This window comes from Corvus hawaiiensis, chromosome 2, assembly GCF_020740725.1.
Source record: "Corvus hawaiiensis isolate bCorHaw1 chromosome 2, bCorHaw1.pri.cur, whole genome shotgun sequence".
Taxonomy (NCBI): Eukaryota; Metazoa; Chordata; class Aves; order Passeriformes; family Corvidae; genus Corvus; species Corvus hawaiiensis.
The window spans coordinates 93,094,054-93,207,754 of NC_063214.1; the positions used below are offsets into that span (position 1 = coordinate 93,094,054).

Below are 113,701 nucleotides of genomic sequence, written 5' to 3' on the forward strand. Positions count from 1 at the left end.
CAGAAAAAGTTGTAGCTTTTGTACAAACACGCATAACCTACCTCCAGAGATTTTAATGTTTTGTGTATTTCTATGCTCAAGATTCTTTCATGGACTCATCCCATCATAGAGCTAGGCAAGAAAATACCTGCCTGGTAATTTAAATAGAAATTTGCAAGGAGGAAAGAGAAAGGGAAGAAGGGAAGCAGGCTGTGCAAGAAGCAGTGTGGATGACTCAATGCATGGCACGCTTCTGAGTCAGTCTGGTGGAGCAAGACACGACAGCCGGAAGTGTCATCTTTGACTCTAGTAGAAAATGGTGATCAGCTAAATGTATGTCACAACAGGGTGGGAGTTCTCCTGCTCATCCTTCAGTTGGAATGGTTGCACTTGTCCTCTCACTGTGCTGTAAAACACTGTGGTAGGCTGAATAGAAAAGAAAAACCAGTAAGGCAGGTCAGATTAAAGATCAACTTGTCCGAGACATGCCACTAATAGATCCTTCTCCAAACACATTAGGGATCAGAGGACTACTAAAGAGTCCCGACAGTCATTCTCAAGTATATAAGTAAGCATGTAAAGGATAAATGCCTAGATTTTAGGTGAAGAAACATCACTGCTAGAGTCCCAAACAACTCTTCTGCTCAGCGTGTATTTTGATGATAGAGACAGAGGGAATCTGTTTCAGTGGCAGAATTTGCCAATGATACAAAGCTATTCAGGCTAGAATATGGAGGTGTAAATTGCAAAGAATGGCAGAAAGATGTTATGATAGTAAATGACTGGGTAATAATGGCAGAAGAAGATTGTTGTGGAGAAATGTAAAGAAAATTTAAAATGAAAACATATGGCCAAAATCTTAACAACATGTGCTCAACAGCTGACTGAGTTTGCCTCATTCTTGGCACTCAATGATGAGATCTTGAAACTTTACTACGTAGGCTCATGGGAATATCAGGTCAATACTCAGTAGTACTCAAAGAACAAAGATATGGTTAGAAATCACTAGGGGAAAATTCCATAAAAAACCAGTAACTGTCTTAGTTTATAAATCCATAGTGCCTTATGTTTTTAAGACTGTATGCTACAGCCTGTCCTCCCCATCTCAGACAGGCTGTAGCATAACTGGATGCAGTACAGAAGTGGGTAGCAAAAAATGTCAGAATTATGAAATCAGATTCCATCCAAGGGAGGGTTAGACAATCTAAGACTGTAGCTTGGGAAAGGAAGGGGCAGGAAGGAGTGTGCTAGAGATGTAAAAAAATCAAGTGCTTGACAAGCTGAAGTAGGAAATGTTCACTCATTTTTTTTCTTCTGGTGTAATAATTAGGAGCTGTCAGGTAAAACAAGCAGGTAACAGGCTCAAAACAAGTCAAAGGCAATTCCTATATTTCATGGGTCCTCTATTAACTATGTAATTCCTGTATTAATTGTGTAATATGTTAATTGTGTAATGCAAATGTTTACTTTAAATTGTGGAAATTCATATTGGGAATCACTATTTGAAAGTTCTCTTTCCATTTCTGCAGGGAAACATGACAGCAAAAACACTGTTTTCATGTAACATTGCAACAGCATTTCTGTCTTTAATTATTGCAAGTAAGTTTATTGGTGGCTATGGAAAATTTTGTTCTGGAACTATTTTTTTTTTTCCACACAAGTAGTACTAACTTTCTGTAAATATGGCAGTAATAGTAAAATGTACATGCATGCCAATGAGTTTTTTTACATAGTCCCAAGAGCAGGAACCTCTCTTATAAAACATAATACGTGGTATTTTATGTACTAATGTATCACAGAATCACTTAGGTTGGAAAGGAACTCTTGGCATTATCTAGTCTAAGCTCATAGGGTGAGGCTTTTGAATATCTCTGCAGATGGAGACTGCACAACTTCTTTGGGCATCTTGTTCCAGTGTTTGATCATCCTTACAGTAAAAAATAGTCTTTTCTTGTGTTCAGATAGAATGTTTTATGCTTTGGTTTGTGCTCATTGCCTCTTGTCCTGTCAGTGGGTAAAGCTGGCAAAGTCTGTCTATTTGTTCTTCGTTCCCTCCCATCAGGTATTTACACACATTGATAAGATCCACCCACACACTCCTCAGACTTTCTCTTTTCTAGGCTGAGCAGTTCCTGCTCTTTCATCCTCTAATGAAGTGAGAGGTGCTTTACTCCTTTAATCATTTTTGTGGCCATGTGCTGGACTCTCTCCAGTAAATTCAAATCTGGCAGGTCCTAATGCATCCCAGGACCCTGTTAGCCTTTTTTTGCCATGAGGGAGCATTGGTGGCTCATTATGCTACCCTTTAACCCCATAGTGAATATGTGCCAGTTGAACTCTGCAGTTCTGGTGTCTCCATCTCAGAAATATGGTATCAGAAGAGGTGGAGTGACAGTGTTGTCTGATACAGGATGGCTTCCATATGGGAAGTCTCTAAATGAAGGAGGACTCTGAGTTAGAGACAGAAGCAAGATGGGATGACAGTCTATAAAAATGTAAATACTGCAGAAGAGGCAGATGAGAGGAATTTTACCATTCCTTAAAACAAGAAATGCATGATACTCAGAGAATTTATAAAATCCAGCACATGTTTTTTCATGCAGAAGGTAAGAGGAAGGAAAGGGGCCGAAATCAAAGTAGTATAGTATTTGTTGTGACCTCTCTTCTGCACATTTGGCACTGGTTGCTATCAGAGACAGGATATTGGGCTAAACAGACACTTGCATGACTGCCTGTGGCAGTCCTTATATAATAACAAAGCAAGGAAGTTTAGATAAATATATTACTGACTTGGGAATGTGACCATGGTATCCAGAGTTGGTGCCTTTTTAGTCATACTACAGGGAAAAAAAAAAAAGCCCAAACGGAACTCTTGGTGTTGCTCTTTCCTGCATGAGTCTGTGTCAGGAGTAAAGAAAATGAGCTCATTGGTGATTGTAATGATTCCTCTCTAAATGTTCATAAAATAAAGGGTGAGTTGAAATTCCCACAGCAAACTTAATATTTGTACAACACAATCTTTAACTTCAGTGTTCTCTTAGGATGTTTAGGTATCAAAAGCATAGTGTGTCTTAAAGGATTACTCTGACCACAGTTAAGTGAAGTTAAAAAATAAAGACATTAAATCTGAAATTTGTGTGCATGTGTGTGTTTGTGTACATGCCCATGAAACAGAAACACAAGTACTTTAGTAGTTTGTATCTGAAAAAAAACATGCAAGTGACAAGTCTGCTGCAAACAAAGACAATCTACTGAGTGTAAAGATTGCATTCAAAAAACAGCATTTCATTTTAGTGGCATAACTATATCTGTGTGCCACTGAGTAGTACTCTCTCAGCTGTAAAGATAAGGGATTAAAATTGTATTTTTAGTAGCTGACTTGAGAATGGAGGTGAAAACTCCAATGAATTTTATAAATATAATCAGGAAATGAGTTTAGTATATTCGTGTGGGGTGTTTGAGTTTTTCTTTAATGTTTATCTCTTTCCTTTAGAGAAATGTGAAGCCTATGATGTGATGTTGAGGCAAAGTCTTGTGCTTGATGGGCAGCCTCTTGCTATTAAATGTTCACTGGAAAAGAGCTTGAAAAGTGGAGACTACAACTTAACATGGTATAAAGTTGGAAACCAGACAGCTGTGCCTAGAGACAAACTGTCTAGAATTCATCAGGAGAAGAATTTAATTTGGTTTCTTCCTGCAATGTTAGAAGATTCTGGAGATTATGAATGTGTCATAAGGTGAAAATTAAAAAAAAAATTATTTTTATAGAAATGAGTTGCAAAGTGAGTAACTTTTAGAAAGCAAGTAAAATTTTGAGGGTAAGAGAAATACTAATGAAGAAGAGGGAGTGCATCTACAAAAACTAACTTAGTTTGGGGAAATTAAGACTAGTTTTGGGGTTTTTTTCCTTGTAGGCAAAAGTAAATCTGTTAAAGAAACTGTAAACCCTTTTTCTTCTCTTCTCCAAAAAGAATGCCATACATTTTTGACCTGCAAAATATGCGAAATAGGTTAATTTAATTATGTTCTATTAATTGCAGAAATTTGACAAGCTGCAAGAAAATGTGTACAAAAGTAACAGTTTTCAAGAGGATTGATGGTTTATGCTTAAATGAAAAATTTGCTGTAGAGGAGGTGATATTCACATCATCATCTGCAAAGGTTGTGTGTCCGCACTTGGATTATTTCAGGAATGAGAAGATTATTCAGCCTGTTCGTTGGTATAAGGTGAGAACATGGTGTTTTGTACTGTCTTATAGCTGGCCATTATTTAAAATAAAAATCACTGATCTTTGAGAAGTGGACCAGAAGAACTAAAGATTTTCTGTAAATTGGAGAAAAATGCTTTTAAAACAAATTAGAAGAGGATTAGGACTTTCTATCTTTTAAAGGTTTTTTTGATTATCAGGGCAGAAATTCAGCTGAGATGTAGGAGTGATGATGAACCACGTACCTCCCAGGTGACATCTGTTTACCTGCCAGGGAAAACCTGCCTTGTGTGGAAACAGATTTACTATGGCACATCTATTAGGTGCTCAATACCGTTCTACTAAATTATTCTATTTAGTGTTCACTCTCTCTTAAAGGCTCTTTCTGTCACAAGAATGTAGTGCCTTCTGCCAAATTCCTGCCTCAGGCCCATGCAGTCCGTATCGTACCAGTAGTACTGAGGTTCCTTAAAAAATGAAGTCTAATTATTGGGTGATTCTTCATTGATGAATACTTTTGCAAATACTGACAACCCACATTTTACTTTCTTTTTTCTCTAATATTGAAAGTTGTTTTCCAAAGGGAATGAAGCTGGATATCTTTAAATTAAAATCTCAGCTGAAGTGAAGAGTGCATTTCTTTATATTCCACTGCCCTCACTCTTCGTCAGCCTCTGCAGGCCATCCATCCTTATGCTGTGGTCCATTTAAACTTCAGATTGTATTAAAGAGAGAAAAATCATGGAAATATACAGTGATATGAATTAACATAGTTCTCTACATGCTTTTAGGACTGCCAGCTGCTGGAAGGAAAAAGGTTTGCCCTCTCAAACCGTGACCTTATAATTTTTAATGTGACTGTACATGATCGAGGAAACTATACGTGTGAAACAGCATATACCTACAATGGGAAACAATATAACATTTCACGAGACATCAGTCTGATTGTAGAAGGTGAGTAAATAATTTCACTCTGTGCTCTTAACAACTCCAAACTTTTGTCGCTAATTTCTAAAGACTAAAGTGGAAAGACCTAATCTGTGGATTGGAATGCCTAGGGCTACTGTTTTTCACCTAAATGTAAAGGAAATAAATGCTGACTGAGGGTATTTATATTCTGTCTGTTGTTGAAGATCTGTTCCCTTTTTCAAAGTTGCAGTATTGTCAAAGATCTGCTATCCAGACCAGTTGCCTAAGTCCCTGAACAGATGCCCTGTAAGGCTTGGTGGCACAATACTTTCTACTGTGCCCTCTATCCTGCCCATCTTATTTTCTCTTTCACATCATCCTCCTAATGCAAGAGCCTTGCCTGTTTTTTCTGTGTGCATATATATGCATACATATGTATGTATATAGGTGTGTGTGTATGAATATATATGAACATGTATCATTCATATATATAATGTCATATGTATATGATATGGATAAACAAAATTGAGGAACATAAGGTTGGATCAAATGAATGATCATTCTGGTCTCAAAATTTGTCCCTAGAACTTCTCTGTTAATGAAATTTCAGCTTCTACCTCTCAGTAGAGACAAAATCATATCACTCCTTTGCTGCAAGTGACTGGAGGTAGCTCAGTGGTTTTTGAAGACTCCAGCTGAACAAGTTTATACTAATTCGAGGTCCAAATAATAATGCGGACCCATTTTTCAGAAGGAAAAAGGAAGAATACATTCAGGATAATCCTGTATACTTTGCTAGGGGGCTCAAATGAGATGCTTTATGATTTATATGTTTGCTTGGAGGGTGTCGTATATGTACTCTTAATTGTAAACATCTAAAAGTAGCCACTGGTATTATAGTTCCTTATAGATAGCACTGTGGGAAGAACTTTAAGGTACTTAACTAGAGTATAGAAATGAAATTTCCCCTTATGAATAGCAGAAGTCTAAAACAGATGAACTGTACTCTAAAAGTACTTGGCTGCAGTTTGTATCTGTGGGACGCTTGGTGACAGGCTATCCAGACTGTAGACAGTTAATACTCTAGATACTCATACCCTTCTCAGCAGCTGTGTATGCAATATTACAGAGTTTTTATGCCATGGAACAGCCAGACCACCACAAGTGTGTGGAGATTTGTGGCATTACATTTTGGAAGAGATGGAGTGAAGGATAGTTTAACTTCAAGTCAGAAATAATAACTACCTGAGATGTGATACTTTCAGTATTGAGTGATATTTTGTTATAAAATGGCTGACAACCTTGTCTTTAGTAAGGGGGTGTTTTTAGGTTGTACTTGGGTTATAGAACATAGAACAGACTTAACTGCCCCTGGTTTTCTGAAAAGCACTTTCTTTCTTTTGCTTAGTGACCCCACCAAAAAAGCCTCCAGAAATATTTTACCCAAGAAACAACTCCATTGAAGTGGAACTCGGTAAGTAGTTTTATCTGTCAGAAAATATGAATTTGTATCCTAGTGAAAATGTATTCTCAAGGAGTGTCCTATTCTGTGCTTTCTTGGGTTTATTTTCAGAAAAAACTAGTTCAGTGACCAGCTCAGTTTCCCCATGTTGTTCTCCCAAAGGAGGAATGAGGGGTGAGAGGGAAAGAAATGATGCATGTTGCTTACAAAGGCCTAAAGAAATTTCTCAGATGCAAGGAAAGCTGTAGGGAACCCAAGTGATTATGTGTCACATCTGTTGCTTTTCATCACTGTGAAAGAGATTCTAAGAACAGGTCCATCTCAAATCTGCAGGCAAAGTGATGCCCCAGGGGAAGCATCTTCTTCCTGGATTCAGCTTCTTCCATCCTACCATTCTCTTTCTGGAGCTGCAGATCACTGAGAATATAGACCCTGTGTTAGAGTAACTTTTCTGAAGGGGTTTAGTACCATCCTTAGCTGGTGTGTGTGTGAATCTGTGGACAGAACTGTATAGACTTTAACTAGGTTATGGAAATTAACTCTTTACTTTGTAACACAATTTTATAGGCTCACAGGTTACTGTGGATTGCAATACAACAGGTGCTGATGGGTATGAGGTGTATTGGACAGGCAACGGTGTGTATATTGATGTATTTTATATGAGCAGAATTTTTGCAAGTCCCTATGAGTAAGTATATTTTCAGATAAGAAAATACTGTGTTGGCAACCAAAGTCGAACTTCCTCCCTCTGACATTAAGACATTTAGCAGCATTCCTCCCTTGATTTAAATAGCATTCTTCTTAAAAACTCCTAATGATTGCCTTCTCCGACTTGCTTCCTGCTTTGAAATAGAAACTTGAAGCATAGTAGGCACATGGGCTTCACATGGGATTGTGCTTTTCTTGCTCATTGTAAAAAATCTGTCTTAATTTCCAGTGTTGGGAAAAGGTGTTTTGTTACAGTCCCATAATTGTAATACAGTCTCTTTTGAGCAGGCTCTGGTCTGGCAGAGACCTCTTTTGGTCGGATCAGGCGTGTTCAGGTGCATGATCTTCAGACTGTCTCTTTCTTCTGTGTTCCACATCCGCCTCTCTGAAAGGTTGCAAGAGGACAAATCTGTGCTATACAGGAAAAATTGAGATTTCTAGGTTTAAGAGCGTTAATTTAGAGAAATTTAACTGAGATCAGCTGAAGAGCTAATGGAAGACTTAATTGAGGGCATTTGTACTGAAGCTTAGGGGTCAGAAGAGAAAAGGGAGACAGATTTCTGGTGACGAGCTGGGTTTTGGGGGACTTGGACTGAGTAAAGTATATGAAGGGCAAGTGAGAAACAAGGCCATGGTGAAAAGCAGGTTAAATGGAATTAGAAGAAGAGAAATTATACCTGACTGGAAAAACAAACCCAAATTGGAGCAAGAGGGAATCTGAAATTTTCTTAGACATTACAGGCTTTGATCTAAAAATTTCAGGTTTTATTGCCAGCCCTTATGGTGGCGCTGTGAATAAAAAAATGTGATAATTTTTGTAAATTCTGGAGCACTATCTGTTACCAAAAAATCAATTAAGGAAAGAGAATAATGTCCTCCAAGTAAGAATACAGTTGCAAGAAATAAGTTTTCATCATAAAAAAAGGGAGAAATAAAATGTTGAATTATTTGGGTGCTCACCAAGAGAAAACACTATACGAAAGTATTATATTATACATCATAAAGAATTGTAATGCCATAAACTATTGGGTCGTAATGCAGAGATACATGGTCACTGAATTGATATTGTAAAAGCAATGTTACTTTTTGTACTTCCTAGCACTTACAGGGTCATCTTTGCAACCATTAGTCATTTGCACTGGTGATGTTGGTTCATTCATTCCCTGTTACAGTGTTCAAATTACTGCAACTCTTTGCTTAGAAAGTGATTCATGTGGGCCTATGTATGCCCTTTGTGATATGTTTCAAGCTTTTATTTTGTGTTTTAAGTGGTAACTAGACTATGCTTTCAGGAAAGAATAGTGCTTGACAAAGTAGACTAGTTAGTTATTTTTGCATTTGAGGTCTGCTGTTAACAAGGTAATGGTGTCCCTTATTTTGCTGGTGGTTAAAAAGTTTAGTTCTCACACTAGTCACATGTCATGGTACACAGCTAACTGAATGTGCTGTATGAGCTTTTTTTCATCCTTGAACAATGCGTGGGGGATAATCTGTGTCCCTTAATGGTGCAGCCTGAGACAACCAGCTGTTATGAGTCTGTTCTGACCCATGGGGGTGAAGCACGCTCTAAACTCCACTCCCTGTGGCTGGAATCACGTTGTGAATTGGTGTTGTCTGCCACATGTCACCAGTTTTGATGTCCTCCCTGTCCCAGAGCGGCTGAACACAAGATGATGCCTTGTCCAGGGCCTCTTTCAGTGTTGTATTCTGTTGTGAAGTATCTCTTTCCATCTACTCTCACAGAGATTGGGAAGTCCATAACAAGAGTTTATTTAGGTTTGTAAGGCATATTTTTGAACTTCAAAATATAGAAACACAGGGGAAACACAGCTGCAGATAAGATAACATCTTGATATCTTGATGCTTTCTAAAGCATATGCTAAATGTCAGTACGAGGAGAGGTCTGACTGTTTGGGTTTCTTTCATATTATGTAATTTTTCATCTGTTGTGAAGTGCTGTTGACATTTGCAGAAGGAAATAACCATTGTTGTGCTGCAGATGTCAGAGATGAAGCCATTCCAGAAAGGGCTGTGGTTTTATGGTTTTATTTGTCACCTTTTGGACAGGGGAGAAACTTCTTACGATGGGCGCCCCATGCATTCTGTGAAGCTAATAATTTCAGAAGTGAGCAGTGAAGATTATGAGCAGCCATTTGTCTGTCAAGCTTCAAATGCCTTTGGGCAAGTTGCATCCTATATTATAATAAAACACAAAGGTAAGAAATACTGTTATTTTTGAGGCCTGTGAGTATCTTTACTTCCCCAGAAGGTGTTTTGATACCAAATTGTGGTGTATCAAGTTAAAAGAGAACAGAGGTGTTACAGTTTGCAGTGTGCATGTACCTGTGCGTAGGGAAGGAATCACTATAATATTGTATTTATCACTATTTTAAAAAAAGGTAAATAGAATGAAAAGTGTAATATTCAAATTTGTATTGAATTTATGTGAAAGATCAGATTTGGACAAATTCAACATTTAAAAAAAAAATTTCTTCTATTTTTGTGCAGTTCCCGATATACAAAGATGGCTGACTGGAGGGCTTGTGTCTTTGTTAATTTTAACATTTATTACTTTAATAATCTACAAGATGTTCAAGATTGATTTGATGCTTTGGTACCGTAATTCTGTCTGTGCCCTTACAAGTAAGGAAGGTATGTGAGTGTGACCAGGTAAGTAAGTGTAATTAGCTTATTGATTTTTTTCACCTGCTCTTACTTCTGAGAAATAATTATTTAGTACAATGTACATGGAACTTCCATAAGGAATTTTCAGATATGCACAAAGAAATTTTGTGCAGGATTTTTTTTCAGTCATATAGGTAAAATAGATAATTATGCTTGAGGTAATAAAAACTGTGTAATATTGAAGACAATCATAGTGAGGTAGGTGAAAAACAACTATAGGTTATTCCAAAATGAGCATGTTGCTTTTTGCGTTTCTGTAGTTTCTTTACATGCAGATTTATGGTCACTCTGATGATGAACAATAGGTGTCAGCAGAGCTACATCCTGTAAACTGGATGTTTAAAGATGTGTATTAAGTATTTATTTTGAAAATCAGACTCATTTGTCAGAGATTAATTTTGTTGGTTTTTTTTCATTTTGCAGTTTCTCTCTGTTACCCTCACTTTCCTTCTAAATCCTGTCAGTTATGATGTTGACATATCAAAGAGAAAATATACTGCTAATTCCATGTTCTGGGATTCTTCTAATGTGTTGTAGTTCAATGTACTGTAGACAAATATATTGGACAGGTGTGAAAAATTTGAAATAAGCGCAACATCATAGATATATTTCATACCAGTTCTCAGAATTAGACTGTCTGAAGTTCCCCATGTCTTGAAAGTGAATGGATTACATACATTAAGATAGTTAATGTTTACTCATGGCTGTCCTAAAAGTTTTCATGGAAAAGTAGTTTCAACTCCTGGTCAAAAGTTCAGTTGTACTATAATACCGTATTAGAGTTCTAATTAAAAGGAAAAAAAAAAAAATCAAAGTTTTTAACTTGTTGAGTTAAATCTGACTTTGGCTTGGTTCTTTCAGTCCTGCTTGCTATGCAGCCTTAACTCTCAAAACCTCAGAAGCCTTCTGGCCTTTTCCTCCACCCGAGAAAAGCCCCTACAGGACTATTACAAGAAAGAATTGCCTTTTTTCCACCTTCTCTTGTGGTTAGTCAGAAGTGGAGATAACTAATGTTGAGTTTCTTTCAGGAGAACTGGTGAAGACAGTCCTGTAAGAGGGTATTTCTTAAATGTCCTGGCACCTCTGGGGTTGGGAGCTCCTTCCTGCAGGTCCCAGGTCCTGCATCCAGTTCACATGGGGACTCCTCCATCCCCATGATGGGACCTTTCCCATCAGATTCTGTCAGATTCTGTGGCTGATCATCTTTATTTTGATTCGTAGAACATTTTACTTCTGTGAAGTTATTCTGTCAGATGGGTGAAATCATACCACATTGCTATTTCTAAAGAGTCCAAAATGAAACTTTGCAATGAAGGCATTTTTCTGAGTTTTAGTTTTTTAATAGAAATGTTTATGTTTGTTTTAGATGGTAAAATCTATGATGCATATGTCCTGTACACAAAAAGCAGCGAAGGCAGAAGTGTCTGTTGTCTGGAAACCTTTGTTCGTAGAATACTCCCAGATGTTTTAGAAAAACAGTGTGGATATAACCTTTTCATATTAGGAAGGGATGATTTACCAGGAGAAGGTATGCTTTAATTTGCAGAGTAAACAGGTTGCCTTTTGACACATTGTTCTCAGGTTATAAGTTTATCTATGCAATTTAAAACCACATTTTTGGAAAAGAAAGCTGTATTTGTTTAGTTTTAATGGATAATTTACTCAATGCAAATTTTTTTCTTTTTCTTTTTTTTCTTACTGAAAATTCTGTTCTGGTGTTGTGAGGGTCTGTGCTTTCTTCTTAGTGATGAATGAATGAAGACTTAATAGCATTAATAATGTTGTTGAGTTTTTTTGAATGATATCTTCTGCTGAGGGCAGGAGGAGCCAATTTTTTAGTAAGTTTTATGTCATGTAATCGATCACGAATCATGTATCATGAATGGCAGTGTGAAGATCTTGAAGCAGCCACTGCTCTGATCTAGCCACAGCTTCACGTGTGCAATTTTAAAATTAAGAACTGTTTTCCACAATTGTAAAGTTTCTTTGCAAACTTTGATTGTTCCTTCATCACTTACAGCTGTGGTCAGTGTTGCTGATGAAACCCTTAAGCAAAGCAGAAGACTGATGATTATTTTGGGATCAGAAACATCTAGCTGCTGCCTGTTAGAAGACACCTCTGAGCAACAACTAGCTATGTATAATGCTCTCATCCGTGATGGGATTCAAGTGATTCTTATAGAAATGGGTGAAATACAGGACTACACAATCATGCCGGAATCAATCAGATACATTAAGCAAAAGCATGGAGCTATCCAATGGAAAGGGGACTTCTCAGAGAAATCTTGTTCAGCAAATACAAGATTCTGGAAAAATGTGCGCTATCAAATGCCATCCAGGAAAAAGGTACCTTATTCTGAAGTGTATTTGTTGCCCTTAACTTCAAACAGTTCTGCAGCAAAAGGAAATTAAGAAGCACTTATTTAAATAATAATGAGAAAGTAGTTCTGAATTGGGATGTTTCTTTCACAGTCTTTATATTACAAAGTAAATGTTTTCTTTGAGGAGTAAAAACTTCTCATCCCTTCCATAAATTACACCCTAATAAAAACCTCTGTGCAACTTTATTTCTGTTATGGATTTTGGATAGTGACACAATTTGTTATGTTAGTCTCCATCAGATATTAGAAGTAAACATGGTGATGTTTTAGGCTATTAACTAGTTGTGGTCCACATAAATGTTGTATGAAGAAACAGCTATGAAGTCCCTTCTTTAAAAATTAAAAATGCAGTTGATAAATTAAAAGTCTATTTCTGTCATCAGCATTTTCCTAGTCATTCTGTTCCATTTCTTGTTGCCTTTCCATAATTGTCTGACTTCCTTATTGCTGCAAGAATCTGCACTGTGCAAGTTTTTCTCCCAACCTTACCCTTGCTTCTTGAAGGGGTTGGGGAAAAATACATGACATAGCAGGTATATTTAAAACTCACAACACTGAATGTGTTTCTGCTGAACAGTTGGTACCAAATGTGTTCAGCAAATGGAAGGGAATGAAATCCGTGGATTTTTAGACATTTGTTGAACAATTCTGTGATATCTGGTATATGTTTTCTTTTTAAACTTAGTCTCTTGTAATGCTTAGGAAACGAAAATAGTTCAGATTTCTTGAGAATGGGAAGCTTTCTAGACTGTGCTGCTACTCTGGAAACCAGATGTTCTCATGCTGTGTCTCAACTTTGCTAACTGCATGCACAGAAACTCACTGAGAGTCTATCGAAGGACTGTGCTTGGGCTGGGTATACTGGAGAGTGGAAAGTGGCCAGTTCTGAAACATGACCAGATGCTAATGGCAAGAAATTATATCATGTCTACATGTGAAAAAAGAAGTTAGAGGCATGTGGCTATATCAAACTGCTTGGGAGTATCTTGGTGTTTCTGGACCCCAATCTACTTTCTGTGTGCATCACTGTGAGAAAATGACATGCTGCTTCCTTTTCAAGGTGGTCTGATGCAGCCGGAGTTTTCATGCTCCAGCTTTGAAGAACATTATCTGAATGCAGATAAGAATTTTGTTTGCTTTTTAAAAATTGTTTTCTGAAGTCAAGTAGGTTCTTACATCATGTTTATTGCCAGGATAGCATCTGTCACTGAATTCCTTTCAGCTGAGTCCCAGAGGTATGTATATCTAGAATATTCTTCATTGGGCTGTATTGATGGGAGAGAAAGCAAAATCTAGGAGTGGGAATATATAATCAAAGGGAAAGATTTCCAATAGCATTTCATGGTACTTTTTTCTTTGTAAAGGGGTAGTAAATACTCCTTACTTCTCATTCTCCTGGCTGTGGGGTTCACAACTGTGTAGTTTTCCAGAGCCTTCACTGACTAGAGGCTTGTTCTGAGGTGTCACCAGGAAAACTGGGAACAGGATAGATCCATCAGATGAAACACTATTGTCCTAGTAAGGGTTGAATCAGTCTTCTTTGGAAATGTGTAATATTTAGGCTGGAACTTTTAAAAATAAATTTAGGGACTTAGAGAATTCAGATAATCATAATTTTCAAGTGTTTAGACTTAGCAGGCTCAAAAAAAGTATTTAAAATTAGTTTCCTTCTTTTTTTAGATTTGTGTTTAAAAACAGGACCCTCTTATTTTCAAGGTAGAAGGAGAAAAATAATAAGGAAAAGATGTTGAAACTGTGGTAGTTTTTTTCAGCTTACTTATTTCATATGCTTTGAAATAAAAAAACTAAACAAACTAATGACTAGGATTTGCAGTACTACATAAAAGTAAATTGATTTGCAATTTGTGCTGGTATTTTTCTTTTTTTCTTTCTGTGAATGTGCTGTTATGATTTCTGGCTGCTTTTTTTCATAGTTCTTTTCAGAGGTTGGCCACAGTATTTAAGATAAGAATTTTCCCATTTCTCCACTAAATGAGACTCCTAAAGACTCTTAAGAGAAGACAGATGATTGTGAGTCACCATTGATTTACCTGATACTTTCTTTCAAACAACCACATTAATATGGTTATGTAGATATTTTGAGTCCTTGTGTGAAAGTGAGTGTGAGAGAAAGGTTTTGGTTATCATGGTTGATTGTTAGCTAGCTACTTCAATGTAGCACGACATGAGATGGCTTATCCTTTTATCAGGGGGCTTAATTTTGAAGCTGAATTTTGTCTCTATTTTCTCTCCTTGGAAACTGTTTTTTTTGCAAGTCACATAGGAAAACACACTATTTTTTTTTTGGTGGTACAATAAAAGAAATCCCATAGAGACAGATGTGCTGGTTGCTCTTTATTAAAAAAAACCCAACAAATCCCAACAACTCCACAAATGATTAGTTGGCTAGAGGTTTGCTCCTGAAAACTTGGCAGCTTCAGAAGGAAAAGGCAAATGCAGTGTAATCAATGGAAGAGTATTTGTTCACCACTTTGTAGTAGATATATTTCAGTTTGTTTATGCTGACAGAGAGCAAAGTCTAAATGGTATGTGGCATAAGATACACTGAAAGCATTCTCTGCACCGTTTTTAGTTTTACAGCCATAACTACATATTCATTCTGTTGGCTTGCTCCTGTCAATTTATTTGGTACTCCAGATTGCACTGTCCTTTCTTTGCCTTGTGATTAACTTGTTTCATATTTGCTAATTCCACTGCATCTTTCCATCCATACTGTGAGGCTGGTGCTTTCTGGGATACTTTTCCTCTGTCATGATTTTTTCATGATCATGTCCTGCTTTCTTACCTCTGTGGTAACTCGTGCTGAGATGTGGCCTGTTTCACGTTCTAATGTACACATCTGTTGTGGTTTAACCCGAGCCAGCAGCCAAGCCCCACACAGCCACACGCTTACTCCCCCACCAGTGGGATCGGGGAGAGAATCAGAAGGGTAAAAGCTAAAAAACTTGTGGGTTGAAATAAAGACAGTTTAATAGGTAAAGAAAAAGCCACACACACAAGCAGAGAAAAACAAAGAATTAATTAATTAATTGTTTCCCATGGGCAGGCAGGTGTTCAGTCATCTCCCAGGAGAGCAGGGCCCCATCATATGCAGTGGTTACTTGGGAAGACAAACACCATCACTCCAAACATCCCCTTCTTCCTTCTTCCCCCCCACTTTATACACTGAACATGATGTCATATGACCTGGAATATCCCTTTGGTTGGCTTGGGTCACCTGTCCCAGCTGTGTCTCCTCCCAGCTCCCCATGCACATCATCTGTGACCGTATTAATTAATGGATAGCGGTTTATGTGATCGGGAGGAAGATGTGCTCTGAGCTCAGAACAAGTTGTTAGGACATAGTAGAGTTGATGCAATAGCCCCAAAGAGGACAGCCCTGACTAGCTTTGCTTTTTTGTTTTTTCTTTTATCTCTATATTGCATCTTAGGAAGTAGAACAGTGTGTGAACAGTTTTAAATTTTCCCTGTATCTTGGTGGCTTGAACTTCTGCTTGAGGGGTAAGCCCATCCTGCCTCTTGTTCAGACACTACGGTAGCTCAGTGACTCTACTTCCTTTCATAGCTGCAGTTAGCTTGAAGCAGGCAGCATACAGTTAATATTTATGGCATCTCAGCTAAGGAGAGACCTTTTTTCCTAGAAGTACCAAGGATGTATTATGTTGTAGAGCTTCAGAATACATGTAAGTAAAAACAGTGGCTAGCAGCTTTCCTTCAGGGTATTTCCAGGTCTCAGGTTTACTCAGAGATGCTACAACTCATGAACACAGGAGCAATAGCATTTCCTCCTCTCATCTTTACAGTCATTATTCTCAAGAGTAAGGGCAAAGCATGCCACTTGATGTGCATGTTTATTCTCTTTTAATTTAGGATAATATTAACCAGTGCTTGATGCATTTGTTGAGACAAACTGAACATTAGTCTTTAAAAGTGAGCTAGAAAGTAGTAGTAGTAGAAACATTTGCTTCCTCAGCCCACTCTGAGATTGCTTCCCATATTGAAATCAGTTGAAAACAAGGAGTCTGATTTCTGCTGGGCATCAGGGGGCACAGTTAAAATGTACAGCTTATGTGGCCCCTCTGACAGACCACCTGGGTCCCTGTGGCATTACAGCTGAAGCTAGAGCTCTGCTTGGCCCTGACAGTGTTTATCAGAAGTTCCTATTTCACCCTGAAGAAAGATAAAAAGGTCACCAGGTCATTAAGGTGATTTTTTTTCTCCAAAAAGGTTGATTTTGAATTACTGCTCCAAATCAGGTGACTTAGATGTGTAAATATTTCTGGTTCATTTCTGTTGCCAGATCATTTGATCTTGCCCTAGGTTTTTTTTGGTTTTTTTTGTTTTTTTTTTTTCCTGGAGCACAGCAGTGGCTGTAGTAGGAGGGGAATTTTGAACAGTCTCATAATTTTTTTTCTTTCTTTTTGATTAAATACTTTCCCTGATGGGCTTTAATTCTGCTAGCAATTATTAAAATCCATGCTCTTTCTTTCCCTTATCTCACTGGCTACATGCATCAGGGGAGTGCTTCCTTTTCCTGCATTGCCTGTGGTAACACACCCCAGTGCTGCTTCATCTTGCCTTGAGATTTCCTCTTTTGCACATTCTTTCTCTGTTTATCTAATGTCCCCTGGAAGACGTGAAGAGAACAAGTCCTTAAGAAGGCATTTTCTTTCTTTCTTTGAACACATTGTTTCTAATATCCACATGGTTTGTTTGTTTGTTTATTTGTTTGTTTTCTGGTGTTTTTTCTTTCCTAATATGCATAGCATAACTATTTCTTCTGTGCCATGGAATTGGAGGACTTGGACAAGCATTGAATTTGGAAAGAAATTCAAGCTATCTACTCTTATCCAACCTCTCACTCCTATGGAAGCACACTAAGACTGTACCAGCTGGATCTGTACTTTCTAGGTAAGGTGTGAAACAACTACATAATTTCAAGTGGAGCATAGCAGAAATGGCAGGACAAATGCATCTTTAGGACCCTGAGGTCAGCTCAGTTGGTCAGAGCATGGCACTAATAAAGCCAAGGTTGCATGTTTTATCCCCATATGGGCCATTCACTTTAGAGCTGGACTTGATGATCCTTGTGGGTCTCTTTCAACTCTGAATATTCCATGATTCTGTTTAAAAACACTACTGAGAGGTAAAGGAGTTTATAAATTCTTTTTCTTCTGAAATGGCAACTAAGCAGAGTATTTGGGAGTTACAAAAAATAACATTCATCTGTCTCTTTAAAACAGAAAAAACACTTGGCAGTTAACTCCCCCACATATTGCCTACAGGAGCAAACAGGGAAAAAGCTAAAGAGCTGTCTGGACAGGGACACTCACAGTGGGAAAGAACTAATGTGCCATATGTCCCCCTTCCATCTGTGTATGCTCTCTTCTGGGTCGTGACATCTGGTTCTGCTTGATATCTGGCTCTGATTCCTGTATTTTTAAAGTAAACGGGACTTAATTCTCCTCAGAGACTGAAGAGAATAGACCACATGCTGACTTTTAAAAGAAAAGCCAAGTTTTTCATAAAAATATGTCTCCTCATCCTAGATCTGAATGGCTTGGTACACGTATGCATTTAAATGAGCCAAGGATGTGCCAGCACCGTCTGCTGTCACTTTTAAAAAACTGCTAACTTTGGCATATTTGACATTTTCGGAGGGTTGGGCCATAAAGTTAGTTGGGTACTTAAATTAGATGATGAATTGGCTTATTATTAAGGAAAGGATCACGTCCAAGAGAGCAGACAGCTGAGGATGGGAAAAGAGTGGGTGTTCCAGGGTGAGGGGTGGTGAGGGATTAATAACATCTGCCATAGAAGCTGGCTGTGGGGAGCCTGAAACCCCTGGAGCCGTGAGCCACACCGGCTTGTGCCGTGCAATGCCTCCACCTAGTGATGCCTGAGACTGAAGCTCTCCCCTTCTGGAAAAAGCCCCACTGTTTATATAAAATCATAAGGAGATTCTGCTGCTAATAATGCCAAGCCACAGCATTAAAGAAAAATAAGCACACCAAGAGGGAGTAAAAAAAAAGAAGATAGTTTGACAACTGCCGTTCTGAATTATACTGTAATTATTATTTTTAGTGCTTTTCCTGTCCTTTTTAAGGAATTTAGTGGAAAATGAGATTTTTGGCCTTTGAGTCTGGCCTTAGAGCTGATTGGACAATGGGGAGTAGTAGAGCTCTGTAGAGCTGTGTTTCTTTTACAGCCTCCAGCGTATGTCAATTAGATCTAATTGAGCAACACTTACTGTTAGTTATTCCAAGAAGAAGACTATGATTGGAGACCATCTGGGGTCTGCATTCCAGCAGATCTGCTGTGCATAATGGCTGGAGGATCATTGCCTGCCATATGCTACCCAGGCAGCTGAGAGTTCTACAATTTACTTGACGTAGTGATGTATGAGGATTTAGTAATTTAATTTAGTGATCTAGTCCCCTGAGCTGGGGACAAGTGGATCCAATGGTCACATGATGAGAAAATCTTGGAGTCTTGGATGCTGAATTGTTTATAGGAACCCAAATGGACAGTAGGCCCCTGGAATCCTTGAAGAAGAATTGCCTCAAGGCTGCCATCAGAGAGGAGCAGTCAGTGCGTAATGAAGATCATCTGAAATGGAAAATCACAGCATTCTCTGGAGCAGAAAGCACTGGCTGCCTGAAGTGACCAATCCCCAGTTTCTTTGCCTTGGACCATGTACTCAGATTCCAAGGGACCTTGCAAACTCTTTTTTCCCTAATGATGTTTAGGGATTTTTTTTTAACCCCCTAGTTAATAATCTACAGCCACAGGGTTTGTAAGTTGAAGAGAATTTGCAAAATGGAAGTGATTGGGAGGTTTCAAAGTCTATCTAGGACCTTTGTCTGTTAAAGTATTATTATTATTGTTGTTGTTAATTTTGACATTAGTAATAAGTGCAGCCAAATCAAAAATCCTGCCATGGTTATGGCTCAGGCAAAATGATTCTGAGTACCAGAACTAATGGTGAAGATGAGACTGCAGAAAGTGATAAAGCAATTAGCACAAGAAGGCTGGGGCAGTGTGATTCATAATTCAATAGCTCTCAATAGTACTTGATTTTGTAGTGAGCACTCAGATGGTAATTCTTAAAGCTTTGTAGTAGCATACTCCTTAAGGTACATGAAGGTCCCCTGATGACTGAAGGGTCCCAGAGCCACCCATATGCTCCATGTGTAGACCCTCAAAAATGCAGTACTGCCAAGACTGACGTTTTCTGCCCCAGCTGTGGGAGTCTATGAGCAGTCACTGGTATCCTGGGGTAGGCTAAGAGTTATGGAAGAGAAGGCCTTAGTGGGTTTGGTGAGGCTTCAGGAATCTGTGAGTCAGGCCATACATTTGTTTCTCTTCTTCATTCTATCTCTCTTCCTTGAAACCTACGAGAAAACATGGCCTCTAGCTGGCCTCATACTCAGCATCACACAGCTGTGTCTCAAAAAACAACCACCTTACTCATATGTCTGCACTTGTAAATTACAACAGCCCCTAGCTGGAATTGGACTAGAGCACTTGGTGGCTATTTCCACTTCTAGAGTAGGTGGGTAGAATGAGATGGTCTTCAATAGGAAAGGAAATGAGAATTGTTGGCCACATCATAATGGGAGTTAAATCAAAGTATGCACTTTGCTAAAGAAAACATGTCATTTTGGAAAATAGCCATATGACTTCTTTCGTAGCTAAATACCATGTCAACTAAGTAAGATGCTAATTGGAAAAAAAAAATAAAATTCTTGTCATGCTTTGAAAAATTTGACCTGGACCTGGAAGCATTATGAAGTCTTTGTGGCCTGGCCTGGTGAAGAAGGGAGGAGATGAGGAGGAATCAAGACAGCAGCACTATACATAATTACTGGTTAAGATCATATGTTGAACTTTGAGCTACTTGTGGGACACGTGAAGCAGGAAAGTGCCATTTTATCTTTGTACCTACCCCTCTCTAACCACAAATGTACTTAATATGGACGTATTCATTACTCTTGGCTTTTTTCTTTGACGATAACTCAAATCAGCCTGATGATCTTTAGATTTCCTGAGTGGGGCCACCTCCTGGATCACCATGTTCCTTTTACAAGCCCCAGTGTCGTGGAAATTCCCTTGCCTTACATGCAGAGTGGAATTTTTTTCTTCGGCTAGAAGCTCCTGGTTTGGTGTCAGCAAAGTATATTCAAGCAGTGAGTACAGAGCCCTTTTGAGGTGAGCCGTGGCAGAAGTTATTTATGACCTACACTGAAGAGCTGCACCTGTATTTCATAAAGGAGTGCAGGATATACCCACCTGCAGGTGATCATAAAAGCCTCAGCAAGGAAACCAAGGCTCAGCTGCTGCGAGTCCCCGCTTTCCTCCAGCTAGGGGTTTGTAAGGGCTGGAGGGAGATGTGACAGCTGCAATAGCTCCAGATGACCTATTCCCTGGGCCAAGAGCTGTCTCATGGCCAAAGGATGAAGCTTGCTTGCAAGGGCTGATGGGGAAGACAGAGGAACAGCAAACACTGGAGAGAAGTATGAGAAACGCTCTGCAGAGTCAGGCCAGCAGCTAACCCAGTGTCTCGATTTTGAAAGACAGGTGTCTGCTAAGGAAGGCAAAAGCCTCCCTTGAAGTGGCAGATGTAACCCCTTTCCCTCCAAGTTATTATAATTTTGAAATCAAGGGCCTTTAGGCAAAGATGTGGGAAAATAGGAATAACAGTTCTTTACTATTATATATATAACCAGTCAAACAAAACAACAACAACTATGGCAGTAATAGCAATCACAAACCCAGTGCCAGCCTTCTCGGCTGTCGGGCCCTTTCCCCTCGGGTGCAGTTCCGCTCGCAGCCGGCAGGGGCGCTGGCGGCTCCCGGTGAGCAGGGCAGGTGCGATGGTTCCCCCGCGGCTGCAGGGGGCGCTCCGGAGCGAGCTCGGGAAACCCGCGGCTCTGGTGCCCTGAGATCCCGGGAGGGATGGGACAAAGGCTTCACAAACCGCTGGGCAGCTGGCCCTGGTGTCCGGCCAGACTCTTGGGAACAGCAGGCTGGAGCAGCAGGCTGGAGTGGCAGGGACGAGCACAAGTCCTGGAGGCCAGACGAGATGTATCCAAATGGGGAACCCCCCCGGAGGTTGGGCAGGCAGGGCAAGCACGGCTACAACGTAGCGAAGGCTCAAAGCAGCAGCGGGACAGGGCAGCCACAGCCCGGCCTCCAGCAGGGCAGGGAAAGCGGCTTTGGGATCCCGGCGTTGTTCCCAGCAGAAAGAAAAACGGCCGAAAAAAAAGAACCAGCAGCTCCTTTCTCTGCAGCTTCTCTCTCCGAACGCTGAGAGCGAACTGACTCCACACCCAGGTGAAACAAAGGAGTAGCCAGGCCCACCCCACCCCCAATGGGCAGCTCTTTTGTCTTTCTTAAGTACAGCCATTTGTCCCCTAGCAACATACATATGGGAAAAAATTCCTTTAACAGGAAAAAAAACCTAGGACTAAACTAAAACCCCAACACTCAGCCAGGCATTCTGTCTCCCAACAGTGGTGAAAGGAGTTGCTGAAAATCAGACTGTTATCTCAACAGCTGCCCCAAGCTGCTGGGCTGGCTCTCATATCTTGAACTCCACTGAAACCCAGGGATCAGGATAGCATTCTGGTATCTGAACCCTGAAGTTTCTTTACAATTTTGCTTATTCTTCCCCTCTGTAGCACTAACAGAACACCACGTGAAATCTGCAGGGTTTTGTGTAGCTTTTTTGGCCTGTGTTGCTCCAGTCTTTCATGGCCTTTCGCTACTGCCTGTAGCAATAGGTATTGAATGAAATTGCATATTTACATGAGATGCTTTTATCATGCTTACCCAGCAAATATTTAGACTTGGGCATGCTGTTGACTTTCTTTCTGGAGAGTGAAAAAGAGGTTTTTGTGCTTCCTGCAATGTCTATTGCTATTGGTGGGAAAGAAGGTCCCTGGGGTGAAGTATCAGAACCTAAACACTGTTCTGTTAGCCTTGAAAACCACACAGAGCAGAGTTTGTTTCCATTCAGACATAATAATGAATTGGTTTCTTGTTATTGCATAACACAACCACATCCCCAGAAAAACAGTAAAGCTGTCTTTCCTTATTAAGGTTACTTGCAACCTTGGGGGTTATTAAAAGTCAGCTTTCCTTTGAAGAAAACATAATTCTTCGTTGTTTCTTGGTTGGCAAACACTCATGCAACAGGAGTTACAAGACCATGCAGGCATCATGCTGGTGTGGTCATCCAGTGCAGCCAGACATCAGGAAATTGTAACACTATTTTGCTATTGTTCTGGTATGGTTTGACAGGTGCTTATTCCCCACCCTCACTAGTTTGGACTGTCCTTCTCCCTCTGTCTGCCACACCCACTCAAGACTGTCCTGTTGGGGTCCCTTCCCCCCTGCTATGTGGTCCTGGGAGAGGGGCCCTGGGTGGGGAGACATGGGGTTTCCCAGCCCCTGGTCAGCCTCATTCCCCGTTGGTTGTTTTGTGTTTCCCTGTGCAGGCGACGACCCTCGGGTCCCACAATTGCCACAGTTTCCTCGGCATCCTCAGCCATGTGGCTGGAGAAATAAACATCTCTGAAAATATCTACCAAGAATCGGTCCATATATATTCTTTTCCATGGGCCTCGTTGTCTGATACACATGTTGCAACAATCCCCATTGCAACATTTGGTCAGAGAATGCGAGCAGAATGATCCCTTGGAGGACAGCGACTGTGATTTGTGAGTAAACTCCGGATTTCTCTTCTTGTTTTTGTTTTGCTATTCCATCTCTATGGAGGAACTGTGGAAAAACGCGTGGCTCTCCAAGCTGCATATGGACATTTATCTTAAACTTGAAAAGATTCTTGAACAACAATTTGTAAATTTTAGCTTAATTTAGGCTCAAAAGGAACTGAAACACTTCCTGGCATGGTTGTTTAAAAACTTCTTCTATGTTTCTTGGGACTTGATTCTTACCAAAGACTTTTGGAAGACTGTTTGGACCCAGTTAATTTCTGAGTCAAAATATATGCCGATGGAAGAATATTTTTGTGAATATTATTTGATTACCGAGACTATTGAACAATATCAGCTGTGTCCTGGCGAAGGGAAGCGTGCCTCAGGGACTGTGCTACCCAGGCCACATGGACCGAGCCCTCTGCGAGCAGCAGCGAGGCAGTTCCCGCGGGTGGAGCGACGTGAGCCACAGTGTCGGCAGCGGAGCGAGGCGCGGTGGGAGTGGCACGACCTGGTGGTGCCCTCCTGGCCCCGCGCAGCGCGTGGTGGAGCGAGCCCTGTGAACGCCCAACTGAGAGGGGCGGCGCGCGGGCGGCGGCTAGTGGCGGTGGCGGTGGAGCGGAGTCGCGCCCAGCCGAAATGCGTGCTGGAGCAGGGCGCGGGGAGGCCGTCACTCGGGGGCCTGGCTGAGATGGGGGTGCAGCACCAGGCAGCGGCAGCGCAGCTGAGAGCAGAGGCAACAGAGGCAGCGGCGTGCGGGGAGCTGAGCGGCACGGCCTGGCCCGGCCCGCGTGGCCCCGAATACGACCCTGGGAAGCCGAAACCCCGCGGCAAGAGCATGCAGGCACGAGCAGCTCTGATGGCCCTGGCAGCCCTGGAAGCCCCGGCAGTTTCAACACGGGAGTGAGCGAAAGCAAAAACACAGCAAGACAGAAAACAGCAGCTACTCGGAAAAAGGAAAAGATCATTGTAGCTAAGGTTTTAGGAATAGTAAAATGGTATAATGTTAAACAAAATTATGGTTTAATAACAAGATGTGACAACCAGGAAGACATATTCATTCATAGAACTGCTATTAAAAAGAATAACCCTGAAAAATATATCCTATGCTTACGAAATGGAGAAATAGTAGAGTTTAAAATAATCCAAGGAAAGGTACAAGCAGCAGATGTCACTGGGCCTGGTGGTGCTTCTGTGAAAGGCAGTATATATGCTGCAAATCATAGTCATGTCAACCAATATCCCCATTATAAGCCCTCCTTACAGTCTCCCTTTCCTAATCCCACCTTTCCCTTTTACCCTATGTCCTATTACCCCCAATGTATACCCAATCCGTTTTTCCACCCATGGTTTCCCTCACAAAACCATGCCTTTACCAATTGTTTCCCCAAAAATCCCTTTCCAGTGCCGAGTGGGGGATGACAAGGGAGAGAAAAAGAAATTAACTATTTTTGTTAAGTGTTCCAACAGGTACATATGGAAAAAACCCTCTCCTGCCTCAGTTTCCCCGCAAAGCATGCTCAGAGAGTCCTGTCTCCCTTCTGTCAGCCTTAAGATGTTCCAGAGAAAAATTCCATTTGGACATTTAAAGACTCAGGAGGGTGGCTTGTTTTGTTTTGAAACTCTTCTTGTTATCTCATGTTTATCCAGTTGTTTTCAATGTTAAGTTTTAAATCTCTTTTGTTAAAAATAAACGGGTGAAATGTTGGGGTCCCTTCCCCCCTGCCATGTGGTCCTGGGAGAGGGGCCCTGGGGGGGAGACACGGGGTTTCCCAGCCCCTGGTCAGCCTCATTCCCCGTTGGTTGTTTTGTGTTTCCCTGTGCAGGCGACGACCCTCGGGTCCCACAATTGCCACAGTTTCCTCGGCATCCTCAGCCATGTGGCTGGAGAAATAAACATCCCTGAAAATATCTACCAAGAATCTGCCTATATATTCTTTTCCATGGGCCTCGTTGTCTGATACACATGTTGCAACAATCCCCATTGCAACACTGTCCCTTCTATTGTGCCAGCACAGCTGCGTGTCCAAGAAACCTGCTCAAGAACCAAAACAGCTGAAAAATTACTGTGCTTTTGTTGCTCCTCTTGGCCAGTTAGTTCTCAGGCAGATCTGCTTTCTGAACTCTCTGCCATCTAAAAGCACACAGTATTTTTTTTTCCGGCACAGGAGAGTTGGGGAAGGCAAGGATGGGTGTTTAGGATGGCATGGGATGCACTGTTCCTAAACCACAGGCTTGGCTGGGCTGAGCAGCTGTTTGATGGTCTGTGTTCTTGTAGCTACACATTCCCAGCACTCAAGTGTGATCCTTTGGAGACCCTTCTGTAGATTGCAATACCACGCCAGGAACACGCTGAGATAACATCTCTCTTCTCTGGCCACACGTTTGGGTTTTAAGGATTTTTCTCTATGCATTGCATCTGATAGAGTTTCAGTTGCTCTGGTCAAGGGGTTGTACAAAAAAAAGGTTGTATCCCACAGGAAGCAGCATAGTCTGACACAGCAGCTTCTCAGGGAGGGTATTTTATGCAACCAACACAACTTTTTTTATGATTATTTTCCCATTCCTTTCTCATGCTTCAGCACTCAGTTCTGGCTATCCAGGACATTAGACAGAAAAATATGATGGATCTTTAGGAAAGAGATGACAACACTGTGTAACTCCTTGACAGAGGACACTGCACAAGTAGGAAGTCCACATGGTTCCTGCAGGGACCAGCCTTTGAATGGGAAAAAACACACAAAACCTAACAGGACATTCCTGGTGCTGAGAGCATTTGAAGGCTAGAACAGTACTGAGGTGGGGTTATAGTGTATTTTGGATATGATTTTAATCTTTGTTTTTTGTAAGAGTCCTTACCTCAGAAGAAGTACTGAGTTAGATGGTCTGAAGCAGCACAGCTGTTTTCATATTCCTATGGGTTTGAACTATAAAAACAATACAAGGATGGAGCTATTCCATCGAAGTTTGCTGCCACCATTCTTTCTCTTTTTTTTTTTTTTTTTTTTTTTGTGTCATTTATTGATAGCTTAATTTATAAGTGGCAAGTCTTGGAAGGAATAATCTTGTCTGAATTGTAGACTCATCAAAATTCAGCATTGTCTACTTTTGTCTATCACTGCCTGTTTCTTTGTGTCAACAACATTTGTTGTCATTGTCCATTATGTTGCCCCAATAAACTCCACAGTTGCTTTTTATCCTCCTGTAAATTTGACATTTTGCCATGATTTCAGTAATTCCAACTAGATATTTGTTGTTTCAAGATCTAGTATTTCCGTTGTTTATTGCAGTAAATTTATTTGTCTTTTCAAGAGTTAATGGACCATCTGAAGAGACTCAGTGAAAATCACCTGAAACATTTTGCAAGCACAAGTTCTATTTTTGTCATCACTATTCTATTGTCTTAGTCTTTGGAACATAAATATTTATTTTGTCTTCATGCCGGTGATACTTTTACTGCTTCCCATTGGGCATTACATCTAGACTTAAACTTCTGGGTTCTTCATCCATCTCATTAATTTACCCAGAATTTCAGTCAGTAGAAGTTAACTCCTTCTTTCCAGACATTGTTTGACTCAAATGATCAAACCAGAAGAAATAGGAGGTAGAATATTTTTAATAAGAAGATTAACTCAAAGACTTCAGTATCTCCCACCTTTTTTTTTTAAGATTATATAATGTAGCAATTGCTTTATAGATATGTTTTCTTCATTGGTTTGTGAGCCAGAGGGTTGCTGTTCTACTTAGGACTACATTTAAACTGTGTCTTTCCAGCCTAGCATACGAATTCATAGAAAAAGGATGCTTTTGCTAGTGATGTAGAGAGAGATTAAATCAATTTTCTGTTTTTATTTTTATGATAGACTGCCATTTCTGCTGAGCTCTTAAAACTCAAACTGTGGCTATCCAAAGGTCAGATCTGACACCTGAGGTTTTGCTGGGGCAGAGAACCAGCTTGACAGAAACTTTAAGCTGATTTACCAGTATTGATAATCTTTGTGATAACACAGCAGGAAGAGAGTCTGTGGAAAGATTGTCCACACATGCACTCTCCTTCAGAAAATTTCTGGTTGTCTGAAAAAACTAGTATAAATTAATTTGCATGAACATAGTATTGCTTCTGTGATATCCTGCAGTTAGAAGAGTCAGTGCCTATGGACAATGTCTTTGCATGAATTTAGGCACACTCACAACCCCCAAAGGGAAAGGGATGGTCCAGTCTGCTTAATGGCAGAAGGTGAGGACCTTTAAGACATTCAGAAAGAGTTCTACTTTCTAGTTTGGCTACTCTTGATTAATCCTTACTGTTGAGGTAACTAATGGGAAATGCTTAATTCCACCCCCAGTCATGATGTAAGCTGGCCATCTGTCTTCTGAGAATAGGGGTTAACAGAGCAGAAACAGCTCTGATAATACAAAAACATGAATGCATGCTGCGCCCCCGCTCAGTTCTTCATTCTCATCCTGGCCTTGTGGTTAGAGGAGTCATTATGAAACTGGCGACCTCTCTTGCCCTGAAGAAGAATCTGCTCCCTCAGCTTCTCCTAGGACACTTTCTGCTTCTTCTGAGGTACCTGGGCCAACTTGTACCAGTTTTGCTTGTTGAAAGTAAATGTGTGAGAGCCCAACACACTTAAAAGGAGTCAGAGCCTCAGAATATAAATTTCTTGTTAATGTCCATCCCCTAAATGGCTAGAGCCAAATTCACTCTTGGCCTTTCTCTGTTTTCCTCATGACTTATAATCTCCAACAAGTAGCATCCCAGTTTGAGGATACAGGATGGAGTGTTATTCCTGAGTTGTAGAAGCCCTTACAGACCTTAGAAGTTGGGTCCTCTGGTTAACTATTATGACTGAAAGCCTTGTCTGGGCATTGTGGATTCTCAGTCTGAGCTGTAAATCACTTTACTTTTATGAATCTTGTTACTGTCTGGCTGTGCAGTGTCTGACCCAATCAACTCCCTGTCACTCATCTATCCTGTCACATCCACAGCAGTGTGGGATTGTCTGCACTGAGGCTGCTGAGGCAGTATGGACCACCCTCAGCTTGAACTAGCCTATGATGAATGTGTTACCTAGTGTGCAACTCCGTAATGTCACCTGAAGATGTCAGAAAATTTATTTAAGATACAAGAACCTCAAGATCCTCACTGAGCTAATCAGTGCTCTGGACATAGGGTGTGGCCCTCACCTGAGCAATTATCTGAATGAAACATTCAGGTTTGGCGGCACTTGCTTGGGAGTCCAGTACACAGTGCACACTTACTCTGTGGAATCAAGAGTATGTGAGGGCCTACATGCTGTGATTTCTCTGTCTTTGCAGGATGAATATTCACTGAAATCATATGCATTTTTTATATTTCTTTCATAATTTCTATTACTTACTTCTGCATTAGGGATGTTTATATAACCCTGAGAGATACCAACATGTCCACATTAGGTAAAAAAAGAAAGTTTACTTGAATTTTCCTTCTTTTAGACTTACTTGTTTCAGCTGCTCTTTTGTAAAGATGAAGGAGGTGAAAAACGGTTTATCTTTCACCCTGAGGTATAGTTTCCACAGCAGCAGAGGGACCCAGAAGTGCCCAAATCCACTCCTTTTGCATTCATGTTTGTTCCCCAAATTCTCCACTTTAATGCAAACAGAGTCTGCAGTTGAGATGTCAACTCTGTGTAATGTGTCTGCAGTCTAGACCTTGCCTCTGTGAAACAATGCTCCCTTCATATGTCACTGGCAATTTGAGCACAAAGCAGGTTTCATTTCCTTTTGCACTTGCATGGTGCTGAGTGACCAGTCAGCAAAACCCAGAAGGGGAAATGACGATCAGTGGCGCAATGCCTGTGATGGAAGACCTGTGATGGAATGCCTGTGATGGAATGCCTAGAGATGATGGCTCATCTGATTTCTGATGGCTCTAGAGAAGTGCTGCTGAGCAGGACCTAATGTCCCACAGGTGAGTGAACTGAGGTTTCAACAGAGCTTGTGTGGTGCTGTCGTACTTAAGTGGCTAGTAAGAAACACCAAGGAAAAGACTGCCAGAAAATCTCTTCCCCAAAAAGCCTTTGACACAGCACTAAAGCTGGAATTTGGAATGGGAAACCATCTGTTGGTACAAAATATTAGGTTTCTTTTCTTAGAAATGCAAAATCTTTCCATTTTACATTTATTCTCAGTGCTCAAAATCCATCAGTTTAATTGTCCCCTCTCTGGAGAAGCATTTTTCCTTATATCTTCATTACTACATGTTTCTGAGCCACAAAGAATGGAAATTTGTGGTTGTGAGCTTTTTTTCCCCCTAGAAGGTTTTTCTGCTCCAAAGTAAGAACAAAGGGGAGGAAAGGAGCAAACCTTTTCCAAAAGCACAACTTGAGACCTTACAGGAACAGATCTCCAGACTCTGCAGGAACTCCTGGTTTCATGGAAAAAAAATTATCTTTTGGCTCTTAGCAGAATTATTAAACACAGTACTTGTGAGATGAAATGAAATAACTGACAAAACAAACAAAAAAAGTAAGTTCAAGTGAGAGTTACCTAGACTTTTGCATTTCTTCTGTTTTCTCCATTAATGTAAGAAAATAAAAACTATCAGACTAGCTTGCACATGCCATCCACAGATCTTTATCCTACTGCTAACCAAAAGCACAAGCCATCAATAATAGGTGAAGGAGAGGATGGTAAACTGCCAGTTTCAACCACGGGGGTGGACATCCTCAGTTTAAAGCAGCTTTTCCAACAGCATCTTAAATGGTGATCAGTGTGCCTCTCCTTCTTGAGTCATGCCTCTTGAAACCAATTGTGCATTTACTTTACTAACAACTTCACATGGCAATTAGTTTTGGGTTTTACTTAGGTGAAAGAGTAGTGTTTTCTTCTTTAACCGTATGTCTGATCATTTCCCTGTTTCTTTTTTTGTGAGAGGTACTGAAAAATAGTTTCCAGTGTAATTTTTCCTAGTGCAGAAAGTCCTCTCCTTTCTCAGCCGCAGAGTGACAGACAATGGTTTTGGTTTATTCTTGTAGCAAAAGCCCTCTTTATCTCTGATATCCTCACTGCTCTTTTCAGTAACTTCTTTTCATACTACAGTATCCTTTTTGTCAGTGGAGTTGAGAATCACACCCAGTGCTCAAGATAAACATGTATTGCATCAGTATAATAACACTTCCTGTTTTGTTCTCTTCTTTTGCTAGTAACTCTTCACAGACTCTTTGCCCTCCTGGCAGCTTCTGAACATCAGGCTTTTTTCAGAGAAAATTCAAAATTACCTCAAGGTGTCCTTTCCATGTAGCGAAAGATGATCACTTTGTATGTGTTGGTAGGATTATTTCTCTGAGAATAGGGCTTTGTGTAGCTCAGTGGCTAAAGAAACAAAATAAAGCTAGAGGACACCTGATCTCATGGCATTTCCCATGAAAATTTATCTACTGTCCCAAAGCAATCATTCTGGTACAGAACTGACTGGCATTTGAGTTTCACAGGATCTAGGAAACTTCCAGTGTTTGGGCCCCATCCTGGAGCCTCAGTCCTGGACTAGTGTGTCTGGAAGACACAGGTAGATAATATGGCTGTCAGGTTCTGGCTGTGAGGTTGAGATGTGGTGGAGGAGGACCGAGAGAGGCACTTGCTCGTGTCTCACAGTGCAGAGCACACTCTTCACTGCTGATGCGGGAGGTCTCAGACAAGCTTGTTTCTGCAGGCTGTCAGCTGCAGAGGATAAGTTCAGGAAGTTTGGCCTGTGGTCATGGGCTCTGAGAGCAATCAGGCAGGAGTGCTTGAAACCTTCAGCTCTTTGAAAACACTGAGGTCCTCAGAAGCTGCTAGCAGCCTGCAAGCCCTGATGCTGGCTATGGAGACAAGGTGGAACAGAGAAGCTTCCAACTGACATTTTTGGATATAAAACAGACAAGAACTGACCTCCATGTCTGGCCGAATGCACACTGGGGACTTGTATTTCTAGGGTAAACATCGATTAGCTGTGGGCTAACCTCTTTATAGAGGAGGCAGGAGCTTGGGCTCCATTACCTCAGAGGGCTCATTACCTCAGAGCCTCACAGAAGTCATGGACCCAAAATATGAAGAATAAATTACTTTAAAAAATGTTTGTCTTATGTTGAGTGACTCCATCATTCAGCATTGTTTATCCTGTATGACTGTGGATTGCCTATATTATAATGCTTACATCCTATGAGGAAGCAAATGGGGTAGAGTTTCTACTGTGTCTTTCCTGCAATGTCTGCTTCTTAGTGACACCTTGCAGGCCAAATTTTTGTATACAAGGACTCACAGATCTGCGAAGTAGCCCTGGTGAAGACCTGCCTGTGTTTGCAACAGGCCATAGTTACATACAGGTTCTTTTCCATTGTCGTGGTTTGACACCAGCCCAGTGCCAGGCACCCATGACAGCTGCTCGCTCACCCTCCCCTGCCACAGCTGGGCAGAGGAGGGAAAAGGAAAAAAAATTAACAAATGCTTTATGAGTGAGATAAGGACCGAGAGAAACGCTTCAAGGGCAAAACAGGCTCAACTTAAGTTGTGAATTTATTACTAACAGACTCAGAGGAGGATAATGAAGTAAAATAAGCCCTTAGAACACTTTCCACCCCCTAACCCTTCCTTCCTTCTCACCGACAGCACAGGGAGACAGGGCATGGGGGGTTGGTCAGTCCATCACCAAGATTTCCTTCCGCTGCTCCGGGAGAGGAGTCCTTCCCCTGTGAGGCTGTGGGGTCCTTCCCATGGGAGACAGATGTCCATGAACTTCCCCAGCATGGGTCCACCCTCACAAGCAGCAGCCACACCACCCCTGCTGCAGCGTGAGCCCCTCCCACGGGCCCACAGCCCTCCCAAACTGCTGCGCCGGGGCTCTCCCTTTCCACGGGGTGCAGCCCTCCAAGGACAGGCTGCTCCAGCCTGGAAGCAGGGGACCCTCTCTCTCCACCGGGTCCCTCACTGGATCACAGCCTCCTCCAGGCATCCACCTGCTCTGGCGTGGGCACCTCCCTCATGGGCTGCAGGTGGATCTCTGCATCCCCCATGGATTCCCATGGACTGCAGGGCGACAACCTGCTTCACCATGGTCTGCACCATGGCCTGCAGAGGAATCTCGGCTCTGGCGCCTGGAGCACCTCCTCCCCCTCCTTCTTCACTGACCTTGGTGTTGCCATGTTGTTTTCCCTCAGGTGTCCTCACCTCCTCCTCTTCTCTGACTGGAATCCAAAATCTCGTGACTTTGTTTTGATTTTCTTCTTAACAATGTCATCACAGAGACATCACCAACCTCTCTCATTGGCCCAGTTTTGGCCAGCAGCATGTCCATCTTCAGAGCCATCAGCCATTGGCCCTTCTGGACATGGTGGGAAGCTTCCAGCTGCTTCCTCACAGGAGCCATCTCTGTGCCTAAGACCAGGCCATGCCAAACCAATACATCTATGTAGAATCCCACAGAAATTAGGATTTTGGCCTCGGGGACAATGGAAAAGTGAGCAGTTGATACACGAAGACCAAGTTATGCAGTGGTAGTAGGCATGGGGACTATGGATAAAAATAAATAGCTAATTTTATATTGATGGGAAAAGAAGATTGGCTCCTGGAACAGCTCATCTCCCAAGAAGACTTGCAAGAAATCATGTGGAAAGCTGAAGGAAGGCTTTTGATAAAGAAAGGATTCTTGGTTAGTGAGGGAAGGAAAACAGATTTTGTTGAGTTTCTATTTTCATGGTGGGGAAACAAGCCTGAAATCTGAGGTAACAGGTGCTAAAAGGCACTCTGCATGCCATTTGGTATCTCTACAGTCTACAGAGGTAGGCAATGGTCTGTATTCCCAGAGTTTCTTGAAGCTGGCCAAACTGGGAACATACAGTACAATAAACAGCCAGTTTTCTGACACAGTCTATCCTAACTTCCATGTGACTAGCTGCTGAGAGCCAGGCCCAGAGAAAGTTTTCAAGTTCATAGCCCTCCCTGTTTTGACAGGTGCTCTAAGGTCTAAGAATTAAGTGCTCTAAGGATTTCTGAACTCTAGCAGAGGAGTCCTTGGGGTTTGGATGCCTGGCTGCTTCAATTCTAAAAAAACTAACAAATACATTGGTTTTTTTTATTATTAAAAAAAATAATGGGTGATGTTTCATTTTCATGAGAAGTCTTGTTTTTCTTTCCAAAATACTTTAAACTTTCAGGGAATGCAAGCTCCAAGTTGCAACCAGATCTGATAATAAAGACAATTAGATAATTATGAAGAAAAAAAGCTCTTCTAAAACCCCACTGCATAACCTAGAGAAAAAAAATACATTTTCCTAAATAGTGGTATCATAAAAAAATTATAACTAAGGCTCTGCTTTTGCATGCCATCAGTATGCCATGACCCTCTTCTATCAGTAAGATATTAACTTCCAGTAATTCATATACATTAAGGAACAGACAAGACTACTTAGTAAGAAGTCATTATAAACAATATCATTTGTCAACAAATTATCTTCAGTAACTTTCCAGAGAATCCAAATTAATTTTAGTTGTGTAAATTAATAAGAATTGTGTCTTATGCATCTGAGTTATGATTTCCAGAATGCCATGTATGACTTCGTAAGAAATTGTGTAGAAAAAAACCTCCTTGTTCTCAGGGAAGAGGTCAGATAGGAACAACAATGATGTGCTAAATAATTGTTTCCACAGTAATGAAAAATGGAGTCGGTGCTGTGTGGGAGGAGGCCAGCTTCCCAAGCACTCCGAGTGGAGTGTTGGCCATAAGGACCTGAGACTTCTGGAATTAGCCTATGATGCTGCACCAAGAAATGGCCTCTTTAACTTAAAATTTGGAAGATTTGACTTGTGCACATCTTGTTTCTGCCCTGAAGTTATTTGGACACAAGAATGATGGTTAGTTCAGTGTTTCTTTTGTGTGCAAACTTAGGATAGGTTTCTTGCCCAAAGATAACTGCCTGTTCAGACTCATCCTCACCTCTGTAAGGCATTCTGGCATCTAAGGACAGGACCATCTATGGGAATGGAAGATTCTGGAGACTCAGCAAAGTGTTTTAATTTCTGTAAGAGCAACAGATGCACTGCACAGATCCTCTCTCTGGTGGGCTTTGTGGTCTCCCCATGGGGATCCTGCTGGTGGCCTGGTGACATTCAGACATTCAGAACAGCTGCTGTTATTTTCATTCTGGATGGCTGTATCCAGAACCTGCAAGATGGCATTGCAGCTGCTTTCCTTTTGGGGTAAGGCATGGAGCAGTGAAATGTAGAACTTCTTTAGAAAGGGAAACTGTTTTTAAGACACAAGGGCTTTGTTAGTGATGTTATGATTTTTGTTTGAATATTGTCCTTGGCCTGACAAGCATAATTATCAGAGTTTCATATTTTATAAACTGCTGGTGGTCAAATAACATAGCAAGTATCAATGTGCAACCCAAAGGAAATACTTGCCATTGACATAAAAAAGTGCAGATGTGATTCTGGCTACTTTAGCCAATTGCTTCCTTCAAGATAGTGACCTCTTATTTTACATCCTCTGGATTTTAATACACTATCTGGCAACTACAGTGGATTTGAAAACCTTATAAGATATTTAATATTTCTGACTTGGTGGGATGAAGGAGAGACATGAATATGGTAAAAATATTGATGGCTTTGTAAAACTTAAATTCTTATTAATCCTTTGTTGTCCACATGCTTGTCCTCACTTACTGTTGTGTGGGAGCCTGCCATGCCGGTTCACCTTGCCTGGCCACCAGGGCCCCACCAAGCTGCTCTATCACCCCTCTCAATAGGACAGGGGGAGGAAATACTACAAAAAGTTCATGGGTTGAGAAAAGGACAGGCAGATGACTTACCAATTACCTTCAAAGGCAAATCAGACCTAATTTGGGGAAATTATTTTAATTTATTGCCAATTATTAACAGAGTAGGATAGTAAGAAAAAACCCCAAACTAATCCTGCTACCTCCCAACCCCTCCCTTCTTCCCAGGCTCAACTTCATTCCCAAGTCTCTTACCTCCTCCTCCCAAGTGACACAGGGGGATGGAGAACAGGGATTGCAGTCAGTTACTAAAATTTTGTTTCTGTAGCTTCTTCCTTCTCACACTACTGCAAAGGGGGTGTCCCTCTTTCAGGAGACACTTCTTCACAAAATTCTCTGATGTGGATCTCCCCATGGTCTAGATTTCTTCACAAACAGCTCCAGTGTGGGTCTTTTCATGGGCTGCAGCCCTTAGGAACAGACTGCTCCAGTGTGTGTCACCTTCCAGAAAGCCTGCTCCTACAGGGACTCCCCTGTGGTCGCACTTCCTGCCAGGAACCTGCTCCAGCATGAACTCTCCATGGGCTACATCTTCCTTCAAGGCACATCCACCTGTTCCAGTGTGGCATCCTCCATGGGCTGCAGGAGGACAAACTGTGTCACCATGATTTTCTCCATGATCTGCAAGGGAATCTTTGCTCCAGCACCAGGAGCACCTCCTCCCCCTCCTTGGTCACTACAGGGTTGTCTCAGCCCTCTCACAGTTGCTGTGGAGCCGTTTTTACCCTTTCTTAAATATGTTCCCACAGAGTACTTGAGAATGTTGCTGATGAGCTCAGCTGTGGTCGGCATGGGTCTCTTGGAGCTGGCTGGAGCTGGCTCTGTTCAACATGGGGGCAGCTCCTGGTGTCTTCTCACAGAAGTCACCTCTGTACCCTCCCAAGCTTTGCCAAACCAAATAAACTCTGGTTAGGAATGTATCCACCAACAGAGTCTTGTTGGGGTAACAATCTCAAACTTCTCAATGAAAGGAACCATCAGAACTATCTGGGGACCAGCCCTTTCGTCACCCAGAATGTGGGTAGTACTAGGATTGCATGATCAATGGTAGAGGCCAGGGGAAACTTTTACCCTGGGAGAAGTCCGTCTCTATTAGAATATTATAAACCTTGAAAAATCTTTCTAATTTCCATTTTACACAAAGCATGAGGAGCCTTTGCTAGCCATGAGAAGGGCACCATGACATTGGGGAACAGGAAGAACACTACAACCGCAGTAGGGTGGATACCCATCAGCTAAAAAACATTAGACCTGACACAGGTGAGGGCACATCCAACAGCAGCTTCTCCTGCCATCCCACCATTTGCCAATTCCACCAGAGTTCCCTGGGTTGGCCTCAATAAATGTAGATGGTGAAACCTTTCCTGTCAGGGTCACTTGTGTCCGAATATTTCTGTACTGCGTCCATTGACAGTCTGTAAGGAGGATGCAAAAATTGTACCCAGCAAATATTTCCTGGCTAACAAAATTAGGTAGTAGGCAAGCAGGGCTAATGTGCTACTAGGCTAAGCACTGCTTATTGGAGTAAAGTGAACTCTGATGGTGCTGAATTTCTGTTTCCCTATCTCTGCTTTTTATCTTTGGATTTTATCTTTTTTCATGTCATCATTTTTTCTCTTGCATGCTTGAACTCTTAAGATGTCAGTAACTTCATGCAATCTGGGTTTTCACTTTTTGTATCTTGTGTGGCTTTAGCTTGCATATTTTTCACAGCCTAGGAGTAATTTTGCCAACACAATTGAGTTAAGTTCATACACTCATGCTGTGCCAAAACTAGTCTTTGAATCACCAATGGCTGAATCTCTGGATCATTGACTTCTAGCGCTAGTAAGGACCTGTGGAGCCATCAACATTCATTCATGATACCAGTACTAAATTTTTTCTTAAACACTGAGTGGCAGCTGCACTAAGTTACCAGCAAATTTCCAGTGCTTCACTACCTTACCTTTTAAAAGGTTTTTCTGCAGTCTTGCTTATCTATCCCCTGCTTCAGTTCAAACCCATTACCTCTTGATCTCTTTGCTTTGAGAACAGAAGACTCCCTTGCTTGCTGTAGTGCTATGCATACAGGCTGCCAAGGGAGCAATTAACTCCTCAAAAAAATCTCTTGACGTATTTCTGTAAGCTCATTTTTCTCTGTACTTATCAGTAGGACTTTGTTTTGGAAGATGGGCCCAAAGTTACAAGGCATTCAGCACTGATTTTAGTTTCTTATGAAAGCTGCAGAATAGCTTTTGCTCAGCTGGCACTATCTTCTTTAGCCAGGAGCTCAGTTTTCCACCTGCACCATGATCTGGGAACAACCTGGGCATGGGAAACAGACTCCAGGATTAAGGGCTCTTCTGAGGTATGAGCACCTCTGATGTAAGTTTCAGTGGAGTTTATGATAGAATAACCTTTTATGTGTCCAGGCAATTGAAGTTAGCTTTACCTCAATATATTTAACCTTTCCCTAGATGAACCTGACATATTGTGGTTAGAGGATATTGAACACACCACTGAATGCAGATGGTTACTCCAGAATTTCCACCGCAGTCTCTCACATCAGGAAACGAGGAAGACCTTGATTCTGATGAAACCTCACAATCTTGAGCAGGGAGTAATTTGTGAGCTTTTGAAGGGGTCTGAACTGTTTGACCAAAACATTGTGGAATTTCATTGTTGCAGGTTGTTTGGCTTATTTTTTTAGCTCTTTTGCATTTTCTTTGTCATATGGGAAGTGCAACCCCCAGACCACTTCGAAGGAAGTGCTGCACCAAGAACTGGGGAGACCATGGGTGTGACATAGGTAAGATTTTGCATACTGGCATATAATTGCTACATCTTTTTGAATTGGAGGTGTTGCATGCTGACAGTAGAGTCCCAGGAATACTGGAAGGGACAAATGGTATTCACAACTCTGCCAGGGAAGGAAAATAAAAGTTTGAATGACCATAGAATAAATCTTTCCCTCAGAGACTTAATTTAGCTGTTGGTGCAGATAACTGTTTTTTCAGCACCTTCTTTGATCAGCTTAGCTTCAGTGAAGCAGTTTCCTTCACTGAAAACTGTTCCTGATTCTCCAGAGACTTTTCAAGCTGTTCTCAGGGAGCTGCTGCTTGATTAGGCCAGGCAAAGCTGTTACTTGTTTTCAAGCAAAATCTGTTTCAAAGTGCCTTCTGCCATCTGAGTATCTCTGTCCGCCCCAGCCAGAATATTTATTGCACCATAATTGTGCTAAAAAGGAACAATTTGCAATGAAAGGAAAACCTATGCAAGTGGTAAAAGATTGTTTTGGAACTATGAGATGAATTGGAACTATGAGATACTATCTCTGATAGGTACTTAAAGTAAATTGCTACAGTAATTTGCGTGTTCTGCTCTATTCAGTGGGAGGTGCCTCAGAATGAAGCTGTGTATCTTACTGCTACAGATATGAACTGTCCAAGCCAGATAAAAAGAGCTCACAGTAATATCTGGTACAAACTAAGCAGAGAAATCACTGCAAAAGACCCATCCACAGAGAACGAGCCACTCCTCTGCTTTTTGAATTTTCCGGATGGTAGGTCAAATTTTTATATTGTCATTTAACCAGAAATAATTGAAGTATTTGATAAGAAAGTTTATTTCAGTTCACTTATGTGCTTCTTTATCTCAAGAAATAATATTAGATTGAAAGAGTGGTTATGCTTCTATGATAGACAAACAGTGTTGGGACTAACACAAAAATTTACTTTCTAGTGAAGTGTATTTAGAAATGGATTTTGCCATCAGTTTCCTGGCATATGGTTTTACTAATTAGTCAAAGACACAGAAAACCTTTACTGTGCAATTTATTTTTCAGAGTTTAGCATATTTATGTATTTTTTTGCTTCAAAATATTTTTTAAGAATAATGTGTATATCACTTCTAGAATTTCAATGATTTAATACTGAACTTCCTAAATTTTACACCTACATCTGTAACTAGTGTAATTGTTAACTCTTGTGAATGTTAGTTCACAAGGGATAAGTTCAGTTTTACTGTTGCAATTTTAATAGGATGTTTTCAGTCAGAATGGAATTTTTTGTTTGCTAGAAGAATGAAAATCACTTTCAAAATGTGTATAGGTTGTATATATTAGTAAAGAAATCTCACAAAACTGCTCTTTCATGGTATGTTTACATTCTAAAGTCTTAAGATTTTAGGTAGAAAAATCTTAAGATTTTTCTTTAGGTATTTCCAAGTTTTGCTAGTATGCAAGATAATGTTTGTCACTTATATAAACAATGTTATAAACATTTTGTTGGCAAATACATTTTTTGGAAAGAAAATCAGAAAAATGTTACTAACACAGTTGTCTTTGGAGAAGCAATGAGTTAACCCCCACAGACTGCTGCTTCTGAAACATACATAGTGGGTTCCCCCTTCCCTCACCTTCCTTTGACACTGGACAATTAGGAACTGCATTTTGACATACTAGGGTAGTTATCCCAAATTTTGGATCTAGTGTTTTTTCAGCACCACACTAAAGTTTTCATTTACAGAGCTTAGGTTTACACTCGTACCATGTAGTCATTCTAAGCTATAGGAAGAAGCTGTAAGGCACTATAGAACCAGCCCTTCTCTTGCTATTTTCTGTCTAGAACTGCAACTTCTGCTTCAGTTCATATTGAGGTAATTCAGTGTTTGCTGCTGACTTCGGAAAATGAAAACAGAATCACTTTGCTTTTTAAATTGCATGAGCTCTTTTGATTTTCAGGGAATATTCTGCTCTAATTAGAGCCCTGCATATTGTACATATTCACACACACAGCCTCCAAACTCTACTTGAACTGCAGCCAGTACACAGCAACTTAAAAATGGAGAGAAAATCAACAGAGTGATCATCAAATTTGTTGGGGAGCATCTCAGCTCAAATATTTTACATTCTTTTGGTGCGGGCTGGCAGCCCAGTATGTGTAAGGTCTCTCAAAGACATATTTTTTCAGTAAACAGAAGGCTAGCTGCAACAACTGGCAAGTATGGGGATAGGAAATGATGAGTTTCTTGCTCCTGAATCCTTCTGGTGCTTGTTAGAAAAGTTGGTGAAACCAAGTAACTGGCTGTCTCCCTTCCTGGACAAAGTTCTATCTCAAAAATAGTGAAAGCACGTCTTCTTGCAACTTTCTGGTAAACACAGCCTTCCATTTCTAGGGCTGCAATAGCACTGGCAATAAGGGATTTGCCAGTGTCTCCAACAGTGGTGTGGCTATTAATAATAAACACACACAAATAAAATATCAAATGAGGAAATAACTCATTTCAGAAAGACTCCAAACTTTGTCTATGAAATGATTTTTCTTTAAAAATCAATCAGTTTATTTTTTGTCATCTTGCTGAGGTATCACTCACTTAAACAAAATAGCTCTAAAAATAGAAGGGCAGTTAATATAACTGCTGGCATACCTTGTTGGAGGCAAATAAGTTCCTGGAACAAACCCAAACAGTTGGTGGGAAAAGGCTTCTAGTAGAGAAGGAATACTCTGGATATTTTTGCTCCCTGATAGTGTTAGAAATAACTTCTAGGAATAAGCCTCATACTCGAAATGGTGAACAAAGATGAATGCTTTTCTGTGCTGATGCTGTGAATTTCATTGTGTGCTGTTTTGTGACTATCTTCCTCTCCTAAAAGGTCTGTCCAGTCCCAGGTCACTCACTAACCTTTTCTGGGCCACCTTGTTCATTCCTTCCAGGGCAAAACTCCTGATGTTAGTGTTGAAAAGTACCCTTTCAAAATCTGTTCACCTGGCCTAAGGTTTCTGTAAAATTAAAGAATAGATTTGTGCTTGTATGTGGTGCTTTTCTCCAGCAATAATGAAAGCAAGTAGCTCCTCACACATAATATTTCTTGGAGCTCCTGACTGGTCACTCACTTCCTGCAAAAGGCATGGCATTGGTTTTACTGTGACATTAATGCTGAGATGCTGCTTTTTTTGGTCTAAACCTCATCTTTCTTGTGATTCATGAATATCCCTGCACAATACCTACAATTAAATTCTCACGCTTTTCTCTTCCAACACTAAGTTTTGTTATTGTTTTTTCAGAGTTTAAGTATAATCCCCTGAATATTATTAAACCTTCTAAAAGAAGAAACTTCCTATATCAGTATAAAGCTGATGATATTTCTGAAAGCTCAAAACTGAGTTTGCTCTGCATTTCAGACTTGGCAAAAACATAGGACTTGATAAGGCTTTTCAACGTTTATTTAGTCTGAAAGCTTTTGGCACTGAAATAAAAATTCCTTGCAGTAAGTGTGATGACAGTATTTACACTGCTTGCCTGTTTTTCACTACTCCCCTTGTGCTCACTATCTGCAAGATAAAATGTAGTTCCCTTCTACTGCCTGTAGTACCCTGTGACTGCTGCTTACTCAGACACGACAATAGAACCCACTGCTCTGTGATCTGCAGTGAAGAACTGCATTCAAGGCTTTTTGTTGGTAAGTAGAATGCTTACAGCTATGTAGTATAGCTGGATTGCATGCCTGCTGTCTCCTGAGATATGCCTGGGTTAGGTCAACTTAATGCCCATGATCAAATGGTCAGCTTTTTTAATAAAGGGGTTTGCTGGAGAGGTCTTGGGCCACACCATGAGGTGTAAATTACAGCTGGTGCATATCAGTTACACACAAATGAAAACATCAGTGAGATGCAGGATCTGCCCTACTGCTGTTATATGAGTACAAGATATGCTCCTTTACCTACCTTTCCAGTCCATCTCTTCAGCTCCCCTTCAGTTTAGCATTGTTTACAACACTCACCTGGTTTTGCTCTTACTGCTAAATTCTTACCTAGAGAAGCTGTCACTAAAGATAACTCCCTGTTCACAAAAAGACAAAAAAGTATAATGCACCTAAGCAATTGATAGAATGTAACCTTAATTCAAAAACATTATAATATTTTCATGTATTTTATATGTATTTTTATATTTTTAATATTCAAAAATATTTTTAAACCCAGGATCTGTTCTTTTCTAAGTTGTGGTATAGTTTTTCTGTGCTTGACTGTGAAGAGAATACCAAAAAAAAGCAAGCAAGCTAAAAGAGTCTTCTGCCTGAGGAGCACCACAGCAGAGTAATTCCCCAACTCCCACTAAACTGTCATAACTGTAGTTTCAGTGATGATAGAACAAATAACATCACCTCAAACTGTAAAACCACTGCTATGTACACACACACACACACTGTACAGAGCAGCTCACATGATGCACTTTATCACTGTATGATATAATTTTCTGTTCAATTTTCTGATGTACATTGATACAGCATTACTGATGCAGTCAGAGTATATTCTATGACATCAATGTTTTTCTTCTTAGTTTAGAAATATGATGGGCCATATAGATTTGATCATGCTATCTACCTTCCTCTCGGTTTCCATGACATCTGAAACATGTAAGTCACGTTTTAAAAATATTTTCTGGTAAGGTTTGTTCTGTAGAAATGCGTAGGCTGTTTCCAAATTGGTGGTTTTATTTTTAAGCCTAAAATTAGTGAGTTCACCTCAAGCCAGAAATCACACCTTAAAAACTAGCTTTTGATGTGTTTTCTCTGCATATTAAAATGCACCAAGCACTATCCATTTCTATGACAGCAGGTCTAGGTTCTACTTCTGCCACTTGGCACCTCTGCAAGCAGAAAGAAAAGGGTCTTCTTGAAAGAATTTGAGAGTAGGTGGTGCTCCAGGTCCCAGCTGGGCACAAACTCCACGAGCATGCTTCAATTACACTGAACAGTGCACATGCATATGTACCCTGCTGAATCAGGGGTGTAAATGGCTGCTGTGCTCCATAGAAATGCTCTTTAATGTCCCAAATTTGGGGGTGAAAAATGCAGTGCAAAAATAATGTTTCCCCTGCACACAGGTTATGTTCAGAACAGTAAACTCTTTCTGGTGGGACAGCTCTACTGTCTCAGCTATATAATGCTGACCAGTGACACATTGTTTCACAGCACTCATGTACTTCTCTAGCTGAGATGCTGTTTTGTCTAAAAAATTCTGTAAGATACGATCTCTAAATATTTCTCCATATTGTCAATTTTACCATATGAATGCTTGAATGCTAAGATTCAAGCAAATTAGATTTATTAAGATGCCATATTCTGCTGAAGAATTTGAAGATGATTTTCACTGATATCATTGAGTTTAGATGAGGCCTTTCTTTTTCTATGTCTTCCCTCTCCACACTATTTTTCCCCAAAGAAATCTGTATTTCCAGTGTGTTCCACCTTTGGTGGGGCAATGCTGCCTTTTCTGACTCCCCTGATATGTCCCACTGTCTTTGCAAGGCTTGTGGGTGGGAAAACTGTTAAAATGATGGGGTTGGGGTTACTCAAACCTCATGTGGCTAATTTAGGTGCCCAAATTAGTAAGTGAGATGATGCTTAATATCAATGGAGATGGATCACTTTAGAAAGAACCAGAGCAGAAATGTTCATGTAGAGAGACTCACCTGATTTGTGCACCTACATGTCTAAAGCCAGCTGGTGGCAACTCTACCATAGAGTGTCATTTTTGATAGATACTGTCTATTTTGGTTCACTGTTTGGTTATCTAATCTCCTTTTGATGCTCCTTTATCTACTGCAGTTCCTCTGCCAATCTCCATCTTTGTCCCGTCACCATCCTTGCTCGTACTCTCATCTTTCTTTTCTCAGAATGCAATTTAACTTTCAGATTAGTGTTCATTTTCTGAAGCCAGTACAATATTCAGGTACCTGAGCACTTAAATATTTGTCAAAATTGCTTGATTCTAGTTTCTCTGGACCAATTTCAGTATTCAAAAGTAGAAGTATACTCAGTTAAAAAAAAATTTAAAAATTTATTGTCTCACTCCCAAATTTTCTTGTGTGTGAGAATATGTAGTTTATTTTTCTAAGCTTCTTATTTGTCTCTTAATTATTTCTGGCATCTTTTCACCTTCCCATCTTCTTATCAGATTCTTCCTTTCAGGCTGTTACATTGTTTTCATTTTTTCCCACCCCATTTCCATGAACTTCAGAGAGAAGATGTTCCTTTGTGGTTTTATTTTATTCTTTTTTTTTTCCCCCCTCAGGATCTAATCTACAGACTTCCTCCTATGTTTTTTTTTTCCCAAGAAAAGAAAAATCAATTTTCTTTTTCTGTATTAAAAAGGCAGAACAAAAGCACTTATCTATTGTATAAATAAGTATTCATTATACAGAAGTAAGGAAAGATAACTACATTAAAGCCAGTATTTTTCTTTGTGTTTTAATTCGTGTTTTGAATAAAAACATCATTTTAGACAAATATTTACATAATAAGCTCATTGTAAGAAATCATTATTTTTTCAATTAAATTCTCTTGCTTTTTAGTGTTTGTCTGCTTAGAATCTAGGGATTTGTTTGCTTGTCTGATTGTTTGTGCCCCCCACATTGATTACTGTTTTTGGAAAAAAAATAGCTCCATAACTCAAGGTAAACAAAATTTTTATTGAAAAACAATCTAGTGAAAATAAGCTTGCTATGTATCATCTCTGAAAGCCCAAGGAAGGTGGAGGCACATGACTGGCTTACTGATCCAGGAGTGCCAAGTTCTCTGTCTCAGTGGACAGATTTATCTGAGATGTTAATCTTTTGTTCATTTGCAGTTGATTCTATGGAAGGTGAGGCTTTAGTTATAAAATGTCCCAAATGGAGTTCGTCTATGAAAGTCACCTGGTATCGCATGGATACTAACAAAATAATTCCTGCAGAAGAGGAGGGATCACGAGTGTTTTCCATAGAACGATTTCTTTGGTTTCTGCCAACTTCGAGAGAGGATTCTGGAAACTACACTTGTGTAACACATTTGTAAGTGCTGCATGGAAAGTGGAAGGTGTAAGACTGGCAAGAATATATATTTTAATAATATATTTTAAATATTATTTGTGGAAAAGATGCCTTTTTTCATAAGTTTTCACCCTGCGACTGCTATTTCTTATGGCACATCATTAAAATTAATCTGTAACTGAATACTATAATCATTCATATGTTTATAAAATGACTCACATTTATTATAAATATTAATATATTCCATATAAAAATGCAATCACTGACATACCTTATCCCATTTTTAAAGTTCAAGTAATCGTACAAAATCATACAACATGAGTGTGCAAGTGCATTCATACAAGCCAGGAGAATGTTTCCCAAGTCAGATTCGTTACCCAAATGACACTGGAAGAGGAAAAATTGTTTGTCCTACCATTGATAACTATAAGAATGCTACTATCATCCAGTGGTACAAGGTAAATAAAACCCTGATAGTACCAGTGTAGGCCAGAATACTGTGAAAATCTCTCTGCAACCAAATAAATTTTTCTTTTCCAGGACTGCAAACCTCTTCAAGAACAGAGATACTTCGAGAAAGAAAAATATATTTATATCGAGAACCCAAGAAAGGAGGATGATGGTTACTATACTTGTCAATTTATTTATACTCATAAAGGAAATGTATTTAATGTATCAGCAACAAGAATTTTCATAAGTGAGGGTAAGACAGTAATTCTGCATCTTGCTAAGATAAAAAGACTAATGTCAACTCAGAGCAGAGGAAACTCCTTTTGTACATTAAGGAAAAAAGGAGTTTTTTTGGTTTGTTTTATCATCTTACTTAAGGTTTAGATCAGCTTTATTAGATGAATTTTGTGGATGGCCATCCAAATAGAGCAAGATGGGGTAAAGTCAGACCTGGTCACATTCAGTTTTTTGTTTAAAAGATCCTAATGACTCTTGTTCTGGTTCTGTGGTTGGCAGAGTTCTTTGGTAGCACATTTCTGAAATGAAGGATCTCCTCAGAGAGATGCTACAATGCTCTGCTTTCTGTTTTGTTGAGGGCAGCACAATTTGTAGCTAGGGAGGATTATCTGGTGGTCACTAGGTAAGTCATGTGTTGATGGCCTAAAACTTAATGCCTCTTGGTCCATCTCAACTATCTAACATTTATTTGATAGTAGGACTGAAAACACTTTTAGATTTGTCTTGAATGAGACAAAATGAACAAGATATATATAGCCCAGTGATTACTATGTCTCTGTAATTTTGAGCATGGCCAATATGACTAAGGTGTGTGGACTTTGGGCTGCCTCTGGGATGCAGTCTCCTCAGGGAAGCTTTGTATTTGGATGGTGGTCTGGGGAAGGGCACCCAGTGATTGGCAGTATCAAATTGCATCGACTTGCAAAACTTCAAAATGCATCTTCAGTTCTGCAATCAGATCAGTAAAAAAAAATCAGAAAGACCTTTTCTTGGGCGGTGGTGGAGGGCTTGAGTTTGGCTTGCGTGGTTGTTTTGTTGTTGTTTAGTTAGTTAGTTAGTTAGTTAGTTTGGTTTTAAGAAGTAATGTTAGCTTACAGACTGAATATCAGGCTTTTTTGCTCTGGGGAGGCACACAACCTATGGGCAGAATGCAGATTTGGAGTGTTGACTGCTGTTTTTGCTGCTGTGTCCAGATGTCAGTAGCAGAGTTTGTTCTGATTATTCTGAGCTGGACAGAAGAGAGATTTGAGCAGAGGCCTAGTTCAGTAGCTGGGAAATGTGCCTTTCCTCCTTTTCTGCCTATTGCTCTACATGATCATGCTCCATGTGATACTGTTCTGGCTAACAATTTTTGTTTAAATGTACTTCCATCAAAGCTTCTCTGACTGGTCTGGAATATTGTTCATCCTGGGTTGCAACAAAAATTTCTGGTTATTATTTGGCCCAAAGACATTCAAGTTTACAGAAGCCTTTGTTACATCCAGGCAGATCTTGAGCTTGAAGTTTATCTAACTTTCTTTGGAAGTCCTTGCAGAAAGAAGACATTGCAACATAACATGTGAAATCTGGTCTGGGTCTGGCATGTCTGCTCCAGGTTTTGCTAAATTCAAAGTACTTAATGACAACTTTGAGTTTTTATCAGACCTTAAAATTAGTATACTGATGAGTGGAGCTGTTATGTTTTGTTAATACTAGAGAACTATGATATACATTCCTGTTGCCTTGCAGATCCACACTGATTCAGAGGACTTTCTGCCTCTGAATGCTGGCAGCTAAGAACTTGGCATAGTCAGATAGCCAGGAGGTTACTGGCTCTCTCCTGACTTCTATTTTTATCATATCCAGTCAGTCTGGGAAGCAGGAACTGAAATGGGTTCCTGCAGATTTTTTAGGGAAATATGGGTTTCACAGAGATGCCTTGAGATGGAGAAGCTTAATGAGGAAAAGGTTAGTAAGCAATGTGTTTGGAGTTAGGATACTGCATAAAAGTACATATTAGCTATTTCATATAATGGATGTGAGTAATTTCTCAAATGTCTCTTAAAAAAACCACCAAAACAGCTGAGAAAACACACAAGCCTATAGAAGCATTTGCTCCCCCCCCCCCACTCAGCAGCTAAAACAGTACTTCAAAGACTGATTTTTTTCCTTACTTTCTATGTACACAGGTAAAAATTAAATAAATGGGGAGAAAATACTGAAAATATTAACATGTACATACTCCCCAGAAATATTTGGTTGTAGGAATAAAGCCAGATGATCCCTATAGGTATGTGAAACACTGTTAGTTTGCAATTCTGTCTTGTGTACAGATTACAAACCTTATCTTACAAAACGCGTTTTCACAACTTTCTAATATGTGCTTTTTTCCTCTTAAATTTCTAAAGCAAAATACTCACCTCTACCACCTCAAATCATATTTCCAAAGAATGAAGACGTAATAGAAGCAGAGCTTGGTGAGTACAAATTTTAATTTGTTTTTAAATTAACATTTTGTAATGGTTTAGCCAACATGGGTATCTTCAAGAAGATGTAATGATGGAACTTTCCACACAGGTTTGCCTCATAATATTTGCCAGATTTAACTCACTCCAGGCCCAGGGATGTGAATTTAGATATAACTGATGGGTTGTTTAGGTATTAAGTGAAGTTTAAGGAGATTTAAATAACCTGTTCTACTCTCACTGGGATAGACTAGGATTATTCACAGAGTGAATCATTACATCTCAGCTGAAAGGTGACAGCTTCCATCCACTTCAAAGAAGGCTGTAGCTAAATCCCTCGAAAATGCTTGATGGTACTCCTAAGAGGGAAGGATGGATGGTTCTTGTGACTAGAGCTACTCCTTGTTACTTTCAGTCCCCATGTGGAGCAGTGGCTGTGTCTCTTGAGGAATGAAGGAGAGCAAGGAACTGGTTGCTGGCCTTGAGGCTGAGGAGCACTGCCTGTCCCATATCCGTGTTGGCTAGCAGCAATCAGACCAGACTGCTTGGAAGATACTGGGAGGGCTGAAGGACAGGACCAAGCAGTGAACTTAGGTGTAGACAGTTGGACAGCCCATGATGTAGAGCTTGCTCCTGGCTCCCTTCTGTTTAGGGCTGTAGATGTTCTCAGAGATTCAGATTCATTCTGGGTGACTTGCACCATCAGGACAAGGTGTTTCCGGTAGGAGTGAGAGTTGTCTGGGGTTTTTCTGTAGTCAGTGGAGAAAGGTGGAACTCTCCAGCAAGAGACTGAACCCATGTGAAATCTAAATAGATAATCCAGGATGCCTGTCTCCCAGGGCAAGTGGGATGAAGCTGGGCCAGTGACATAAAGGATTTTAACTACCACTCCACTGTTTCTGTCCTACACCAAGACTGCTCTGGTAGCAGATACTGCAGGGGTCCACAGCCCTCTCTGTGCCATGTGCTGGGGCTCAGAGGCTTGCCGTGTTGACTCACATTCCCATTCATTTTTTCCTCTTTCCCCCAGTTGTTCTGTCACTCAGAAATGAGATGGTCTCTGCTCCAGGACAAGCTTTCTCTAGTAAGATGGTCAGTGCCTAGTGCTCTGTGGGCTCTGCCTATCACTCTGGCACTGCTTACATGGAGAAAATTCACTTTATTTAAAACCCACTTGCTGTACTGGTTCTATTGTCTCCTGTTTGCAAAATTGAAGGGATTTCTCCATGGTCCCTAATACCAATTCATGATCTAACCATAAGATTTGATATTATCTAAGACTTGCTTAGATGCAGACTTACATAGAAACAATTTAACATGTTTTAATTTTACCTTCTTTCAGTGCGATGGTGACCCTTACTTTGGAATAAATATTTCCTAATGGGAAATATTTGATAAGTAATTTCCTGCTTTAGTTTTGCTTGGACTGGTTTACTTTACTTTTGTCCAGCTTGAATAAAATCCAAGATAAGGCAGCACTAAAAGTCTTATGCAAGATAATAGATATTGAAATTTAATTAGGTTATTTCTCTGTACATTTGTCAACCAGCATATTTTTTCTATGTTCCTCAATAGCTGATTACATGTGTCAAGCATCACAAGTAGAGGGTACGTTGCCTTCATAATAATAAATATAAATAATTACTTTTGTAATCCTTGGTGTGTTATTAGATCTGTTGTTGAAAAATTCATTTTACTATTTCTTTTTGTCTCTTCTATGTACCATTCTGTCAGCAGTAGTTCAGAAAAAATATGTCAAAATTGTTATGACAAAACTCACAAGTTGTATGAAGATTTGTAGAAAAAGATGTTATGAGGAAAATAAAATCATGTTTTTCATCAAGGAATGTTTATATCTCTGTATCTTGATTAGGTGCTGTTTTGTCTCTGAAATGTCAGGCCCGCCTGGGGATTAAGAAACAGCCACTGGCTGCTGTCAGATGGGATGTGAATAACATCCCAGTGAAAAGCCTTGTTTTTTATAGATTTCATGAAGAAACTCATTTGTAAGTGCATATAACACAGATTAATTTTTCTTCTAAGCAAACTGTGCCTAGCCATTAAAACCAATGGTACCAGCTCTTTCTCTTTCTGTTAGTTTTGAAGGACGTGAGCAAGAACACTATGAAGAGACTACTTTGAATATAACTGAAGTAAAAAAAGAGGATCTGCAGTCAAATTTCACATGTATAGCATTGAACACAATGTACAACACAAGAGTCACGGTGACATTACGACTCAAAGTGCAATCTGCGGGTAGGACTTTTTCATTTTGATCCTTTACACTTTGCACTCAGTTTGAAATATGTTGGTGAGTTTATTTTATTATTTGTTTCAGACAGTAAAAAAGTTTCAGTTCATAAGAAGCAAAACCAGCCCGCTTCTTCCCTACATGTTCAAGCCAGTTGCAAAATTCTTGTGGCTGAGTCCTTGGGGTAAATTCTGTTGGGGAGAAAGGGGGGCGTTATTCAAAGAGTATCAGTGAGAGATTAAACACTCATGACTGTATCAGCCCTGTGATAAGAATATCTTGTTTCTAGGATATTTGTCCACTGCGACAAATCAAATATTTTTTCTGGTGTAAAACCATGACAGAAAATAGGCAAACTTTAAAAACAAGTGTTTCAGCTGCTGGTTTGCCAGTTTGTTTGCCTTTCTTACTATACTGCATCCACTGTTGTGCCTTTTTTTTGACTGAATGTTGTGTGACTTACCTCTTCAAAATCTCTCTTTATCTGCTATGAGTGCTGCTGTGTTCACTTGGTGCCACGCAGAGGTGTGAGTAGCACTTCAAAGGCATTTCCTTGGTTTTGTTTTAAATTCCTGGTTCTAATAGTACTTGAAAGAGAAGGAAAATCCAGGGCAGTAAATTATAGGGACAGGGATAATCTTTGCTCATATGGGAATTTTCTTTTCTAATAGGGATAGCCAGATCCCTAAGCATTGTTGCCAACACTCCTGAATCAGAAAATGCTATTTTGCCTGTGAAGGCAAAAGAAGAAGCTGTGATCAATGTTTTCCTTTTTCATCCCTTCAGATATGCTGAACCACCAGGAATCGTGGAATCATAGAATGGTTTGGGTTGGAAGGGACCTTAAAGATCATTTAGTCACAAACCCCCTGCCAAGGGCAGGGGCACCTTTCACTACACCAGGTTGCTCAGAGCTCCATCCAGCCTAGCCTCAAATACTGCCAGGGATGGGGCATCCACAGCTTCTGGACAACCTGTTCCAGTGCCTCACCACCCTCACAGTAAAGAATCTCTTCCTAATATCTAATCTAAAACTACTCTCTTTTCTAGAGGACTTTGAAAAGAAATGTCAAGGCCTTTAATAGGGATTGGTTTTCTATAAGAGAGTGGTGGGAAGAGTAAAATGAAGTGTACTGTGATCACAGGATGTGCACACATCCATGTCCTGCCATATTCTCGACTGCTCATGATGTTCTACAGGATCATGACTTCAAAGCCTAGACATATTTCCTTCCTGTAGCCTGGACTGGAAGGGACATAGGTGAATTGTAACAGCAGAATAGCACCCAGCAGGAAGGTGGCAGGAAGTGTTTTGGTTGGATAGGCAAGTTTGAGTGCAGCTTCACTCAGGAAGCTGGAAGCACACCACCTCTGCACTGAAGTACCTGAGTGTGGGAGTGTACTTGCAACGAGAGGGAAGGAAACTGAGTAACAGTGTCTGCTCACTAGTTCAACAATACAAGTCCCTGACTGGCCCCGTATTACAGACAAGATGAAGGAGACCATATAGCATATTCTGTATTCATCCTATGAATCATTGAATCTGATTTCTGTTATAGTCAAATCTTATTTTGTTTTTTATTCATAGGTCTTCAGTAAATGTTCATGAAAGCTCTTGACTGTGACCCTGCTTTCATTGCTGCCCTTTTTGTATGGATATCTGTGCCCTTCTCCTTGTTGCTGCTGTTGACAAGATGTCTGCGTCTGCTCCTCAGCACTGTTGGTGTCAGCAATGCTATGTCCAGAAGTGGCTGTGCTCTGCTTTAGTTTTCTTCACTCACTCCTCACACAGCTGAGCAATATTTATACTAAAGCAATGCCGCTTGTCTCTGAGAATAATAAAAATGCTATAGGATTTTCTTGTGCCTCTCATCTTGTAAATGTGTAATGAAGATGTGCACACTCCTTCTTTTTTGTGTTTTGTGTGTTTGTTTTTAATAGGAAAAATTATTTTTTCCATATTTTTTTTCCAAATATGGATTGCTCCTTGTGTGTTTCCCTCAGTACAACTTGTGTCTGCTAGTTACTATCTCATTAATGTTTTTTTTACAGTCATTCAAAGCAGAGATAAAGTTCAGCCCAAAGCATCAGCTCTATTCTTTGTCAAAGATGTTTAATGCTAAAGCTAAGCTTTTGGCTCATATTTGGTAGACTGATGTGGACAGGAACCCTAGACCCAGATCTCTGCCTTCACTCTCTGGAAGTGCATCCAGCTTAGAAGCCAGAGAATACAGAAAAAACTGCTGCTCTTCTGGAATTTGTCAGGAAGTTGCTTTCTGACATGTTTTCTCTGGCCTTTCCAATATTATTCTTTGTGAGCTGTTAGTTCTGTATTCCCATTGCTCTTGAATATAAATAGAAGATGGCTTACTCATGAACTCAGCTGCTAAATGATGCAGTAAAGTCAAATGAAACAACAGGATCTATTCAACCTTGTTCAGGGGCTTGTGGCACTTGCCCCCATTGTGCCGAATGTTCACGAGCGAATTAAATTAGCGAATATTTGGCTAATTTATTCCAGAGAAATGAGAGGTTAAGCCAGCATTACTGGGAATCAAACCTGCTCGTCCAGGAAGCACCTCTGTGGGGCTCTTGTCTGACATGTTACAAGCTGCATAGGCATGTCACTTCTTTTCCAGCCTTGGTCTAATCAGTGTAACCCCAAATAGAAACAGTGTTTTTTAGGTTCGTAATTGCAGAAGTTGGTGTTGGAACAGGTTTCCTCTCTAGATGTTTATAGACACTTCATGCAATACACCAGTAATTGTAATGTTACGATGAGCACACTGTTGACAAATGCATCAGTAAGAAACAACCTCAAACTCTGATGCTTGAGTCATACCCACTGGGTAGTGGAAGGGGTTTCCTTATTTTGTGTGCATGTGTGTGTATTGACCAGGAAAACGGATCAAATAATAAAATTTGAAGAGGTCCACAAGGATGAAGTTCCTTTGTAGGCATCATGTGACAGTGGTAAAAATATGGCCAAACTTTGCTTCAGAAGGAACTGGTTGTTTTCTTGCCCAACCTTATTGGAAGGTGTTTCCCCCGGTCTAGCTCTGGTGAGGTAAGCTTCATCACAAAGTTTTTTTATTTCTTTCTCCCTTTAAATGCCAAAGAAATAAATGTAAAGAATGTGAAAATCATGTTAAATTTACCTTTCATCCTACCAGAGGAAAGGGAAAATGTACTTGTAAACTCCTCATTTATATACCTTTTCTGCAGAATTTCTCAGGCACACTTTCCACTAGACCAAATTTCTCAGCACCCCATCCAAGCTATTCTGGAACATTTACAGGAATGGGGCATCCACAGTTTCTCTGGGCAATCTGTTCCAGTGTTTTACCACTCTCAGTGTAAAAAATGTCATCCATATATCTAGACTTAATGTATCCTTGATAAGTCTTCATCTCTGAGGTAAAGGTGGTCAGATTCTAAAGCTCTTCCATGAGCTGGAACTAAGCTCTTAAAACTAGTGGAACTAATTCCATGAAACTGGAACTAAGGTGGGTGGCTCCTTTCTTTCCCAATTTTTCTTACTCATCATTGCTATTATATGCTCCTTGACCCTCTTGAAAGGAAAAAGCATGAGAGAACATCATCTGACTTCAGCATAGTTTATTTTATTTTTGTGACCAGGACATGTTCTGTTTTCTTGCTTGTCTAGTGTCATCTTAGACCTTATCTTTCAGATTTCATTACTTGCACATGCTTTTTGTACCCTGTTTGTGCAATCATGCCAGAAGCCTCCACTTGTCCTTTTGTAGACACATGATTTCCATGCGTAGGCTTAGATGTCTTACAAAATGGTTGTGTTATTACCAGTTTTAAAAAGTTACAAAATACTTAAACATCATTGTCAGCTGTAGTTGTTAGTGTAAGTAGGTCTGGATTCAATGAAGTGAATACTAATTATATACTGTATAATATGCTTCTAGTTTAGAGGTCTATGAGTTGGCTGTGCCAGCTGCGGAAGGGAAAAGCTTTGTCATCTCTGTTTTGAGCTCCCGAAAGCTGTAATAGAAATAAAAATACGAGGCTAAAGCTTCAGCACACAGGTTAACTTCTCTGTTGCTAACAACATATTCCTCTACTTTGCAGAGGTTCTTCCTACTGTCCTCCTGATTGCAGGATCTCTAGTTCTGCTAGGTGCAATAGCAATCTCAGTTATATTTTACCAGTCTCTCCGAGCTGATATTGTCCTGTTGTATCGGGAGATATTCCAGCCCGACTCAGTCAAGGATGGTAAGTAATATTTGAGAAAGAAAGTTTAAAAAAAGGAAAATGACAAATTATAGAGAAAGTAATTTATTTGATAGCTGCTTACTAACTCACAGCTCCTGAACCAGATTCCTCTCTTTTTTATGCCTTTAATAAGGAGAAGTCATACATAGCTCTGCAATTGCTTTACATTCCCTTGCTTCCTGGTTTCTGTAGTGCTGAATTGCATAAAAGAGGGATTCAGTCCTGGTTTTGTAGTTTTTTAAATGAAAAGATTTGCCATAAAATATTGAGCATTGAAAATCTGATTTACCGTGCTATTAACTGTACTTGCTATGTGCTTTCTAAAGCAAAGGAACAAACCTGCTGGCTGACATGTTAAAGGCACGTGTTAGAGCAATACAGTTTTTATAGGCCAAAAAGAAAAATACCAATAGTGTGGAAGATATTTCTGGAGGAATACATCCCTCCTAACTTTATTGATGGAATTCAGACATCTAAATTTAATTGCAATCAAGGTGCACACATGCAATTTTTCATCATAGGCATGAAACCTGGAGATCTGTGGCTGGGTTCAGCTGTCTAACTGTAAGCAGTTGGTGCTGCCTTACGGCTTAAGTGAGACCTGAACCCCTCTTCAGGGGGCAGCTGAAGGGCAGGCAGTGCCTAATGACATGATGAGGTACATATTTTTAAGGGACCAAATCCAGCTAAATGGACAATATTTAAATCTGAAGCTGGCTCTTACCACACATGTCTGCCTGGTAGATATCTGCAGCTGATCTAGTTACTTCTCTTTAAAGAGGAAAGAAGTATGCTTTTTAGGGCAGTTTCCATTTAAGTATATTTTAGGATGAAATGAATCAGACTCTGGAAATGGACATTTCATTATTATTGCAGAATCACAAAATCACAGATTCACAGAATCAGTGAGGACCTCTGAGATAATCGAGTCCAACCTATGACCAAACATCATCATGTCAGCTAGACCATGGCACTCAGTGCCACAACCATCCTTTCCTTAAACACCTCCAGGGATGGTGACTCCAACACCACCCTGGGCAGCCCCTTCCAATGCCTAATCATCTTTTCTATGAAGAAATTCTTTCTAATGTCCAACCTAAACCTCCCCTGGTACAGTTTGGCATTATGTCCTTTTGTCCTGTCGCTGGTTGTGACCAACAGGCAGAGTTTTACCTATCGGTCACAGCTGGTTGCCTGGGAGAAGAGGCACCCCCACCTGGCTACAGCCACCTTTCAGGTGGTTATGGAGAGCAATAAGGTCAGCCCTGAGCCTCCTCCAGACTAGATAACCCCAGCTCCCTCAGCTGCTCCTCACAGGATCTATTGTTAGGATGGTTTGAGCAACAACCTCAGCCCCAAAAGAAAGGATATGGCTATCTCCCCTGGAAAGAAAGAAACATTTGGGATTAGAATAAAAATGCTGTAATGGAAAACTTAATTGAGAGACCTGAAGCAAAGAATGAAATAAATATTTAACTTTGTGCTTTGTTCTGACTCTAAGATTTTTTCCTAAGTAATGGGGTTTTCACTCAGGAGTATGATATGTTGTGGGAATGATGAATCATTTCTTCACGACGGAAGAATTTAAATGGAATATCTTGTCCTGAGAGACAAAGCCTGTTAATAGCATATTGTATCAGTGAAATAACAAATGCTGAGCTTCATCGCTGTATCATGCTAATACACATAAATCAACTGAAATCTTACTCCATATTCTTTGGGATACAGCCTTCACAATACAAAGGTCAGCTTCTCCAAAGCTACAAACACACAGGACAAAACAATTGAGCATGGAAAACACCAAATATACACAGTCTTTAGTTTTCAAACATGTACTGGATGATATACATTATTCAGATTGGCCAGAACTTCTTCTTAGATCTCTATCAGTAATTAATATTTTTATTTCTCTCCTACTTTTTGCAATAGACAGCTCTAATTCATATTAGCACAACACTCCTTCTTCTTGTTTTGCTTTACAGATGGGAAGATATATGATGCGTATGTTATCTACCCCAAAAACCACACCAGTGAAGCTAATTTTGTGGAATATTTTGTTTACCAAATCATGCCAGATATTCTAGAAGATAAATGTGGATATAAACTGTGTATTTATGGGAGAGATATATGTCCTGGAGAAGGTACGTTTCAGATCTGATAATACACTGAATTACTTGTCAAGCTTGACCAAATTGTGATTCTAATCCCTTTTAGGTATATAAGAGGTCACTTTACATCCCTGACCTTGATGCTCATCTCCTCAGCAGCCATCTGTCTGCTCTTTCAGGCTAGGTGATGCAAGGCAAAGCAAACTACAAGGAAGGGGCACAGACTTCTTATCATCTTGGCATGTGCAGGAAATATGACCCTGAGTGTGACTCTTCTAAATATACAGTTACTCTTTGGAAAGCCTAACTCTGCACAGCCATTATCTGGGCAAAGCCACAACCAAACTGTGCATGAGTTGGCTTAGCTGTCTACAAGACAAGGAAGAGGAGAAACCCACAAACTGCATTGAGGAAATATGTTTGCTGCTATCACTTGGGAGTTCTCAACCTTTTGTGAGGGCATTAGAGTCGCAGGAAGTTCAGCTTCTTTTCACTGACATGTTCTATTTTCCCTTCACACAATTCCCAGCATTAGTTCGGGAGAGAATTGGTATGCTTTATACCTGCTTTCTTGTCTTTCAGGATGAAATCATGTTATTTAATCTGGGCTAATTTCCATATAGACACCCTTCACATTATTGCATATGATTGCTGTAATCTAGGTGCTATCTGCTTTCCTCCAGAGCTGACTTGTCTATCTCGTGCTCTTGTTCTTCTGTAGACCATATCTTTTCTCTCTGTCAGTGAGCAGGCATGACGTCTAAGCTGGTGCATTTTCTGTTTCCCATTTCTGAAATCCTCTGCATTGGGCCAGGTGTCATTCATCTGACCTGAGCTGAGGCTGAGATCTTTGATGCCCTTCTGTTCTGGAAAGTTGTGAAAGGGCTGCCTGGCCTTGGGAAAAATTAAGGCAAAGAAAAGTTGCAAAAATTGTTGAGCCAGAGCATTCCCAGATCCAGCACAAGGAACTAACTGTAGCTCACAAAACTGTCAATGGCAAAAACTTACACCACTTGTAGTGGTCTGGCATACCCCAGCAAAGGAGAAGAGGGTACATGTGGAGCTGGCTGATGCATGTGCAAATCAGTTGGTTTGTTAAATAATTGTTGCATGGAATTTCCTCAGCTGGGCCACCACTTCTTTTCCTTTGGCCCAGCATCACATGTTCCCACCAAAAGAACTCCAGCTTTCAGCATACAGACCATCAGAACCTCTTATAACTGGGATGAGTGTTTCACTGGACAGGCATTCATTTACAGTCTACCTCCCATAGACATCCCAGCAGGTCACTGAGAAAAGCAGCTCCCAGAGGCTTGATGTGGAGATTTCCAAGCTGGCCCAGAAGTTTCTTCCATAGCACACTGGCTCTTGAGCTTCCGACGTTCAGCACCTCCAGCATCACAGTGACAGTGGCATTTATCAGCTGTCCCTAATATGGGAGTGGGTAATTCAAACACCTTCAGCTGTGCTGACACACAGATGCCCTGCAGTTCTTGATCTACCCCTGCAGGGTGAAGACCAACATAATGCACAGATTAGCATATAAATTAGCACACGATAACTCAGGACAATTAACTGTAATTAACTCTAACCCCACCTGTAAATAAGCCTCTTAGAAGCAAGTCACCCAAAAGTCTCCTAATGACTAGTTTTCGTGAGTAAGTATTGTAAGGTCAGCTCTAAGGCATTAAACTTGGCACAGCATGATTCCTTACATGGAGGCTGTTGATCAAACACAAATTTGATACAGTCAGATCTACTGAACTTGACTTAGGTCACTGGACTAGAAATTCCTAACAATACTTAAAAGCAGTGAAAATAATAATTTTTCAGCCAAAGAAAACATTTGAAATGAAAGCTGTATGTTTTGGGCTTTTTGCTTTTTTCTCCCCCTGCCCCATCTCCTTTGGTTGGTTGGTGTTTTTTTGTCTTTTGGAGTGGTTTAGGGGATAAAGTCTTTTTCTAATAAATAAACTGTACCAGACTGAAGTGAGATAGAAGTTATTTCTGGTTACAAAGCAATGAAAATGGAGTTTCCAATCACAAAGGAATTTAAAAAGAAATAACACATTGTACATTGCTAGATGCAGCCAGTGCAATTGAGAAGAGGATGCAGAAGAGCAGACGGCTGATCGTCCTGCTAACACACCAGCTGATTCATTCAAAAGAAGATGCTTATGATCAACACATTGCTTTATACAATGCCCTCATTCAAAATGACACAAAGGTGATCCTTCTGGAAATGGAGACAATTGGGACTTATGGGAATCTTCAGGAATCTCTTAGGTTTATTATTAAGCAGCAAGGTACCATCAAATGGAAAGAGGAGCACACAGCGCACCCCCAGTCCCCCAGTTCTAAGTTCTGGAAACAGGTGAGGTACCATATGCCACTGACACGCAGGTCCTCACACTCGGCTAACACCAGGTGAACAGTCTTGGAAAACAGTGCTGAACTATTAGGATGGACTACAAGCCCACAACTGTTTTTCCTTTCAGAAGGTATGTGATTCTACGGTATGGAAGTCTGGCTGTGTTTATTGAACTTCTTTTTCAGTCCTTCAATTGAGTAATGGTAAGGCAAATTGATGGAAGAGGTCTAGGAAACTGAGGGAAGATTTTATAGTATGGTGTGAGAGTTCTGTAAAGAAAAAATTCTAGATTTTGGGGAGAACATGTCACAGGAAACCAAATATACCTATACTATTTCTATATATAGTTATATATAACAGAAAGTTATGATTGTGAATAACTGAATGCCTTGCAGGTTTACTTCACCTTTATAATGCAGTTGATAAAATATAAATGCCTTCTGTATTATTTGACTAGAAAGTATAATGTGTATTTTGCAACTAGAAAGTATAATGCTATGCTTTTGTTAACTTTTTTCCCTGACACTTATTCCTTTTTGATTCAATAGTGATACTCACAAGATGAAATTTTATTTTTTCTTAGTATGGATGTCTCACTAAAGGCTCTTTTGAGACTGATATGAATACAGCATTAAAAAAATGCAGTTTTAAGGGAAATAAATGCACTAATATATGTAGGTGTTTTATATGCATTTTAAAATATTTTATATATCTATTAAATTGAGTCTCTCACAAAGGGGAGATTTTAAATCTTTCAGGTACAATAACCATGCTGTTACTCTAATTATTATCTCCAGATAGAAATAACATATTAAAATTTAGGATTTTGGTACACTGATAGCACTCCTTTAAGCTACTGAAAAAATTGTAGTGCTTTTTTATAACAAGAAATATCCACCTTTTTTCCATGCTTTGGCCTCATGTGTAGTTATACTTTCTTCTGATAGGAAATAACCTTAGATGTAAAGGTCAGAGCCAAATCTCCTTCTGGTTCAGGGTAGTATGAACAAGATGTATTCTAGTACAGGTATCCCTGCAAACTTTAATCCTTTTAGCTTTTCAAACCCAGGAAATTCTTACTGTCAGAGAAGGCTTAGTTTTCAGCTTTAGACTTGCTATAGAACGGACTTAAAAAGTGAAAATTAGATGCAGAACACATATTGTTACCCAGTCCAGGATTACAGAACAGGCAAGTTCTTTTCTTTTGCTGTAAGTTTTTATTGAATATTGATCTTCAGACTTATGGAGAGCTATTTGGAATAGAAAAAATGTGCATAAAATATATGTATAGATATTTTTCAGCATTCAATTAAAAGATCTATGGCAACCTAGACAGTTTTTCACTAATGAGTTGTATTTTCAAGTGTTCATTCACTCACCACTCACTTCACCACAACTATAAAGCATTTAATGTTGCATTTTGTTATTGCCTCATTAGATTTTGTGCAGTGTTGGGTCCTGTTCCTAAACATACCTCAGGATAAACCTTACTGTCTCTGGGGAGGCTCCACAAAATGGACTCATGCCAGTGTGAGACTTGGTTTATTCTTACAGTACCATTTCTTCTCACAGAGAGAATACTAACACTAAGGCATAGTAAAAACAGGAAAGCCTGTTGCTATAAACTATGAAGATTTTTCACATAAGCTTCTGAGCAAGACAGAATATTCACCTCCAAGATTATCACAGGATAAGTTTTTAATACGGTTTGAGTCCTGGGCATGTAATGAACAAGAAAGGATGACAAGTGAGAATCTGGGAAACGAGATGCCTGGGACGAATTTTAAGCTGGAAAGGGATGAGGAGAAGGTACAGTGAGGATGTGCATGGGATCAGCAATGAGCCAAATCACTCTGAAACATACTGATGTGTCATTAACTTCTGTAGTCAGTGTAGTCATTGTGGTGAAAAACAAACTCACTACATGGCTCTTGTGGTGCTACTTTTTTTCAAGTTTTGTGGTCAGCCCAGAAAAAAAAAGAGGAAAATTGTAGGAACCCAGAGTGCAGAGAATATTTCTCTGCCTGTTTTGAAGGGTTTTTACCCCCCTGAACAATACTGTTTTGACCTTCGTTCATGGAAAAAATTGCCAACTATCAGGCAAGAACTAGAAAATACAATGGTGTGAATTAGTACTATGTAAGATTGTCACAAGGTGAAAAATTTAGATGTTTTGGGCTTCTCTTTGTAGTAAATAGATAAGAGCAAAAAACATCAAAATGGAGGATTGTTGTTGTTCTCCAAACCTGCTTCTTCTTCTTCTACTACTCCATATTCTGCAGTAAAACTAATTTGGGATGACTGGACAAAGAATTCCACAGTTCCTGGCTGTGTTACTGAATAATTGGTAGGAAAGTGAAAATAATGTATGTTTTTAGTAACCATTGGTTAAATTATCTTTAAAAGGCTGTGTAAATCTTGATAATTAGGCTTTCTGCTGCATTCTCTGCTCTGTGCTGTGTCTGGGTCATGCTAGTGACTCTGTTTCTCTGATAAGACTTAATAAACAACTATCTAGCAGCAGTGAAGGCTGAAAGTCTCCATTTGTTTCTCGAACTAACTCCTGGCAAGGACTTTAAAAACTCTCCCCCATCAGGAGAGATTTCATTTATGCCACAGGCTGTGGCAGAAAATAATTCTTATTGTGGTTGCCAGCAGTGAACAAAATGGCCTTGACAGAAAGAAAAGGAGCAAATTCTGAGAGTGACAAAGAACATTTACAGGACCAGGGGGTGAGTATGTGACCATAACAATGACTAAAAAATGTTGCAGTTGTCACAGTTTCTTTTGTTATTCCTGGGTGTTTAGTAAAGAAATATGAGATATACATTAAAATGGATGTCTTTCTACAGATGTTATCATACTTGTAATGTTAGAGAGAAAGCACAAAAAGTACTGTGGAATACTTTTACAGCATCTTTACAGTGTCAGCACCACTGAGGCCACATCAGGAGTCCTGTGTTCAGTTCTGAGCTCCTCAACAGGACATGGACATTCTGCAGTGAGTACAACAAAGGGCCTTGAGTTTGGTGAAGGAATTGGAACATCTTTTCTATGAAGAGAAGCAGAGAGAGCTGGGACTCTTTAGCCTGGTGAAGTCCCTCATCTGAAGGGAGGATACAAAGAAGGGGGAGTCAGGCTCTTCTCAGTGATGGCCATTGACAGGACAAGAGGCAATGGGTGAAAACTTAAAAAAGGGAGGTTCCCTCTGAACATCAGAAAGGGTTTTTTTTATGGTGAGGGTGGCCCAGTACTGGCACAGATTGCCGAGGGAAGTTGTGGAGTCTCCAGCCTTGGAGATACTAAAAAATCTCCAGGGTTAGATTCTGGCCAATCTTGGGCAGGGGGGTTGATGAGATAACTTCCAGAGGTGCCTTCAACTCTCAATCATTCTATGATATGCAACTTACACAGAACTTAGATTTTCAAAAACACTTTTTTGATTAAAATTGGCTATTTTTACACTAAGAAGTCTGCCTTCACAGAATAACAGAATGACAGTCTGCTCTGTGCAAAACAAAACAAAAACAAAACAAACAAACAAAAAAGTCCTCTTCCAACATAGAAATAAATAAACATAGAAATAATAACATAGGAATAAATATAGAAATCTTATAGAAGATTCAGTTTGGATGCTTTAAGCTTAAACTAAACAGCACCAAGGCAATTTTGTTGCTTAATTATATTGTCCACAAAGAGTTTTAATGTTCTTCAGTTTCTGCCCTGTGCTTCTCTGGTTTTGGCACCCCAAGGTGGAGAGCAGATTTGCTTTAACTTCTTTAATAGAGCAGAGTCATCCTGCCCTCTCCTGGGTGAGTAGGGACCCAGAGATTCTGACCAGCTAGAAATCCTATAGGTTTGAGATTTTATGTTCCTACAGCTCACATGGTTGTGAAGCCCAAGAGACTGACCACTTAAAGGAAGTTTTTAGAAATTTTTGGAAGGTTTCGTAGCAAGCTATTACTTGTAGTATATGCAACATTAATTTCTTACTTTTCATTGGACAAAGGCTGTTTGAAAGATGATGTGTAAAATTGATAGTATATTCAATTGAATGTACAACTGTATGTTCCTGATTCTTCCAAGGGTTGGAAAACTACAGCTGTTGTTTTAGATACATATCATGCATGTCCAGCTGTGTTTTGGACGGTGGGAGGACACTGGATGCTGCATATCTTATATTGAGCAAGGTCTTTGACACAGTCTCTGTGAGATAGACAAATCCACAAAAGTGAGCAGAAAAACAGTGGGACTAAAGTCCCTGTGAGACCAATGCGTTGTGACCAGCGTACAAACCTCAGCTCACAGCAAATCACTAGAGACATCCCTCAGGGAGTGATACCAGTACCAGGACTGTTTAACATCCTTATTGATGACCTTGACAATGGGACAGACTGCACAACCAGTGGATTTTTAGACAGAAAATCAAACTGTGGGGGGATACTTGACCCACTGAAGCACAGGGCTGCTGTTTTGGACAGCAACAGGCTGAAGAAATGGACTGATGAGAAACTCACGAAGTTCAGTCCAAGGCATGTGCAAAGTGCTGCATCTGAGATGGAATAAACCCATTCAGCAACGCAGCCTGGAGGTCAACCTAACACAAAATAACTTTGTGGAAATAGACTGGATGTCCTGGTTGACACTAAAGTGGACATGATTCAGCAGTGTGTCCCTGTGACTAAGGCGACCAACTGCGCCCTGCACCTTACTAATGAAAATGTAGCTGTGGAAAGTGGTTATTCCCTAGAATGCAGCATTTATGAAGTCATCTCTGGGGCACTATGTAAAGTTTTGGGCTCCCCAGTACAAGTGAGGTACTGACATATTGAAGTCCAGGGGAAGACCACCAAGAGCAAAGATCATACAGGGAGAGGACAAGAGGCCCTGTTTCCATCTACAAGAATCTAATGAAAAGACAGAGAGAATGGATGGAGCCAGACTCTTCTCAAAGGAGCACAGAGATAGGACAAAAAAGTAACTGGCAGTAATTAGAACATGAGAAATTTGTATTATGTATTAGGAAAAACAATTTCACCATCTGCATGGTCCAAAGCTGGAACATGTACCCAGAGAAGCTGTGGAATCCCCACCCTTGTAAGTGTTCGTGTCTCAGTTGTATGCACCCTGAAGAGGGGCTGGACCTGAGGACTCCCAGAGGTCCCTTCAAACCCGAATTACCCTGTGATGCTGGGATATGGAGGAAAGTTTGAAAGTGTCCAACTTTAGTATTTTAATATTTATGAGAAACATATGAGGCTCTAACAGACACATTTTCAGTTTGTAACCTGCTTTTTTGATATCAGGGGAAGATAATGCTGAAAAACTATTGAATATAATTTAACCTCTGCTAAGAATTAATATAGCTTGTATATAGAGATAATAGGAGTATTTATAAATACTCCTATTATATATATATAATATATATATATAAATATATATATATATTTATATATATATATAGATATATATATATATCTATATATATATATATATCTATATATATATATATATATATCTATATATATATATAAATATAAAAACAATATAGTTTAAGAAGGACTACTGCCAGCTAACAGCAAACAGGTTTAAACCATGGTTACAGGAGTTGGATGTGTTGCAATTTCTGACGGAAATAGTTTCGGTTTTTCATTTAGCACCTTGGTATAGTTTATGTTGGATGGAAAGGAAGTGAAAAACTGTGAAGTAACAGGTCTTCCCTGATTGATCAGGTTGTCAGAGCTTCCTTCAACAATCTGTTTTCCAATATTAGTGCAAACTTTCATGTTCATCATGGCATTTTCAAAATTAAAATCTAAGCTGTAGCTATTTTTAGTCAAGTTACGTATCTATTACCAGACTAAAGTTTCTCTATTAAAATTGTATTAGTCAGAGAACTAAAAAGTGTGAAGTTTATTCTCCTTTCACATATATTCATGTATCACAGAGCTAGCTATGACAGTTGAAAGGACCAATTGAACACAGCTCTTTCTGCAATGCAGATTAAAGTTCAAAAAACTTGTGAGTGTTTCAAAAGAGTATGAAAGCACATGAGAGAAAATGAGAGAAAAGCTCACGGAAAATATTGCTGTAAAAGACTAAGTCAAAAAAAAGAAGTTTCAAAACTGTCACTATGAAGACTTACTCTGTGAAAGTAAAAAGCTGATGACATTTTACTTTATGATTTTATTTGTTGGCTGCTAAATAGTTTCCAGACTGTCTTATAAAATCATTATCATCTTTATATCTACTTTCTTTTTGGTTTTAAAATCAGGTACTAAGTCATAGAACCAAAAGCACTGTAAAATACCTTTTATACATTTTTAAAGTAGTTATAGTTAGTTGTATCCTTAGCTTACTTTCCTGAAATTGTGCTGATTTATGTTATCCAAAGGTCTGATTGTTGTTATATACATATTGTTTCAAATCTGTGATGAGGAAAAAAATGAGATGAGACAGTAAAACACTCCAGGGTTTCTTTGCTTCACCTCTGCAATGAAAATATGCAAGACAGCCAGCTCTGTGTAATCCCTCCCTCCTTTTTAGTGTAACCTGTTTGTTTTATGTCTAACGTGATCCCTCTTGTTGCAATTGGAACCTTTTGCATTAGGAGTCGTCCTGGGTAAAAAACCCAAAAGATAGCTGTCACCAAGCAAATTTCTGAAGATGAAAAGGGTGATATGAAAATAAAAGAATTCCTGAGGGAATGACTTTTTCCCACTGTTATCAAACTAAGTTTATTTAGAAGTATAGTGAATTATTGAACAGTACTTAGCAGATAAACTGTCCATGTAATTAACAAAGGCAAGCATTCATTTACGCAGGAAGAGGTCTCAAACAGGAAATATGCCTGTCAGAAACCCCTGGTGGAACCACAGTTCCAATGTATCAACGTTTGGCTAACAAGCCAACTCAACTAACGGCATGATGGCTTATTTAGAAGTGAATACATACACTCACTTTGCGGTAATGGAACTACAAAATGTTTCATGTCTTGAAAGTTTTCCTTATTCTCCCCATGAAGGGGATGGTAGCACAGAAAAAAATAGCACTCAAATGGGGACATTTCTCATAAAACCAATATAGAATCATGTCTTTTGCCTTGTCTATTTTCCTCCACACCATATTTTGTAATTTTTTTTTGTGGGATGTAATTTTTTTTCTTTTTTTCTGTGTGTGTGTCTTTTGAGGTCTTTGCAGAATATCAACCTTTCAGTTTTAGCTCTTTGCACGCCCTCATTCTCAAACCAGGCAGCGAGGTGGGGAGGAAGCCGTAGCAGAGATCAAAGTTGGTATACTCAGCCCAATATACTCGTTCGTAGCACTCCGTCCTACCTCCACCACACTCCTTGGAAAAGTCCTACAATGGGCGCTCACCAGAAAGGCGGAGGAGGAGGCGTTTCAGCTGAAGACAACGGAAGACAATCACCTCCTTACAGCTTTTCTTCCCCTGGAAGGTTGTGAGAAGGAAGGCACACGCACACACCCACACCCCCCTCTCCGTCTCCTAGAAGTTGATCATCACTCGCTCTGCTGGCGGGGCGCGCCTCTGGGTTTCCGAGGGCTGGGTGGCAGCACAGCCCCCTCGCCAAGCCGGGCGAGCTGCCTTGCTGCCGCAGCCAGGTAGGGCAGGGGCGGCGCAGGGCAGGGGCGGGCAGCGCGCTGGGGGAGGCAAGGGCCGGGCGCGGGCAGCTCCTTCTCCCCTCCCTCGCAACCGAGCGCCTGCCCCGGTCAGGGCATCCCTGCGGGTGTGCCCCGCGCCGCCCTCGCTGGCCGGGGATCTCTCCGGGGCACCCTGCCCGTCCCCTGCCCTGCCCGTCCCCTGCCCGGTCTCTCTCCCACCCAGCCGCGCTTCCCTGCCCGCGGCACTGCCCGGCACTTCCCAGAACCACCTGGCTCGGACACCTCTCTCCGGGGTCCGTTATATAATTTTTCCTCATTATAGAGCTGCCATAAACAGGTTAGCCCTGAAAATGACTTATTTCAACACACAGTCCCTGTCGCCGTGTCTGGGCTGTCTGCAGCCCTTTCCCTCACACCTGGGTGGCTTTGGAGGAGGATGGGCTCCTTCAGCGCTGTTGTAGGTGGTAGGAGCAAAAGATTATGCCTGAAACATTTGTGTATCAGCTCTCAAATGTCTCATTTAGAAAAATTATTAATATTAAGGACTTGCCTTTACCTTTCCATTAATACCAGCAGAAATGATTTTCTCACATCTCCCTCTTCTGTTTTCCTTCCTGCAATCAGCAGTTCTCTTTTCCTTTTTTCAGAAGGTTTTTCAAATTGAAATATCTATGCATTCACCTGCTGAGAGAGATAACTCTCTGTTTCAGTGATGACTAAAACTCAGAAGAGTTGTAAGTTCAAGTTGCAGCTCTCTGGAGTTTCGAAGACTCCCTCTCCTTCCACTTTCCACCTGGCAAGACTTGCATAGTAAGTAAACAGCTTTGCTTGTCTTTGAAATTAAGACAGATTTTCATTTTTACCAAGAAATTGCAATCCTGGCAGAATGGTGCTTGGATCTAATATGTCTAAGACAACTGTTTGTTAAACATTTTTGTTTTCTTCATGAATGCTGAGAAAATTATGGCTCTGTGTAGTAATATTTAGAAAATACTTAAATTCCACAGGAATTCCTTAAAGAGGAAAGATTAGTGCTTTCCTCCCTTGACCCGAAGATGATTGTTAGAGCAGTCTCATGTTCAGAAGAATCTGTTGTGTTTTTTTAAAAAAGGAAGTCACAACCCTTCAGGACCAAATTGAGTTTTCCAAAAGTGTTGATCAAAATGAGTTACTTATCCAAAACAGAGGATCAGTCACTTCTGTGTATCAGCCCCTCTTCATTTCAAAATCTTCTGGTGATTCTAGAAAAGTGGGGAATAATTTTAAGGCTGCTTAAATATATACAATTTTCTAATTAAAGAGATATTGGTAATGCACTTTACAGAATTTAAACTTTCAGTTTGTTTAAAGTTTTTGTTGGTTTCACAGTGGCACAAGCATTTTTAAGAACCATATTTTATTATTAAAATTCCATCAGTGGTTTTAAACAGGTATAAAATTTATAAAACGTGCTTAAAGCTATTGTCACTTTGATCCTTATAGACAATTGGTAATTTAACCAATTTTCATTGAAACTGTCATTTCCCTCTATTGCCTCAGCATTCTGTCCTTTAATAGTTCTGTACTCCTTTATTAGGCAGAGAATTTTTGCTTTTACTTTAAAATAACTCTCAATTTTTTCCAAAAATTAAAATTCTTATTCTGTTTCTCAAAGATTATCTTTGTATTAGCTGACTTTCACTAAAAGCATTTTTCTTTCTTTTCATCTTCCCCCCCCCAACTTTTCATTGAGGAGTACTCAAACTATGTGGCTCAAATGTAAACACTTTTAGCCTACAGTGAACAATTTCAGACAAATTGATCAGGTTCAACAGCAATGAGAGAGTAAGATTAAGGTCCTGTGTCTTGCTTTTCATTAGTCGTGAATCTTAAACCTGGTCATTACTAAATAGCTTCCATTATACTGTGTGCATTCAAACGAACTTCCACTGTGTGCTGACGTGATATACCAAAAAAGAACTGGATTTAGAGTTAAAAATCTGGTGATAAATGGTTTTATCTTTATGTAGTGGATCATAGTCTTGTAGTCTCTAACAGCTGTATTTCTTCTGAATGTGATAGGATAAAAAAGGAAAAAAAGATTAGAGAAATTAAAGAGAGAGGCCCCTCTTTCCTTATGAAGTATAGGAGTTTGAATCTCCATGCGTAACAAGGAACTGAAATTGCTTGTTCCAGTACTCAGCATCCAGTCTCTTTTAGCTTTCTAAATCTGGATTTGCCTACCAGGCTGTCTGAAAAAAGGGATGTGAAACACTTCCTCCATCTCCTTACAGTGCTTTATGGGATGATGACACACTTGTAAAGAACTGAGAAGAAAGATAGGAGAGGGAGAGCAGCTACTCAGTTTGGTGTCATTCTGGAATACTGTGGGAAATGCAGTACCCTCTTGCCTCCAGACTCTTCAGGTCACAGGAACTTTCTGACTGTAAATCTCAGGGCAGTCTCTTACAACATTAAGTTTGTGCTTTCTCAAATTGCAATAGATTTACTTAATAAAAAAGACATGGATTGCTAATGACATTTCTTTTGGCAGATCTCTTAGATCTCTGAAGTACATCTTGTGTGCATGTGTCTCATTTGTCCATCCATGCTTGGGTAACACTGAGCAAGGTTGTCTGTTTTAGGTTCAGAGGCTGAGCTGAGTTGTGTATCTAACCTGTCTGTTTTGTAAGCAAAACTGAGGCAGAGTCTCAGGAGTAGCTCTGTCTTTGGTTGTCAGTTAACCTGCTGTTCTGAGGAACCTCAGAAAGTGCTCCAAGCTGATCTTATTTAGTGGTGTTTTTCACTTGCCTTTGAAATCAGTTGACTACACATGAAGCAACTGAATATAGGCTGCTTCATGTCCTTCCCCCCAGTGGAAATGTTAGCACTCTTAGCTGGTGCTTATTGCCTCCACGGACCAAATTGTGAGAGAAATTACATGTCTCATTGTTTTCCAGCAGGCTCAAAGTTACCCATCAACATATCCAATCTGCAACATTGTGCTGTTCTCACTGAAGACAAGGGAAGTTTCCACTGGCTGTTTCCACAAGGTCCAGTCTTGCAAAGTCGTTCTCTTTGTGGAGAAAAAAAAAGCACTGTCCTATCCTGTGGTACGTATCTACTGGCTTGGGATTTGAGTGCTTTTGTAATACTGCAAAATGCATGCATTAAATAAGAAAATGGAAGAAGGAAATCCTGCAGTGCTTTCTGAATTTGAAGTGAAATTGCAAAGAAAAATCTAGATACATTACCTGATGTATGAAAATAGCTGTTATGATAAAAATATGTAACTTCCCATTTGGAAATCCCTCTTCAGCACCAGGCAATAGTTACAATGCTCACATGCTCCAAGGAATGTTTTACTGCACTTGTGATGAACTGTGAATCTGTTTTTTTTTTTTCTTAGGTTTTCAGAACAAACAAGAGAAATTCAGTTTCTTTTCTTTTTTTTCAGAAGTGAGAAGTAACTCAAGAAAATGACTCTGATGATTTTTTTGGTAATGTTTGTCATGGAATCTGCCACTGGTAAGTAAAAGTCTTCAATTCAAAAACAGAACCTTCAAAATATGTGCCAGCATCTTGACAGTTGCTTGGAGTAGGACAAGTTTTGTGTTTTGCAGCCAAGAACAAAAACTTAAAGGTTTGGCAATTTCAGCCCAGCTCCAGGCTGGGGAAATTTGGTCCCAAACACCAAAATTATGAAATGAAAAAGCAAGGACGCTACCTGGAGAAACCTGATGATGTTGTATGTGACCATGACTGTGTGAAGAGACATAGCAAGCAAGAGAAAGAGTCTGCTTCTTTTTGTGCCATTCAGAAGTGTGGTCACAATAGGTGCTAAACAACAATAATCTCTGAGAACCTTAGGAGAAAGAAAGACTGAAGGCTGATTTTATTTTTGACTCTTAATGCTAGATCATGGTTCCTTTTCTGTACTTTTCATGACTTCTGTATGCAAAAGCAAATTTGAGAAATTTGTGCGGAAAGGCAGACTTAAAAACTAAATTTTACACACATAATCTCGTTCCAAGGCAACTTTCCAAAGATATCTGAAGTTTTTCAGAAATATATCTACATAATGATTCTGTTTTAATTAAGAAGATAAGGAAATACAAATGTTAATTTATAGGATCTGTGCTTTTATCTCAGACATATTTGTCAAGTCAAACCATACGTGAAGAACTTCTCCTTTCTCTTTCCATTTGTGGGAGCTGCTTTATTGTAGAGTGAGGCCAGATTCTGCCCTTTCAGAATTTTATTCTGACTCTGTGGAACTCATGTGAAAGAATCATAGAGATAGGGAAATGTCTTTTTATTTTCAGCCGCCTTTTTCTTCTGGTATTGCTTTGGTAAGATAGAATAAAGGTGTGGAAAACTGAGGTTTTCAGAAAATATTGCAGGAATAAATAAATAAATGCTGCCAGACCACTTTGCTGAAAGAATTCTCTTTGTAAGATACCAGCAGCACAGCAAATTACTTTAAAGTCAGGTTAATGTAATTTTCTGAAACAAGTATTTGGCTTCCTAACGTATCTTTTTTCCCCTTTCTCTGAAGAAAAGCTGTGCCCCCTTCGTGCCTCCATTGATGTTCTAGAAGGGGAATATTTTTTCCTTTGTTACCTTGAGTCAAGGCAAGAACATTTTCAGGAAGAAGCATACACAATAAACTGGTACAAAGAAAGTGCTGGAAAGCGGCAACTGGTAAAGGAAACACACAGAATTGTTTCACAAATGAATTTTCTGGAGTTTTGGCCAGCTGAACTCAGTGACTCTGGGAATTACTCTGTCATTCACAGGTGGGTACACATCAGAATGTATAAATGTCTTGCCTGTGCACATGTCTATGATGAAGATAATTTCTTTGTCTTGTTTTGTATAGATAGTGGCATCTATATAAAAGGGGCTCAGGGAACTGCATTAACTGCAGTGTCATTTCACACTTCATTTCACAATAACTATCAAGGTGAACTTTTAATATTTACAAATATCTATAAGGAGTTTCAGCCTTTTAAATGTTCTGTAAACCTTTTGATAAGGCAGGTAGCATTCTTTCTGGCTTGTGATTAATTACCTAAGCAAAATGAGCGTCAGGCAGCCCTTCTGTCCCCTGACAAGGAAAAGGAAACATTTGCTTGTCTTCTTCCCCAGACTTGTTCTTGCTTGCTGTGTTGAGCAGATCTCATGCTATGAGGCTTGCCAAATCATCTAACTGTATAGTAAAGATTAAACATAGCATAGCTAAACTCTGCTTTCTGTTCAAACCTTTCCCTGCATGAAGCCATTCAAAGAACAAATTAAATAATTGCATTTGATTTCTTACTGCTGTAGAACATTATGGGTTAAAAGGAGAAATAAGGATGGGCCTCCATTATTTGGTGCCAGTCTTCACTGGAACACCTTAAAAGACTAAGGGACTAAATCAAAGGTTTGTTGCACGGAGTTCTTATGACTAACTTGCACTAAACCCATAATTCAGCATTTACAGTTGAAGCAACAATTCATTTGAAGCAGATTACCTTGCATGTAATGATTTGTGCTGTTCTCCAAGTAATAATTTTAAGGTTCTAGCCAGGTTTGTAAAGGTTACGGGACGCGGATACTGAAAAATGCTCCCCACGTTTTTCCAGAAATATCGCAGGCTCAAGTTCGATACTTTACAGTTCGAAGCTAGACTTCAATTGTTAACTTCCAAGTTAACTTGGAAGCTGCAATCTCCTTGTTTTATTTTTCCATGCATCATTACTATTATCTCCTTATTGATATTATTTTAAAAAGTAGTGAGTCATGGTATATGAAATGCAAAGTATTTTTAATTGAAGGGTAAATACTGAGAAAAATGTATTCATCTATTTTAAATTCAAGATAATTTTCATTAAGGATGATGAATATGGTAGTTTGTCTAGTTTGTTGTGCAGTTTTGTTGTGTTGATCAGTTGTCTACATTGTCTCTTCACAAAAAGAGCTATTAAATCTAAAACTCACTCTAATACCACCTAATCAGTGGCACAAAATGCAGACTGACTAATTTTGTCACGGGGAAAGATAGGTGGAGATCGTACCTGAATTGCCAGGCTACCAAAGGAGACTGCCACAAGGAGTCTAAAATACGGGACAGAAGAGAAGGGAGCTATGATAACCCCAGCCTTAATACATGATCATTGTGGTTTTCTGATTATTTTACGGACTTGGAGTAATGACAGTAAATCCACAGTAAATCATAAGAATTCTATTAAGTTATTATGAAAAAGTGTAAACCTCAAAACTGAAGGAAACAGCCTTACATATAGAAGAAGGAAGTGACAGGAAAAGAACTGAAGTAAAACTATTAAAATGAGGTTTGTTAAAATAAGTAATTGCTGGAAAACATGAAAATATCAGAATCCTTTATGAAATGTCTTGATTTAGTAATTTGCTTAAGAGAGAAACTGAGCAAAAAAGTCTTGATTACATCAGAGCATTTGTTTGAAATTGAGAGTTTTGATTTTCTGCTTTTTTGTCTTGTGTTCTAGGACTATGTTAGCTGCTACATTTTAAAAATCAGTTTTGAAAGAAAGTATTTTTGCTTTGAGGAAAAAATTTCTTACTCTGAAACTCCTTGCCTTGCCTCGCCCTTCCCCTTGCCCTTCCTCTTGCCCTTCCCTTCTTCTTTTCTTTTCATTAGGCCCATATGAATTCTCATTTTTCTGTTAGGATCAGAATGATGCCAGAAGCTTGCAATCCTCCTGTGAGAACTCTTCACAGGTCTCATTGCTGGAACAACAGGCATAATGGATTTTAATGGGATCTTTGGCTTACTTCATATGATGGATTTCACTATTGGCAGGCAAATTAAATGAGTTATATTTCAGCAAATACAGAAGATTATTGAAAAATTTTTTTTCTGCAGAGACAGAGGATTTTAGCAGTCTCTGTAGGGAAAGATTGTGGGCTATTGTGGACTACTGAACTGGTTTAATATTTAATAAGAATGACTGAGTGGAATTAGTTTAATTTCAGAGTACTTATAGGAGGTTAAAGGGGTTACTTTTGAAAGAAGGTATGCTAAATATATTTTTATTTATCTTCTAAATTTTCAACTATTAATTTGGGGATAGGTATTTGTAAGCTATATCGGAAATAATTTTTAGATTACTTATAACTGTTTAGGCAGTTTCAGGGAACAATGTGACAGCTACATATACTGCAGATTTTCAAGAAAAGAAGACAACATGACAGATTTTGCAAACTAATTAAACATAGGAATTTTTTTTCTGCTGTGTTACAACTGACAATATACAAGAAGTAAGAGGCGAAGGTGATCTAACAATGTTTTTATGGTGTTTTAACCACTTATTTTTTACTTACAGAGGAATCAGAAGGTTTACAGTTAACCTAGAAGTGTCCTGCTGAGACATATGTAGATAGCTGAAGTGTGCATATATGTGTGCTGATATGTTCACGTGTGTTAGTACACTAGACTTAGGATGTTAATTCAGGAATCAATGGACATCACCTCTAAGCATGAAAGTGCCCATCTTCAGCAACGTTCTTGCTGAAAAATTTCACATGTACTTGTAGTGAGTGTGGTAAGCAGAAAAAAAACTGTGTCACAGGTCTTTGGAAAGATTTTTAATTTGTATGGGTGTTTTTTATAGCCTGTATCCTGTGGTTGTCAAAGAGAAAAACAGAATACAAAAAAGCAGGTCATCAGGTTGCTCTGTTTTGGTGACCTTGAAACTGAGGGAACTTACACGTTCCTGAAAAAAACCCAAAACTACAGAGAACCATGATAAATACACGATAAATTTTAAAATCCTAATATTGTTCAATTTTTCAATATGATTAGAACAGTTGAAAGCTGTAGGAACATGCATTTGGAGTTAATACTGCAATTTGGAAAGCAGAGTGACAGTTTCTGCAGTAGATTGAAATATTGCGATAACACTGGCTTGCTGCAGTGAAATAGCTAAGGGATGACTTAGAATTGGTTATGTATCCAGTAAACTTGGTTTATATTCTCTAAGGGCTTTCACTTCCCTGTATCATCTTCTGAGCCAAGCTAGATTTTGTTGTTCCTTCTTGGTGGGTTTGTTGGGGGAAGATTGAAAGTCTGTTAAACCAGAAATGGTTTGTTCCTGACAAAATATCACTAAAGACTCTCAACAAGTAAAAACCAGGATAAAAATATAACAATTCAGACACTAGCAGTTTAAAAAATACACCTAAATGCCTTTTTTTTTATATATATTGAAAACCGTTCTGTATGGCAGGCAACTAGAAATGATGCAAGACAAATTAATCTTTGTTTGCATAGGTATGGTTTTAATACCTTCCAGGGACATTCTCCTTGCCAGATTTTGGCTCATCAGGTAGAATATCTTGATCCACTTCGAGTGATTTCCCCAAACAGGATCACAGAAGAAACCCTCTGTGGAGTGACAGTGCTGAGGGGAACATGTGGCTTTACAGATCCTTTTCTTTCATCTGCTGAATTTAGAGAGTAAAATCATATGCATTTCGTGGCTAGATCTGTAAATTGCTTCTCTGACAGTATTCAGATTGGTAGAGTGATGCCTAAAGAAACACACAGACTCAGTGGAATTAATTTGATATAATGTTTATGTCTACACCTAAACTTATCTTAGGTACCTTTACTGTCAGGGAGAGAGAGGCCTTTCTGGGCCACAGATTATCTTGTCCTAAACCAAACATAAAAAATAGGTCATATAAACTGCACTGTAACAGGTTGACTACTGACTGTGGTCCCACTGCTGACTGTGATTAGTAGCTCTGATTTAAATGTGTAAATATGATATTGAAGAATAGGTGAGAAGGACTCCACCCACTGTGAATACCCATGCAAGCTTATCTCTGATGGAAAAGTTTTGGTAAGGCTTTTCCTGTTTGTAACAGCATAGGTAGCTGATTTAGAAACCAAACCACGATGTTTTTGTTTAAAGAGTCAATTACGAGTAATAAACATCTCAAGTGAGTAAGGAGAACCTGTGTAGGTTGAAAAAGGGCTACAGTGCAAAGAGGGTGAGCAGAATACATAAATACATTTGTTTAGGGGGCTTAAAAAGCAGAAAAGAAACAACCCAAGACTTGGTCTAAATTCATCATAAAAATGATGTCCTAATAGCTCTTCTGAGTCCTGTACACTCAAAAGGCATGTCAAGAATGGTATTTAAGATGATGTACTCACCAGGGATGCTTCTCCATTCCAACTTCTTTGTCCTCTTGGCCTTTCTCATTGAAACAATTCTTGACCAATTGCACTTCTGGAAGCAATTTTTTTTTCTTTTCTTGGAGGCAGAAAGATTCAAACATATTTATGAAGATATGACTGACATTGGAGGGAAGTGCTCTGTGATTGCTGCTTTTTCTTTGTCAGGCCCTGCTTGTTCAGAAAACAAATGAGAGTTTTATGCACTAATTGCAAAATCTCACCCATTAACTGTCAGAATCTCACCCGCTAACTGACAGCAACATATGGCTTTCTCTTAAGCTCTAACTTTGCCAAATTTAAGTCAAAAGTCCTCCAGCTTCCTTTCCCTTGGTAGTCATGTATTTGGATATATCAGTGAAATAACAGCTATAATCTGATTCTTTCAAGGAATATATGGATAGAACTTAGTAGATATCTAAATGACAATCATCAGCTCCCAGATATTCAAAAGAGGTATTTTTTGAGCATATTTGTGTGATCTTTTCTAGACACTGCATGGGATGTGATGCCTCTGCTGCAGAAGTGGTAGTTCCTGACTCTTCCAGTCAGCCTGGGGTGCTCAGCTACTGTAGATCTCTGAGCAGTTCAGACTCAAAAGACAAAGAGATGTACCCTTTCCAAAATGCCTTGTTTTGCAGACATGCTTGAATCCATAAATGATGCTGTGATTCATGAGACTTGTGGAGTTTAGAAATATTTCCAAAATATCAGTGACTATCTGCAGAGTATCAAACAATGATTAATGTTGCTTTATGAACCATATCAGAGTTGCCAGTCTTACCACTTATTTTACAAATATATTTTTCAGTTATGGCTTTTAACCTTAGCAACACTTAGGAAATTAAGCCTGCAGGATCTTTAGCTGATTCAAGGTCCAAGATTCTTTGATGCTCTCATGTAACTGTTCATGATGTCACAGACAGTTGCATCCTTGTTCAGGTCAATGTAGCATATATTGTCATGTTCAATAGATATAATTGTATTGTCAAATGTTTTGCGGTAGTGCATTTAGTTTAGGTAACCTGTTTGGTTAAAGGAAATAACACTTATTTGGGAGTGGGAAAGTATAAAGGGGAATAAAAATAATTAGGTCACTGTAGATGTACTTTTTACCTACCAGATGTATTTGAGAATTTATTTGTGTTTTGTAACTCACTAAGCTGCATAATTTTTAAAAGCTCCTAAAACTGATTTTTCTTTATCTTTTTTTTTCTTAGCAATGGAAAACAAAATTTAACAATTCAAAAATGGACCTTGAATGTACTTGAAAGAAATAAAAGTAGCTGTTTCAACAAAAATCATTTGACTACAGAAATTAAAAGTGCTGGAACTGGTCATTCACTGAAATGCAGTGATTTGTCCATCTATGAAAATGAGAGCATAACATGGTACAAGGTAATTACTGAAACAGTGTCACTCAAATAATTGCCTATAGAAACAAAATATCTGATTACAGGAAATATTAATTGCAAACAAATTTTTAGAAGCATCTACAAACATTGTAAAGCTTTAATTTCTCATGGAATTAGGGCAAAAAACTTTAGACAGGGACGCAAAACATAGTTTTTGTCTGCTCTCAGATTTGTTAAAAAAATACACCTGTTTCAGAAGTTGTTAAACTCATAGTTTGGAATGATAAAAGATTTGATGTGGATGTCTGCTGATTTAGGCAGCAGCTGGTTTAGCCAGCTGCCACTTTGCTGATACAGATATTGTACTGATGCTAAATGAGGTGCCAAGATTTTTATTTTACAGTTGGCATGTACTTCTAAAGTAATTACAAACTTTTCAATTTTTCTGTTTCTGAACACCTTTTACATGTGTAACAGATCCAGTTCTGTTCATTTTTTGGCAAGTCATCACTTTGAGAAGTGCTCCTTATTCCTCTCAGGTCTCCTGGTTGGAGTAACAGACCCTGTTCACTCCAAGATCTATCAGTTTCTGGAAGAGATTTTGACTGATTTAGTAAAGGCATCTGGAGTAACCTGGCAAGAATGAACTACAGCCCTGTTTTCTTGTGTTTCAGGGCCTGGGATGATGGGACCATTGATGGATAGGGCCATAGGTCGTTATATTTTCCTCAGTTGCAATGTTCTCAACTTCTAATGGGTTAAATGTTCAGATGTGGCATTTAAGTGACCATGAGTGAAAATTGGGTGCACACCTCTTTTGGGTCAGACACTTGTCATTGAGACAGTGAAAAGATGATGGTGATACTTGTGTCAAAAAACCCTCATCATTTCTTCCATGTTTTGAATGCATGTTTGCTACAGAATAGTATTTTCTGGTTTTATTTTATTGCAGGACTGCAAGAACTATGAACATGAAACAGAGAGGGAACTAAATTTTAGAACCCTAACAGTACAGCACTCTGGGATATATACCTGTAAAATTTTAATCAGTCATGAAGGAAGGATATACCACAGCACAAATACAATTAAACTTGTAGTAGAAGAAGGTAAGAAAGCTTTCTAAAATTTTGAAGCATACTTTTTGGTTCATTTTACTATGGAGATTTTTCATTGCACTTCTCATTTGGTAAATATATACCAAGGGGAACAAGTCTGGTAATCTGAACTACTTCAGAATAATTTGAGAAGTAAAAAAGCAGAAGTTAAGATGAAATATAACCAATTTTGGAAGATGTATTTAGTATGTTTTCCCTGCAGTTTTATTTTTTTTTCAAAATAGCTGCTCTAAGTAAGTTATTTAAACTTACTGAGAATTTTGCACAAGAGCCTTTCCAACCATTGCAAATTGTACTCTGTATTTATATGTATGTGAAAAAATTCAACAAGACATACTGGGTTTTAAACTAGTCAGTAATGCCAGAATCCAGATATTCTGTGAATTAAATTGAATGTTTGTGATTAATTTTAGATATAGAGCACGTATGTAACTTCTACTATGGAAGAATGTAAGTAAGGTATTACTTCAATAGCCGTACTTCTGTTTTAGATGCAGCAGAGGCTGTAACTTTGGAGATAGTTGGACATCATGAAGAAATTGAAACAGAAATAGGTATGAAATAACACAAAAATGTTTGTGTAGCTACTCTACCTACAGGCTTTTGTTCTGATTTCTTTATGGTTGATGGTCTGGGTAAGTATAACCAAACTAAGAATTGTCTGTGCATCATCCTGTATCTGATCTAACCTCACATCTGGTAATGTTTTGCCTAGTGTATTACATGATTGATATACAAGTACCCTAAATGTACCCTTTCAGAGAGGCAGAAGCTGAGGTTACTGCTACAACCTGCAGGAGAAAGTGGTGGTGGTGGTAAAACATCTCTCCATGGCTTTCTTTTGTAGATAGCAAAACCCATGAAGCAATGTATAAAGGATGTATGGTTCACTCAGTGAACAGCAGTAATGAGTAATCACCTGATACCTGATGCGGTCGAAAATGTTATTCTCAGGGAAGTGAGAAGTGTGAGGTATGACGGTCCTGGCAATGTGTGCATGAAGATCTGTATTGTCAAGAGACCTTATCTGTGCTTCTAGCTGGAAGTAGGTTAGATAAAATGATCTGCAGGCTTCACACAGTCTTGGGCAGGATCCAGGAGTTTGCGATTGAGGCTATAAATAATTTTTAAAAACAGAAATTTACCTGTCTTTTTCCTCTCCTGTTCCTGAGGCTTCTCTCTTCTGGGTAGCTAATCCTTCCTTTCCAAAGCTTATCTCCTCTGTGGCTCATACCCATATCTCATTTGCTCATCTAGGACCTCAGATATTAATTTTGCTGCCTTCCTGCCAATACTGCTTGCTAAGTCCTTTTCCCAATGGTAGTATCCCAATCCTATGGTTCCTCATGCCTTCCAAACTCCCAGTACACCCTTCCTGCACATTTCTGTCTCGTTACTGTGCTTGTCCCAACCCTTAGAAGTTAGAAGGGTCTGGCATCATATACATATGAACTACCTGTCTTCCATCCCTTTTCTGCCTTGATAAGATCATTTGATAAGGTCATTGAACTCCCTGCTGAGTGATGAGACAGATGGCATGGTAGAGAGGGAAGGGAATTTAGGATGAGCCAGGTCCATGACCTTTAACATCTCTCATTGTTTAAAATGGCGTTCTATAATATTTGCCTCCAAATAGGTCTTGTATATGCTGAAAATGCTAGAGTTGCAAGGTCAATGATACTGGAAGGTTAGGTCTGTGCAACTGTAATTTGGATTTCTAAGGCCTGAATCTGTGATGGCCAGATTTTCAGCTGGATCTTGCTTTGAAGGTTCTAGAAGTCTCTGACAAATCTTGAAAAGTCAGTTTTATGTGCTCTTAGAGAATTGCTGTGCAGACCTTGCTTACTGGAAAGTATTTGTGCATGATGCCCTGAACAAAGACTAACATGCACTTTTCCTGGCTTAATAAAGGGCATTCTGGGTGTATTCCCTGGAAATGATGCTGGAATAGCCTAGATGGTTGCAGCTAAATCCAGGTCAGGCTTCCCATGGCAGAGTTTAAAAAATCTCACACTCCAGAGCTGCAGTCTTCTGCCCTTATTTTTTCCAAGTGTCCAGTTGTCCTTTTAGTTTTGCAATTTCTTAAAACTATCAAAACCTTATGGGGTTGTTCCTGTCAGTTACAGTTAGTGCTTTGAAATGGGACAAGTAGCTGACTGAGTAAATGACTTGTTCATGTATTCAGGAATTTTCAGTTGTGATACTGAGACGATAATTTTCTCTGTGCATGTTCAGCCTGGGCTTTGGTTTTATTCGGTAATCATATATAGTTTACCTGTTACAATGAATTAATTGTTGTAATTCCCCTTACCAGTTACTTACTTTTACCTGGCCCTGGAGCACAGGTGACAGGTTGTCCTCTTATCTTCTCAGCCTGCGGAGCACTGTCTAGTTTATAGAATCATAGAATATCTGGAGTAGAAGGAACCCATAAGCGTCATCAAGTCAAATTCCCTTTAGTTCTCTAAAGCCTGAAATTCTCAGGCCTATTTAAACTCACCTGGCTGTGATGATTTGTCTGAAAGAAAGCAATGCATGACTGTCACTTTGCAACAGTGCATGATTGCTGAAGACACCACCAGTGCAGGTGTAACACCTGTAAAACATTGAGAAGGGGCTATGAAATCCTGAAAGGTGCACAGCTCATAGGATATGTTGCCTGGAAAGCTGACATTTTCTTGCACTGTGTACATGAATACTACTTCTCACTAGATCTTCTCATGTTACGCTTTTTTTGTAGGTAAAGAAGAGATACTCAATTGCACAGGTTTCTTGGGTTATTATATGCAAGAAGATGCCAGCCTCTACTGGTTAATTAACCAAACGTTTCCTGAACAATGCACAGGTATCCCTGAGAATGAACCTTCAATATGTGAAGAAGAGTTCAAAAAATTACAGTAGGTTTCCTGAAAATCCTGCATTTAGTATGTGATAATGTCCTACACTTTGTGGAACTGCAAATTCAGTAAAACCACAGTCTGAGGGTTTTCTTTAGAACCTTTCCCCTCAAAATCTGCCTCTCAGGTGGTTGTAGGTTTCTGTACAGATAGGGTTGCTAACACCATTCCTTATGTTGCAGGTTGGGAAACAAGTTCTATGTCACAAGGCTACTACGGATTAAAAAAGTAAGAGATGAGGACATGCATCATAATTTCACCTGCATGTTGCAAGCTGATGAAAGCACACAGATAAAAATAGTAAAATTGAAGAAAGGTATGGCCTAATCTAGAAAGAATTTATTAATTATTATTAAGTAATTTTATTAATTATTAATCATGCCAGCCTTCTCAATCCTGAGGGCAGGGTACTCATTTCAAAACACCACTCCTAATATGTCTGTCCGCTTATGAAGACCCTCATCCATCTGGTGCTGGACATAACAACCCCTGGGTGATTCCTCCTGCTCTCAGACAGGGGCAGAAGTAATCCAAAGCAAAAGAAATGCTGACTACAATGAGCATGTCTTGACAGTGCCTTCATAAAAAAATTCACTAAGATTAAAGTGTTAAAAATCTGCATTTGGAACTAAAAACCCAAAGATAAAATAATAATAATAATAATAATAATAATAATAGTAAAGAAAAAGAAAAGCCTGAAAGAGACTGGAGAAAAAAAATACAAAAAATATCTCAGCCAAACAGATTAAAGGGAACATTAAGGACTTATGGATGGGACTGAGAGAGGGGTGAAAGGTAGATAATAACAGGAAATAATAAAGAACCTTAAGGAAACTCATCACAAAAGTGAGTGACCATCAGTTTGGGATGCTGCACATCTATGAGGATCTGTAGTGTCAGTCTTGATCTCACATAGCCTGCACACACATAAATGAACTGTATGTGATTGTGTGCAGGATTGTTTCTCCAGTTTTTAGAGTAATCCATGTTGTGTAGTTCCTCTTCATCTCAGGACTAGTGGCATGTGTATGTGCTTGAAGCATTAGCAGGAAAGGATTCCCATCAACACTGTGTTTTTTTTGAGATGATTTTTAGGTGTCATCAGTATTGGATACAGTAATCTTGTCATATAATACTCTTTGTTAAGGCTATAATTTGCTGCTTTTCTGTTTTACAGGGAAGACCCAAGACCTACCTGTGCACATATTTACCACTGGAATGGTCCTTGCTTTGCTATTTCCGTTTGTTGTTGTAGCTGTGGTGTTTGTGTTTGTGATGTTTAGGGTCGACTTTGTTCTATTTTACAGAGATACATGCAGAAGAGATGATACTGCTGGAGGTATGATTTTGCTAATGCTGACATTGAAATAAGTGTATTGATTAAAAAACAATTTCTGGTAGGTTCTATGAAAAAACCATCTTTGACGAAGATAATTTTTTTATCTTAAATTCAGGAGCAGTGTGAGAAGAAACAAAGAATATATAAAAGAGAACTTGATGGTCAGGTGCTAAAGTGTGTAGTTATATACATGTGGCAATGACAGCAGATAAACAGAGTGAAGAAGCTTCCTATGGAACACGCAGTGAAGAGGATGTCAGCTGTTCAGATGAGCTCTGTTCTGACATGTTCTTCATCACAAAAGTTGATAGGGGTGGAGAAATTTGCAGTTGTCTATTTGTGATGAGGATGAACACTCTGGAGCTGTCAGATGGATAGACTGACACAATTTTTTTTCACCTCACTGATGCCCTTCAGTAAGGTGAAGGTTAAAATGTTCCCTTGACTGTAGAGGCCATTGCATGTTTATAGGTTTGTCACTACATGCACTTAAGGAGAGCTGGAGTGCACACTACCAGTATCTTAACAGGCACCAGCTCTGTGACCTTCACAGCAAGCAAGCCTGACAATTACTCAATTTTAGGAATTATTTTTCTGAAAATTGCAGTGACAAAACTTGCTGTATATATGGGTCTGATTTTCTTGGCCTTTCTTTGTCTCTAAATCAGCTTGAATATAACTTGAATAAACAGCAGTGGTTGGAGATTTTTCAGTAATGGTTGGATGTCATTTATGCCTGCCAGTGTTATTTATCTAGTTGTTGATGTCAGCTATCACAGTGTACACTGAGTTACAGGGACGATCTCTGAGATCCTGGACTAGGCCACCCTGGAGGAGCTGCCTGTTGAATACTAGGCAATGGATTGCCTATTCCTAGAGCTCTTGAAGGTGTAGGGTTTCATGGACTTGACTTTGTGTTCTCTCTTATGTGGTAAAGTATTCAGAAAGGGAAACAAAGGAGTGCAGTTTAAGAAGAAAAGCCACGTGTGCTGGTGTATCAATCCTGATAGTTGCTCTGGGGCAGTGTGGTGGACCCGGCCTCTGGATTGGTCTTTGATTTCCCAAACCATGACCAGACAAGGCATACTCTCGTAACAAAAAAAATTAACTGTTTTTTTCTCTCTTTTGCCAGTACCCATTCTACTTGATACTCTTAGACAAAGTGTAAAATAAATGTGGAAATCTGCGATACCACATAAATAGCAATTTTATCAGGTTACAGACACATTTTTTGCTTCCCTTCATATCTTGAGCTTCACAGGTGTGACATTAATTGGTTAAATTAATCTGATTTTATTTAAAAAGCACTTTAATGTAGAAAGGTAATGTTCTCAAGTATTTGCCAAATGCAATCAGAATCTTTATATCAAAATTAAATTTCTTCAGGACATTTTTTGAATCCGATGAAGAGTGTTTGAAGACTTTTCAGAGTCTTCAGAAGAAAGAGCAGGAGTTTCTAGATGCTTTGCTACTGAGACACTAAGTTTGAAAACCAGAATAATGAATCAGATACTGGATTTCTAATGGTGATAACAAGACAACAATTGGTGATTTCTTTTCAGATGGAAAAGAATATGATGCATTTGTGTCTTACCTGAAAGACTGTGCTTCTCCCATTGAAGAAGAGAGAGAATTTGCTTTGAAGATATTGCCCATGATATTAGAAGAAAACTTTGGGTACAAGTTATGTATATTTGAGAGGGATGTATTCCCTGGAGGAGGTGAGTGTATTGAATATTCTTGTCATTGAATAGGCTCATCAAGTTCACAAAAAGGTAAAGTCTATAATTAGAAGGAATTCTGCCATGTGCTGTGCATTGAAAGGATACAGTTTTCATTTAATCTGGACTATGTGCATGCAAAGTTTGCTTGCAAACATTTTACATGTTTTATAGTTACATTTATTAATTAATATACACTTACACACATATGCACACATATATCACTAATTACAAAGACCCAAGATGAAAGGATGAAAGAGCAAACATCGAGAAGGTCAAGGTGAGGACACAGAAGGTGTCAGATATTTCACAGTAATATTGCTTTTGCTCTGCTTTTGCGGAGGGCCAGTTAATGTACTCACATTTACTGCACAGAGCAGCTGGTGTTTCTGGTACTAATTATTCTTAGGTAACTTGTATGTTTGCTGTATCTTCAGTGTGGTGGTTGAAACCATATTCTGAATGAAATGGGTGCCATAACAAAATAGAAATAAGAAATGGAATTTTGTTTGGCCTATGGATGTATCTGACATCTGCTTTTTGCAAATGTTTGGATAAAAGGTATTACAAGTTTCCACTTAGTCCAAAGATCTAGTTGAGGAATAGAATTTCATTGTTCAAACCACAGAACAATAAGATCAGTCACCATCCTTCATTAAACAGGATCTTGTCTCCTTATATCCATTCCTGACAAATTTTTCTAACCTGAGAGGTGCCACAGCTCTTGCAAGCCTTTTTTTTTTAACCTATTCTCTTTCTTTAAGTATTAAAAAAGTGTTTACTGACATCTTTCAATAGTTTCAGCTTATTTCCTTTTCTCTGGCCTGATCCATTGTGAACATGGAAAATAGAATATTTCCTTCTTTTTACACGATCCTTTGGTGTTGTAATACCCTTGTCAGCCTCTTTTTACCCTCAGTTTTCTCTTCATTAGGTTAGTTCTGCAGTTTGCTTTGCCTTTCTCTACAAGTCATGTTGTCCAGATCTCTGATTTATGCAGACTTTGTCCCATGGTGCTAAAACAAGCACTGGAAGCTGTGCATGAAAATTCAATTTGATGTTTAAAGGGTATCACCATTCACTTTCATTCACCACTTTTCATGTCAAAAGTCATCAATGTGAAACACAGTTGGAACTCCTTCTGCCATCACATGCTGGTCTTCTTCACCTTGGATTACTGGAAATAGATTTGGATGTTTGATGTCATAAAGGAAGGTGCAACCTGAGGGTTACAGAATACTTGGTGAGAGGTTGCTGTTTGTGCCTTTCTGTGGAATCACTCCAATGGTATCTATTAGGAAAGAGCAAAGAGATGTCTGGTTGGGGGGAAGTTAGATTTTGCTGTCACCTTCTATCCATGTGACTACTGCTAGACAGCTGTCTAGGGTAGATGAGATTATTAAGTAGGTTTATATCTGCTCTAGAGAATAAGCTTTGACCAATACTGAGTTAATTTTCAGAGACCCTTAATCTTTTATACACATTAATCTCTTCATAAGGGCAAGATGCTTAAATGTCACTTTATAAGAGGGACATTTCTGGTACATATGTGAATTTAAAAGATAAGTCGATTCATTGCCTATCTTTTCAATTGAATTTAACAATAAATTTATCTTTAATTTGCAGCGTTTGTTGATGATATCAATTCATTCATTGATAAAAGCAGAAGATTAATCATTATACTGAGCCAGAACTACGTTTCTGACAGAGCCATATATGAACTTGAGAGTGGACTGCATAAAGCCCTAGTTGAAAGAAAAACTAAGATCATATTAATTGAATATATGCCTGTAAGTGACTACAATTTCTTGCCAGAATCACTGTCACTTTTACCATCAAAGAGGGTGGTGAAGTGGAAAAAAGATAAATCTCTTCCTGTGAATTCCAGATTTTGGAAAAACCTTCGGTACCTCATGCCGGCAAAGCCTATCAAGATAAAGACCAAAGGGCACTGTAATAATCTTGGCTTAGGCTCAGAAGCTGCTCAACCACAGACTGAGGGCTGTGACTTTAACACAGTTGTATAACAATTCTGGAGACAGAAGATGTAGCAGAAAACTGTATGTTTTGCTAACTAATAGAACCAAATAAACTAATATTTTGGGAAATAGTGTTGATTAAGAGGCCAGCTCTGAGATCTGAGAAGAACACAGAAGTTGCTGCAGTGGCCAGGATGATGTTAACCCCAATCATTAAATCTTATTCCAGAGAAGGTTTCCTCAGCAATCTACATAAGGAGCAGAAGTTTCATTCTGCTTAGGACTTACCATGTGGCATGAAGCACAATGAAAAATATTTTTATTTCACAGTTTTCAGTAATGTAGAATGCTACTTGTTTTACTTGCATATACTTTTTGAGGCTCTTCAACAAATAAACCAGTACTTACAATCTCCTATTGTTAGTTAGATGCTCTTTGTTTTGTATTTTGATGTTTTCTAAGGATTCTAAATGTAAGTAGGCCCAAATAGCTCCCGTGTTAAAGAGCTTGGCATGCAGGCTTTGGGCAATATCAAGCAGAAAAAAACCCGAACCAACAGAGAAAAGGGAGGTTAGAAAGGGTAGGGCAGTTTTGGATGGTTTAATGCCCTCTATGAGAATCAGCCACTTTAAATTGAAATTCAATTTGCCGTGGATGCCCCCTCACCTCAGCTTGGAGAGACAATGTGACTGCCTATACGTGCTACGCCTCATGAAGCTGTACCCTAAAGCCTGTGACACCATACAGAATTTGGCTGCCCTGAGATTTTACAGAATAACAGAGGATTATACATAAGGAAGGTTGAAAGCTAAATGGTATTAACTCCAAAGTTCTTTGAATGCCAGCAAAGCAGACACACTTTGAATGATTCAACATCTGTAAAAGGAGAAGTATTTTTGCACAGAAGGGTATCATGACACCATCACTTAATCTCTGTAGGTGATCCTCGCTGCCTGTGATGCAGTGGAAGAGGGAGACAAGGGAAATTAAGGATATGCATACTCATACTAATGCCAGATGTTGTTCTTATTGCTCTTATACCCTGAATTACTGACATTTATCAGGGCTTGGAAATACCTGCTTTCTCCTTGCCAGTCCGTAGAGAAAAGGAACTGCTAATGTTACTTTTTTAGACTGTAGTTGTGATGATTTGCCTGATCATGTGTATGTCAATGTAAAAGTGAAGTCACATGATAGTTTGTTTGAGGTAATGGGTCATTTCAATGATTTTTATTGTGGGTTTTGTTCACTTTTGCACTTAATAAAACTTTTAATTTCCCCTTCTCCACATCTGTGGCTTCCATTTTTGCTGCAGTTAGACAGAAGTAATATTGTGAATGTGTGTTTTAAGGTCACTTATAGAATCACGGACATATGTCTTGGCAAATGCTGATTTAGTATAAAAGTGAAAGGCTGAAAAAGTTCATTGGCAAGGTCCACTCTACTACTTACTAGATGGCTAAAACAAACAGACAAAAATCAGACTAAAACCTAAAATCAATCAATCTAACCCCAAAGTCAACCCAAAAATTATCTGTGGGAGTGGGAGTGGGGGGAACAAAAGAGTTAGGGTAGGAAAAGGTAAAAAGGAATAAGGAAGACTTTCCCATTTAGGCACAAGGTTCAAAGCCACAGCTAAACTGAGCCACAGTCTTGACCAATAGTTTAGGCCTAAAGATTTAGCAGCACTCAATCGATAACTTAAGTTAAACAATTTAACAAAAAATTAATATAGAATTGACTACAGCATGACAGTAGCTCATTTACAGGCCTAGCTTACAAATTTAAATACCTTAGGAGAGCACCATTCATAGTACATTTGCTACAGAATATTCACACTCTCATGCCCACAGACCTAGAGAAATATATATAAGGTATACCTGTGAAAAATGCCCCTCGAATTCAGTGATGTGCTCACATCAGATGCCTTTGCATCTTCTCAATGGACAAAGAGTTGAGCCTTGAGCAGTGGGGGTGTCAGCCCAGGATCTGCTGTCGTCTGGTGATCCTCCAAATATAGCAGGCTTGAGAGTTCACTGGCTCTGAGAAGGAGGTTGCTGGTTGCAGCTCACTGTGGTCCAGGAGAGCTCAAAGGGTCCTACTTAGGACTGCTCTTTATAGCATTGAAGAGAGTAGGCTTTAGTCATAGTAATTTTCCCTCCTGGCCACAATTTGGGTTGGAAACTTTCTTCAAGAGAGCTCAATCCAGGTGCTGTTCAAGGCTGAGGCCTATTTCTCAGCTCATAGTGTGACCTGAGGGGTGGGGGGGAGAGATGCACCACCACAAGTAAGTGTCAAAAACCAAGCTTAGGGTATGAAGAAAAAATGGAAGAAAAGCAAGCGTGGTCAGACCACAAACAACGAATGTCTCATTTGTAGTTTAGGAAGATTAAAACAAAGCCAAATCCAAAAAAAGCTATTGAAACATGTAATTTCCCTGAGGAGGACACAGATAGGATCAGCAAGGAGACAGCTGTTGCAAGCCACCAGTCTTGAAATTTCTTGTCTCTCTTGCTATGTACTACAACATAGTAACTGGCTGTGAGAACATGGTCTGTGTCTGCATTATTTTAGTGTTACTGGTTTACTGAATTCTACCAGACACAACACAGGCTAGAAGGAAAAGAGTATCAAAGAAATCTTGTCTGTTGATAATTGTAACATAAATGTAGGAAGAATAAGGACTATTGTATATAGTATCATTACTATATGGTAGTGAATAAGGGCCTATAACTGCATAAGGTTTGTCAATTAGAGGGTTTTTTCCTACTATAAGTAATTCTGTTCCTTCATGACCATCTGCATTCTTTACAGAGATTAGAGAGGTAGAACTTGTAAAACAGGAGTAAATTCCCCCTCCGAACCAGCTGTGTCACTCCAAATCCAAGCATAAGGACAAATCCTATCAATTCCACCACTTTCCAGATTGTAATGAATGCAGGAGATTTGCAGAAGGGCTGGAGGATGGAGGGAACCTTAAGATTGCTGGTTATGTTGCAGAGCAACTGAAGATGCCTGCAGAAGCAAGTTGTCATCAATGTGTTTACTGAACTGGAAGTTAAACATAGCTGTTGCAGTCAGCATGAAAAAGGAGAGCTCCATTAAGGATGGTCCAACAAGTTCTGGGCACAGAACTACTGTGTGTGAAGGACAAGGTTAGTATTCACTGGACATCTCAGACCTTAAGGGACTACATAGTTGATTTATGCAGAATGGTCCAGAATTTTTTGTGTCACAACCAGAATTCGGTAGATTGATTCCTCGGGTCATTAAAAATTGCTAGAAAGTAGAGATTAACAGTTATAAAGGTAGATGTGTGAATGTGGCCTGGAAGGTTACTCTAGAGCTGAGGTTATATATTGAAGTTGTCCTTTTTTGTCTTGGTTTCTCAGAGGAAGTAAAAAAAAAAGTTGCTTTCTTTTTGGAGATGACTACAGTCTGGCTTACAGACTTTAAGAATGTTTGAAATGTTTCCTTTCCTAATGAGATGCTTGTGATGTATTTAAAAAGCATTCGGTGTTTTGAAAAAGAAAATGTGATTGCATTTTTGGGAAATAATTTTCCAAACTAGAAGTAGATTGGCTGTCTGGGTGAAGCAGCAGCTTCCAAGCTTTCTGCAGTATCCACAACTTGCAGCTTCCTGTAGTTCAGCAATTCAAATTTTCTGAATTTCTGTGAAAGCAGCTGCAGATAAGGCACAATACTATCTTTTTTTTTTTTGGTTTTTTTTGTCAGCTATATATATAAACAAGTCATCACAGGGTTTTGTCTTCTATTGCATTGTTTGATCTCCCATCTGGCCTCCATGGGTAAGTAATAGTGTGTACATCAGCAAGATGTACCACAGTCCAATGTAATATATTTGTTGCTTGTAACCTATCAAATACAAAAATAATAAAGTTCAGTACATTGATGCCTTAAGGTATTTCTGAAAGATAATCAAATAGGTTTATGGGTTATTGCTCTGTTGCTTTTGACCACTACCATAACTAAGCCAATTTCAGTTGCGTGCTGGAGATATCATTCCACTATATGGCTACAAAACTGTTTGCTATTCATTGAAGGGAAATTGTAGCTGTTTTAGGGGTTTTGACTATGGTGAAGGAATGCTGTTCCTTAAGAGGTTCCAAAACTACTTGTAATGCTGTAGAAATTTGACTTTTTAGAAACAGTTGGGAAAATTCTGAAGTGACCATGTCTAGTCTTGAAGAGCTGGCAGTATATACTAGGAATTATCTGAATATCACTAGGAAAGGGATTTCTTGAGGACATCATCACAAGACCTCATTTATGGATTCAGGCTTTTCTGGAGACTTGAAAGTAAATATTTATCTCTCAGCTGTGATAGCAATGTCTCTATTTGTGCATAGTGGCTTAATAAGCAGTACATTAAGCATATTTATTTATGTAATACATAAGGAAGATATTGTCTTTAAGGACTAGCAACAAAAATTCATCTACAAGGAAGGAACTCATAAACTGGAAATGAAAACTTGTGACACTCAGGAGTGTCTCCAGCTTCCAGCATGATGAAGGAAAGACAAATACTAATGAATTGCTTCCAGTGAAGCAAGACGTTGAGACCTGTGAGGCAGAGCCATGAGGATCACCAGGGGAACCATGAAAAGGGATCCTAGAAGAGTTTAAATTGCCTAGGTTGGTAAAATGAACAGGGAGAGGAATAGGAGCATTATTACCAAATGCATACAGGTAAAGAAAAGCACTAGAAAGAAGAGTTCTTCAAGTTAAGGAATGATATCCATACAAGGATGTATCCTAGAATAAATGTTCGATGGGCATTAAAGCCATTATAATGGTAAGGTCTCCTGTGAGAGTAATGCAGAAACTACTCTGACCTACTTTTAAGCTGAAGTAAAGTAAGTTTCTGAAAGAAAGCTGAAAATTCATCTGTGGCCATCCCTGTCAGGTTTATGTTTCTTGGCTTGCAGTAAGCAGGCTGGACTACCAAGGAAGGCAAGAAGGAATAGTTATGGAATTTGAGGTGCTAGACAATATTTTCTAATTAACTGCTAATGATTGTGAGAGTGAAAAGTTTTTAAAGGCTTGCATGGTGAGAATTTGCTTTGCTCTTTCTCTCTTGGCATGTGGCTATTCAGTTACTAGTACATTCAAAGTACCTCTGTGGCTCTAGACCTGTTAGTCCGTGATGCCCAAGGCAGAAGGCACCGTAGTACAGCAAATTTGTGCTAAGTAACACCAGCTTCCTTTATTTCACAGAGAATCACCTACAAGCTCCACAAGCCACCTGTGACTGTATGTAATTTCACTGAGTGCTTAAACTAGTACAAAATGGACAGAGGTTCATGTTTAGATATTGTTCAGACACCTCCTGTAACAGCAGAACCAACACCACTGACACGGTGTAGAAGATAATCAGGGTGGAAAATTTCTTACCTGCTAGGTGTTAACCATAGCTGGGCAGAGGAGGAGGTGATGTGTAAATGTGTCAAACCAGAGTAGTGCCAGAATAGTCCGAGAATAGAAAAAAAAGTTATCCTCCCAGTACTATAAGACTACACTGCACACATCTTGAGATGATACATTTTTCTCACTTGAGCAGAAGTGAAATGGACAAGGTAAGATAAAGCCCCCAAACTTGACTTTCCACAGGGGTGGGGAGGTACAATTTTCTGGAGCTATAGCATAAAATTTGGTAAATTTTAGCAGAGTGGGAGGGTTAGAGAGTAAGGGGGAGGAGAGGGTGGGGAGAGAGAGGAAGCAGGGAGGATATTTTGGAGTGGTCCTTTACCCTCTTCTTTATACACTTTGTCTAGAAGCCAAGGATAAATATGAACCTTGGAAGTGCAAGTGTGTGAGGCTGCTTTTTTAGCATCTATATTACTTTTACAGAAGACAAAGGGGTGAATTGGAGCAGAGACTTAGCCAAATATTTGGTACTATGTACAAGATTTTCATCCCGTGTGGTTACCAGTATGACATACCACTCAGACTTCTGGTAGCATGGCTTTCAGAACTCTATGTGACTGGTGCTCCTGTTGTATTTCTAAGATGTATTTCTCATGTAATAGTTGGACTGTTATGCTTAATTTTTTGATTGTGGTAAACCTTATTACTTGGACACTACAACAATTTGTGCTGAAATGAATGAAGTATATTTTTTGTCTTTAAGATGCATCTCTGTGAAAGAACCATTTGTTTCCGATAATCTGAGCTTTAAGCAGAAGGGCCTTGACTTCAGCTGTGTTGCACTCTTTAATTCCTTTAAGTGAAGAGGGAATAATAGTGCTTTTTTTTTCTAGTCAGGACGCCTTCAAAAGCCTAATTCTTTATACTGACATCTCCAGAGATACATTGGAGCCTTTTGTAACTTATAAACCAAATGTGTATTTTGTATTGGGGCAAAACATTGAATATATTTTAGGAAACAATCACCAGACTTGATCATCAGTGGGCTTTGGTCTGCAATAAGCAGAGAGATAAAAACATGGTGAAAGCCGAGAATACAAATCCTCTATCTCCAAGTGCTCAGACCCCAACAGGATCAAGCATTAATACTGGTCATTGCATAAAGGAATATGTACATAAACAGAGGCAACATTGAAATCCCCTGTTACGCAACAAACAGCCTTTTTTACCTTCTTGTGGAAATAGAGTGATTGACCCAATATGCAGTAAAGATAGAGCACTTTACACAAGAAAAGAAAAACAAGTTCTACTGTTCTTGAAATAAGTCTGGTGCAAACTGATGGACATATATTTACATAGCCTCTACTGGAATAGGGATCATTTGGATCTGAATTGATGGCAAAGTGCTCTGAGATGCTTTTATGTAGTTTGGGTCACTGTGCAGTCTATCTTTTACGAGTTTTGCACCCAAGCAGGAAGCCAGAAAGAGGGGCTGGACTGAGTGGGACTGTATACTGAAGTGCTCTGCCTTCAGGTCCAAGGGACAGGCCACAGGTGGCTCAGATTCATCAAGGCTTCTCTTCCCTTTCTGCCAAGGCTGTGTTTGGGTAACTAATGAGGCTGAACTTGGAGGACACAGGAGGTAACACTGCCCCCTTACAGCACCCACTTGCAGTGGGTGTGGAAGGCAGCTGAGGACATTAATGGTAAGGAGAACTCACCTCTTACAGTTAATATTATTCTGTATTGAAATAATCTTGTAGATTTCAGATATTAGAGATTTTTGTGAACTGTCTAAGACCAGCATATGGGAAAAAAAAAAGGGAAACATTACCCTTCTTAAATGAAGCAAACTAAAAAATCCAACACGTTTTTGCACACAATGCAAATAGAAGACTTTAGAACCCAGGAGGCTTTGATCTTTTACTAGGAGGTGTTTCCCATGTTCTTTTTACAAGAAAGTGACCCGGAAATTTTCAACTTAATGCAACTGAACTGAGAAAGGAAGGGATGATGACAGTGAGGTAGAGGAAATTCCTGTAAAGGAAACAGACTCAACGCAGTGCACAGCTAGAACTAACCACAATTCTTATCATGTTGTGTAGGATGTGCAAGTAAGATTTTGAGATAATTTTTTTTAACTATATGTTTTATCTTCAGATTTTAGCTCTCCCTACCCCATCTGCTTGAAGGTGAGTTAATTCTATTGCCTTTGAATGTGCATTTTAAAGTAAATTGGCTTTAACTGCTTGGTCAGGCAAACAGTAGTGTCTTAGTAAGTAGCTTCATTAGATATTCTTTTCTATTTCATAGACGTGGTAAAGTTTTTTCATCTCCTATGTGGCTATTCTAAGATTCTAAGATTACTAATTCTAAGGTTACTAATCTTAGTCCTAGAATCAGATTATGCTTGCCTTTTCATTGAACAGTTGAATACAAGACACAGAAGTTGATATCTTTCATAGTGAAGTGATTTCCATCAGAATCAGAACTGTTCGATGGAATGATTGTGGCATGCCACTCTTTACTAGACTTCAGAGATATCATGAAATTTGGCACAGCTCTCAAGAAACTGATTTTGATTTCTTTTGCTTATATTTTATGTAAATAACTGGAGAAGAAGAGGCTGAAGGGAGACCTCATCACAGTGTACAGCTTCCTCGTGAGGGGAAGAGAAGGGCCAGGCACTGATCTCTTCACTGTGGTGACCAGTGATAGGACCCGAGGTAATGGCCTGAAATTGTGTCAGGGGAGGTTCAGGCTGGATATCAAAAAAAGCTTCTTTGCCCAGGGGGTGGTTGGGCACTGGAACAGGCTCCCCAGGAACATGGTCACAGAACCAAGCCTGACAGAGTTCAAAAAGGGCTGGGATTTGGACTCGATGATCCTTATGGGTCCCTTCCAACTCACCTTATTCTGTGATACTGTGAAAACTCTATGAAATAGAAATTTACTGTTTTCTTCTAAGAGTCCTTTAGGAGTTGAAACATAGGCAATATAATACAATTCCTATTTTTCTATCTCAATTTTTTAGCACAGGGAATTATGTGAAGACCACATTAATTTCCTTTGCATGTATGATACTTTCCAACTAAGTGGCATCCTAAGTCCCTAGACTAAGGATATGATAATATGGCTGTGTACATAGCAGGAGAATGTAGAAAGACATTTGATAATAAGTTGCCGAGAGTAGAATACTTTCTTCTCTGGTAGATACTGACAAAGAAAAAATGAGTCCTTGAGTAAACCGAGTCACCAAATCACCTAAGTCCATCTGCAGTGCAAATACACCTGAATGGTGATTGCTGTCTGCTTCTGCTGTGAATTTCCCTGTTCCTGTCAAGCACACTTGTAAGATGATTCTTAATTTCACATCCTACCATACTTTTTAAACACTATAAAAATGCAAAGATTACAAGATTCTCTAATGAAAGCACTATCCGATAGCAAAAAAAAAAAAAAAAACCAGTGGTGTATTTTCCCATGCCTAGCTAAAGACAACAGAAAAAATTATAAAGATTGCTAACCAGTGCTGTAACATTCACTAGTCAACTCTTTCCCTTTGGCACTTCTTTCCCATTTGTGGTGACCTTTTTCAGCTTAGAGGGTATTGTTTATATGGCAGTAAATTGGAGAACAAAGAGATTATACATCACTGGCACTATTAAATGCTTTGTGAATGGTCACTTGTTGTAGTTTCACTACATGTGGCCTGTATGTCCCCAGTGACACACAAATGGGAAGCCAGGAAGTAAACGCTTCCACTGCTTATCTTCTGCCAGGTTAGGCACTCTTCAAATAGCTTCTGATGGCTTAACAGCTTAATGAGTCACCAGAAAGTACCAGGGCTGTCACAGGAGAGAGGCTGGACCATTTGCCTGTGGTCAAGGGAGAGTGGAGTGTGGAGGACAGATCAATAGTTCATAAAATCATAGAAAAAGCTGAGTTAGAAGGGACCCATCAGAATCACTGAGTCCAACTCCTGGCCCTGCACAGGACACCCCAAGAATCACACCACATGCCTGAGTGTTGTCCAGTGTTGAACTCTGTCAGGCTTGGTGCTGTGACCACTTCCCTGGGGAGCCTGTTCTAGTGCCCAACCATCCTCTGGGTGAAGAACAATTGATATCCAATTGAACTTCCCCTGACACAGCTTCATGCTGTCTCCTTGAGTTGTGTCACTGGTCACCAGAGTGAAGAGATCAGTTCTTGCCCCTCTGCTTTAGTCAACAGCAACCTATTCCATCATCTCACCTGCTCAAGGGACTATGGCAATGAACCTCACAAAAGGGCCTTGGGTCCTGATTGCTACGGGCACCAGCATGCCTTTGCCATGTGGGCTGTCGGATGACATAACTCAAAACATCATTCTTGGTTTTATACAGAATTAGCATGCCTAGAGATGCAGCCTTAATGAATGCCTTGAGCAAGGTCTTCACAGGTGTCATAAATCCAGATTTGAGAGTCAGGATCCATTGATCTTTTTGCAGTGGATAAAAAAGTTGGATAAACTTATGGAGGGCTTTTCCCAGTGCTGGTAGCAAACTCACTTTATTCAGACATACATACAGGCTTGGAGTTTCAGGATGATTTTAAAAGATGTGTGGGGTGATGACAGCTGGCAGCCAACCTGTAACAAAGCACCAGGATGGGGTCAGACAAATGAGTTAACTTACTTCCTGTGAGCTCTGAGCATAAAAATAGATCATTCCATTCACTTGCAAGGAATAGAGACATTCTGAAGAGAATGGTGACTAAGAGTTCTCCCTGCTACACAAAACTGCTGCCTGGAAAAGTGCAGCGTGGGAGTTCTCATCACCTCTCTCTCTAGCTCAGTGTGCGCTGGATGCTCTGTTGATGCTAACCAGTATCAGTAGTGTCTGATTTGCATGAGGTGCCAACAGACAAGGGACTAGCCTTTGCCCAACCTTTTCTGCTTTTCCCTTGGGCTGACTCAATGCCTCTCTGACAGCATTGTAAATGCAGAGTCACTCTGGGGCCAAAGGAAAGAAAAAACCCCCTTGAGGGCTCAGTTGCACAATGCACAGCTGCGCAAACTGAACATCAGCAAAGTAGATGCCCTTTGCTCCTGAACCAGGCACTCCAGGCATCAGTCATAGGCATTGGATATGTCCTTACTAAATACCCGAATTAAGCCATGGCTGTTGAGTATGCCCACTGCACAGCCTGCAGCTGAGAAGGCTGTGGCATGCAGATCAGACTTCTTAGTAGAAGAGGGAAGATATAACAATATGGTTTGGGGTTTCACCTTGTTCAGGGTACTGTCATATAGGGCTCTGGATGCAGCTGAGTGCTTTGAGGACCTGCCCCAAATCTCCTGGGTGCTCTCTGTCTCAGTTTACAGAGGGACCACCACAGAGCTGGTCCCTTACTATCCTCTGGGTGTTACCCTGCTAAGCAGGGCTCTGCCAGGGTTGTTCTAGCAGTGCAGAGCAGCATCGTGGTGCAAAAGTGAGGCCTGATTCTGCACACCCCGGTAAGCCATGGGGGAGGAGAAGGGGTTTTTAGGTTGCTCTGCTGGCCCTGGTAGACATCCTAATGTATGTCCATTTTGGCTGGTAGCAAAGCCTGGTAGGAGCACATATCTTGGGTGAAAGCGAGAACCAAAAACCTGTGCCCACACAAGACATGCTTTGAGGGTTTTACTCCTGCATAGTCCTCCAGTCTCATGGGCTCAATGCTGTTTGCAGCTGCAGCACATCTTCAGATTTAGTTTAATACCAAAGGAATCCAATCAGCTCACTCTGGGCCGGTTGACCTTCAAGCTACAGTGGTGTTCTATGGAGTTTTGGTGCCATTTATGCCTGTCTCAGCCTTTTGCTGATAATCATCATTAGCTGAAGGCTGATATTATTTGGTATCTTACCTCTCATCTTAGAGAACATGCTCCTATCAAAGGAGGAAGGATCTACATTTCCACTCCAGAGGTGGAGTTCTGCATTGCTGTAGGTATGACTTGGAAATCCATCTGTAAGAAATTCTATGAAAGGTGCATTTAGAGAGATTGTTGCATAGTCTTGAGTATTATCCATTCTGTGAAATCATTCCATTTCTGTGAAATAGTGTGAGCAGGAAAAGTTCTGCAAACCCCATTTTTAAAAAACACAATATGCAGGAAATAGTGTTTGCAAAGTTTTATAGAGGTACATAATGAAATATGCAATGATCTATTTTATTTGGACTCTTATTTACAAAAAACCCCCCCCGTTTTTCTCTTTTACAGAAAGCTGGATGATTATTAAAGAAAATGTCTTAGAGCATCAACCCAAATTGATAAAGGAAATCATGCTCACTTTGTGCTGGATACTAACATTGTTTGTCAGTGGGGTAGAAGTTAGAGAGATTAACTTGCCAGGTAAGAGGCTGCTCCAGTGAGGTTTGGTGTTTGTGGTGCTTTCTGAAAACTTAAAAAAGGAGATCTTAATTTTGCTTGCTTTTGTGAGTTTTTCCTGTACATATCCATGCTTGTGTCAGACAAATAACCTTTCTGCAAGCTTTTGAAGTATTGGTTATACAGTCTACCATAAATTTGACTCAAAAATCAGTTCCCCAATGAAAAGGACAAATGTAAACAAGAATTTCTGAGAACTAGATGGGACAAATGAATTGCTTCTGTGACTTAGGTCTCCAGCATCTGGTCCAGGGAGGCAGGGACTGGGGAGAAGGAAGACAAAAGCAGAATGAGACTGATCTTTCAAAGTCTTTCACACACACAATATATCTGGAGGAGCTTGATGCAATTTAGTTTGCAGAGAGAAAATGGAACTGTAAAGAGTTTCCCAGGTGAGCAGGTGAGGAACAGATGTCATGCCCTCCCTTCTGCTGGAGTGAAATCCTGCCATACTTTCAAGGGTCACAACCATCTGAGTGGCAGGAGGGGCATTAGGATGGCTGACCACATCTTTCAAAATTAAAAAATGTGTTTAACTTTAGGGAAAGTTACTGAAACCTGGGAGGATGAATATTTAAAAGCAGTGGGACAATAATGTTTCTCAATCTTACCATAAACAGGGCATGTGGTGGGCAGGATCTGCTTCTTCAGGCTTATGTCAGTCCCTTGTCCGTTAATATGAGATCGAGAAGAGCTGTGTCTGCTTTTCTACAGAGTTGAGGTTTAACAGGTTAGCACCACGCAAAAGTTTACACATCACAAAAACCCTTCACATTAATCTTTTGAGAAAAGGTCTAGCAAACCCTTGGAAACCTTTGAATAAATTTTCAAGAACATTGACAAATTGCATATTTAAGAAAACCTGTTTTCTGTTAGTCCATCTTCTGATCACATAAAGGGATATTTAACTAAAGAAAGGTAAAGTTCTATTTTGGTTGTGTTCCTAATTTTTATTTTTAATTTTTTCACCATGACTCTGCATTCTTTCAGATGGCGCTGATATCTTACTCTCCTGCTTTTCAGGATGTTCCCATGTTGAACCTCAAATATGGTATCGTGCAATTAATGGTGAGGAGTTCGTTCTACGGTGTGCTTTACCAGAGAGAGATGCTACCAGCATTTATAACAACTCACTTCTAAATCAACATAAGCTGGAATGGTTCTGGCATCAGAAGGATAAAGAGACACTGAAGGCTGTCAAGGAAAGCTCAAATCTGGCTTTCCAAGGGGATGCACTTTGGTTTAAACCAATAAGGGACAGTGCTTCTGGAGTGTACATCTGTAGGATGTGGTAAGTAATGGAGCAAAAGGGTAAGTAATGGATTAATGGAGCAAAAGGTTTCTACCTCTATAGGAGAATTATTGGTTTGGTTTGTGTATTAAATGTTTAACTTCTTTTTCTTTCTTTTTTTTTCTTTTTTTTTTTTTTTTTACATCACTCAGGGGAAAAATCCCATGTCTCGAAATTGTTTTGGATGTTCAAACAAAGAAGGCAGCAAAATGTTCAGGTTATGACACAAACATGCTATATCTGCTTGCTGGCACTGGGAATTCAATAACCTGTCCTGGGACAAAATGTTACAGCCACATTAAAAAGCCAGATGTAAAATGGTACAAGGTAAGAGTCAGTCTATCGAGTGTTGAAAACAGCTGAGTGGAGGTGGAGCTTCAGGTCTAGTTAATGTCCATGTGCCATAGTACTTGAACTCTTCTTTGGCAGGCAATGCAGCCTAAGAAATTCAACCCAAGAGCAGAATCTTGAATTAATACATATCAAGTATTTAAGGAAGAGTTTTGAAGAAATTTACCACATCCAAAATATTCTGTGAAACAGAATCCAAGAAATGGTTTCTCTTCAGCTAAGAAATTGAAGTAATTGAGAATTAAAATAATTCTTTGCAAAACAGACATGATTGAAAAGTAACATTTTAAGTTTTGTTTTGACATTTCAAATTTTGAAACTATCAAATATACCAAAGAAAAACTGGCTTTGTTAGGTGAAAAATTATTTTGAGATGAATGTTTCAAACCATTCTATCCAAGACTCCTGTTTTTAATGAAACACTATTCCGCTGAACCACTACTGACAGTGTTTGTAAGGAGGGCAATATAGCATCTAAACCTGTATAAATGAGCAAAGGAAGATGACTAAAATTTGCAATTGTGCATTTTTCTACCTGGTATTATTTACATTATTTATTCTTTCAAGCAGAATTATGATCTAGTTGAAGTTACTTTGCATTTGCTTTCAAATTTTAAATGAGGTATATCTTTACCTACATCTTGATCTGAAGCCCGCTGAAGTTAAGGAGCTTCTTCCTGTTTGCATTAGTGGATTTTTTCAGGAACTTCATTTAAGGAAAATTCTTCTGGTCTCAGTGGAATATGAATATATTAAGCTGAAAAATAGGGGTGCTTTTCAAAAACAGACAATTTTCATGCTTCTAAAAGTAGTGACAGTGTTCTCAATCTCAGACAATACAAACTCATGATTTACTTCTCATAACTTGAAAATGCTTTCAAAACAATTTCTTTACAAAATAAAAAATACCCAGTCCATCAAAAAAGTGATCCTTTTTGTTGCTCTTTAGTAATAGGAGTTTAATTTAGATTATCTTCATGATTTCACAGTTTCATATCAACTGTAAATTTTAAATAATTTTTAAAAAGTCAAGGGTATTCGCATCTTTTTTAGCATAACTGAAAAATGTTCTCAGACTCCTAATACGTCCCTTTTTGGGCTTCAGTGGAAAGACTTTGGTTTAGCCCTACTGACATGAAAATGTTGTCCAAATACATTAAAATAAAATTTAATAACAGCAAGATGAAAAATGACTTTAATCCTTTCCTTTTCCTTTTTTTCTTCTTTTCCTTTTCCTTTTCCTTTTCCTTTTCCTTTTCCTTTTCCTTTTCCTTTTCCTTTCATTAGGATGGTCACCAGGTAAAACACAGGAAAAGCAGACCAAGCCTAAAGCTTAAGCAGAATGAAATCTACTTGAATCCAACCTATGACAAAGATGCTGGAATATATGTGTGTGATTACACTCTGCCTGACAACACTACCAACTGGACAGTGAGAACAGCAGTAACAGTAGAAGTCATTGGTGAGTTATATAATAACTCAAAATAAAATACCTGAAGTAAAGTATATTTTCTTTATTATGTTTATTTATGTGGTTTTTTTCAGGCTCTTGTTCTGAAAACCCATAAACTGAATTAGCTACAGTATCATTAAAATCCTCTTCCAAGTATTCTGAAGACATCTAGGGACACTAACTAGAACATCCAATAGTAATAGCAGTAATAGCATGCAGCATACAACACTGTAATTTTCAAAATCTAATTGTGCCTTGGATTTATTGTAGTTCTTAACATTGGGGATCAAATCCACAAAAGATTTAGAACTCTTGATCTGGGAGTAGAATTCATGAAACTCCAACTGGTGCCAATGTTCTCCATGTACAGTGTGAGGAGTATTAGGAACATATTTGCATACTAGGAAGAAGGATTGCAAATCCTGCACTGGAAATGTGGGCAAAAGCAGCGTATCTCAATCCTACCCATCTCCCTGAAGTAGAGGATTATGTGAAATTATGAGTTAGGTAAAATATTGTTCCTTGTGGCATGGGTGAAACCTTCACTTTCTCCATTTGACAGTGACAGGGAAGATGATATTGGTGGGGTCTCTACCTCTCTTGCATGTAATTTTTTAGCAGCAGAGTAAATAGGAGAGCTGTGAGCAATCTAACAAACAAGCCATTTGTTGTTGCGCATGCTCTTTGGGGGAGAACATCACTGCCTGCATGAGCTGTTCTCTCAGGCTTTGCATGCATTACTAAAGAAAACTGGCTAGAACTCTATGGCACAGTGATATGACATGGTCTTATATTCTCCTACAAACACGGTGACTTTTCCTCTAGTATTTACTGTCTCTGGTTGTCCTTCAGGCAAAATCCAGATACTGCCTTGGCAGAGTGTTTTGGGGCATCAATGCAGTGCAAGGGAGCATGCTAGCAACTCAGGATCAGTACTGGGGGAGACTGCTTGATCTGCTAAAGGAGTGATGTGGCAATGCTTTTCTCCAGATATCTACAGTTGAGTGCTGTTAAGACTTTGTAGTCACCCCAGTCAATCACAGGTCCCATAGGAAGAGTATATATCTACTCTATATCCTGAACTGCATAGATGCAGTCCAGCTGTTTCTGTATGAAAACAGCACAGGACTAGTCCTCAGCATCCTGGTGGAAAGTGGGCCACTCTGTGAAAGGGAGGACAAGATTTAGGGGACCAAAGAAAGGTGTCAAATGAGGCAACCTGATTCTGCGGTCTAGTGAAGAAACACACCTTTGAAATTCCATGGTCTCATGAGGATAGAATTTCTCTGAAATAGATGATCCTTTTTTTTTTCCCCCCCAGGTATTTTAAGCATTTGATTCTAATAATTCAAGGGAAAATGTATCCATCCCGTCAGGACAGGAAAGCATGTCTCACCAACCTGTGAGAGCTCTTTGGTGGCTTAAAATATCTGATGCTCTTTGACTCTTCCTTCTAATATTCTTCTGTGGAATATTCCCACAATATTCTCCAGGCAGGCTTGGACTAGCTCTGCTTTTATTCTGATCTGACTGAACTTGAGCTGATACACTATCCTTCTCAGTTCTTTTCCCCCACTTCACAGTGCAGTGAGAAAAACACGTAAAAGGTGCCATATGCATATATACTACCCCAGAGCCATGCAGACTGAGGGGAGACCTCCTTGCAGTTACAACTTCCTCACCAGGGCAAGAGGACGGGCAGGCACTGATCTCATCACTGTGGTGACCAGTGACAGGACCTGAGGAAATGGCCTGAAGTTGTGTCCGGGGAGGTTTATGTTGGATAATAAAAAGAGGTTCTTCACCCAGAGAGTGGTCAGGCACTGGAAGAGGCTCGCGTCACAGCACCAAGCCTGACAGAGTTCAAGAAGTGTTTGAACAACACTCTCAGGCACATGGTGTGACTCTTGGGTATGGTTCTGTGCAGGTCCAGGAGCTGGACATTGGTGATCTTGTGGGTCCCTTCCAACTCAGCTTATTCTGTGATACATTTCTCTGCTGTGGCTTGGTAAAAAAAAAAAAAAAAAAAAAAAAGTGTTATATGGCACCATTTCCTGCAGTATGGGACTTTCCTAGAACCTCAGAGCTGTGGGTTTTATGGTATAGCCCGTGGGTGTCATTATCTGTGCCCTTTGGCAGCCTGAGTTTTGAGAACAGCATGGCTATTTTGGTGCAAGTATCTGTGCTTGTGAATGAGGTGTGTGTGCGTTGTTTGTGCTTACTGGGCATGGAAAGAGGCTTGGCAGGGAGCTGGTATGAGGATTGTACCCTTCAGGGGGTCTTGCAAGGGGGGTTCCTAATTTTTGAATCCTAAATAATCTTAAATGCAGGCTAGATGCTGAGCTTCTCAGCTCATGAAAGAGGACAATGCCTCAGAGTAAATGAGATAGCAGGTGTTTAAGTAGCTGCCCAAGTTTTGTTGTTGAAACTCCCTTATCTGTGCACACTCAGATACCTCAAGAACTGTAAATCATCCTCTTGGATTAGGTGTTAAATTCCACCTAAAACCTGAAAAATCAAATTGTAAGCTGTTTTCTTTGGTCCTCTGCACTGATAATAACTTTATACTTAATGCTATTCTTGTTGGTTGCAGCAAAAAACACTATTCATCCGCCAAACCTTTTGTATCCCAATGGTGTTGTGATCCTCGAAGCAGAGCTTGGTAAGTTTCAATTCCTCACCTAAAAGCAAATGAAAATATTTAAATGAGGTATTGATAAATAATGATAGATCTTGATAAAGCAAACCAGCTTTGATTTCTAAGCTATTTAAGTGAATAATATTCTGGTGACCTGCAGGCATGGTTTTTCTGTGTTAATTTGTTCCAGGCAAGCCACTTGAATTGGAATGCCGTGTACAGTTTGGGTTTGAAACAGTTTCTCCAATGAGGGTAACATGGAAACGAAGTGACGAGGAGAATATAAATGAGAAACTGAATCAGGAAACAAGGTGAGAAAACCTACCCCTCGCCCCCTTCCTGCCCCAGTAACCTCGTTACTACCACCACAAACAACTGTAAAAGTCCATCTATAACAACTTTACTGAATGCATTTAATTGAAAGAAACTTAGAAGGCTCTTTTCTTTCACCTAGTAATGTGTATGTCCACAAGCATGTGACAGGCATGTGACCTTCACATACAGAAGCACATATTGATGGCCATAAAATCAAGAACTCAAACTCTCCACAATCTTAGCTCTTCTTCTTAAAGCTTTAGCTCAGAGACAGCTTCAACATGAAGGGTTCCTGGTTGCCTGTCCCTGCATCCATTGTTTCCAAGTGTTCTTGTTTTCAAGTGTTCTTGAAAGCACAATCTCTGTTGTGCCTTGCTAGCAATTCACACAATCTCTCTTTGGAAGCTGTCTCTGAGTGGAGAATAAATCAGATCAGCAAAACAATACTGTGGACATTGAAAGGAGCTTGTGTACCTCAGACATTGGGGTGTATTTACAGACTAGATCTGAGGACTTGCAGCACTGAGTTTCAGGGCACTGAATTTTGGGACTTTTCCTCTGGTAAGAATTAACCAGGCCCTGCAGAGAAGAAACATGTAGGGGAAAGGTTTCCTGTGACCTGGGGACAACCCCTATAGTCACTACACTTCCCTTTCCTTCCTGTTCTCATTCACTTACGCAGTGTTCAACTTGGGCAAGCAACAGAGTGGAGGCAACACAGGCAAGTACATCTTTTACTACACAGCCCTGACTCAACTGTATGGCTAAATTTTCTGTCTACTGGGGGAAGCAAAAGCTCTGCTGTCACTGCTAAAATCAAGTTCGTAATAGGAGTCATATGGGAAAAAAAAAGATGATATCACACACACACATGCACACACTCATGAGGTAGACAGGAAATTGGATTTTCCTAACTTTAGAATGTTTAGATTTGGAATATTCTTCTTAACAATGTTTTAGCTTTTTTCATGGCTGTTCCGGTTTCGCCAAATTTAGAAATATATACTCTGAGAAAAGGCACAACCACCCCTCCCCCCACCAGGTTCGGGAAAAAATAAATTTTCCTCGAAGGAAAGTGAAAGAGATAAAAGCTATTTATTTAACAAACACATGGGAAAAGGATAATAATGCTAAATAATAAAATCTCTCGCTGTGGAGAAAAAAACCTGGGAAAGTGTTCGAGTCCTCCCTTTGGTCTCCTCGGAGCTGAGGCTTGGCCCAGGGCCAGGCCCTTTGTGCCCGGTGGAAAGTCCTCTCGATGTGCTCTGATATTGAAACAGTCCAGTAGAAAAGGGAGAAAATCTGAAATTCCAGGGAAGGAAACATTCAACTCTCAGTCTCTCTCCAGAGAAAAAGCAGCTGAACCCCTGGCCAAAAAACTGACCGGAGAACAGCAAGCCGGGTGCTTCCTCCCTCCCCTGCAACAGCTGGGAAAACCAGCTGTCTGTTGCTATCTGTGTGTGTCCTTGAACAAGCTGCAAGAAGCTGCTTTGAAGAAGTTTTGCTCAGTTTTTCCTTCCCCCTCTCAGGTTCAGTTTAGAGGCATAGAAAGGCACAGAAATTAATTTCTGGGCATAGGCAGTGATATGGGATACACATCATAAGGTCTCCCCAAGACATTGGCTAGAGTTTCTGTTTATTTTTTAAAAATACAAATAAATGAAACATCCCCAACAGATTTTGGTTGAATCCTTGCCCTTGCTTACTCCTCCACGTCTTGAGGTAACGAGGAAGGGCTGTGGGGTACTGTCATTTTGCAGTGGCCTGATGTGAGATGCCTTCTAGGATGACCCAGAGATGCTTGTACTTGTGGCTTTCGAAGAGGAACACTGAAACTCAGAAACTCTGGGTATTCTGGAGTGATTGCAGACACAGATCTGTTACCCATATCATCCACTCAACCCTGAAGAGATTCCTCCATTTCCTCTTCATTTCTTATACTTCTGTCCCTTATATATATCTTTTTCTGTTTGCCTATCCTGTCCTTGGGCTTTCTACCCCTGTGCAAGAGGCTGTGCTGCTCAGTCTTTTTGCCCAGCTAGTTCTCTCTTGGGGCTCCTTTTTGAAGTTTCATTTCTCTGCATTTCTGCTGGGTGAATATTTTACATCTTAGAAAACCATAAGTAATCTTACAGAAGTAAAGGGGACTATATATTGAAAACTAGGAAAGTGGTAAATATTTTTCTGAATAGATGAACTAGGAATAAACCTTTCAGTCTTCAGGCCTATCAAAGTATTTTCTTACAGTGTTAGTATTTTCTTGCCATGTATAAACCAAATGGAGGTTCCAAACCAGAATATTGCATCACTATTAAAAGTTCAAGATCAATGTTAAGAAGCTGCAAGCTCCTCTATTTTTGTGTGTAAGACATTGGGAGATTGTGGGAATGAACAGCAAAGGTATCATGCAAATACACATTTTTTTCTCTCTAGTGTCTATCCAAAAGGTTTGAAGGGGAGCACACTTCTTCATGTTGCAACTTTGAAAGAAGTTACTGAAAAGGACCTCAGAAGCAACTTCACATGCTTTGCTGAGAATTCAGTGGGAAATGCCACCGCTGTGATCCAGCTGAAAAGAAAGCAGAGAGGTAAAGCTATCATTTGGTGACTATTTGCCCCTGAAGACACATTTTGATTTACTCTTCTGCTACTAATTAATTCCCCATTCACACTGGCTTTTAGCCAGTTGCTGAAGTTTATTGAACCTGGGTGGGAAAAATTTGCTTTGTCAGATATCTTGACAGCCTCAGTATTTTGAGGATTACTCAGAAGGACAGGACTATCTGGGGACTTACTGCAGGTGGGTGAGCCAAGTGGAAGATGGAGAGAAACTGGAAGGAAGAAGAGGAGAGTAGCATCTCTGAACATTAACAGGCAGTCTACTAAACTGAAGCAGAGAGGCTGCTGAAAGCAGCAGTATTCCCTGATTTTCACAGGACATTTCTGTCTGTTTTCCCAGTCCTTAGCATGCATGTATTGTGGTATCCCGCAGTGGTAGGGAGGAGAAGAGAGATCCAGCAGGCAGGAATTGTGCAGCAAGATTGATTGATTGAATTATTTTACAACTCTTTTACAGACTTTTTTCTTCATAGTCTAATTGGACAAAGGATCAGCCACCCCCTGGGTGGATTGGCTAGAAATCCTAAACATCCATTGTCAAAATATTTTTCTACTGTACCATAAACAAAGCTTTGCGAGGTTGCAGGTGTTCATAGTTTATAGAACTCTACAAGTATCTTCCGTGAGAGAGAAAAGTATCTCTCGGGACTGGAAAGAAGCAAGAAAAATTCTTGCTACCGGCATATTTGTATCCACATGCATGTTTCTAAGAAGTTACCATAACTGATATGAATGTGGCTGCCTTTCAAGCCTTTCAAGGCCCAAACCAGAATCAGTGTGGAAATTAAAATGTTGAACCATAGTTCACAGTGAAGATTCATCACTGTAGTTGCACAGGAAGCTGCCAGCAGGGCACTGTGTGCAGCTATGTCTGTTCTGATGTAGCTTTTCCATCTCAGGCAATTACTATTTTCAGCATTGCTGAGTGTACCAGAGACTGTTTCCTCTGTGCCTTCTGTCACAGATTGGTTTTTCATACCAGCAAAGAGATACCATGCAAAAAAGGTCATTGATGGTAGACTGAAATTCTGTGTTTAGGTTTGTGGCTACATGAAATCTTGACTTCCTTAAATTTTGCCAGTGGGATAAGGAAAAAGACTGTGAGATGGTTTGTCCCCATTTCTGGACCGAGTTTTTTATCTAAATGTCAATATTGTTTTGGAAACCTGAGTTATGATAGGCTCTTTTCTTTCTGCAGTGTTGTTCCTATATGTACTATGCAGTGCCATTTCTACTCTATTTGCATTTGTTTTGTGCACTGCCTTTATTTACCAGCACTGGATTGAAATAGTGCTGATGTATCGAAGTTATCTGGTCCACAACAAAAATACAGAAGGTAAGAAACCTTGTGTAATATTAATTTTCTCCAGTTTTTCTGCTGCTTTTTGCCATGTGGGATAATCAGGTATGAATTACTCATTTAATTAAGTTCTCTTAATGACCCTGCTCTCTTTGAGCCAATACAAGGACTGTTAAACCTTACAAGATGCTCAGTGAACGCAGATGGAAAAAAAGAAAGATAGTGTGAAAGAAATATCTAACACCAACTGAAATGTCAGTTAGACTTTTACCCTAATTTACCCATAGAAGATTAGGGTACCCATTAGAGCAGGAAGTTGAATTTTGACAGTCCATTTGCAGGAAATAATTTAGCATCTCCAACGTTTCAAAATCGTTCTCTGAAAAAGTTCAACAAAACCTTTGGACAAGAATGAAACAACCTTGCATAACAAGGTGAAGGACTCCAGAGTTTATTGTATTTTTCACTTGAAGTCAAAAAGTTTCTCAAAAGAATAAAAAAAAAGAGAGAAACAAGACGATAAAGGGCACCAACTGAGAAGTGAATATTTGGGAAACTTTGGAAACAACTTGACATTTGCACCTGAGTGATTAACTTTTGATTTTTCAAGTCTCCGTAGTAGCATCGCCCATCATCTCAGCTAAAAGAGGCCTCCAAAACAGCGCAGTGTAAAAATGTATCAGGAATCACTATGACTACTTCAAAGAACTTAATGTACAATTTTCTTACATGGGTTGAAAGAATTCTGATAGTTCGTGCCTGAGAAAATTTTTCTAAAAATTCTTGCATCTTGATGCAGTTTGAGATAGAGGTGTCTGAGTCGGTTTTTGTGTTTGCATATGTACCTTACACCTGAGTGTGAAACAGTTACATCTAGATACCTGTAAGTACATACACAATTAGAAAATTAACTGCCCTTTTGGAAAACATTTTTGTGAGCCCTAAAGCATTTGGCAAAATCAATTTGGGACATCACTCAAAATTTCCTTTCTATTTGGTAAAAAAGTGATTTAAGGACCTGTGGGAAGTCCCCTTAGAGCACACCCTGCATGTCAGTAGGACAGACCTGCCAAGGCTTGTGCGTTGAGGACACTGTTGGGCTCCACTGTGGCAGTCCCTGTCCCCTGCCTGTACACTCTCGTATACCTCATGCACAAAGCACCATTTGCAATGTGCAGACCAGATAGCTTTCTGTCCAAGGAAAACGTGTTCTCACCTGCAGGATCACGTCCTTCTCACGTCATGTGGATGCATATCAAGTCACCTGAGGTCTGAGAGCAGCAAAGCAGCAGTTATGACTTGATTTTGCTGTTTCTTCATTTCTATCATTTCTTCTCTCATGTCCCTCTCAGCACAAAATCAGAAAACTGAAGAATCCTACAAGATTAGAAGGTACCCCTGGGTACCTGCTCACAGCAGAGCCAACCTAGACCATGTTGTGCAGGACCTTGTGAACAGAGAAACCAGAACCCCTCTGGGGTTAATTGGCCTCCTTAGCCAATTAAGATACATATCTTAAAGTTCCTGCCTTCTCCCATAAGGAGAAAAAAAATAATGCAGGAGATTTGATACTAACATTTATAGACCACATATGCCATCAATTTGCTTAAGTCAGGTATTCTTCATTTCCTACACTTTCAGTATCTTAAATACAGTACCAAATGTTCCTCAGCTTGTAATTGTCCTGTACAGTTATGTGAAAAAAGGCTTAATGGTGCTTATTTTGTATTTGATTTTTAACTTGCTACTGTAATAGTAATGTTACAAAGGTGTGTGTTAGTGGTTGTCTAATAAGATTGCAGTGACCTCTGTGGGTGAAATAAGGAATACCTGGCTTGTAGCGCAATTTATAGTCACTTAAAATCCATTCTCAAAGGAGCTTCAATTTAGGGTATAGATGAATTGAAGTTCAGCTAAACCAATCTAGTGAATCTCTGCTCCACCTTTAATTCCCACATTAGTCCTGTGTGCCTGCTGCTGGTGATTCACTCTTGTGGGCCTAAATGGGCTCAACCTGGCAGAAAAACAACTCAGTAAAAGACAATGGGTAGCCAGCAAAGTGAATCATCTTCCTCTATTATCGAAAGACCTGCAGCACCAGTAGAAGGATGTGATTGAAAGGGTGTATCCAGGAGTAGAGGGGAGGAGCAGAGATGCAATGTGTTGTCTGATCATTTTCTTGGCCTCCAAACCCAATCTGCACACCTCTGTTTTGTTTTGATGACATACTTTCTGCTACGTGCTGGTTCTGAATTTGAGCGTTCAGCCCCAGCTCATCCATGTTAGTTTTCTGAATTTGCTTTACCTACGGGCTCTTCTAGATCCTGTGGGAACTTGGTGACTCTAGCTCATGTCTGTGATCCTAATCTTACATCTAGGGATAGAAATCAGGAGGTTAACACCAAGGCACGTGGGTCATGATACTCAACACTTAGGTGTCTGCTGGAGGTAGGCGTCTCAGTTCCCAAGCAGTGAAGGTACAGTCCATGTGGTGAAATCTAGAGAGCCTCTCAGCTCACCCTGCAGTGGGACTCTGCTCTACACAGGGGAATTTCTTTCTGGTTTCTATTGCTGTGATACAATTCAGCTAATTGAACACAGGTGTCTGATGTAATTTGGGCTGCCTGAGGATGTCCTGCCATTCCAAAAGGCTTGTCCCCAATACTTCCCCTGTCAAATCTGGCAGTCTTAGGACACCTTAAATGGCCTAAAGTAACTGGGAAACTGGACTGAGTCCACTATGCCTTTTGCTTTTACCAGAAATTCTTTTCTTTTCTGTTCCTTCTCCCTCAAGTGTAGTTCAAATTTTATTCAACAAATAGATACAATTTGCTTTTGCCTTGTAGTTAAGAATGGGCCTAACCCAGGACGTGGGTACCAGGGTGATCAAAGCCAAGAAAAATTCTTTACCTGTGTTTCATTTGCACACCAACATTCTTTCAACGAGACTTAAAGTTCAATAACTGATCAGTGCTTGGTGTCTGAGCTGATATTTTGATCAGACTTAGCCATTGCTCCTTACACAAGTCTCTCTGTTTACAAACATAACAATGTATGAGAACAGCATATCTTTTGCAAGGAGCTAATATTTAAGAACATTTTTCCTTTAAGATTCATTATATTTTAAAAGAAGATTGACCATTGACAAGACTTTTTTTTGAATCAGCATTTGGGCAAATTAGAGAAAAGATTGGGAATCATTCCCTACCACATGGCTTTTGCCTGGAAGGGACCAGATCTTTAAACTGCCTTGCACTAAACATGAGTACCTTCCTTGTTTGCTTTGGTAGCATATGTCTACCAAATCTGCAAGACAGCGAGGAGCAAGGTTGTCTTTGGTGATTGGATAGCTGTAATCCAATAACAGGTCATAATTTTAGGTTTGTAATGTGCCTACTTAGATAGATATAAATGGAAGCCGAGCATTAAGAAAGAAGCTGAATGCTTCAGCCAGACTTGTTAATGTATAGAATTTATTTATTTATTTATTTATTTATTTTAGATGGCAAGGAATTTGATGCGTTTGTGTCCTATGCAAAAATAAACTCTTCTGAAAGTGACTCTGCTTTAATTAGTGAAGAAAAATTTGCCCTGGAGCTTCTTCCAGATATGCTAGAAAATAAATATGGATACAAGTTATGTATTCTTGAAAGAGATATTCTTCCAGGAGGAGGTAAGGTCCCTGGGGATGGTAGAAAATCTTCAGTTTTTATAAAATTGCGTTTCAATTTCCAAAAAAACCTTATGCACCAGAACAACAAATTGTATAATTTGGTAGTGGAATTTATGTTCAAATCTTATAACGTTTTGATCTTTGTACCTGGTCCCTGTGGCTGAGGCATACATACTTTGGAGTGAGATCACTGGGAGCTACTAGGCTGAGATGAAATTCCTTGTACAAGAATTTCTTTGCAAGCAAACTCTGTTCTCCGGAAAGAAAGCCTCGAATACTTCAGTAGTTACTTTCTAAGTGACTTTGATCAGTGCCACCTGCAGTAGTTAGAAAGCTCTGTGTATCTGTTCCTGGGAGAGATAAAGACAAGTCCAAGTGTCCCTTGAGACTCTGTTTAAGCGTGTTGAGGTCTCAGCTGTGCCCTTCATGTCCTGAGCAGAAAGTTGTGTTCTTCAGTTGTATAAGAACAGCCATGGTACCCTCTGATAGCAAACACATTTCTAGAGGTTATATGATTGCTCAACATTCTTAATCTTGGCTTTCCTTATTTCTGGGTTTTAACTGTTGATAAAGGAACTGATAAGATAAAAAATCCATTGTAGAATGCAGTAACTTTCACCATTTTCTCTCCAGCATACACAGATGAAGTTGTAACAGCTATTAAACAAAGCAGACGGGTAATCATTGTTTTGAGCCCAGCCTATGTCAGCGGACCAAGCATCTTTGAACTGCAGGCAGCAGTGAACTGTGCATTGGAAGATAAAAGAATAAAACTAGTATTAATAAAGTTCCAGGATTTCCAAGAGCCAGAGAATCTGCCTCCAGTAGTGAAGAAAGCACTTCGGATTTTACCAATCGTTACCTGGAAGTCTTCCATTTCTGCTGCTCCACACAAGAAGTTCTGGAAATACATGCATTACCACATGCCAATGAAAACTACGAAGAGGCTGGGAAGTTTCAGCCTGAAGAGCTTATCCCAAAGGTTATTCAGGCTGGTATATTGATAGGAGAAATTTCACAGGGGGATGACATCAGGATCAGAAATGGTAACATGATTGTCAAAGACCTTTTCTATATCATCCGACCACTGTCAACTGTCACTACAGCCAGCAATAGCTCCCTCCAAAACAGTCAGGAGGACTGAAGTGTCACAGTGCACAGCAAAACTGTGCCACTTCACACAACTGTAAATGTGAGCTATCTCTCATAAATTAATATTTAATTACAATTTTTATTATATTTATTATACCATTTTGTTGTGATTTTGAGACATACAATGTTCTTTGCACTGTATTTCTTTCTGGAATATTTTTACACTTGTTTTCTAGAAAAAGATTAAAAAAAGGGAAATCAAGAGGAAGCTTGCAGTTTAATTTCTGATGCAGTCCAGTGGGACAAAGCCAAAGTTTTCAAATGAGTTACCTCCTCCAGTGCGAACACCAAGAAAATACAGTGGGAGACTACTACAACTGGGTATGCCAAAGGGATTCAGAAAAGAGGGACCACTGCATAGGCTTATGCCAGGCATCTCCATCCTTTCTTCAGTGAGAGGAAGAATTCTACCACTTTTGAAACAATTCACACTCAGGGACACCTGCACCTGATCATTGCTGATCCTGTCTGGTGCTGGTCACTCAATGCCCACTGAACCTGTTGGCATTATAGGTGTGTTGCAGGTGTAAATCAAAGCCCTGGTTGTCACAGCTATTAGACTTCCAGGGACTCCAAAGTCTTTCCCTTGTAGTCCTCTGGCTGCCAACTCTCCAGAGTTCTTATCACTTGCTGTCAAACCATCTTGCAGCCTGTGTGTGTATGTTTGCATCTGAGTGAAATGCAATGGTCCGTATTAAGCAATCTGAGTAGTATAGCCACTGCTCTGCTGTTCTGCTCACTTCATTCCTCCTTTGAGTTAACAACTTCCTGTTTTATAATGCTAATTGAATATCTCATTTGCCAGATTCCTTGTTGGAAAGGGGTTTCAAGAAACACTGCTGTTAACAGGATCAGTATACTGAAAAAAGAACTCTTTTGCAAGCAGGCTGAGCATTATCTACCTAATGCTATATTGGGTTCAAAGCTTTCATGGGAGGACTGATGGTGCTGTGAGGCTGATGGAAGATGGTTCTTCATGTAGAAGCAGAACACCAAAGGCCATCACTGAGTGTACCACAGAAAATGTTGACATTGCAGCTGCACCTGTATTGGAGATTCGGTTCAGATCATCACAATTTTGATGCAAATTTCCCAGCTGTCACCACATATTGCCTTTTGTTTTTCATTATAGAGCATCACAGTTGCACACACTGGATCCCTTCCGCAGAAAGTCAAGTGGAAGACCTTCTCCATCCATGAAGGGACTTTCAGTCTGTGAGATCAGTTGGTCTGAAGGAATCCCCTCCAGAGTACACACAGTGTGGTTGCAGGCTTCTCAGAACTAGTTGTTTCAGGGTATCACAACTATTCTCCCCATCTGCACTATCTGCACTGTCTTCTAACACAA

The 113,701-nt window shown here is 39.6% G+C and overlaps 4 protein-coding genes and 1 long non-coding RNA gene across 16 annotated transcripts in view; all 5 read left to right on the forward strand.

Moving 5' to 3' along the window:
* Positions 1-12,717, forward strand: part of LOC125336934 (interleukin-1 receptor type 1-like) — a 15,735-nt gene extending 3,018 nt beyond the window's left edge. For 2 of the 4 annotated variants that reach the window (XM_048326064.1, XM_048326074.1), the window contains 10 exons: positions 1,509-1,578; positions 3,473-3,716; positions 4,020-4,206; positions 4,979-5,141; positions 6,505-6,570; positions 7,126-7,246; positions 9,334-9,482; positions 9,775-9,918; positions 11,318-11,479; positions 11,972-12,717. In XM_048326064.1, coding sequence (XP_048182021.1) covers positions 1,509-1,578; positions 3,473-3,716; positions 4,020-4,206; positions 4,979-5,141; positions 6,505-6,570; positions 7,126-7,246; positions 9,334-9,482; positions 9,775-9,918; positions 11,318-11,479; positions 11,972-12,363 — 1,698 coding nt within the window. In that variant the 3' untranslated portion in view covers positions 12,364-12,717. The remainder of the gene's footprint in view (positions 1-1,508; positions 1,579-3,472; positions 3,717-4,019; positions 4,207-4,978; positions 5,142-6,504; positions 6,571-7,125; positions 7,247-9,333; positions 9,483-9,774; positions 9,919-11,317; positions 11,480-11,971) is intronic. The other 2 variants (XM_048326094.1, XM_048326083.1) reach the window with 2 other exon arrangements.
* A 2,716-nt stretch (positions 12,718-15,433) lies between these two features.
* LOC125336946 lies at positions 15,434-22,940 on the forward strand. The gene is made up of 2 exons (XR_007207891.1): positions 15,434-17,264; positions 22,856-22,940. It is a non-coding gene; the product is annotated as an uncharacterized LOC125336946 (long non-coding RNA).
* Positions 22,941-38,198: 15,258 nt separating this feature from the next.
* Positions 38,199-59,876, forward strand: IL1RL1 (interleukin 1 receptor like 1). Of its 4 annotated transcripts, XM_048326124.1 has the most exons (12): positions 38,204-38,410; positions 41,219-41,308; positions 42,187-42,262; positions 44,478-44,679; positions 44,948-45,116; positions 45,199-45,361; positions 47,514-47,582; positions 49,444-49,576; positions 49,669-49,826; positions 53,923-54,066; positions 56,049-56,207; positions 58,259-59,876. In XM_048326124.1, the coding sequence occupies exons 3-12, from the start codon at positions 42,196-42,198 to the stop codon at positions 58,603-58,605; spliced, it is 1,611 nt and encodes a 536-aa protein (XP_048182081.1). In that variant the 5' UTR covers positions 38,204-38,410; positions 41,219-41,308; positions 42,187-42,195; the 3' UTR covers positions 58,606-59,876. The 4 variants fall into 4 exon arrangements, with proteins under 4 accessions (XP_048182089.1, XP_048182099.1, XP_048182072.1 ...); XM_048326132.1 differs by lacking the exon at positions 41,219-41,308 and having other exon boundaries at positions 38,199-38,410; positions 56,896-58,350; XM_048326115.1 differs by lacking the exon at positions 41,219-41,308 and having other exon boundaries at positions 38,203-38,410.
* Positions 59,877-64,099: 4,223 nt separating this feature from the next.
* IL18R1 (interleukin 18 receptor 1) lies at positions 64,100-87,049 on the forward strand. Of its 6 annotated transcripts, XM_048326198.1 has the most exons (14): positions 64,100-66,168; positions 66,816-66,978; positions 69,108-69,260; positions 69,605-69,675; positions 70,706-70,946; positions 76,576-76,753; positions 77,663-77,816; positions 78,317-78,379; positions 80,566-80,722; positions 80,905-81,038; positions 81,900-82,061; positions 83,624-83,782; positions 85,409-85,572; positions 85,671-87,049. In XM_048326198.1, exons 4-14 carry the CDS (start codon positions 69,627-69,629, stop codon positions 85,737-85,739), a joined length of 1,530 nt encoding a protein of 509 aa, XP_048182155.1. In that variant the 5' UTR covers positions 64,100-66,168; positions 66,816-66,978; positions 69,108-69,260; positions 69,605-69,626; the 3' UTR covers positions 85,740-87,049. The 6 variants fall into 6 exon arrangements, with proteins under 6 accessions (XP_048182155.1, XP_048182112.1, XP_048182118.1 ...); XM_048326155.1 differs by having other exon boundaries at positions 85,409-87,049; XM_048326161.1 differs by having other exon boundaries at positions 69,111-69,260; positions 85,409-87,049.
* A 5,236-nt stretch (positions 87,050-92,285) lies between these two features.
* On the forward strand, positions 92,286-112,792 carry LOC125337007 (interleukin 18 receptor accessory protein). Its single transcript, XM_048326237.1, has 11 exons — positions 92,286-92,855; positions 97,394-97,525; positions 98,585-98,852; positions 99,005-99,179; positions 100,491-100,665; positions 103,250-103,318; positions 103,485-103,605; positions 106,043-106,197; positions 107,427-107,564; positions 111,031-111,201; positions 111,835-112,792. The coding sequence occupies exons 2-11, from the start codon at positions 97,402-97,404 to the stop codon at positions 112,203-112,205; spliced, it is 1,767 nt and encodes a 588-aa protein (XP_048182194.1). The 5' UTR covers positions 92,286-92,855; positions 97,394-97,401; the 3' UTR covers positions 112,206-112,792.
* Positions 112,793-113,701: the final 909 nt, after the last annotated feature.

What these genes read in the sequence shown, in the direction of transcription:
- IL18R1 (XM_048326155.1), top strand. Translation starts at nt 69,627, where the DNA reads ATGACTCTGATGATTTTTTTGGTAATGTTTGTCATGGAATCTGCCACT. An exon ending in AGAAATTGAAACAGAAATAG is followed by an intron (nt 78,380 to 80,565) that starts GTATGAAATAAC and finishes CTTTTTTTGTAG; the next exon opens with GTAAAGAAGAGATACTCAAT. An exon ending in AAGAGATGATACTGCTGGAG is followed by an intron (nt 82,062 to 83,623) that starts GTATGATTTTGC and finishes ATTTCTTTTCAG; the next exon opens with ATGGAAAAGAATATGATGCA.
- IL1RL1 (XM_048326115.1), top strand. An exon ending in TTCCATGACATCTGAAACAT is followed by an intron (nt 42,263 to 44,477) that starts GTAAGTCACGTT and finishes GTTCATTTGCAG; the next exon opens with TTGATTCTATGGAAGGTGAG. An exon ending in AGATATATGTCCTGGAGAAG is followed by an intron (nt 56,208 to 58,258) that starts GTACGTTTCAGA and finishes GTACATTGCTAG; the next exon opens with ATGCAGCCAGTGCAATTGAG.
- LOC125337007 (XM_048326237.1), top strand. Translation starts at nt 97,402, where the DNA reads ATGATTATTAAAGAAAATGTCTTAGAGCATCAACCCAAATTGATAAAG. An exon ending in GTGTACATCTGTAGGATGTG is followed by an intron (nt 98,853 to 99,004) that starts GTAAGTAATGGA and finishes TACATCACTCAG; the next exon opens with GGGAAAAATCCCATGTCTCG. An exon ending in CCACAACAAAAATACAGAAG is followed by an intron (nt 107,565 to 111,030) that starts GTAAGAAACCTT and finishes TATTTATTTTAG; the next exon opens with ATGGCAAGGAATTTGATGCG.